Genomic DNA, 144,179 nt, shown 5'->3' with positions numbered 1-144,179 from the left:
GACAATTTGCAACTATTCATGGACTTTGTGTTGCTAAACAACGATGGAATTTTTATGGATGACAATGCGCCATGTCAACAGACAGAAATTGTTCACAATTGGTCTGAAGAACATTCTGGACAATTCGAATGAATTATTTGGCCACCCAGATCGCCCGACATGAATCCCAAGCAACATTTGCGACACACAATCGAGAAGTCAGTTCGTGCACAAAATCCTGCACAGGCTACACTTCGGCAATTATGGACGGCTATATTGGCAGCATGGCTCAGTATTTCTGCACGGGACTTCCAACGATTTGTTGAGTCCATTCCTCGTCGAGCTGCTGCACTACGCCGGATAAAACGAGGCCCGACGCGATGTCAGAAGAAGGTATCCCATTTCTTCTGTGACCTCGGTGTAGTAGCAGTGGTGACACGAAGCTAGAAAAGGAGTCTAATATGTTACAGGAGAGAGGAATACAGAAGCACTTGGCATCTATCAAAAGTCTACGGGAGAACTCTGTTTTCAAATTGATTGATGAAGGGGAGAACACGGTTTTATGAAAAGGCATAGCCGTCTGTTATTTCAGACACATATGACAAACACTCTTCTCAGCTTTGACGATCAAACTGTGAACAAGGATTTGTTCACCCGGTCATCTCACTAACTCAGCCAAAGATCCAATTTGAAAAAAACCAGAATCTTACACCGATGTGATAGCAATCTAGGATAAATACTGTATACAGCGCTACTATAAATGATTCAGTCGCTTTCCCCAAGAGTTACATGTAGAGACATGACTGATCATGAATAGAACGACAGGCTCATGAAGTTCGCAGTTTGCACTCTCAAAATGTTCTACGAGTGCCCCTCTTGTCGCACAACACATGTCCAAGCGAAAGTCAAGTTCGCTCCATGCCATTTGCAACAACATTCTGTCAATGGTCATCACAACACTATTGATGTCTTGTCTGAGCTTGTCCAGAGCTCTTGCACTCAGGTATGTAAACACGAAAGTTGCAGGGCATGAGATCAGGCGACCTGGGGGCCCAAGGCAACAAAGCCACATCATTTTCGGCACTATGCCCAATCCAGCAATGTGGAAGTTCATCGTTTAGGCGAAAACGAACGTAGAAGCTCCAGTGACGGTGTGCCTGGTCTTGTTGGGAGATGAAATTCTCTGAATGAGTACTCAGTTGCGGAACAAGCAGAACTTCAATATATGAAGAAAAGAGGTACATATCGGATCTTCTCATGAAAGTGTAACGGCCTATACTGCTTCCTCAGTGGCATTGCATAAGAAACATTAGGCTTCAGCGAATCTCGTTCGTCGCTACATATCAACTTGAGGAAGCGAAATGTTCATCCTCAAGTGCTACGTCTATTGTAATGCAGTATTAAAGGCGCCGGCCATTATCTTAAGATTTTAATTGTTGCACGAGGTGCAAACTGTACCGTCGTCGCAAAACCTTCCATACAGTTTGCTTCGATGTTCCTACACTGTGGCTTGCGCGAACCGTTGACTTTTTTGGTCAGCGTACGAAACTATTCCTCACTCTCTTCACGGTTGAATCTGGCACCATTGCTCGGCCGGAACTTTTCTGTTTACAGAGACAATTAGAGTCCCTAAATTCTCAATGGCAACGCACAATGCTCAAATTTACATGACGGTTCTTTTCTACAATTACATTTGATGGACGGTGCACTATTGTAACAGATAAACATGTCTCATATTCTAACACACAAAAACACTTTTCTTGTTTTGTCGTCATTTCGTTAAGGAACTACACTTGTCACGCCAACTGGTGGGAACAGTGCAAACTAGGTGAGTTTACAGTTGTATTCACGCAGCAATCACATTTATGTATGTAATACTTCGGAAATATGGAACTTCGAAAACGGATAGATCTTTTAAAATATCTTTATAAGGTCTTTTATAATATCTCAGTGCTGCGAGATGAAACATGTGCCTAGTTTGCACACTGACGGAAAAAAACGCGGCACCAAGGAGGAACAGAGAAACATAAACGAAATTTGAAAGTTGGTAGGCTTGTTTCTACATCTGAAAGACGATGCCAGTTCAGATTTCGCACCAGTCGCATAAGAGTAGTGCTACATGTTCCAGTACGAGGATCCAAACCAAATGGTTCAAATGGTTCTAAGCACTATGGGACATAACTTCTGAGGTCATCAGTCCCCTAGAACTTAGAACTACTTAAACCTAACTAACCTAAGGACATCACATACATCCATGCCCGAGGCAGGATTCGAACCTGCGACCGTTGCGGTCGCGCGGTTCCAGACTGTAGCGCCTAGAACCGCTCGGCCACTCCGGCCGGCAGGATGCAAACTAGGTTTGCTGTAAATACACACTGTAAAGGTCGTGACCGCTAATTACCTTTGAAATTGGAAGTGGTGAGTTGATGTTGGTCAAGAATGCCTTTAAGGTGACAAAGACACCATCATCAGCACCTCACTGAGTCTGAACGAAGTCGTGTAATAGGGCTACGAGAAGCTGGATGTTCTGTCTGTGATGTTGCAGAGAGACTTGGCAGGAATGTAGTCACTGTACATGACTGCTGGCAGCGGCGGTCACGAGAATGTACGGTCGCACGAAAACTGGGTTCTGACGGCCACGTGGCTCCACCGAGAGGGAAGACTATTGTGTTCGGCGTAAGGCTCTGGCTGGTCGTATTGCATCTGCAGTAGGAATTTGTGAAACAGTTGGCACCGCAGTGACGTAACAAACTGTTACAAATCTGTCACTTCAAGCACACCTCCGAACCAAATGTCCTATAGCGTGCATTCCACTAACCCCGGTGGTTTCAAGAGAGAGCTCGTTAGAGGGCAGGGTGGAAGTCTGCTGTGTTTTGTGATGAAAGCTGGTTCGGCCTCGGTGCCAGTGATGACCGTGTGTCGATTAGAAGGAGGCCAGTTAAGAGCCTGCAGCCATCGTGTCTGCGTACAATATATAATGGACCTACACCTGTGGTTATGGTATGGATGCGATTTCATACGACACGAGTAGCACTCTCGTGGTTATCCCAAGCACCCTGACAGATAATTTTTACGTTAATCTGGTGATTCGACATGCTAAGCTGCCATTCATGAACAGCATTGCATGGGATGTTTTCCAACAGGATAACGCAAGTCCACATACCGTTATTGTAACCCAACATGCTCTACAGAGTATCGACATGTTGCCTTGACCTACTCGACAACCAGATCTGTCTCCAGTCGAGCACATAAGGGACATCATCGGACGATAACTACAGTTTTTTCCACAACCAACATTATCTGTCCCTGTGTTGACCGACCGAGTGCAAAGACATGGAACTCCATACCACAAACTGACATCGGGCACCAATAGAAAAACACAAAGCAAGCACGTTTGCATGCTTCCAGTCAACATTCTGGCGGTTACAGCAGTTATTAATGTACGGCACCAGTATTTCACGTTTGGAGTGCTATATCTCGCGCTTCCATTAAGCCATGATCTTACAAGAACGCTAATCACTTAATTATGTTGCCAAGACAAATGTATTCCCGAAATTTAAATTCTCAACATTTATTACACAGGCCAACGATGGAAAAACTTTTTTTGCTGAAAATACCTTATTCTAATGTTTTTTAGGGTGGGAAACCCAAATGTGATACTTAAAAAACTGTATCACCCACCATATCTTCACATTTTACAGATAAATTTATTAAATTAAGCGATTTTTTAAAAAATTAAGTTTTTATATAGTTAAAATAATTAAAAAAGGAGGTGTAATGAATGTAAATAACGTTGGTAGTACTGCTGAAAAAAATTTGCTGCCAAAAGAAGGTCGATTCTGTTTTTGTGTTAGCAGATGGTGTTTTGTTTACTGTCAACCTAACCTCAATTTGCCGTTTCCTGTACATGTGCTCAGTACAATGTCTAACCGTAGTTGTAAAAACTCCGCTGACAGTTTTTGTTATATTTGTGATGAATTTGTGATTAAAAACACCAAAGAAAAAGGTTTATCTATCATACTTCGGATTTAAACTTGGTGATCAAGATAAATCTCGGGCGCTGCATAAGCTTTGTTACGTGTGTGTTGAAGATCTGAGAAAATGGTCCAAAAAGGAGAAAACAGCCTTTAGATTTGCTGCTCCTATGATATGGAGGGAGCAAAGAAATTATTCCGATGATTGCTACTTTTGCAGTGTTGATATTACTGGTCATAATTCGAAGAACAAGAAGGTAATAAGCTACCCTAAACTTCCGTCCGCCGTCCAACCAGTAGGGCATAGTATAGATTTGCCGGTTCCTGAACCACGAGATGATTTAAATTCTATTCCAACAGAAGTATTTTCTGATGTACAGTGTGATTTAGATGAACCAGATGATGATGAATTCCATTGTAATACAGAAAGTCAAGAGCCCAAATTGTTTACTCAGATCGAGCTTAACGATTTGGTTAGGGATCTGGGCTTAACGAAAGGAAACGCTGAATTGCTTGGTTCTAGATTAAAATAAAAGAACTTATTGGCAGTTGGAACCAGCATGTATATGTATAGAAAGAGAGAGCAGCAATTTTCTAAGTTTTTTCAACAAGAAGGTCATTTAGTGTACTGCTCAGACGCTCCTGGTCTGATGAATGAGGTTATTATTGAATGCAAAAAGGAAGACCGGAGGCTGTTTATTGATTCATCCAAACTAGTTTAAAGGCTGTTTTATTACATAATGGTAATATGTATGCATCTATACCTGTTGGACATTCTGTACATATGAAAGAAAGCTATGAAAACCTAGAAATAGTGCTAAATAAAATAGGCTATTCTGCTCATGGTTGGTTGATATCTGGTGATCTAAAAGTAACAAGCATGCTCCTTGGTCATCAAGGGGGCTTTACCAAATATCCGTGTTTCTTGTGTGAATGGGACAGTAGGGACAGGAATCAACGCTGGTGCAGAAAGAATTGGCCTGTGAGGGAGTCTTTAAAACCTGGTGAGAAGAACAGTCCTTGCAAAAAGCTTGTAAATCCAAAAAAACGTACTCCTACCACCTCTACAAATAAAGTTAGGCCTAATGAAACAGTTTGTAAAGGCTTTGCCTAAAGATGGACCATGTTTTAAGTATCTCTGTCAAAGGTTTCCACACCTTTCACAAGTTAAACTAAAAGAAGGCGTCTTTGTCGGACCTGACATTATAAAATTGATGTTTCATGTTAACTTTGAATCCACAATGACCTTAAATGAGAAAGAAGCATGGATATCATTAAAGCAAGTCGTTACAAAGTTCTTAGGACGTGAAAAAAACTCAGAATATGTTTCTGTTATAGCTACAGTGTTAAAGAAGTTTAAAACTTTAGGATGTTTAATGAGACTGAAAGTTCACTTTTTGAATAGTAACCTTTATTACTTTGCGGACAATATCGGAGATGTTTGTGAGGAGCATGGATAGCGTTTTCACCAGGACATTAAAATGATGGAGAAACGCTAGCAAGGCCGCTGGAACACCACCATGATGGGGAACTACTGTTGGTCACTTCACTGAGAAGTACAGCAAGCGACTCATCGTAGAAAAAGCTATACAAGAAGCTTCAAAGAAAAAAGAGAAATGAAATACAAACCAGTTCCAGCTGACAAGTGAAACCGCTATTAACACGTATCATTGTTTTAAGTAGCTTACTGTAAATACAAACCATGCTTACATTGTGACAAAGCGTTTCATTAATTTCCCCATTTACCGTATACCAAAGGATTTTTTATACTATATAGTAAGAAGCATACTGATCGAAAACTATGGGTGATCAAAAAACTAAGGCTAGATTTGGATTCAGTTCATAAAAATCTATAAAGATCAGCTATCAAAGTATTAAAAAAAGTTGTTTCAAAAATTTTTTCGTTAGCCTGTGTTATTTTTTGGAGCTGCGGTTTCTTTTCATCGGTGTATTAAAGAAGAATAATTAACATTTCATAGTTGCATCAGCCTCCCACCCCCCCCCCCATGAACTATGGACCTTGCCCTTGGTGGGGAGGCTTGTGTGCCTCAGCGATACAGCTGGCAGTACCGTAGGTGCAACCACAACGGAGGAGTGTCTGTTGAGAGGCCAGACAAGCGTGTGGTTCCCGAAGAGGGGCAGCAGGCTTTTCAGTAGTTGCAGGGGCAACAGTCTGGATGATTGCCTGATCTGGCCTTGTAACACTAACCAAAACGGCCTTGCTGTGCTGGTACTGCGAACGGCCGTAATTTTTCCCGAGAGCATCCAGCTTTACTGTATGGTTAAATGTTGATGGCGTCCTCTTGGGTAAAATATTCCGGAGGTAAAATAGTCCCCCAATCGGATCTCCGGGCGGGGACTACTCGAGAGGACGTCGTTATCAGGAGAAAGAAATCTGGCGTTCTACGGATCGGAGCGCGGAATGTCAGATCCCTTAATCGGGCAGGTAGGTTAGAACGTTTAAAAAGGGAAATGGATAGGTTAAAGTCAGATATAGTGGGAATTAGTGAAGTTCGGTGGCAGGAGGAACAAGACTTTTGGTCAGGTGAATACAGGGTTATAAATACAAAATCAAATAGGGGTAATGCAGGAGTAGGTTTAATAATGAATAAAAAAGTAGGAGTACGGGTGAGCTACTACAAACAGCATAGTGAACGCATTATTGTGGCCAAGATAGACACGAAGCCCATGCCTACTACAGTAGTACAAGTTTATGTGGTGTCACCGCCAGACACCACACTTGCTAGGTGGTAGCCTTTAAATCAGCCGCGGTCCGTTAGTATATGTCGGACCCGCGTGTCGTCACTATCAGTGATTGCAGATCGAGCACCGCCACACGGTAGGTCTAGAGAGACTTCCTAGCACTCGCCCCAGATGTACAACCGACTTTGCTAGCGATAGTTCACTGACAAAATACGCTCTCATTTGCCGAGACGATAGTTAGCATAGCCTTCAGCTACGTCAATTGCTACGACCTAGCAAGGCGCCATTACCAGTTGCTATTGATACTGAGTCATGTACAGTCAAGAGCGACGCTCATCATTAATGGATTAAAGTTAAGTATTCCACCAGCTACGTCCGTTTTTCTAAAGTCTAAATTCCTTGTCCTGTTCCAGACGTCACGCCAGCCTGCGCAAGCTAAAACGCGTGCCTTTCGGCTTCCTCTAGTACCCGGTGTTGGCTCTCCTGCCAACCCACAACAGTTTATATGCCAACTAGCTCTGCAGATAATGAAGAAATTGATGAAATGTATGATGAGATAAAATAAATTATTCAGGTCGTGAAGGGAGACGGAAATTTAATAGTTATGGGTAACTGGAAATCGAGAGTAGGAAAAGGGAGAGAAGGAAACATAGTGGGTGAATATGGATTGGTGGTGAGAAATGAAAGAGGAAGCCGTCTGGTAGAATTTTACACAGAGCATAACTTAATCATAGCTAACACTTGGTTCAAGAATCATAAAAGAAGGTTGTATATATGGAAGAAGCCTGAAGATACTGGAATTCAGATAGATTATATAATCGTAAGACAGAGATTCAGGAACCAGGTTTTAAAGACATTTCCAGGAGCAGGTGTAGACTCTGACCACAATCTATTGGTTATGAACTGTAGATTAAAACTGAAGAAACTGCAAAAAGGTGGTAATTTAAGGAGATGGGACCTGGATAAACTGAAAGAACCAGAGGTTGTACAGAGTTTCAGGGAGATCATAAGGGAACAATTGACACGAATGAGGGAAAGAAATACAGTAGAAGAAGACTGGGTAGCTCTGAGGGATGAAGTAGTGAAGGCACCAGAGGATGATATAGGTAAAAAGACGAGGGTTAGAAGAAATCCTTGGGTAACAGAAGAAATATTGAATTTAATTGATGAAAGGAGAAAATATAAAAATGCAGTAAATGAAGCAGGCAAAAAGGAGTACAAACGTCTCAAAAATGAGATCGACAGGAAGTGCAAAATGGCTAAGCAGAGATGGCTAGAGGATAAATGTAAGGATGTAGAGGATAATCTCACTAGGGGTAAGATAGATACTGCCTACAGGAAAACTAAAGACACCTTTGGAAAAAAGAGAACTACTTGTATGAATATCAAGAGCTCAGATGGAAACCCAGTTCTAACCAAAGAAGGGAAAGCAGAAAGGAGGAAGGAGTATATAGAGGGGCTATAAAAGGGCGATGTACTTGAGGACAATATTATGGAAATGGAAGTGGATGTAGATGAAGATGAAATGGGAGATACGATACTGCGTGAAGAGTTTGACAGAGCACTGAAAGACCTGAGTCGAAACAAGGCCCCGAGAGTAAACAACATTCCATTGGAACTACTGACGGCCTTGGGAGAGCCAGTCCTGACAAAACTCTACCATCTGGTGAGCAAGATGTATGAGACAGGTGAAATACCCTCAGACTTCAAGAACAATATAATAATTCCAATCCCAAAGAAAGCAGGTGTTGACAGATGTGAAAATTACCGAATTATCGGTTTAATAAGTCACAGCGGCAAAATACTAACGCTTATTCTTTACAGACGAATTGAAAAACTGGCAGAACCCGACCTAGGGGAAGATCAGTTTGGATTCCGTAGAAATGTTGGAACACGTGAGACAATACTGACCCTACGAATTATCTTAGAAAATAGATTAAGAAAAGGAAAACCTACGTTTTTAGCATTTTTAGGCTTAGAGAAAGTTTATGACAATGTTGACTGGAATACTCTCTTTCAAATTCTAAAGGTGGCAGGGGTAAAATACAGGAAGCGAATGGCTATTTACAATTTGTACAGAAACCAGATGTCAGTTATAAGAGTTGAGGGGCATAAAAGGGAAGCAGCGGTTGGGAAGGGAGTCAGACAGGGTTGTAGCCTGTCCCCGATGTTATTCAATCTGTATCTTGAGCAAGCAGTAAAGGAAACAAAAGAAAATTCGGAGCAGGTGTTAAAGTCCACGGATAAGAAATAAAGACGTTGAGGTTCGCCGATGACATTGTAATTCTGTCAGAGACAGCAAAGGACATGGAAGAGCTGTTGAACGGAATGTACAGTGTCTTGAAAGGAGGATATAAGATGAACATCAACAAAAGCAAAACGAGGATAATGGAATGTAGTCGAATTAAGTCGGGTGATGCTGAGGGAATTAGATTAGGAAATGAGACACTTAAAGTAGTAAAGGAGTTTTGCTATTCGGGGAGCAAAATAACTGATGATGGTCGAAGTAGAGAGGATATAAAATGTAGACTGGCAATGGCAAGAAAATCGTTTCTGAAGAAGAGAAATTTATTAACATCAAGTATAGATTTAAGTGTCAGGAAGTCATTTCTGAAAGTATTTGTATGGAGTGTAGCCATGTATGGAAGTGAAACATGGACGACAAATAGTTTGGACAAGAAGAGAATTGAAGCTTTCGAAATGTGGTGCTACAGAAGAATGCTGAAGATTAGATGGGTAGATCACATAACTAACGAGGAGGTATTGAATAGAATTGGGGAGAAGAAGAGTTTGTGGCACAACTTGACAAGAAGAAGGGACCGGTTGGTAGGACATGTTTTGAGGGATCAAGGGATCACCAATTTAGTATTGGGGGGAAGTGTGGAGGGTAACAATCATAGATGGAGACCAAGTGATGAATACACTAAGCAGATTCAGAAGGATGTAGGTTGTAGTAAGTACTGGGAGATGAAGAAGCTTGCACAGGATAGAGTAACATGGAGAGCTGCATGAAACCAGTCTCAGGACTGAAGACCACAACAACAGCTACATCAGATGCTAGTTAACATTTAACATCTACATCAGATGCTTCGTTATAAACAATATTCTAACTACACTCCTGGAAATGGAAAAAAGAACACATTGACACCGGTGTGTCAGACCCACCATACTTGCTCCGGACACTGCGAGAGGGCTGTACAAGCAATGATCACACGCACGGCACAGCGGACACACCAGGAACCGCGGTGTTGGCCGTCGAATGGCGCTAGCTGCGCAGCATTTGTGCACCGCCGCCGTCAGTGTCAGCCAGTTTGCCGGGGCATACGGGGCTCCATCGCAGTCTTTAACACTGGTAGCATGCCGCGACAGCGTGGACGTGAACCGTATGTGCAGTTGACGGACTTTGAGCGAGGGCGTATAGTGGGCATGCGGGAGGCCGGGTGGACGTACCGCCGAATTGCTCAACACGTGGGGCGTGAGGTCTCCACAGTATATCGATGTGGTCGCCAGTGGGCGGCGGAAGGTGCACGTGCCCGTCGACCTGGGACCGGACCGCAGCGACGCACGGATGCACGCCAAGACCGTAGGATCCTACGCAGTGCCGTAGGGGACCGCACCGCCACTTCCCAGCAAATTAGGGACACTGTTGCTCCTGGGGTATCGGCGAGGACCATTCGCAACCGTCTCCATGAAGCTGGGCTACGGTCCCGCACACCGTTAGGCCGTCTTCCGCTCACTCCCCAACATCGTGCAGCCCGCCTCCAGTGGTGTCGCGACAGGCGTGAATGGAGGGACGAATGGAGACGTGTCGTCTTCAGCGATGAGAGTCGCTTCTGCCTTGGTGCCAATGATGGTCGTATGCGTGTTTGGCGCCGTGCAGGTGAGCGCCACAATCAGGACCGCATACGACCGAGGCACACAAGGCCTACACCCGGCATCATGGTGTGGGGAGCGATCTCCTACACTGGCCGTACACCATTGGTGATCGTCGAGGGGACACTGAATAGTGCACGGTACATCCAAACCGTCATCGAACCCATCGTTCTACCATTCCTAGACCGGCAAGGGAACTTGCTGTTCCAACAGGACAATGCACGTCCGCATGTATCCCGTGCCACCCAACGTGCTCTAGAAGGTGTAAGTCAACTACCCTGGCCAGCAAGATCTCCGGATCTGTCCCCCATTGAGCATGTTTGGGACTGGATGAAGCGTCGTCTCACGCGGTCTGCACGCCCAGCACGAACGCTGGTCCAACTGAGGCGCCAGGTGGAAATGGCATGGCAAGCCGTTCCACAGGACTACATCCAGCATCTCTACGATCGTCTCCATGGGAGAATAGCAGCCTGCATTGCTGCGAAAGGTGGATATACACTGTACTAGTGCCGACATTGTGCATGCTCTGTTGCCTGTGTCTATGTGCCTGTGGTTCTGTCAGTGTGATCGTGTGATGTATCTGACCCCAGGAATGTGTCAATAAAGTTTCCCCTTCCTGGGACAATGAATTCACGGTGTTCTTATTTCAATTTCCAGGAGTGTAGAAAAAAGTAACGAAATTTACAAGTACCTACTAATCAATAAAAACTATAGGTTTACGCCATATTAAAGACTCACATCAAAACTTCATGTAGTTATGACCATTCACATGGGTTTTTTAGTATGAATGAGTTATTCATCTGTATTTATGTTATATCTGTACATAATACAGAAAATAAACTATGTATAATTGCATTTAAAACTGGCCATGAATTAATTCTATTAACTTAAAATGATTACATGAAGGTTACATTGGTAGACCGCGTAACAAATGAGCTTGTACTGAACAGAATGGGAGACAAAAAATTTGTCGTACAACTCGACTGAAAGAAGGGCTACGTCGATAAGACGTATTGCCAGTTTAATGTGGAGGGAAATACGGGGGTTAAAAATCGTAGAAGAAGACCAAGAGACGTATACAGTAAGCAGATTCAGTAGGTGAAGAGGCCTGCATAGGATAGAGTAACGTGGAGAGCTGCGTCAAACCAGTCTTCGGACTGAAGGCCACAACAACAACAACATGCATCATGTAAAATGTAGTCTGTCTGGGGACAGATATACGAAGACCTTTCGGTCATTGCTCTTTGGACTGATTTGGTGCTGCTTGCCATGATTTCTTCCACAGTGACAAACACTTCGTCGTACAATAGCACTACAATCTAATGTCCTTTGTTTTCTGTTGAGTATGTTACAATTCCTGTCTTTACCTACAGTTTTTGCCCTGCACAACTCCATCTAGTACCACGGAGGTTATTCACTGATGTCTTAAACCACGTTTTGTCATCTATGCCGATCCTCTAGTGTTTTCCACATCCTCTCCTCGTCGAATAAGCGGAGAAAATCATAATTTCTTATCTTTTCTGTCCACTTAGTTTTCAGCACCCTTCGTATCGTCAAACCTCAAACGCTTCGACTGCTTTCTTTTCCCGTTATCCCCAGTCCACCCAGTGCATGATTCATTTTCGTGCGATACTGTTCTCCATGGACTGGGAAATTAACTTCTCAATTCAAGTTACTGAACGAGGAGATGCAGTGGTAAATCTCTGAAATCGCACTCGGCAGATCGGCGATTCGAATCTCTGTCCGGTATCTACACTACATAGCACAACTAAATGCTCACGTTTTCGAAACACCAGAATTGTTTCCAATTGACGGCAGGCAAATCTTTCAGTTCACAATAGGTTCCGCATGCGCACAAGCAGGCATAGAGCAGCAACAGAGTGCCAGTAAGCTGAACCAGGTCTCTGTACAGGTATTTTTTAAAGTGCTCAACAATGCTGCGTGGGTGCACTTGGGCTCTTAGAGTCTTTGCTGTTTTAGCCGAGCATCGAACACGCGTTAATGTTCCAGTCCCTCCCCATCTCCTCCCCCCGCACCTGTGATCATACCACAGGAGGGCGGGAAACAGGAGGGCTGGAACAATAAAAACCCTTTGCTGCTTCGGATCACATTCAAATTTCTTCGAATAGTGTTGATGACACTCGCTAGTGCTTCCAACTGTATACCATAGCAAAAACGGTGGTAGCGCTACACTCCAAACAGGTCAGATCACGTTCAACGGGGTTCCAGTGCCACAATTTCCTTAGAGAAGGGCTGAATCGTGCGGGGGATATCACCAGTGTCGAACATTGTCAGGAACTTAGTCCTGTTACTCATCGCACTTCTGAACGTGCGGGAATCAGCGTTTCAGGGGAAGGCAGGGTTCATTGAGGCTCTTTGTGCCACCTCCTGAGGCCTCTTAGTGTCGATTATGAGCGACTGTGTGTCTGAAATGTTTCCCTCGCCAACCCAGAAGAGAACCGTGGGATTTCAACGTTGGAAGTCGAGGTTTTGAACTCCATCGCATAGGCTTCAAAAGAAGCGGTGAAATGTGGGTAGGTGGGGCTGTGACGACCTTCCAATGTGTGAGACGTTCACAGTTGCGTTGGGCAGAATTGTGGTGAAACTCGGTGCCAATGCGACATCTTTAGCACATCTTAAATCTCACATGAAATTCTGAGCTCAGGCCTTTCGCATGTGCCGACACTTTACATCTCTGATCCCGAGGGTGACGCGGCAGGGTGCCAAGGTTTTGCACCATTACAGAAGAAGATTGTAGGCGTTCTTGAGCCAAATTTAGAACTTCTCATTAGGAGATACTTGCGGGTTTCGAAAAAGTAGCCCTTTAACTATGTTGCTCAGTGCATATTTAGACTGTAATGCTTAACGTAAATGCCGGAAATGCTTCTCTGAAAAGGCTACGGGTTATTTCTTTCCCCAGCCTTCCTCAGTCTGAGCTTGCGCTTTATTTCTAATTAACTTATCGTCGATGGGACTCTAAACATCTAGTTCCTTTTTTTAATCAAATTAAAGGCTATGTTTGACACTGAAGATTTCTTTTGTCAAAGAATGCTCTTTTTTTTTATCTAGGCTTGACATCGTGCACTGTGTGGCCCACAAATTTTGATGTTATGTTGGCCGTTAACATTTCTTCTACTACTCAAAACTTTCGACTTTCTTTAATTTACTCTCCGTTGTTATTCTATGGAAGGATTCCTAAAGATAGCTAAATTTTATGGACATTTGTGGTTCAAGTTGGTTGGGTTGTTGAGATAGGTGTGATGTGGGAGGATAGTTGGTAGGAAAACTTGGGATTCGTTGTACGGATAGCTAGGAGGGGCTCAGGCCAAGTTTAAGGGGAAGAAAAAATGGGAGGTATAGGAAGGGAGGGGCACCAGAAATAGCTAAGGGAGAGCTAGAAGAGGGTTCAATATGATAGAAGGGATATATGTTATGGCGTCTTTTATTGTTAGAGAGTGGGAGTCTCTTAAAACTATGTTGAGAGGTGTTATGGAAAGGATGTCAGTGTAAAGTGGGTGTTGATATCGTTGCTGCAGTCATCAGGATTGGTAATTGGGATGGAAACAACGCGATTGTCGCAGTCGAGTTTACAGGGCGTACAGGATGTACGGTGGTATTCAATATAGGAATAAGGGAAGGGAAAAATTATGAACTGGTAAAGGCTCTGTCGTGGGATGGTAAGTGGTTTCGGAAAACATATGGAGGATGGAAGAAGAGTAGAGTGCACATGTTGATGCTGTCGGTAATTCACTGTGAGCTTCCTGTTGGTGGTTAGTAGCTGAGATTTCCTTTTAGTTTACGATCAAGGACTGAGATACTTTTGTACGTTCGTTAATTGGATAAGACGGGCATGAATGGGAAGGTACAAACTATGGAGGCGGAAACTGCAAGAGGTACGTTCTGTAATTATTGTTTGGGCCTTCACATGGACTTGAACTGGTTGAAAAGGTTATGGAGGGAGTGCTGAGATTTCTGGAGGTTAGGGTAGAGGGCTAGGAGGATGGCATCAGTGCCATGTTGAAGGAGATGGACGAGGGAGGAGGGTTTAGGAATTGCAGCAGCAGTGTAAAGGATATAAGGGAGTGGAGAGAGGATAGAGACTTAGATCACCCCTGCAACAGGATAGAAGGTATGGCAATTGGCGTTAAGAGTGCCCAAGGGTGGACGATTAGATAAAAACGATGCAATAAGGCAGGCATATTTGATTGTGAGTGGATAGATGTGGAGTTTGAAATACGTGGCTACGGACTGCGCATTTGTCAAAACTGACTGCTTACAGTGGCTTATTCTCACCTGGTAGCGGGAAGTGGTACTACTGTCTGTTCAGCACACGTCACAAGCACACCGATTAATGAACATACCCACGAAGTTTCAGCGTGCTGCGATGTGTGCAGCCCGCACTGCAGCGCTCGGAACAATGTCAATTCAATTATGATCATCCGGATATTTATACTCAAACCATAAGCAGCTTACAGCTATCACATTCTTGAGCCGCTAAGAATCTGTAACTTACTTCTCATGACTTTATGCGTTGGGAACAACCGAATCCTGATATCAACAGAGCAACGTTGAACACAACAAAAAACAAAACAAAAACAAAACAAAAATGGTTCAAATGGCTCTGAGCACTATGGGACTTAATTTCTGAGGTCATCAGTCCCCTAGAACTTAGAACTACTTAAATCTAACTAACCTAAGGACATCACACACATCCATGCCCGAAGTAGGATTGGAACCTGCGACCGTAGCGGTCACGCGGTCCCAGACTGAAGCGCCCAGAACCGTTCGGCCACATCGGCCGGCTATTCCTGAACGCAACGGGCGTGCTTCAGACTCACATAATGGACGTCGATGCCTTCACGTAATAATGGCAGAGCTGTCACGGAGGCCGTGAGAATTGTTATGAATAGAACTGAAAAGTGCATTAAGACATTGCTGATATGACCAAAACGTTCGGTAATTTTTATCTAACGCTCTTCTCTTCGTACGGACATGAGCACATTCCAAAATATTTTTGAGGACCCCGCTAAAATGTATTCACTAGTGTTTTCTCCTCGTACTGAGTTGCTATGAAAGTGGAGCAAATGCGTATTTGTAAATTAAACACTTTGCGTGAGCTTATACAGTTCGTTTTCCTTTATTGATTCCTAGGAAAAAAGACACGCTTTTGCGTGAGCGCAAAGAAAAATGGGAGCACTTCATCAGAACTGCCTTTGTTCGGAACATGAAAGCTTTACATATTTATTGCTATATAAATTGAATCAACATTTCCTTACATCAGCGTGATTAACTTCCGTACTCTTGGGTTGTGAATTCTCTCCCGTTCGTATTGCTCTGTGTCAATACGGGAGAAATCAACTGCACTAAATCCATATAGCATCATTTAGTTAACGAAGTAATTTACAGTGCCCTAATTTCTTTTTATGAGTTGGTGAAGGTCTCCACAGTACAAGGACATACTATAGATCATTTCTACGGATTTTATTTCATGGCCAATTACCACCCAGCTGTAGATCAGCAGTTCCCTCGCTATAGTCCATTGTGAAACCTTAAATATTCATTGTTAGTTCTGAAACTGCACACATAGAGTTCATATTGGAATGAAATCTTTTCCTCGCTGCAATGTGGGAACCTGTATCAGGTGTTGCAAGACAAATAATAGCAATACAGTGAAGGAGGAGAATGTACGTTACAGCATTTGTCAATTGGGTTGGAAATTCTCTCTGCAACGCTTCCTCAATGACTCGCAGTATGTGGAGGCGGCTTCATTGCAGCAGATGGCCCTCTGCACGTAGAGCCTGACGTCGACTGGCGCCAGCGCGCAGCACTTGGCGCCGAGAGGTTAGCGAGACACAGCACAGGCGACGTTTGCTGACGGCACAGGCAGCCGCAAACAGCCCGCAACACGCCAGCCGTCTGGCGCCACTGCTATTCAGCTCTCCGCAAGAGACGGCAAACCGGTACTGGCGACGGCAAACAGCGCCAACACTTCCTGGTGCGCATCCAATTTTACTAACTAGGCTTTCCTAAAATGGTGGCCATGCCCAAAAGCATCATCTGTTATTTCGTACTAACAGACTACTACCGTCATATTCCCGCAAATCGCTCTGAGGAATGCTGTCCACTTCCTCTGAGCAAACAGATCCAGACATTTGAAATGTCTATTTCTTTTTTTAAAAAGGTGTATTCTTTTAGTGAAAGATAACGAAATCTAAAAGGAAATTCGGTAGTAAAGGGATACACAACTTCCATATAGTTAAGTAGAATGGTTCACATTTGAATTTTCGAGCCATTAGCGTGATGTTCTACAAGTAGTTTCTTTTTTTATCTTTTGGTTGTGAAAATTCTAGGACCTGCTGCGCGAGTACTAAGTACAGTTTATTTTTGAGCGGTCTTGTACAGATATTAGACTGTCGCATCAGAAAAAGATTGGAAGTTTGTGATAAGTTCCTAGGGACCAAACTGGTGAGGTCATTGGTCCCTCGGCTACTTAATCTAACTTTAACTTACGCTAAGGACAACACACACACCCATGCCCGAGGGAAGATTCGAACCTCTGACGGGGCGAGCGGTGCAAACCATGGCAAGGCGCCCCAGACCACGCGGCTAAAGATGACTGTGACGTCTTCATGTGCTACAGTAAATGCTTCTGTTGCAAGTTCCACGCTCTGCAGCGGCCAGGGAAGCCCGCCATCGCGCCCATCCTGTCAGTCCAAAATGTTTTGAGACTGGACTAGCAAACCTTAGAGCAAAGTTAAGATGGCGTTTCTAACTTTCAGCTGTTCTACAATGTCTCCCCCCCCCCCCCCCCACTTGAGTACAGAGTTCAGAACGTTCTTACAACCATGTGAAACTGTCAGAAAAGTCATTCTTCGGAATGTCTTTCAACTCGTGTGTTTCGTTTCCTTGAATGACGTTTATGTCCTCGTAGCGTCATAGAATGTGAACTTCTGCACTTAGTCTGTTTGTAGTAGATTCGTATTGATAACACCGAGCCTCGCCATCAGTTCTTTTCCAGAAAAGAACTGTCCGCATTTTCTAATTCAATATAGTCGCGGCAGGTGTCCACACGTCGTTGTTTTTGTTCGGGAATCAACGTGTGCGAGAAAAACTTTAGACCCACTTTTCTCTTCTTCAAAATATTTTGGAGAATGTCTAGAAAACTTTATTTAGAGGTGTTACTCCACTACGATTTGTGACAACAATGCTGAGACGCTTTGGCCGCAAGTCCACTGCTTAACACTGCCTGCTCACAACTGACTGGTCGAATGCTCTTATGTGTTGTTTGCAGATGTTAGTCCGAGCTGCCACTGCATTATTGCGCTGATGTCGCTTACACGCCACCAGTAATAAATAATGTGGTAATGGTCCGTTAGGAGAAGGATACACTCTGACACCACACTTATGGTCAATATTAGTTTTGATTTAACTCAAAGAAATAAACTATTTGAAAGTGTGGTTCTGTAATTCTGACAATACATGATAATTAAATGTAATCTGAAGTAGTAGTTCAGTTAAAGTTATCAGAGCGTATACAGGCACGGTTCAATTATTTGCCAGCCTCGTAGTTAGTTTTATTGATTCTTTAATCTAAACAAATTGCCATATCTAAGCAGGTTACAGAAATTTGATAAATAATTAATTCTCAATACAAAGTTCTACGCAACTGTTCATGGTAACACACAATGAAGCACTCTTCAAGAATTGCAATTGGTTACGCAACTATCTGCCTACCACGCCATCATAAGAGGCTCCTGGGGTGCACGAGACCGTAACCCCTTCGACTGACAGCAATTACACTACGCGACCACTTTTGCAGTCACAACAGCTCATAAGTTCTATACCACTCTTCTAATTTTCTCCAATATTTAGATTACCCATACTTTCGTATTAAATGTACAAGAAACATTCAGACGGATCACATACGTTCTATTTATGAACGGACTGAATATACACGGTATTTTAAAATTTCCGTTACAAACTTGTTGGACCAGTAGAGCAGATTCACTAGATAATATTTTGAACTGCAATTTTTCCCTTGCTCCAGCCATTTGAGAACATGTTTGTAACGCGACCACTTTTACAAGTAATTGATTAGCCTTGAAGGAGTGCATCACTTGTTCTACAGTTCCACTCATCAATAGCCAAAGAAATTGTTCTTGTACTCGTTGACGGATTCTCTTGAACGTGGTGCAGTACGGCCTGTTCCAATTTGCTCTTCGGGGCACCACATTCACCCCTGCTGACGGCGAAGGTACCCTTCTCGAAGCCGTTGGGTAGTTGTAGCGAAAAGGGCAGGCGATGGTAGTCGGACGTTGTGGAGAATGATATTCATAAAGGCGACGAGCAGCTCTTCCATTACAGTGAGCTTCGCCGTTCAGGAGGATCATGTCGGTGTATTCTGCAAACTTTTACCCAACCGTGTTGCTCTGAAACTCACAGAGGCGTGAATGGGGCTCGAATTAGGTCGGAGAGGCAGGACAGATGTCAAATGACATCAGCCGATCCGACCTAACCACCCTCATCCCGGCCGGCCGCGGTGGTCTAGCGGTTCTAGGCGCTCGTCCGGATCCGCGCGACTGCTACGGTCGCAGGTTTGAATCCTGCCTCCGGCATGGATGTGTGTGATGTCCTTAGGTTAGTTACGTTTAAGTAGTTCTAAGTTCTAGGGGACTGATGACCACAGATGTTAAGTCCCATAGTGCTCAGAGCCATTTGAACCACCCTCATCCCACATAACTAGCCTGTTGCATACCTACGCAGCAAACATGTTTTCAAATGGCTGTAGCACGGAAATGGTACGTTTCCGGACATGGGTTCCTATTCAGAATATTATGTACTAACTCCCCTCCACAAATCCTAGAAGTTTTTAACCCAGCGATGTTAATGTAATCGATCATTGGTATTATAATATTATTAAACTTTGTATTACTGAACACAAAAATTAAAGCACACTAGTGTCAGTGATACATTTACAGAATAATCATTTAGTTTAACTGTGGAGAAGAGGCAGCAAAGAACCTGGAAGAGCAGTTGAAAGGAATGGACAGTGTCTTGAAAGGAGGACATAAGATGAACATCAACAAAAGCAAAACGACGATAATGGAATGTAGTCGAATTAAATCGGGTGATGCGTAGGGAATTAGATTAGCAAATGAGACACTTAAAGTAGTAAAGGAGTTTTGCTATTTGGGGAGCAAAATAACTGATCATGGTCGAAGTAGAGAGGATATAAAATGAAGACCGGCTATGGCAAGGAAAGCGTTTCTGAAGAAGAGAAATTTGTTAACATCGAGTACAGATTTAAATGTCAGGAAGTCGTTTGTGAAAGTATTTGTGTAGAGTGTAGCAATGTATGGAAGTGAAACATGGACGATAAATAGTTAGGCAAGAAGAGAATAGAAGCTTTCAAAATGTGGTGCTACAGAAGAACGCTGAAGATTAGATGGGTAGACCGTATAAATAATGAGGAGGTATTGAATAGAGAAGAGAAAATTGTGGCACAACTTGACTACAAGAAGGGATCGGTTGGTAGGAAATGTTCTGATGCATCAAGGAATCACCAATTTATTATTGGAGGGCAGCGTGGAGGGTAAAAATCGTAGAGAGAGACCAAGAGATGAATACACTAAGCAGATTCAGAAGGATGTAGGCTGCAGCAAGTACTGGGAGATGAAGAAGCTTGCACAGGATGGAGTAGCATGGAGAGCTGCATCAAACCAGTCTCTGGACTGAAGACCACAACAACAACAGTCACATAAGTCATAACTTCATTACATTGCTATTTTATTCTCGTTCAAATGTCGATCAGTTGTTTATGTATGTATGTGTAATCGTGAATATCTTTATCAAAACAAATTTAGTAACATGACTCATACGTGTACGACATGGGTGGCGGGGAGTGCATCAGAATTGTCTTTTTATTACTTGTTGAATGGCGTATTCAGTTTTTTGTAGTTGTTATTATCTGTAGAGTATTTCAAGTATGCATATGCAGGTACTGACAGCCTCTGACCATTCTGAGCTCCCTTGTGAGAAGAAACACGGACCAGACGCTAAGTTGATTAAAGAAAAGCAGGCAGGGAGCTCACTGCCCGCTGCTGCTAACCTTCACCCGCTAGCTACCGAGTCTTCCTTACCTACATCATCGCGATGCTACGTAGGATAGCAGCAGGATCTAAGTTCACATTCACTTTCAATATATTTTGAGGTGAAAGAAGTCATCTGACACCTCCTAATATCGTGTCGTACCTCCTTTTCCCGGCGTAGTGCAGCAACTCGACGTTGCATGGACTCAACAAGTCGTTGGAAGTCCCCTGCAGAAATTTTGAGCCATGCTGCCTCTACAGCATTCCATAATTACGCAGATGTCACCGGTGCAGGATTTTGTCACAAACTGATCTCTCGCCCTTAATTCCCACAAACGTTCGATGGGATTCACGTCGGGCGATCTGGGTGGCGAAATCATTTGCTCTAACTGTGCGCAATGTTCTTCAGGTCAAATGCAGACGATTGTGGCCTGGTGATATAGCACATTTTCTTCCATGAAAGTTCCATCGTTGTTCAGGAATATGCAGGTCATGAATGGCTCGCTGCACATGATCTCCTAGTATCCAAACATAACTATTTCCACTCGATAATCGGTTCATTTGAACCAGAGGACGCAGTCCATTCCATGGAAACACAGCACACACCACTATGGAAGCAGAATCAGTTTGCACAGTGTCTTGTTGAGAACCTTGGTGCATGGCTTCGTAGGATCTGCGCCACACTTGAACGCTACCATCAGCTCCTACGAACTGAAATCGGGACTCTTACAACCTCATATCTACGCTTATAAACTGTAACTACAATAATATACAGAAGGAAAAACAAAAATTGAAGGAATATTGCAAAATCTGTTTCGTTTAAGAGAAATTGAAGATCCAGAGGAAGGATAACCACGAATTTCAGAACACATGTGGCCATACCGGAACCTACTGACAATTTAAAATGGAACAAAGCGTTCCAAATCCTAGGACACACACTCTCTCTTCCCTGGCTTTTATACCGTCATACAGGGCCCGCTGTTTTCGTGGTTCACAGATTTATTTTTATTTTAATTTTGTGACTGGATGTCTTCCTGTCACGACAATCGTCAGTTAACTCCCTGGAAGGAACTCCGTTGTGCCGTTTGTTTGTCAATCGTGTAAACTTTGTTCTGTATGGCGTCGTATTTTAACTTTACATGTGTCATATTTTCTGAGTCAGACAGTCCATAATTTTCCTAAATAAACACAAAAAATTGACTAAACCAATATTGCGGCTGTGTGATCCGCTTCATGCTTATACGGGCACGTTGCATATTTCAACTTTTAGGATGAATAGGAAAACATTACAGACATGCAATGTGCATTAACTACAACCACCAACTGTGAGTAACAGTAGTGGAAGAAGGAGAAAGGAATGTTCATGTTTAGATGGGCTTAAGGTATAATTACAACCTTTCGCCGCAGATGTTTAACTTCTCTGTCGTGGAAGCAGACTTTAAATTTCAGTAGTCGAGAACAATGTGTGCGAAACAGGTGCCAATGGTAAATTCAAAGGCGAAATAACAATTATGAGCAGAAGAGGGCATGTAAGACCCGTTAGTTGGAATCGACAGAGTAGTTAGCATAGCCTATGTTTTAAAAATAAAGAAAGCAACAATGAAAGACATGAAGAGAGAGAAAGGAGATTAGGGAGGGACTTTCTTAGTAGTTTAGTAACTATATATATATATATATATATATATATATATATATATATATATATATATATATATATGGAGAAATTCGATCAGAACTCGCGCTCTGATGATTCCATACAAAGTTAATTATGTATATAGATAGTTCATCTAAAAATTTTGATGAGTTAGTCTGCAAGAATAAAAATATGTGACATAAATGTCCGTGTCTTTTTATTGCATTGATGCTTGATCTTTTACATCGCCAAGGGACAGTAACCCTTAATATTAGACATAATTTGAACCTGATACCCGTACCCTTACTGTGCAAGAGAGGTCTTAACATACGGACGGACAGATGGACAGCGAAGTGATTCTGTAAGGATTCCTTTTTTACCGGCTGAGATACTGAAACATGAAAACGGAAAAAAATTTCTACTTAAGACGTAAGCAAATACATTACAGTCGAAATATGACAAAAAAATCTAGATTCATAGGAGCGTGTCATACTTTCATCCGCTGGAATTAAGTACTGGCATCGAACTGAGAAAGAAATTCCTGGATGTGTGTATCTGGGGCAGAGCATTGTACGGAAGAACGTATTTACCTTGTACTAATAGATTCGTAGATGCAAAACTTCACTTGCCAAGTACAACTTGCTCCCAGTACCGACAATGTAACTACATTTACCTCAAGATCAGCGGTAAACTGTAATCATTCAGGTAGTAGTGCGAAGCAGAATGAAACTGAAATATCTCGAACAGTTCCCAAAGTTTCTGAAACAGAGTGAAGATAATGGCGTTCAATAACTAATGCAACACATTTCTCTTCTGAAACATGTTGATTTTGTTCAGGATTCCAGTACGCTTTAATATTCCCCACACCTTTGACTACAACAACCTATTTTTCAATATAATCTCCTTACGCCATCTTACTGGGAGCACCTGTATGCCCGCATGGTACAGCTCTACTGGTCAACAACGGAACCAATGTCTTGTTGCAAATAAATTACCTCCCCATCTTCCACGTATTGCTTCATTGTGCCAAACAGATGGGAGTCGGAAGGTGCGAGATTCGGGCTGTAGCGTGGATGGGGAACAACAGTAACACCTTTCAGGTGCGCTGATTTGCTCAAAAATGGCTCAAATGGCTCTGAGCACTATGGGACTTAACTTCAGAGGTCATCAATCCCCTAGAACTTAGAACTACTAAAACCTAACTAACCTAAGGACATCACACACATCCATGCCCGAGGCAGGATTCGAACCTGCGATCGTAGCGGTCGCGCGGTTCCAGACTGTAGCGCCTAGAATCGCTCGGCCACCTCGGCCGGCCGCTGATTTGCGAGAGGCCTTGCGTTGTTATGGAAAAGGAGAACTTAGTTTGCATTTTTGTGGTGACGAACACGCTGAAATAGTTTTCTCAGTTTCCTTAGGGTAGCATAATACACTTCAGAGTTGATGGTTGTACCAAGAGGGAGGACATGTAACAGAGTAACCTTTTCAATGTCCCAGAATATTATCGCCAAGATTTTTTTTTACCGGCTGGAGGAGCGGCTTTCAACTTTTTCTTCGAAGGGGAGGTGGTGTCACGCGATTCCGGTTCGAAGTGATGAATCTATTTTTCATCGCAATATTCTAAGATTGATCACACGGATGATTTGTAATCAGTCTCCTATACAGACAGACTGTATTTTCCTAGTACCAGTCAAGCGAAGTCTGCCACCTGCTTTAGCTACGACTGAGCCTATGAAATCGTTCCATTTCATATCCCTACAAATCCTTACGCACATATATTTTTATAAGTCTATTTTCTATTCTTTTTCCCCCTGAAGGCTTTACAGCCATTGCATGAATTGAACGACTCCGATTGTAATTCACTGGTGTTACAGTTTTTCGTTTTGTGTGCGCCAATTTTACACTTCTGAACACTTAAAGCAAGTTGTCAATTCGGAAAATACTTTGCATTCTTATCAAGATCCGAGTGAATATTCTTAGAACAATTTTCAGACAGTAATTCGTTATAGGTGCCTGTATCATCTGCAAAAAATTCTGAAGATACTATCGGCAGGCGACCCAACACACTTCCTTCGATCTCATCTGAAGTTATTTCCATATCCGTCGACGATTCCTTATCCAAAATAACATGCTGTGTCCTTCCTATCAAGAAATATTAAGTCCATTCAAAAAATTCGCGGACACCCCATACTATTGCATTTTTGATAATAAACGTAGGTGTAGTACTGAGTTAGATGGTTTACGGTATCCAGGAAATACTTCATCTGTCTGCCTTTATTAGTGGATTCCAGGATGCACGCAAAAAACTCTAGCTTGGTCTCACAAGATCGGTGTCTTCATAATGGAAGCTGGTTAGCATAAAGAAGATCATCCCCTTCGACATATCTCATTTCGTTTAAACTCAGAATATGTTCTAAGATTCTACAACAAATGCAAAACGTATCGGAGTGTCGTTATGCGGACCACGTCTGCTACCCTTCTTGTAAACGGCTGTGACCAGCGCTTTCTTCCAATTACTGGCAATACTTTCGACTTCGAGCCACTTTTAGAACTTTTCGTAACATAACCTTGTACAAATACGTACTGCTACATTTAATTCCCATTTACAGGGAATTTTATAAACTTCGCCCCCTAATTGTGATGGCAATAAAGTTTTTACGAGCAAAGTGCTATACGGATCACAGAATATAATGTATTTGCATACCCTTGTGACATGAAGTGTTCACTCACGTGAACTGAACGTGGACTAGACTAGACTGCTATTCTCGTGTACCTGTGTTGTAATCCTGAAAAACGGAAGTAGCGTAATTATGAAAACAATGTTTGGTAAAATGAGTCACCAGATCTGTCTGAAACTGTAAAACTATTTTTAATTAACTTTGCCAAAGTGATTACAGAACGCAACTGTATATAAAATAAGTTGCTCTTTGAAATTATATTGTGCAGTACAGTGAAATGCTACAGTGCGTGATGTCACTCGCAATTCCAACACACAAAATTAACAGAATGAAAGTGCTACATAAAATTTCTAGTTGAACTTTGAAAGAATGAATCACCAACATGTTTATGTGAAAGTGCCTTGTGAACGCTTGTACGCAATCTGGCCGACAAAATTCTAGATACTGAATAGTACACACGCGAATGTATCACTACACTGCGAGAATAAATCTGTCTGCATAAGAAATGTGAACTGAACTGAATCTTACCTAAATTCAGTCTGATAATGAGTTTTGAAAAGTAAATGATTTCACTTTGTTCTGAGTGTAATGTAAAACTGGCCTTAACGAATTTCTTTGAAAGCTTACCTGCGGCAGCGGACACTTGGTACTGCTCGAAGTGACGAACACAAATATGCAAAGCAGCAGCAAGTAAGCCAGATAAAAGAAAAACGTCGCCAAGTACAACGCGAGCACGCGAAACTATTCTAGAGAGATCATATCTCAGTTGTAGCAGTTGTGTTCCGCCGAGTGTAAAGCGGAGACACACAGTCAGAAAGTATAAAATTATTTCGTGAGGCGACGGTGGTGGAATTTGATCTTGCAAAATGATTGAAAGTAACTGACATTAAGAGAAACTGTATTGCAAAAACTGAAACTCATCGAGTGACTGTTACAATCTTTCACAACAGAAATTTTCACTAAAAATGGTAAAGGAGTGGTAAAATCTATAACATTTGAGTACAATACGTATGAGTAGAAAATTTTGCTTATTCCGATCTGAACGATGAAACGAGCTAACCCAAACCAAAAAAGAGAAATTCCACAGAAACTTTCAGCCTTTCAAACACATCACAATTACGCCCAACCAAGCAATGTAGCAACACTTTAACTAAAAAATCTTCACTTGTCCACTTAATGTTAACAAGACCATAGATCATAATTCATTCCTTATGTCCATACTCTGCAAGCGATTTGCATCCGCTCAGTAGCGTAGCTATCACATGACACACTCACTAGCTTCGCTTAGAACGCTTACCGCAACCACGATACTACTCACAATCAACGATCACAGTGTCTGTACTCAGAATCTCTGTGGCGTAATATATCTCCTATCGAATACTACTGTTTGAAAATTGTTTACTGTACAAATATGAAGTATGACACATCCATTATGTGTAAAGCTCACATAACTTTCTTTAAATCACAAAAATAAACTACAAACCATAAAAGTCAAGGAAAAGCAGAGTCAGACTCATCTGTCACAAAAGTGTGGTCCTCTAGTGTCCCTTTATGACACACAGTTATTACTTTGTTATAAATCTGTCCACGTTCATGACTTTTATTTTATCTATACACACGAAAATATTTGTCACAAAGTTTTCTAACTTGGTAAGTTTTAATTTTCTGTTTTTTCTTAATATCCGTATAATTATAGGCGTATTCTTATTGAAACAGAATAAGAATGGAAAAAACTAAACTAAATTAAGCAAGGTAATGTAACAAATCTTTTACACACTTATTTACGTATCCGTTCAGTGGAACCGTATGTGAATAAAACAGGTCGCAACACTTACATTTAACACAACAGAATGTTAGACACTAACTTAAAAGTTCAGTGGTATGAGAAAAAGCAGATTAATGACACATTTAATACAAAGCTATTATGTGAAGTAAAACAGTCTTTTTTACTGACCCTAACTTCAATTTAAATTCTGACACTTGTTTCAGCAGCTATGTGTGCTGTCACAAGAGCTTCTCCTATAATTTATGGAAATAACTTTTTACTTTGCATTGGTTGAAAAAAGTTTTTGTAAAATTTAACCCACATACAGATTAGTCTTCAGGCATAACTTATTTATATCAAGTTACCTTCACTTAGCCAGGTCTTCAAAGTTATTGTCAGTAGCAGAAAGTTTGAAAGATCTCTACGAACCCGTTTTTGCACCCTGCTAACAAAATGACTTTCCGACCAGATCAAGCCTAATGACTGTACTTGTAGTTTCCATCAGTAATGGCAGCACTCTGCTAGAACACACTGCAGCCGAGATATATGTTGGATGCTGATCTGATTTACGGTATTTAAGAATAAAAACTAGAGCTCAGCCACAAAGTTGTCCAACTTTACGGTAAGTTTAAAATGGTGGCTAACTCAGCCACAAATTTCGCCTGGTCCTGGAGTTTTGTTCAGTTACTGCAATTTCAGCTGTTTCTGAACGTCATTGACATTAATAACTATTTCACAGATCTTCCAAGTAACGCGAGAATTAAATTGTGGTAATACTCCCCGATTTTCCATTGTAAAGGAATATTTGTAAAAGCAGTTCACTATTTCTGATTTTTCTTTATTACTCTCAATATCAGTACCAGTCTCATCCACGAATGTCTAAACAATAACGATGGTGGCCCTAACACACTTTACGCATGACCAGAATTTCTTTGGATTCTGTGAGAGTTCTCTGGGTAATCCTGGAGTAGTCGTAGAAGGCTTCATGCATTACCCTCTCGGCAGCCAAACGCGTTGCATTCAGCACTTCCTCATCTACACCTATGCTTTGTATTATACCGATTATGCACCATGTCTACTTCCTTACAAGTTTCTTAATACTGATAGTTTCCCATGGATAGTCCCTCCCATTAAACTGTTCTACTAGGAACATATATGTACAGTGCATTGTTCTTTTAAATTTGAGTCTCAGTTCTTCTACACGTTCCTGACCAGAGCTAAACGTTTTTAGTTCTTCATTGAGGTACGACACTGCTCCCCTTAGTGTACTGAACATATAAATGTTGCTACCTATTTAAGTCGTCGTTTGTACTTTGGTATTTATTGTCGCTGCCATTGCCTCACGGTCACTGATACCAGTTACAGTATGGATATGCTCAGATAGTACAAGTTTGTTTGTTGCCGTTGGATCCGATATATTCTACGCTGAGTGGGCCTCCAAACTATTTCTTCTAGGTAGTTTTCAGACAAGGCATTTGCTGATGTATCACAAGATGCCTTGTCATGCCCGCCATCTGCGAAACTAATTCGTGTTAAAGAAACGAAAATGATGTTTGCACCGTGGGAACTCCTTAGAAGTAGTACAGTACAAAATTAAGTGGATAAGAAGACAGGAGGACTAAGGCTCATGTCGTCAACGGCGAACTGAAAAGAATAAGCGAAGAAAGGCTTAAACGAAATAGCCTTACATGAAGGACAGAATTGATGGACTTATGTTACTGCAACAAGGGGCTGGTAACTTCGTGTCGAAATCAGCACTTGAGGGGCAGTGGTATTGGGTAAAATAAACTGCAGTACGCAGAGCATGTTTTGGGTGATTCTCCATTACAGAAACGCGTTTGTACGTACACTTTCTTTTTACGAGCGCTATACTCTTCTTTGTGTGGAGCAAACATATAAGGCCGTAAACTCTAGTATAAGATACGAAGTCATAGAGAACAATATTTAACAAATCAAAAGACTGATGACTCTAAGAATAAATTCTGTTTTAGAGTCACAAGAATCTATTACAATAAAAGTGAATGTTTATTTTGTGGGAAGTGTACGAACATCCTCTCTTTACGATGCTTCGGTAATATAGCAAGTCCGTTAAAGTGTCTGTCTCTCGTATAGCATCATGTATTCACAGAAATGATGCTGAAAGTGCCACAGTAGTGACATTTGGATTTTTGTCGAGCAGGGACGTGTTTAATGCATTATCTGCATAGCATGGGAAACGGTAGTAGTTCCATCAATGAAGAGTATCAACGTTGGTAATCAACGGTGAGCAAACAATCAGATACGTAAGTCAGCTACTGTTGATTAGTGGAATTGACGTAATTCTCAACATATTTCCGTATGTTGAACAACGAAACTTGTGGTACCTGCTAGAGCTCGGTGCTGAGAGCCAAAATGGTTCATACGCCACATCACGTTCATCGGAAAGTTCTATGGGAATAGTTATATAGAGCACCGCATCAGTCTTATTAAATTCGTTTGGAATACAAAAAAATGTGTTAATTCATAACTTTGAGAGTTCTTTACGAACTGAAACAGTATTTGTACAACAAGAGTCGTTTAAGGAGACACTACACCAACATTAGTAAACAGAAAAGTAACAAACTGAAGATATTCTTCAGTGTAAAACAAATATTGCAGACTTTCAGTACGGGCAGACACCTATAATTCCAAATCTATTGGAAGCTTGGTTCATGTATATGTGAAATATTTGTTTTTTCGCAAATGTTCGGTTCAAACTCCGGAAACCAGCGATTAGTGACACAAAGTCAAATTAATGACTAGAATACATTTGTTTAACCCTAGATAACTGAACTCTCTTAAAATTTACGAGTGCGGTAGGGTACTTAACTTCGCATGGAGCATACCACTGGAGATCTAATAACTGTAATTTAAGTAATACAAAACCTATAAATTTTGACTTCCTTTGAACAAATGTCGAGTAGCAGAATTTACAATGGTTTAGTGTTAAATACGGTCACGTAGTCATCGCTAACAAAACACTCTGTTGTTCTTGGAGGAGAAAGATGACGTTGTTTTGTAAACATTCCCTGCTTTAATACTGACATATATCTTTCTGAAGGTAGCACTTCATAGTCACGAACCGTAACCAACAGTAGCAGGGAAAGTAACGCCAATGAAAAGTTGCAACCGAACCTCGAAGGCGAGTTGAAGTCGATCTCCCAGAGCTGAAAGTAGTGTCTGCTTCATAAGTATGAACACCACTTTGACGACTGCACACGAACATAACAAAGCTACATACACTACTATACGTATCGACTGTGTCATCAGGCTCATTCCTCACACACAATTATTTCACACTGTGACATTACAGCCTTTATCACTGCGATTTTTAACATGTAAAAGTTTTTTTTCTGTATTCGCGTCAGTATGTGCGAACTTTTAACATATACCAATGAATGTTGTAACCAGATATCTTTGCCGCGCTCCTGAAAAGCGCAGAATATCACGATAGCTATAAACTGGTACACGCTGCTATCGATCAGTAAAAAAAAACGATGCACCTATGTTTCAAAAAATAAGAATTGCCAATTTTTACTTCTGCAGGTAGCCGCGCCGCTCTCTAGCTGTTCTGTGAATGTGTTGCGAGTCGGACGCAAAAGTAGTGTGCTCCATACTGATATAATCATTTTATTGTAACTTTAAGAGTTTAAGTGATTAAAAAATATATGTAGCCACAAACAAGCGAGAATGTATATCATGAAAATTCGCTCCACCGCCACAATGGGTGGCCATGTTAATGTAAGTTTCCGTTTCATAGTATAATACTTGCAGCCTTGAAGTTTATTTAATTTCAAAGAAAATCTCTCAACCTTATTTTCATTAATTATACTTGTGATAATCTTTCCTGTTTAAAAGATTTATGCAGCTTATGATCCAGCGTGTGTTCTGTCGGAACAGGAGGCTGTCGTGACGACATCGTTATAGTATTTATTCCAAGTTCTTTCAGTTCCGTTTATATGTTCGTACAAATCCAATTAGTTGGTCTCTTAGGTTTCTTTCATGTAACTTCCGTCTGTTTTCTCCGCGCGATCTTCCTCCGAAAAAAAATTTCTGTTCACTTTTTTGTAGTAATTTTCGATATCGCGAAGGAGGAAAAGACAGCCACCTCCTGCTCCGAACGGAACACCACGACTTTTCTAACGTCGGAGAGTACCGCACGAATTTTCCGCTAAAAGGTAATAGAATTTCTTAAAGCTGGATCAATTACACATGTTGCTGCTGTTCTCCGACAAATCTAGTGTGATTAATAGTAATTTATTCTGTCACGACAAAAAGAACCAATTTTATTTTTACCAAAGCAACAAAACTTTCAATTAAGTTACTAGAAAAAAAAAATCATGCCAGATCACACACACACACACACACACACACACACACACATATATATTAGTCCACTAGCAAGAGAAGATTCCTGACAGCTGTTAAAAACTTCCAGTTCTCAATTTTTTCGTTCTTCTTGCTCTTTGGCATTACAGCCCTTGATGGGCCTTGGCTTCCTTGAAAATCTGTCTCTATACACTCTGTTCTTTGCTTTTTGCCCTATTATCTGTAAATGAAAATAAGAAAACATGTATGATGATGTCTAAGTCTGGAAGAACATTCATTTAACATGAAAGCCTCTGAACATTCTTTACAGGTTGCTTCAATCATCTAGTCTTCTATCAGTATTGGCTGAAAACCAGTCATCTAGAACTGTGATTACATCTAGCCATTACTATAGAAACATAACAAAAACGGTTTGTAACACTGGTTGCGGTAAACTTTGCCTTGGTGAAAATCGAAAAGTTTTTGAATGACCTGGGTGAAACAATTCTTCAGAAGAAGTTTATGTTTCTGAAGAAGGGAGAAAAACCATATTTAGTCAGCTCATAAAATTGATTTGGCAGTGGGAGAAGTGAAAGATTTTAAGCACAAGTATCTGACACATGGATGCCATTGGTGCCCTCTGATTTCAACTTAAGCCATTACCATACTCTTAGCATAATGCGAAAGGCAGTGGTAGTAGCGGCTAAATACCCAGGGATCTGCTCTCTTTCTGTCCTCAGAACTCGAGTAGAAACGTTCTTCTCTGCGACCAGAAGGCTCGCCGCGTCAGTCGCCCTTACTCTTCCGCTATCTAGCCGTCAGTCTTTAGTCCTCCGTGTCATAACTCTTCCGTTGCCTAGATTGAAATAATTACTCTCCAAAAGCCTAACAAGAACCCTATTCTTTCATCTCCTGCCGTGACGAATTCCCTTTCTGGACATTCTCTAACTTGGCTGCCCTTCACCAGAGCAGGAACTGACCAGCCAACAGTGGCAGACTTTACGGGTTCCATCCAGATAAACTCTTGCTGTTTTTGCTATTTCCAATCAAAAGTGCTCTGAGGGTGCGGAGGAAGCCATAAAAATCTGTTCCACTACACAGCACAATTTTGAAACAGACCTATAAGACTTTAGTTCAAAATGTTTCAAATGCCTCTAAAGCTATGGGACTTAACATCTGAGGTCATCAGTACCCTACACTTAGAATTACTTAAACCTAACTAACATATGAACATCGCACACATCCATGCCCCAGGCAGGATTCGAACCTGCGACCGCAGCAGCGGCGTGGTTCCGGACTGAAGCACCTAGAACCGCTCGGCCACAGCGGACGGCAAGACTTTAGTAGTACATATCTAAGAGATTCTAAGAAGATGATGTTTCGTTACTAGAATGAGGAAAATGTAATATAAATAAAGGAATCTGAGTTCCGCGAGGAGTGGAATAAAATCATTGAAAAACTTTTCTTACGTTATTGTAATTGTTCTTTGAGGATGAAGCCATCGTTATTAGAAAAATGCTTGAAAATCTCCAGCTCTTCGAGTACGTAGAGCCTATGACCTCTCTTTCCTCTATGAAAAATCGAATTTTTTTCAACGCTTTTCTGTTTGTGACCAGAAATTAACAGAAGGTCAGCAGAAGTGGAATGTACATAATTAAGATTCAGATATTTTTTGGGTTGCACAGCTGTTTGTATAAATTTTCTATATTATTCTGTCCCTTACGTAATAGTAATTTCTGTAATGCCTAATAGATGGCTCTTAGTTATGTTTCATCTTCTTGAGTACTGTGTATTTTCAAAACACATAAAGCTCTCTTCCTTTGTATTTTGTTTTTATAATTAACTGTTGTTTTTCATTATTCCTGTTGTAATGTTTCAAAAGGTCACATGTCACTGTCCGCGCCCGGTAGGCGACGCAACTTGTGTTGTTTTCGTGGCAGGAATGTAAGCCACTTCGCCCATCAGTTTGATGTTGTTCTTAGCTGGGCATACGTGCCAAAGGCTGGAACGTGTTTTATTTTTTGACTTGAGTATGTCTGCTCTTAACGGTGATCATTGCTTCTCGCAGTGTCATTTTACGTAATATAATTTTAATTAATATTGTGTTTATACTGGTTGCTGGTGAGGAGGGAAGTTAGTTATTAATATTTTATTAATGATCTCATTCATAAGCAGCCATATCACAGTCATCACAGTCGCTCAAGAAAGTTATAATTAAGCCTTACTTGTTTAATCAGAATCGGACGATGACTCACCTTGTCCGCAGTCTCGATGATTCGAGGCGATCTGCAATCCTGCGTAAATAAAATGTCTTGGTTTTCTTGCGTTCCGTAGTCAGTCGGGAAACCTCAGATCAAGTGGAAAGTTTCCATTGATAGAGTTTTTATTATCCCCGATGAAATAATGGAACTCTTGGATCTAATAATTTCAGGTTCGTTTCCAATTCATCGGAAGTTCCCTTCTGATTACCAACGAAACGACACCTCCGTGCAAATTTCCAATTAGAGAATACATATATAATGAAATTCCTTACACACCTTTGATGTAAATGCTCGGTATATATTTTCTTGAGTAGGATACAATATATTTTCAATCTCTTTCTTCCAGTAATCTCGATAGCAAAATTACAACTATTCAGTGCGGCTATTCGGCACGGAGAAGATCCTAGAAGTCCTCTCAACATACGAGAGAGAATATTACAAAGAGTAATTATGCGCTCATGGAATAGTAATAGTACTGTACAACTTTGCGCATCGATTCTGCGAGTGTATAGATGGTGAAGTAGGAAACGTAATTCACTTATAGAATTGTGCAGGGATAATTAGTAGAATAGAAAGAGATATTACAGTAAGTAACCTTATACGTCATGACAACTGTCATCTTGGTTAATGTGTTTTGTCATACTTAATTTTCTATGTATTATTTTATAGGATTTCTCAAAATTTAATTCTGTTTAAGACATCCTTAGACGTGTCGAAGCCTATGTCTGTGTACCATACAGTTATTTTTGCAACCAGTTGGCCGTGTGATTCCTATGTTGAAATTTCGTACTTCCGCTATGTGTGCAATATTAAACTGGCATATTAATTCGTGTGTTGAAAAAATTCTGACATAAATTACTTGATCGAAACTATGTTTTAGTCTTTTATTTTTGCCGTTTTAGATGTTCTGATTTTTAATTCATACCAATTTTTTGCAAGTTTTCCATTAAGAAACTGCACATTTCGCGATTCCAAGTGTGAATAGTAATATACATTCATTCTACAGCTTCAACAGTCAGTAGTGTTAGTGTGAGTCTACGGCGCAGTTGTACAGCAGTAACACGAGTCCTTGCTGTTAGTGCACACACGTCTATTGTCGGATTACAATAGTCGAGTGGAGCACAGACTTGTCAGTCGCCGGTCTCGCTAACAGAAGGAATAATGCGCCTCGTTTGTCACTGTTTAGGCTGGCCTGCTCCGGACCATTTGTTACGGCCGTACAGGGCCGTGCGTCCGCGCGCCGCAGGGACAAGCTGTGAACGACGCCGCGCCGCGCTCTGCTCTGCTCTGCTCTGCTCCGGCTCGTCTAATCCGACAGCGTGTCCCGCGCAGTACCTGCCCGCCTCGGCTCTGATAAACGAGGCGAGGCGCTCGCGCCGTGGGCGCCGTACCGGCGATGGGATCTGGCACATTGGCAGCAACCGATGACCTGCCGCACGGCTCCCAATGGCCGCCCTCACTCACCGCTTCGTGTCCGTAGCTACGGCTGTCCTGCAATTACCGCCGCACGCCCGCTGAGCGATGCGCCACTCCGCCTGCCGCTCTGGAGCCCGCGATACGCCAATAGAAGCCCCTCGCAGGCGACGCCAGCGCTTAACTGCCGCACTTTAACAGCCCATAAGAGCCATTAACTTCACGTTCAGATTGTGCACTGCACGACCGCTTAGGGGCTTCAATGCTGATCTGTCTCGCCGGCACGTTCCATTTCTACTGCACTAACCCAGCAGGACGTCTGATCGGCTGTCATATTTTCGGCATACGATAGGTTACAGACCACGCCTCTACCTCAACTGTATTCGTCATAGCACCCCAACACTTGATTATCGAAGTGTTTCGTTTGTGTATCAGTGCTGGAAAGAGGTAGGGTGGGTATTACTCACAAGACAGTGCGGAATCGAGAACATAGACACAAGCTGTATCTGCATTCACGTGTAGAGCCCATAGCACTGGAGAACTAGAATGAATTCGCGAAAACCATCAATTTCTCTCATGAAATCTTATTGGACCTGTGGTTCTGGAATGGGGTCAGCTGCAGGGCTCGCAAATTAGATCGAGAGGGGACAGATTCCAGAGATAAGGATTGTGTGAAAAGGGGGCGACATTGTCTATTTAAGCGACTGTGGAAACTGTCAATTGTGAGACTGCGATGGACGGGAACAAATTTCAGGCATAGCGTGAGCTTTCTCCGATGTTTCTTTCAGCAGCAGTTGTTAGTAAGATATACCAAAATTCAGGCGCAACTGGGTTCGAAAATTATTTCAACATCCACACAACACTCTTAAGAGTTCACCGGCTGGACTGAATTTTAAAGGGTTTCCCACATAGTCAATGGAGTAATGCTGATGTGCAAAACTTAAGGACGAAATAGGCTTTCACATGATGTGTCAGTCCCAAACAACCGTAGGAGGGTACGTAAAGCCTAGTTTACACGACGACACTAGGTTGCAGGCAACTGCGCTACCGGCCACTGTGCAAGAGCGCCGCGCGTTTGCGCAACTCGTCGGTGAAACTAATCTGTTTCGGAGCGCTCCAACTTTGGCGACACTGGTAGCATGAGTTTTGAGGTTATGTGTGTTCTTAGAGTGTAAACAAACTGAAACATGAAGTGCGGAACGGAGAATAATGTTCGCTTTTTGGATATCTATGCTTTGCATAGGTGTTTGTGGGATTTCAGTGATGCTGATTACAAAAATAAGCAGCATATTGCTGCTCGTGAGACCGTCATGTGCGGTCAGAACATAGATAGTTTGAAAATATCTGAGCTACAGGGCAAAATTTATTGAATTAGGAGCGCATCTACAACTGAATAAAGAAAAATACAAGCAAATGTAATTCTAGCTGTAGAAATGCTCTTGTCTACAAGACTAAAATCCCATCGTTCGAGTTCGCCCACTCTTTTTTTTTAAGGAATATTGTTGACAGGAGGGAAGGCTACGCAAATGAAGAAGCTACATTTTTTACTAAATATTCATCTATTTAAAACGTCGCAGATGTGCTCCCCGTTCACATATGTTTGAATTTTGAAATATTCCCACTGTACAGATCTGTCTTCAAGAGAGTAGTTAGCAAACCGTTCTCTTCTTAATGCGGCCTACTTCGAATAATTGCTGCTGTTAATGTTAATAATTATTACTCTTAATAATTATTGGTGTTAATGAAAAAGCGTCATCACCAACTAAAACCGCATCTTATAACATGCCGAGTCTTCTTGATTGTAATGCATGCAATGTGATATATAATTTCAGTTCTGGCGAGAGTGCTTCATGCATTACATTACTACATTACATTACATTTATCGTTATCCATGGATCCCTTGGAGAGGAGGCTCTGGGATGTGGAAAGAGTCGAAGGTTTTTTTTACAATGTCTTTATTCCTTATCGCATAATTAACTCTATTTAGAAAATGGTTCAAATGGCTCTGAGCACTATGGGACTTAACATATAAGGTCATCTGTCCCCTAGAACTTAGAACCACTTAAGCCTAACTAACCTAAGGACGTCACACACATCCGTGCCCGAGGCAGGATTCGAACCTGCGACCGTACCGGTCGCGCGGTTCCAGACTGTAGTGCCTAGAAGAAATGTAAACAGTTCTGGTGACATTCTAAGATAATTAAAAAAACTTCTTGGGTCTTCCATTACAAATTATTTCAGCAAGGATCCTGAGCAGCCCAGCTGACGTCTTTTCTTCATACAGTCACGAATCTAAACAGGTTTCTTATTTTTTCTTATGCAGCGATTCCATGCAACAAGCTTTAACTCCATCACAACTCGTGTGACGTGCAGCTGCCAAAACTTTCATTTCAGACACGACTCAGGAACTCACAAAAGACGAAACTGAAGTATATACTAGTTTCGCCGTGTCAACAGTCAAATATAAAACATTTGCGTGCAACACATTCCACGCAACGAGTGGCGCAACCCAATGTCGTCGTGTAAACTAGTCGTAATGCACCCAGGAATACTGTCCAACGTGATCGTTTTGATGGTTCAGGTGTTTTAGGGTGTTCGGAGGCATAATGCTGATGAAGACGGTACATTCAGTGCTCAGCGTGTTTGTGACTGTGTACTTCTTCTCCACGTGCGTCTTTTCAGGGGTGCATCCTGCCATGACTTGATTTTTGGGCACGACAATTTCTACCCGCATCGAACAGCGCAGGTGAAGAAGCTCTTAGAACGAAAGGATATTCGCCGATTGGCTTGGCCTGCCCGTTCCCCCAGCATGGGGATGGATCTGGGAGACGTGTTGCACCAATGAGCGTCCAGCAGCTGTCATCCGCTCTGGTGCGGAAATGCCCTACAACAAGAACTCCGTACCAACCTTCTGGCCAGCATGGGAACACGTTGCACAGCATGGATTCCCGCCCATAGTGATTACACATCCTATTAAGAACCCAGTCTGCCTTTCGTGATGTCTTTAATTACCTTCTTCACGATACTGTTGCAGTTCTTTCCTCGTATGGCCCAAGTTTCCTCGATCTATGTTACTCGACAGTGACACATGGTGCTTAAGTTACTTTCGTCCTTACGTTTTGCGCACCAGTGTTTTTTGCGAGTTATAGAGTGAAGAGAATAGTATCGTGAGGTCTTACCAAGAGACAGCTGCATACAAAAAATTCTACACTGAACCCTATGTAAGACAACAAGTGTCTGGCGCACTTATTAGATCGCTTACTACTGCTACAATGATAGGTTATCAAGATTTAAGTGAGTTCGAACGTGGTGTTATAGTCGGGGCACGAGCGATGGGACACAGGATCTCCGAGGTAGCGATGAAGCGATTATTTTCCCGTACGACTATTTCACGAGTATACCGTGAATATCGGGAATCCGCTAAAAAAATCAAATCTCCGACATCGCTGCGGCCGGAAAAACATCCTGCAAGAACTGAAGAGAATCGTTCAACGTGACATAAGTGCAGACCTTCCACAAATTGCTGCAGATTTCAATGCTGGGCCATCTACAAGTGTCACCGTGTGAACCATTCAACGAAACAACGCCGATATGGGCTTTCGGACCCGAAGGCTCCCTAGTGTATCCTTGATGACTGCACGACACAAAGTTTTACGCCTTACCTAAGCCTGTTAACACCTAAATTGGACTGTTGATGACTGGAAACATGTTGCTTGGTCGGACGAGTCCCATTACTACTTTTATCGAGCAGATGGACGTATACGGGTATGGAGACAACTTCTTGAATCCATGGACCCTGCATGTCAGCAGCGGACTGTTCAGGCTGGGGGAGGCTCCATAATGAAGTGAGGCGTGTGGAGTTGGACTGATCCAGACGTATCAGGGGTCCAGACCCTACACGATATTTAGGCAGGTGTACCAGTTTCTTTGGCTCTTCAGTGTATTCATGGAAGACTTGAGAGCACCGATTAGAATGCCCTTCACTATGGCAAGAGCCAGTCTATAACCACTGCACTAATGTTTTAAAAGAAAATGAATCTCACATTGCAGGCAAATAGCGAGCTGGCAAACATTTTGCTCTGCAGACTGCAAATGTGTACGGTCACAGTTTCTGTAGAAATTAAAACAGCTATTTCTATGTGATTGACACAAACGAATTTAACTGTAATCCAGATATTTCTCTTTTCATTGAGTGAGATGTCGCTTTGGTTAAGGCTCTGGATTGCGTTCTGGAGAAGCTGACTCATATCCCAGCCTTCCTTTCACCTCTAGCCTGAAAATGAGCGTCCCTGCAACAAACAAGCCTCCACAAGGACAGTGCGACCACGTCTGGTGCAGAATGGCCCGTCAGCACCACGACTCCCCACATCACATGCGGCAGCAAAGAGAGGCGCGCCGTTAGTGGTCCGCCCGACGACAACAGGAGTAGCACTTGTAACCTCCCCCTCACTTATCGACCTTAATGACAGTGAAAAATTAAACCGCGTGTACCTAATGGAAATTTGGGAAAAGCAATCGTCACCGAAGTTAATCTATCGGTAAAGAGGGAGGAAAGGGTTACATCTAAATGAAAGGAAAAATGCAAATGAAACTGGTGGAAATTAATTTTGAAAAGGGGTAAAGTTAATAAAGAAAGTAAATGTGCGGCCGTTACGTTAACAATTAACTAGCGGTAATTAGATATTTGAGATTTGGGGGAAATCACGGTCGCCAGTCCTAAGGACAATTACTATAGTAACTGAAAAAGAAAGGTTATTACACATATAATTAACACTAGAAGCGTGGCAACTGAAGGTTGACACGTGTAGTGTGAAAACTGAAAGTTTGTCAGAAGTAATAAATTTCGCTACACTCTGATTTAATTTAGCAAAATAATTAATAAAACCGGAAAATCGAAAGTTAATTTAGTGACTGAAGTTAATAGTGAGCTTTCTTTCTGAAGCACATCGAAATCCAGTAAAATACGGTTAGTCTTGGACTACCTCAACAATCATTTCAAAAGCAACTTGACTCTACGCAATTTAGAAACAAGAGATTTTACTTTGAACTTGAATTAAATGATTCTGAACTATTAACAATCGTAAAATTTAGTACGTACCAAGCTGAGCTGCAGTCACAGGTAAGCTAAAATATGCTAACAAAACTCGCACTCTAAATTTGTGCTCGTGTAACCTAAATATTGTAGCCAGCTAATGCTTGAATTGAACTTTGAAATTAAAGCAGTGAAATGGAATTATGCTGGCGTTTGAATTTCAACGACACTCGGGTTCATTTCGGAAAAGGAAGGGACCCTGCTTGGCAATGCAATTGGGACAATGAGCAACAAAGGTTCATGCTAAGTTGCTGTAATTTTGCGAGGCAAATGGAACAATTTGAAAAGCTGAGGTCTGCCATACAGTTCTGAAACTTTACGTGCTGTTAGTCCTCCTTGTTGGTTGATTGAATGTTTGAAGCCGTCGATCGAGGAGGTGGCGACAGTCACTCATTGTCGGCCGTCGCTGTTGCAGAAGCTGGATGTTGGCGCGCCTTCTTCTCGACACGGTCACCAGGCGAAACGGGCTCTTGATGTGCGCCAGCTAATGCTTCCCGTCCGCGACACCATGTCAGAAACTATCATCGCGAGTCGAGCGCAATTACATGCTGCCAAACCCCGAAAGCGCGGCAACTCGCGGGAGCGTCACACAACACCTGCTCCACTCGCTACTCCCGCCAGACCCTCACTGCTCTGCCCGCGCTCCACGCGGCAGGGTTAACACTACCAAAGATCCTACACACTTTGATTCTTCACACGACCCATCGATGTAATCGTTCGATAGCAGTTTTCCCTAGGCAAGACCCAGCGTAAAAATACAAATAATATTTACGAAACAAACCAATTATACATCGACATAAGTGCATAAATATATATATATATCCAAACAGTAAAGCAATTACAATATATAAAGAGACAGAAATGTCATATCTTGAGGTAACAAAACAAGGAAAAAAATAATAGTACGTTAGATGGAAATAGGAGGATATGCATTTCCGGCGTTACACACTACGCATTCTTTTCAAATGAATCCCTGTCTTGCGTACAAATTCGTGGAGGACTTATCTGTGTGTGAAGGATCCGAGTAGAATGAAAGTTGTCAGATTGTATTCATCATCGTTATACGCGCCCAGAATCTTGCGTCACGGTATGGAGTGCCATTGGGCATACAACACGATCACCTTCGGTTCACATAGCCGGTAGTTTGGACATCAGTCGTTACATTTGTGCTCTGTTAAGAATGATGACTCTCTCGTATCTTGGAGGTATGCGTGATCTTACGTTTCAACAAGATAGCGCAAAATGGCATTACCCGTGCGTCCTGTCCTATCTACACTACTGACCATCAAAATTGCTGCACCAAGAAGATGACGTGCTACAGACGCGAAATTTAACCGACAGGAAGAAGATGTTGTGATATGCAAATGATTAGCTTTTCAGAGCATTCACGCAAGGTTGGCGCCGGTGGCGACACCTACAACGTGCTGACGTGAGAAAAATTTCAAACCGATTTCTCATACACAAACAGCAGTTGGCCGGCATTGCCTGGTGAAATGTTGTTGTGATGCCTCGTGTAAGGAAGAGAAATGCCTACCATCACGTATCCTACTTTGATAAAGGTCCCATTGTAGCCTATCGCGATTGCGGTTTATCGTATTGCGACATTGCTGCTCGCGTTGGTCGATATCCAATGACTGTTAGCAGAATATGAAATCGGTGGGTTCAGGAGAGTAATACGGAACGCCGTGCTGGATCCCAATAGCCTCGTATCACTAGCAGTCTACATGACAGGCCTCTTATCCGCATGGCTGTAACGGATTGTGCAGCTACGTATCGATCCCTGACTCAACAGATGGGGACGTTTGCAAGACAACAACCATCTGCACGAACAGTTGGACGACGTTTACAGTAGCATTGACTATCAGCTCGGAGACCATGGCTGCGGTTACCCTTGACGCTGCATCACAGACAGGAGCGCTTGTGATGGTGTACTCAACGACGAACCTGGGTGCACGAATGGCAAAACCTCATTTTTTCGGATGGATCCAGGTTCTGTTTACAGCATCATGATGGTCGCATCCGTGTTTGGCGACATCGCAGTGAACACACATTGGAAGCGTGTATTCGTTATAGCCACACTGGCGTATCACCCGGCGTGATGATATGGGGTGCCATTGTTTACACGTCTCGGTCACCTCTTGTTCTTATTGACGGCACTTTGAACAGTGGACGTTACATTTCAGATGTGTTACGACCCGTGGCTCTACCCTTCATTCGATCCCTTCGAAACCCTACATTTCAGCAGGATAATGCACGACCGCATGTTGTAGGTCCTGTACGGGCCTTTCTGGATACAGAAAATGTTCGACTGCTGCTCTGGCCAGCACATTCTCCAGATCTCTCACCAATTGAAAACGTCTGGTCAATGGTGGCCGAGCAACTGGCTCGTCACAATACGCCAGTCACTACCCTTGATGAACTGTGGTATCGTGTTGAAGCTGCATGGGCAGCTGTACCTGTACACGCCATTCAAGCTCTGTTTGACTCAATGCCCAGGCGTATCAAGGCCGTTATTACGGCCAGAGGTGGTTGTTCTGGGTACTGATTTCTCAGGATCTATGCACCCAAATTGCGTGAAAATGTAATCACATGTCAGTTCTAGTATAATATATTTGTCCAATGAATATCCGTTTATCATCTGCATTTCTTCTTGGTGTAGCAATTTTAATAGCCAGTAGTGTAGATATAGAGGGTGTTCGACTGTTGGCCTAAACAGCACGTCCTCCACGTCTCTCATCCACTGGAAGCATCTAATCACTGCTTTCCGAGAGACTTGCATGTTACCACTCGCCACCCATGAGTAGTGAACCCTGTCATATAGCTGAAACAGTACTGCGTGATGCATCCGTACCAGTGATACGAGCTCAGGTTTCGAACTATACTAGGCTGGGTCAGAACTGTTTCTGACAGAGGTGGCTGACCTGTGTTCTAAATTTTGCCCTCAGCATACCTCCAACTCACCTATGAATTAAATAATGCGTTATTCTTAATATGGTGCATCCGTACAATGAGCAAACGTTCGCAATTTTCAATTTTTTCTTGCGTTAGAATTTTAATGTCCTGAAGAGTATAATGATCAAACTAACGACTTTTCCACCATTAACCCCCTTAGGGATCTCATAGTCATTGTGTTTCGTCTACCATTCCGTGGCTTGACTATGAGTGTCTAAGCTGTCGGTGATACGCTTAGAAGAGATTAATATGCTTTTTCTTTGTGGTATTATTCTTAAGTTCTGCGTATGTTCTTATTTTATGATAGCTATTCCATTCGGTCATCTGTTTCTTCCCAAACCATTTCAATCTCTTCGTCGCGGAATCATTTTACAAACAACTCAGTAATATATTCATACATATTATAAAAATGGATGCATCTATATGACTATGTGAGTATGTTCCCATCTTCTCCTAAACCACTGGACCAATTTCAACCAAACTTGGTACACCGTCAGGCAACAACCGTTGTTTGGTTAACAACCACTTACCTACCACGTTCAGAAGAAATGAATTCATAAACAGTGAGATGTGTGACAAACTGCGGCTTCTGTGCTACTAGTTCTCTTCGCAATAAATTACGCAGGCAGTATCCACGTACGCCGCTGAATGTACCTACCCAAATATATCATTTATCACACATAGTTCAAAGGATATGACATCATAAATACTGAGATGCATAAAAAATGCCGCATCTTGTAGTTTTTGTACATGTGTTCCTTAATACTAAGTCACTCCAACAGTCGTGTCAACTTACGTAAATCCCAGAGACCGGGCAGTGCTTTTGACAACTTTCAACTGCGAAGCACAAACGACTGTAGGCGAAAACAATAACCGTCTATAGACTTATAAAGAGTCGTTGCCACAGACACGTTTACAAAATAGCGTTATAGGCACGCCTCTAGGATACAGAACTGTCCGGCTACCGTGCTTACACATTTGCACATAATGCATATTTCTTTGTGTGACTGTTTCATAATGTAAAAGGTGTTCTTACGAGTACATGGAAATGAAACTTTTCGGGATTACACTGCAAACACAGATCAATTTTTATTTTTGTTTCTAATAAAAAATTGGCAAAATGAATAGCCGGGCAATGTCGGTTTTGAGAGCTAACGTTGCTGTATAACACAAGGGATGATAATAAAGTTTTTTCACCTGAAGGCCACACTAATCCATTTTCCACATGTCGGTGTTTATATACCCGCATCGGAGTCGTGCTTAGTTGTATATTTGCTGCAGCTACGCCCTCATACAGTAAGTTTTTGATCGCCCCTTATACAACGTTTATGCTCTCCTACAATTTCTATCCTCTGTCTGTAACTGTACCGCAAAACCGATTAGTTCACTGATGACTTAGTGGAGGACATATCAGTCCATTTCTTCATGTAATAAACATTTGCTACGTATTTACTTCCACAGATTTTTTTCTGTTTCTTCGTATATTCTCCTGTAGCACCTAAATTAAGTATTTTTAACTTCTTCAGTTCCTATTGCCACCCATAAGTAAATAGTTGCACAATGCTTCCTTAATTCTAAACCAATATCCGATAACAGATCATTTTCTTAATCGAAGGACCTATTCTTAATTTGCAACACTTTTTTTCCTTTCTGTAATCGTCCACCTAAGTACAACTTTGTTTTTGCTTTGTAGACAGCAGACTTTAGCAGTTTCCGAACTAGCTTCTTGTAAGTATACTTCATTTATGCTCAAGTTGACTACGGTATTTTGTACCTCCTCTTTAAATATAAAAAATACGAGTATCACTTACTTTTATTTCACGCAAGGCCTTCATTTTCATTTAATATGCAAAAAATGGCTCTGAGCACTATGGGACTTAACGTCTGAGGTCATCAGTCCCCTAGAACTTAGAACTACTTAAACCTAACTAACCTAAGGACATCACAAACATCCATACCCAAGGCAGGATTCGAACCTGCGACCGTAGCGGTCGCGCGGTTCCAGACTGTAGCGCCTAGAACCGCTCGGCCACTCCGTTCGGCCATTTAACATGCAAAAGAAACAACATTGTTATTGCATCACACGATTTTAACACGTTATTCTCTATACCTTCAAGTTCCATTATCAGTACTTTTGTTTTTGGTTGCGTTAATGGTTTTCTTAGGGTGGAGTGACAACTGAAATTAAAGATCAACCGCTGCGCTTCTTTACTGACAACATCTTACACTTTAGTGACTCATAATGGTCTCAGGAATACCTTATAACTATCATACAACTCCTCTTCTCAGCAGTAAAAAATCTGTTTCGGCCGTGCTTCTGATACAATCTGTAGCAAACAAAAAGTGCTTCGTTGTAGGAGGGGCATTAGCAGACAGCTGTGAATAAAATCGGAAGAGACGCCACCCAGCACATGAAGGAGGCTGCAGAAGCGCGCACAGCAAGAGACTTTTGTTCCAGGCGGGACAGCACAAAGACGTGAAGCTAATTTGTGTGCCACTGATGTGGACCATTACGAGGCTCCCTCATAATTACACTGAGCCGAGGGACGCACTGCTCTCACACGCCCACCATTTAGTTAATGAACTTATTCAAAGGACTCTTCCCAGTCCCGCGCGGTGGCCGTACAAATGACTGTGTACCTTAAAATGTGCAGAGAGCGAGAATACCAGTCAGTTACAAGTTACATCAATCATCTGTTCCAGCGTAATGATGTGGAAGGCGTCAGACAACAACGAAGTAACAATATTATATATTCAGTCTCTACACTGACACAATCATTAGTTTTTTCCTCCTGTAAATTTAGGATGCATAATAGAGAGACGAATTTTGCTATGAAAAATATTGTTAATAACCCTCCCATTGAAATACACCGCGTTGAAAGTAGCATCGTATTTTAGAAGCAAACTAGTAACACTCGTATTTGAGAGTTTACTTTATTCCGTGAATATATTTTCCTTTAGATATTTCTGAGAATAGAAGAGTAGCGCTTATTGTTACTGAAGCATTTCACTGTAAAATATTTTATTTTGATTTTCGGTTTATCTGTTATTCTTCCGGTTATGTTGTTGTTGTTGTTGTTGTGGTCTTCAGTCCTGAGACTGGTTTGATGCAGCTCTCCATGCTACTCTATCCTGTGCAAGCTTCTTCATCTCCCAGTACCTACTGCAACCTACATCCTTCTGAATCTGCTTAGTGTATTCATCTCTTGGTCTCCCCCTACGATTTTTACCCTCCACGCTGCCCTCCAATACTAAATTGGTGATCCCTTGATGCCTCAGAACATGTCCTACCAACTGATCCCTTCTTCTGGTCAAGTTGTGCCACAAACTTCTCTTCTCCCCAATCCTATTCAATACTTCCTCATTAGTTACGTGATCTACCCATCTAAGCCTCAGCATTCTTCTGTAGCACCACATTTCGAAAGCTTCTATTCTCTTCTCGTCCAAACTATTTACCGTCCATGTTTCACTTCCATACATGGCTACACTCCATACAAATACTTTCAGCAATGACTTCCTGACACTTAAATCTATACTCGATGTTAACAAATTTCTCTTCTTCAGAAACGCTTTCCTTGCCATTGCCAGTCTGCATTATATATCCTCTCTACTTCGACCATCATCAGTTATTTTGCTCCCCAAATAGCAAAACTCCTTTACTACTTTAAGTGTCTCATTTCCTAATCTAATTCCCTCAGCATCACCCGACTTAATTCGACTACATTCGATTATCCTCGTTTTGCTTTTGTTGATGTTCATCTTATATCCTCCCTTCAAGACACCGTCCATTCCGTTCAACTGCTCTTCCAAGTCCTTCTGGTTATATATATATTTAAATCTCATCTAAAAAGCTATAAAACATCGCTTACAGTGACTCCTCAGTAACTGTTAATTACATGCTGGTTTATACTCCCGTTTACTTTAGGAAAGTGAATGGAGAATGTCAATTTGTTGCAGGCTTCTCTTCTTTCATTTCTATAGCAGATTCGCTATAGCGATAATCTTCACTAGGAGTGCCATTCAACTGTCTCGATCAGTGAAAGTCGAACAGGTTCGGTCATTGTGGGGCAATACATCGGGCCACATATAGACCGATCGTATTGTTAATTGGTAACGTACGTAAATTAGTATGTTATGAACCCGAATAGACTAGCTATAGTAAGGACACGATAAGTTAATCGCTGGCCCCAGAACACAAGTTGTTAAAAATCGGTAACATTCGGAACACTTAGTGACGACTGTTCTCTGTTTGAGATTGCTGCCACTATCAGCGACCCAAAAGTTGGGACAATGTGTTGTGTTGCCCGTGCGATCTGATGATTAATTGATCAATAACAATAATTGTACTTATATTTAATTGCACTATTGAAGACGAGACACGATCATGAATGATAAATGATTTAAATGCCACATGCTACTGCATTACAATAGCTTCAATTAATTTTGGTTCCTAGCTATAAATAAACATCGCATTTGATGATGACCATGATTGAAAAGTGAATTCACGAATCCATGTTACTTCCTTTCGAAATTTATAACGTAGTAGGTGATCGATACCAGTCACGCTCCTCTGCGGGTTGTTATTACTGGAAGAGAAACAGTCAAATATTCTCGCTCTCGCATTTTCTCCCCTGAAGTGCTTGCGCTACTTGCACTTCTGTCCATGACGTGAGCGGCCAACTGTACTTAGCTCACGGCCGGACTCACCAATGCCAATTAAAAAAAATCACGTCTTAAAATATTAGTCTCCGTAAATATTGTTGTTTCTAACTGGGTAGAAAAACTACACTCCTAAAAAGTTCTTAACGTTAGCTGATGTTTTCAGATAGTTGCTGAATGCATATTATTATGAACGAGGGCCGCACATACTTGATCAGGCCGAATGCGGCCCGCGGGAAGCAGTTTGACAACTGTCACATAGTAGAACTTAAGTACGTAGTTAGGATGGAAGGTTAGGGCCTAATGACCCATAAACACGAAGTCATTAACGACTGAGCACGAGTTTGGATTTAGGAAGAATGTGGAAATACGTAAAACGGCCGTGCCCTTTGAAATGAACCATGTAGGCTTCACCTTATACGTGGTAGAGAAGTAATGGAAATCCTAAATATGGTCGGCCGGAATGGAACTGAACCACTTCCCTTCCAAATACGAGCCCTGTGTCTGAATAGCAGTGGCATCTCACGCCGTTACAACGTTGAGGCAATATCTAATGGGAATCGCTATTTGGCGCCTAGATAGGAGGCAACCGAGTGAGGCCAGCAGCACATGTTGTTGCCTTATATTCGACTTAATAGTGGAGCAGCACAGTGCAGTGTTGCAAGCAAGATTACTGAATGGTACCAAGAAAGATAACAACGTAATGCCAGACTACACCAGTTGTAGTGGCTGCCGAGTGGTGGCGTGCCACTGTCTCGGCTAGCCGTGATCAGGTGTTTCTAATCGATGAGGCACGTGGAGGACGTGCTGATCACAGCAGCAATCATGCACCCTCTGTATCCAGATAGTTGAGAACAGCAAGTGCAGTAAGCTGGTCTTGAATCACCCTACGTTCAACAGTTGTTGTTGTTGTTGTTGTTTGGGGAAGGAGACCAGGCAGCGAGGTCATCGGTCCCATCGGGTTAGGGAAGGAAGTCGGCCGTGCCCTTTCAGAGGAACCATCCCGGTATTTGCCTGGAGTGATTTAGGGAAATCACGGAAAACCTAAATCAGGATGGCCGGACGCGGGATTGAACCGTCGTCCTTCCGAATGCGAGTCCAGTGTCTAACCACTGCGCCACCTCGCTCGGTCAACAGTTGTTAATTCAAAGGTTCATTGTGAAAATGTTTAGTTAATGTGAAATATTAACTTCTGTAGCTTTAAAGAGATTGAAAATGTTGCTGTGCCATTGGATGCACTTCATTTTTATGAGATTCAAAATGTATTCAGGTTTGCTTTAATACTCGACAATAAATTATTATAGATTCTCAACCAGCTGTAAGAAGCCATCTTTCAGCCTGTCTGACACTTGCCCATTTTTGGTGCAACTTCTCCTAAAAGGCTATGCGAGAAGCAGCCGCCCAAATTCCCAGCATTTGCATTTACCCTTTTCTGTCGGTGCCGCTCATCTTTCTACGTGGACTCGCTCGTGCTGGTCGCCTAGTTGGACCCGCCGCGGCGCACCCTGGGCTCTGGCCCCGCTAGTGTTCAGCCGTACAACAAACTTACCTCCCCTCATACCACCCCCAGGCGGCCGAATCACTCGTTTACACGAACATAACGTTCATACCGCTCTATGTGTTAATGAAAGTCCCGTTTGTTAGTTCGTGTTACTCCGCAGCAATGTTGCACGTCGCTGGGTCAAGCGTTACCCTTGTAAGTCCTGGATGAGTGGTACTAAGAACACACTTAAATAACGTTTTATGTCTTCTCACAATTAAACGTTTTAAATCCAAACCTGAAAGTGTTTGTCTCGGCAGACCTCTTCTATTTCCTACAAAAATACGAACCAGCAGATTAATTTTGTTATTGTAAATTTTCTAAAATCAGAGGAATGAATCAAATATGGTTGTTTTAAATGTGGAAGCTAAAAGATACGAATCACTACAGGTTGGTCCATTGATCGTGACCGGGCCAAATATCTCACTAAATAAGCGTCAAACGAAAAAACTGCAAAGAACGAAACTTCTCTAGCTTGAAGGAGGAAAGCAGATGGCGCTATGGTTGGCCCACTAGATGGCGCTGCAATAGGTCAATCGCATATCAACTGTTTTTTTTAAAAATAGGAACCCCCATTTTTATTAGATATTCGTGTAGTACGTAAAGAAATATGAATGTTTTAGTTGGACCACTTTTTTCGCTTTGTGATAGAAGGCGCCGTAATAGTCACAAACATATTGCTCACAATTTTAGACCAACAGTTGGTAACAGGTAGGTTCTTTTAAACTAAAATACAGAACTTAGGTACGTTTGAACATTTTATTTTCATTGTTCCAATGTGATACATGTACCTTTGTGGACTTATCATTTCTGAGAACGCATGCTGTTACAGCACGATTACCTGTAAATACCACATTAATGCAATAAATGCTCAAAATGATGTCCGTCAACCTCAATGCATTTGGCAATACGTGTAACGACATTCCTCTCAACAGCGAGTAGTTCGCCTTCCGTAATGTCCGCACATGCATTGACAATGCGCTGACACATGTTCTCAGGCGTTGTCGGTGGATCACGACAGCAAATATCCTTCAACTTTCCCCTCAAAAAGAAATCCGGGGACGTCAGATCCGGTGAACGTGCGGGCCATGGTATGGTGCTTCGACGACCAATCCACCTGTCATGAAATATGCTATTCAGTACCGCTTCAACCGTACGCGAGCTGTGCGCCGGACGTTCATCATGTTGGAGGTACATCGCCATTCTGTCATGCAGTGAAACATCTTATAGTAACATCGGTAGAAAATTACGTAGGAAATCAGAATACATTGGGCCATTTAGATTGCCATCGATAAAATGGGGGCCAGTTATCCTTCCTCCCATAATGCCGCACCATTCATTAATCCGCCAAGGTCGCTGATGTTCCACTTGTCGCAGCCATCGTGGATTTTCGGTTGCCCAATAGTGTATATTATGACGGTTTACGTTACCGCTGTTGGTGAATGACGCTTCGTCGGTAAATAGAACGCGTGCAAAAAATCTGTCATCGTCCCGTAATTTCACTTGTGCCCTGTGTAAGAACTGTATACGACGTTCAGAGTCGTCTCCATGTAATTCCTCGTGCATAGAAATATGGTAAGTGTGCAATCGATATTGATGTAGCATTCTCAACACCGACGATTTTCATATTCCCGATTCTCACGCAGTTTGTCTGCTACTGACGTGCGGATTAGCCGTGACAGCAGCTAAAACACCTACTTGGGCATCATCATTTGTTGCAGGTCGTGGTTGACGCTTCACAGGCGCCTGAACACTACCTGTGGCTGAACACTTCGTGTTTCCTTAAATAACGTAAGTATCCGGCGAACGGCCCGGACGCTTGGATTATGTCGTCCAGGATACTGAGCAGCATACATAGCACACGCACGTTGGGCAGAATGGTTCAAATGGCTCTGAGCACTATGGGACTCAACTGCTGAGGTCATTAGTCCCCTAGAACTTAGAACTAGTTAAACCTAACTAACCTAAGGACATCACAAACATCCATGCCCGAGGCAGGATTCGAACCTGCGACCGTAGCGGACTTGCGGTTCCAGACTGCAGCGCCTTTAACCGCACGGCCACTTCGGCCGGCCACGTTGGGCATTTTGATCACAATGGCCATACATCAACACGATATCGACCTTTTCCGCAATTGGTAAACGGTCCATTTTAACACGGGTAACGTATCACGAAGCAAACACCGTCCGCACTGGCGGAATGTTACGTGACACCACGTACTTATATGTTTGTGGCTGTTACAGCACCATCTATCACAAAGCGAAAAAAGTGGTCCAACTAAAACATTCATATTTCTTTACGTACTACACGAATATGTAATAAAAACGGGGGTTCCTAGTTAAAAAAAATAACGCAGTTGATACCCGTTTGACCTGTCAGCGCCATCTAGCGGGCCAACCATAGCGCCATCTGGTTTCCCCCTTCAAGCTAGACGAGTTTCGTTCTTTGTAGTTTTTTCGTTTGATGCTTATTTCGTGAGATATTTGGCTCGGTCACTATCAATGGACAACCCTGTATATCAGTATACTGAAAAGGAGTTAACGAAGGCAGTATTTAATGCTGCTTCAATGACGGGGTCATTACAATCACAGAAAAACCTCGAATACGTAACGATGGGAAAGGAAATCACCTGTACATCTTTTTTTGCGGGGAACCTTTCCAGACTCATTTCAGTTTTAATTTTAGCTTAAATTTAAGAAGAACTTGGATGACCTAAAACTGGATACGAACTCCATGTGTGGCTTAACCACTTTGATACAGTTCCCAGTCTGAATGGATTGAATATGGTTTTGAAAAACAAAAGCTTACAAGAAATGTTTTTGTTGATGTGTTTCAATACGATATAGTCTGGAGCTGCGATGATTTTTGCGAATGATTTCGTAATCCCTTCAGCTGCTATTCTCTTTATTTCATGTGCGATTGTACAATTTCGGCCTCAGACCATTTCAAGTACCTAAAACGGAAGCGTTATACACTGGATACCTTAGTGACACTTATTATTTTGATATAGAAACGAGTCATATCTGTAGATAACTAGGCGCATTATAACTTACTTTATGTATGATTCTTTACTAGTATATTATGCCATGTACGTCTTTGCTCCTATGACTGCATGTAATGCTCATAAAACAAATTATACACGTTTATCGCTAAAACTTTCGAGCAGTTGTTGTATAGCCGATATGAGGTCCATGTTTTAACGTACTTAACATCGGGAGAATTACAATTATTGTACAGAGATTTCTTAATTGACCTACATATACTGTTGTCCTCAGTTATATTTAATTATTGTTCATCATTTAATTTCTTTAAAGTAACTTGTAATTATTTGTTCTCTTATTGTGGCAGCATGTCCTTTTTGAATAGTTGTTTCGAAGATCGGTCACAGTATTCTAATGAAACAATATTGAAAACTATGACAGCCGAGTAGAAGCTGCATTACGGTTGCATGATGTTTCGAATTAGTTATATTTATTAATGAGTATGGCGATAATTTTACGTCCTATAGTTCTGTAATGATTCGTCGTAGAACTGGTAAAATGTTGTTGAGGAATTTCCCATATCGCAGGTCTTCTTGCTCATTTTATATTGGACTTCTCTAATTTGTTTTATGAAAATTGCATGCAGTCATAGGAACAAGGACGTACCTGGCATAATATAATACTAAAGTATCATCCATAAAGTAAATAATAACGTGCCTAGTATATCTAAGGACACGACTTGCTTCCGTTTCAAAATCACAAGTGTCACTAATGTATCTAGTGTATAAGGTGGAGGTTAGTGTTTAACGTCCCGTCGACAACGAGGTCATTAGAGACGGGGCGCAAGCTCGGGTTAGGGAAGGATTGGGAAGGAAATCGGCCGTGCCTTTTCAAAGGAACCATCCCGGCATTTGCCTGAAACGATTTAGGGAAATCACGGAAAACCTAAATCAGGATGGCTGGAGACGGGATTTAACCGTCGTCCTCCCGAATGCGAGTCCAGTGTGCTAACCACTGCGCCACCTCGCTCGGTCTATCTAGTGTATAAAGCCACTTTTTTAGACAGTTGAAAATGGCCTAGAGAATGGCAGCTGAAGATATTTCGAAGTCATTCAATAAATTTTCATTGATAAATGCCATTTATTATAGAGTTAATCACCTTAACTTCACAACTACATATTATAAGGAGTTAAAAGTCTTTAAGCCAAGAGAAATAGTCAAGAACGTTCAGAAAAACCGAAAATTATTTAGTGATTTTCAAGGGCATCTTATCAGCAACCGAATACACAGGAACTTATTACATCGAATTAATAACCTGTGCCTGCTTCAAAGTGAATACCGTTCCGTTTACCAAATGGCATCAGAACACTCAAACTCTTATATCAAGACGCATGAAGAACTACCTTCATAATGAATAGTGAGTCGAAACAGTTACAATCATTGAATAATTTGCGTGGATTTTGACTGAAATAAACTGCATACGTTGCGTTATGGTCCGTATTGTCATTTTTTTCCTGATGTACGTGACACCTTTTGTGGCCATGTTCGCCGATGAACTGACCGTAAGTCTTACACTTACCAGTCGTTCATTAAATCCACAGTAGAAAAAATGTAGACTTATAATCGAATATTATTATTCTTAATGACCTGTAAACCGAATATAACAGAGATTAGTGTATGCCTTGGATGAGGACCAATATGTGAATGTATAAGGATCTGTGAAACGGAAACATGGTGAGAGAGATATTGTGGAACGTCTCTTTGAAGATACGTAGCTGGCATTTGGTCATAAGAACGAATATTATTAACACACAGCCACTCAATAGTATAGCCTGTCGCCGCTATGCACAAGTTGACACCTCAGTGGCTGAGGGCGTGTGACTGATAGTCAGCAGCCGTGAGTAAAATAGAGAACACTTTCCTGAATACGACGTGACAGGCCGTCCCTGAATAGTCGAGCTATCGCTATGAGAAACTCGCTTGTTCTGTGAAGATAATTTTTCATTTCGTCACACTGTGTGTGTATAAGCTGAGCTGCTACGTTGTGGATGCAAAGTGTTTACTGCCCTCCTGCAACGTGATTTTAATACGTCTGTTTAGTTTCAGGAACGTTATTCCAGCCTAAATATGAATCCCATGTAGCGACTGACAAATGTTTCAACGACTCCATATTCTCTTTAGGTGACAGTTGATAGGTTCGTACATGTTGACAAAAAATCAAGTAAGGGTAAGTTTCAAGGAATATCTGTGCCTGCACTTATAATTTACTGATTAAACGAAGGACAAGTTCGACAGAACACCACGATGTTAGAACGTTGCTGCTGGTATCAGAAAAATCCATTACTAAATGTTTTTCAAGGTGAAGGTATAAAAAATGATTCGGAGATTGTCAGCATTTTTATAACTGCACAGATATGAAACTTACAAATGACCCATTGAAATTACGTTGACAACCTACTGAACGCCTTTCGCAAGCGTATAATTAACTCCAAGATGTACTAATATTCATATTACTGAAGCTGACACCTTTGACTTGGAAGCTTCATTTATCATCTGACACCTCGTGATCCACCCAATAAAAATGCTGAATATTTCTTGTTGTACAGGTGGTACACTTCATTTACTGAAATATGATATGACCACAGAGGGGCTAGTGGAAAACAAAAGCTGTAAATATGTCGTCTTATCAATCAAGTGTTCGACAAAAGCTGCTTTGTGTTAGTATTTTATTTCACCGGACTAGTTTCAGGCGTTGCCCACCATCAGCGGTATCTTGTACGTAATGCTGTTTAGTGTACCCCAGTGACAATAGTTCATAATGCTCATGTAATAATACGATTACAGATTTGTAGATATATAAATGTAATCAGCACAAGGAACTTCTTGCAAAATATGGGCAGTTGCCATTGGTAATTGCTGTAGAAGTGCGTTAAAAGCAACGGGACGAGTTTTGTAGTGTGTCAAACTGCACTGTCTCTATGGTGTATCCGGTATGCGCCTCTTAGCACCAGTACTTTTAGTTGCGATTATTAGGGTAGAAATAGGTGGCGAGAGTTGAAGCCCAAATAAAACAGTACAGGGCGTGGGAAGGGGGGGGGGGGGGCAAGGGGAAGGGATAGGAATCTGCTGAAGAGTTACTTTCTGCCCGTTTTGCCTAAGTACAATAATCTGTTCGAATTTACCGTTATTTCAGGTTGAGCTTACTCTCTTTATCCCTGAAACATTTGAAATTTGTTCATTTTCTACAAGCTACCTATTCTCGCTATCTAGGATTTTGTCTCGCTATTTCCATATAGTGCAAGTGGACTCTCTGGACAATATTAGGTTTTTCTTAACGAAAGTCTGGAATCGCAGAAATCACTTCATAGCGGATGGGGGGAGAAAATTGGTGGAACGGTGGCCATCTTGAATTAGCACAACTCTACGGCATTTTCGACTGCACTCCTTCCACCATGCCTTATCATCGCCATTACAACGCACTGGATGGTACATACACCTCCTTCTTATGTAGCTCTGATTACTTTCCAGATTAAGTACATCGATCTGGAATCCATTTAATCTGAAATCACATTATCATGGAGTCCCGAAGAAACGCATTCATTTTCCTGAAACGGTCATCGACTTACTATTCGGGAGTGAGGAGATGGTGCGTTGTAAAAAGTGGGGCTCTGTGACGAACAAAAGTTGCATGTAACATAGTAGCAGCTCCCTCTGTCGTTCAACAAAGTGCTGATATGACATCTCATTTCACGCTACGTGCTGTGTCCCGCACAGCTCTCGCAAGGATGTAATGACCTGCTTGCGCTTTAACCGTACTTTCTGCTCACTTGCACTCTCCTTTCGGCAACTCATGCGACTCATAAGTGCAAGCAATACACAGGGTGTATCAAAAAGAATCATCAGATTTGAAAAAAAGGCATAACTAATACGTTATTTGAGATATGTGCGTGAACAACGTATTGTTGGAAATAGCAAATTTTCGAGTTTTACATTGTCCCTCCTAGGTAGCAGCAGTGTGCGGTCACTTCAGTTCTAGTAAAAATGGTGTCGGGACAACAGAAAGCGTTTTGTGTTCTACGTCTTTCGCAGTGTTGGTCAGTAATAGCTGTTCAGCGTGGCGTACGTACTAGGCATGATGTGTATCCCCCTACAGCACAGATCATTACCCGATGTCATGAACAATTCCGAGGAAGAGGTTGTTTGGTAAAGGCAAACCGCCGGGGCGTCCCCGAGAGTCTGATACAGACGTCGAACGCATCCACCATAGTTTCACAAAAAGTCCGCAGAAATCCGTTCGCCGTACAGCTGGGCAGCTCAACATGGCCCCGATGTCCGTCTGGAGTGTGTTGCGTCGACGTTTACACATAAAACCGTACAAAATTCACCTACTGCAAGCTCTTCATGAAAGTGACAAACAACAACACGTGAAGTTCTGTAATTTTGTTCTTGGCAGGATGGAGGATAACAGTTTTCTTCCACGCTTAGTGTTTAGTGACGAGGCAACATTCCATTTAAATGGAAAGACGAACGGTCATAATGCGAGAATATGGGGTGAAAGGGTACAGTACAGTATTTTTTGTAAAATAACTCAATTTCAATTAATACAGCGAAGCTGGATACCAGTGTGGAAAAGAATGACAATTTATTTATTTAATTGATCACATGTGCACTCCCACAAAGTAAATCCCTACATCCAGTTTGGTGAGATCTGTGAAATGAATGAATGTATGGTCGTCTGCTAACCACAGATGGTGAATGTGAATATATGATCATCTTTGAGACGATCCATTGGCCACCTTTGGTGGGACCAAAGAGATGAAATTTACCTGAGCTTTGAGCGCCTGAAATGTGGCTGACCAATACGGTAGCAAGGTGCTCCCCCACTTCGACAGAGGTGCGAGAGGACCTCAAGAACGGCCATGTTTCAGCACTCTGCCGCTGGATCTTGTGCTGTTAAGACCTGTTTTAGTTGTGCTCCGTAAAGACGAAAGAGTGGAGACATGGTATGCATGTGGAATATTTAAGAGTAGTTTGAAATAATAATTTCTCTATTTCAGGAACTTTTGTGGGGAGAATTAAATGTTAGGCAGGTAATATTAATGGGATCGTAGTAATCTTCGGAAGTGACCAACGGTCACAATGAAACCACGTGTAGCAATAAGTTGAAATACTTCCGTGTGCTTAAGTTAAGTTGAATTACTAGCGTGTGTACAATAAGTTGAAATATTTAAGAAATAGCGTGTGTACCATAAGTTGAAATATTTAAGAAATGCGTGTGCAGGATTTGAAATTAGAGACGAGTACTTCCACGTGGTGAGTACTGTGTGAGTCTCAAACTGTGTATGAGACAAAAGATAAAGAGAAGTACTCGTCCATGGTATCAGTTGAGGACTCGCGTGTGTGAAGAATACGTTCGTAATATTACTTTGCGTGATATGATTCCGTGTGACGCTAGATTCAAACTCTGAGAGAGAAGCAAGGTGAGTCGGCCGTCTATCCAGCAACGCCACTTGGCTTGCATTGCACAGGAAGACGTGCATATATCTCCAGAGTTCATAGTAGGAAAGTAGAATTACGGAGTGGGGCAGTGTTGTGTGAAACTGGGATGAATATTAATTGAAGTGGGAAAGCTGAAAGTGATAGTGTTGTGACTATTTAGTGTTTTGTATTTCATATTGTATTGTGATGTATGTCATGTAATTTGCGTATGTGTGGTTTGCATGGGAGAGTAGCAAGGTAGTTTCAATAGATTAGTGGGTTATGCACCTTCCTTCTGTACCACTCGATCTGGAGGAAAGTTTCGTGATGATGATTGTGAGAGTCGAAGTGTGAGATACACTCCTGGAAATTGAAATAAGAACACCGTGAATTCATTGTCCCAGGAAGGGGAAACTTTATTGACACATTCCTGGGCTCAGATACATCACATGATCACACTGACAGAACCACAGGCACATAGACACAGGCAACAGAGCATGCACAATGTCGGCACTAGTACAGTGTATATCCACCTTTCGCAGCAATGCAGGCTGCTATTCTCCCATGGAAACGATCGTAGAGATGCTGGATGTAGTCCTGTGGAACGGCTTGCCATGCCATTTCCACCTGGCGCCTCAGTTGGACCAGCGTTTGTGCTGGACGTGCAGACCGCGTGAGACGACGCTTCATCCAGTCCCAAACATGCTCAATGGGGGACAGGTCCGGAGATCTTGCTGGCCAGGGTAGTTGACTTACACCTTCTAGAGCACGTTGGGTGGTACCGGATACATGCGGACGTGCATTGTCCTGTTGGAACAGCAAGTTCCCTTGCCGGTCTAGGAATGGTAGAACGATGGGTTCGATGACGGTTTGGATGTACCGTGCACTATTCAGTGTCCCCTCGACGATCACCAGTGGTGTACGGCCAGTGTAGGAGATCGCTCCCCACACCATGATGCCGGGTGTTGGCCCTGTGTGCCTCGGTCGTATGCAGTCCTGATTGTGGCGCTCACCTGCACGGCGCCAAACACGCATACGACCATCATTGGCACCAAGGCAGAAGCGACTCTCATCGCTGAAGACGACACGTCTCCATTCGTCCCTCCATTCACGCCTGTCGCGGCACCACTGGAGGCGGGCTGCACGATGTTGGGGCGTGAGCGGAAGACGGCCTAACGGTGTGCGGGACCGTAGCCCAGCTTCATGGAGACGGTTGCGAATGGTCCTCGCCGATACCCCAGGAGCAACAGTGTCCCTAATTTGCTGGGAAGTGGCGGTGCGGTCCCCTACGGCACTGCGTAGGATCCTACGGTCTTGGCGTGCATCCGTGCGTCGCTGCGGTCCGGTCCCAGGTCGACGGGCACGTGCACCTTCCGCCGACCACTGGCGACAACATCGATGTACTGTGGAGACCTCACGCCCCACGTGTTGAGCAATTCGGCGGTACGTCCACCCGGCCTCCCGCATGCCCACTATACGCCCTCGCTCAAAGTCCGTCAACTGCACATACGGTTCACGTCCACGCTGTCGCGGCATGCTACCAGTGTTAAAGACTGCGATGGAGCTCCGTATGCCACGGCAAACTGGCTGACACTGACGGCGGCGGTGCACAAATGCTGCGCAGCTAGCGCCATTCGACGGCCAACACCGCGGTTCCTGGTGTGTCCGCTGTGCCGTGCGTGTGATCATTGCTTGTACAGCCCTCTCGCAGTGTCCGGAGCAAGTATGGTGGGTCTGACACACCGGTGTCAATGTGTTCTTTTTTCCATTTCCAGGAGTGTATAATAAAAGATCCACCATCCTATCCAGAAAGTGCACTGTAGCGTTAAATAATTACGAGACCATAATATAGAGATTCACCAATATAAAGCCATGCCCACTGGGCGGAATTTCTCATGTGTTATTGTTGTAGGTTATAGAATTTGTGTGTTTAGGTTAGAGAATTTATCTGAATAAATAAGATAGTGTAAAGAAAAAGATTGGTGGACTTTTCCTTCGAATTGTATGTTGTCATAATGTCCCGAATTTATAATGTGTGCGCCATTCATATTCAGTGCGGTGGCCACGTGTTGACAAAAGCCGTTAAATAAAAGACAACAACAAAAATGTGGTATTGCCAGTCCGTAGTGTACAGTCAGAGTTCTGTAAATTACTGATAGTCAGAATCGTGTTTCCGTTGCGTATTAATCATATAGGAGGATAACTTGTAACTTAAGTGTGAGTACTAGAGTTCATGTTACTCGATAAATAAGAATGAATCCACTCGCTTGGCAGACCACTCATCTTGCAGGCCTGACTGCTTGAGCAAGGCATGTGGGTGCCTCTCAGGGGTACGGAACAACCACATGAAGTTGTACAACATGAGAAGAACTCTCCAAAATTTTATGCGCTTTGTGCCTTTTTACGGAAAAAGGTGTATGGTCCACCTTTCTTTGCCGAGAACACTGTTACAGGAAGCACATATCTCGATATGATTGAGAACTTCCTTTTCCCACAGTTGGAGACCGATCCGAACGACTTCATTTAGCAACAGGTTGGGGCACCGCCACACTGGCGTCCGGAAGTGCAGGAATTTTTAAATCAAAGGATTACTGAACGATGGATAGGTCGCACTGGACCAAATGATTCTGCCTCACATCACTGGCCTCCAAGATCACCGGACCTGACCGTACGTGATAATTTCTTGTGGGGTTTATAAAAGACTCGGGTTCTGCGCCTCCGTTGTCAACAACAATGAATGCATAACAGGAGCTGTAGAAGCTGTAAGTGAAGACATGTTCGCTGCTGTGGGGGAACAATTTGAACACCGCACTGACATATGCCGTGCATCTCAAGAGGCGCATAATGAACACCTATGAAAAGGTATGAAAAAAAAAACCTTTTTGAGGTCTCCGTTCAATAAAAAACAAAATTAATTGTATATGTTTATTGGTTTCAGAAATATAGACATGCCAGCTCGGATGATTCTTTTTGATGCACCGTGTATTTCAGCGCTTAGAGAATCCAATGGCACCAACACATATCTTAGTACCCTACAACGCGTGGTCAGCAGAACCATGGCTTTTCTGCTTGATAATGAGAGAGGGATGATACAGATAGATGCTGATGGTCTGTCATTGTCTAACAATGAACAGGCGATCGGTCTGCTTGACTGCAAGGCGTATACGTACATGCTCATTTCAGGTTAGCTTCCCGTTATTTCTGGCGCTAAGAACAGCTGACCTGGCGATTTTTCCTGATTTCGTATACTGACGGCAGTCTCATGACTTAATATTTTGAGAATCTCAGGAACTGTGCAAATAGCAGAATGACCCAAGACCGTGATGCCGAGGACCTCCTTAGTATCAAACGCTGTGAGAACTCTATTCATATCATTTTTCTATTCGACTGTCACGTGTGAAGACAAATTTTTCGATTCCTCCACAAGACAGCGACTCGAGTACTTATCATCGGAGTTTAATTTCATAAGTACCATAAATCCGGTAGCATCATACTATTCAACTAAATTCTTGTCTTTTTAAAAAAAAATATTGGTCAAGTAATCGTACTTAATTGAAGTTACTCAACAGTAGCTGTAGATCAGTTATTTAGTCGGAGATTTAGAAACAAATAACCTAGATCACACAAAAATAAATGCATTGTGATTTCTGAAGTAATCAAAGTTGATTTCCATGTAATAGTCCCGATGCACACTTTAAAATGCTGTAAAAGAAACTGACACTTCTTGGCGAAGCGTAATTAAGCCACTCCCACGTTACCATCTAAGGGTCTTCTATTTATGCTTCCGTAAGTGAAATAACAATAAAGCATTAGAGCACAGTCCCAATAAAGGAAACTTTCTTCTCTAAAGGAGGCGTTTCTACAGTTGTCCAAGCATCGGAAGATTTAGTGTATTACGCCGTGCTATAACTCATAAGAATTTAATAACGTTGACTTCCAATGCGGTAAGCAACGCTCGTATATTACTTCCCAGATGACTGTCAAAACAGTTGACCAATATAGAAATACACACACACACACAGACACACACACACACACACAAACACACACACACACACACACACACACACAGACAGATAGAGAGAGAGCAGGGGGAGAAGGAAAGAAAACGAAAGGAGGAAAGATGGATGGTCAGAAAAGAGGTGGATAACTCCTCCTTGCTCCCGCCTGTACAAATTTGTATTGACTTTCGTATGCTAATCAGAATTTGCCTTTATTATTTGCAATGTTTTAACCTTCACGCTCCTGTTAAGGCATAGTCTATTCCTTCCATTTATCGGATGCGATTTCTTTCCCTGTGTTTCAGGAATGAATAAACATCTGTCACCAGCCGACACAATCGCTGCTGCATACATTGCTGACCATTAGATTGCAACACCAGGAAGGATATAAAATGAGAAACTTTAATACACTACTAAATTTGTAGTTTCTTTTGGGTTGTACAGGTTGCGAAATTTAGCCCGCAGAGACGCCACATCTCTCAGCAGCAACGGTGCTAACGCGGCTGGATACCAAGTCGGACTGAGCTTAAATGACAGCTAAGCCAGAGTTCATCATCAGTCGTAATGGATGGCGAGTGGTGGCGTACCCGTCTCTCGGGAACCCCTGACCCTATGTTTTACCTAGATGAGAAACCTGGACAGAGCCACAGCTGAACACTATGTATCGAGGAAGGTCACCACAGAGCAACATAGGGTCTTGCGTTATCTTTTTCAAAGATAATCTCACGGATACCGGGAAGACAGTGCCTAAAGGCCAGGTTCTCATTCAAATGAGAAAATAGGAGGAAAATCTTTGAATTTTTTTGAGACAGTGAAAATACATATAAAAGATCTGTTTGGGTATTGTGGCTGATCATACTTTGAACTTTACTTAAGAGTTTCAACACAAAGAAAGATAAAATGGTGCCCGTAATTATGGTTTGATCAAGGACCTGCGAGTCTGAAAATACACAGACTGCGTGCAGTGATGTCCTTCAGGAGTTATCATAAGTAAAAAATGGATTACATCAGTCGATACTACATAATATTTGTTGGAGCTTATACCTAACCACAATGAAATAACCTCAAATTTAACGATCTCGTACTAACTCGAACTTTGTGTTCGATATTTGGGAGTTTGTTTCACTCTTTACAGCTTTACAAAATTATAGTTAATGTCAACAAATTTCGTATATTTTGGATATAAGCTCCCAAGAAAAGGGTTTATTTTTCGTGGTCATAGGTAGAATAGGTTGAACCGTTTTTATTTTAGGCTGCACGCAGTTTCGAAAAATCGTTTCTTGTGTTTAAAGTTTACGGAAAACTTTTATACGTATTATTAATACAATTTGCATAAAAACTACATGTTATTGTATGTTTTTGATGTTGCTGAACACAGATCTAAAGTTAGACTTTGAAAATTCAAAATGGCTAATTAAATATGGCGGGGCAAAAATTGTGTTTTGACCAATTTTTACCAAAATTTGACAAAAAAGTGTTTTCGTTACTTCGTTTAGTGTGCAATTTCGGGACCGTATATCAGCCCTTACTCTAACTCGAATTGTTCGTGGAGAGCAGTTGCCTCATTCTTGAAGAGAAAAGCCGATCTGGCTGAGCTGCGTTCGGCAGCCTGCACCTGCGGTTCGTCAGCTTTTCCGGTGAGCGTGTTTGCATGTATACTGCAAATATAAATCATTTTGTCAAAGTGCGTCACGACAAGTCCTCTGCCTGAGCCGGGTGTTTCCGGCTGAGAACGCCGCTTCGAACAATAGGCTGTAGGAACTGTTGTGACGTACGGATTAAAAAATAGACACAAATACATTTTTAAAAAAATGCAGTCAGAAAGAAATAGCGTTTTCGACCATTTTGAAAGAGAACCTGGCGTTAAAACGTCATAAATGTGACAGCTCTCCAAATTACCGCCTATTCTACTGTTTCGTCTATTTACGCGAATCACTCTGAATGTTACCACAACCAAGCATCGGTGCTGATAACTATTGAACAGTATTTCCTGGTTGCTACTGCCGTTTTGCGTCCTCCCGTGGTCGAATAGTGAGTGACTTGATTCTGACTTTCGGTTAGTTCGCCGAACAGTAACATCTGTGTTGATCCAGATTGATATGATGACAAGTGAAAAGTGAGGCAATCCATTCTAATCTGAATGCTCAATTTTCTGGTTATTTATAGACGCAATCACATTCTTATGACACAGTCATAACCGGTTTCGGCCATACAATGACCATCTTCAGATTCCAAAACAATACAAAAGAATTTTTTTTAAAACTAAAAACAAGTGACATATTTAACCAGGGTTTTTAGTAATCTAACTGAATTTATGCGAAATACTTATAGTTCACACCTAAAGGCGGCATACACTGAACACAGGTTCATGCTTTGTCAAACTACACTCCTGGAAATGGAAAAAAGAACACATTGACACCGGCGTGTCAGACCCACCATACTTGCTCCTGACACTGCGAGAGGGCTGTACAAGCAATGATCACACGCACGGCACAGCGGACACACCAGGAACCGCGGTGTTGGCCGTCGAATGGCGCTAGCTGCGCAGCATTTGTGCACCGCCGCCGTCAGTGTCAGCCAGTTTGCCGTGGCATACGGAGCTCCATCGCAGTCTTCAACACTGGTAGCATGCCGCGACATCGTGGACGTGAACCGTATGTGCAGTTGACAGACTTTGAGCGAGGGCGTATAGTGGGCATGCGGGAGGCCGGGTGGACGTACCGCCGAATTGCTCAACACGTGGGGCGTGAGGTCTCCACAGTACATCGATGTTGTCGCCAGTGGTCGGCGGAAGGTGCACGTGCCCGTCGCACGGATGCACACCAAGACCGTAGGATCCTACGCAGTGCCGTAGGGGACCGCACCGCCACTTCCCAGCAAATTAGGGACACTGTTGCTCCTGGGGTATCGGCGAGGACCATTCGCAACCGTCTCCATGAAGCTGGGCTACGGTCCCGCACACCGTTAGGCCGTCTTCCGCTCACGCCCCAACATCGTGCAGCCCGCCTCCAGTGGTGCCGCGACAGGCGTGAATGGAGGGACGAATGGAGACGTGTCGTCTTCAGCGATGAGAGTCGCTTCTGCCTTGGTGCCAATGATGGTCGTATGCGTGTTTGGCGCCGTGCAGGTGAGCGCCACAATCAGGACTGCGTACGACCGAGGCACACAGGGCCAACACCCGGCATCATGGTGTGGGGAGCGATCTCCTACACTAGCCGTACACCACTGGTGATCGTCGAGGGGACACTGAATAGTGCACGGTACATCCAAACCGTCATCGAACCCATCGTTCTACCATTCCTAGACCGGTAAGGGAACTTGCTGTTCCAACAGGACAATGCACGTCCGCATGTATCCCGTGCCACCCAACGTGCTCTAGAAGGTGTAAGTCAACTACCCTGGCCAGCAAGATCTCCGGATCTGTCCCCCATTGAGCATGTTTGGGACTGGATGAAGCGTCGTCTCACGCGGTCTGCACGTCCAGCACGAACGCTGGTCCAACTGAGGCGCCAGGTGGAAATGGCATGGCAAGCCGTTCCACAGGACTACATCTCTACGATCGTCTCCATGGGAGAATAGCAGCCTGCATTGCTGCGAAAGGTGGGTATACACTGTACTAGTGCCGACATTGTGCATGCTCTGTTGCCTGTGTCTATGTGCCTGTGGTTCTGTCAGTGTGATCATGTGATGTATCTGACCCCAGGAATGTGTCAATAAAGTTTCCCCTTCCTGGGACAATGAATTCACGGTGTTCTTATTTCAATTTCCAGGAGTGTAGCTATAAAACATGAAACACCGGTCTTATACAGATATAAAAATTTTGTTAGATTTTGTTCACCCTCTTTGCGCTAGATGCGGGCGCCCTCTATAAGATAGCCTTTATTTTTCAAAAGCCTAAAATGTGACAAATTTACTATTAATATTTAACGATCTGTTCTGTAATTTTAAATTTTATATACATTGGATCTAAATATTAATAGTAAATTTGTACTGTACTTGTATTATGGGAATATCGAAAAACCAATCTTTTTGACCATACCTACAGAATGTAGACAGTCCTAAGTATGTGTAAAATGGGAATGTAAATGATATGCCACTGTAGATGACTTATGGGTATCAACAAGTGCGACATGAAATAATAAGATGTCAACTAATGGGAAACATTATGTCCGCTTTCGCGTAAATACGGTGGCAGCTAATGTGAATCAAGACGTCCGTTTTGTAATCAATTCGATGTTAGCCTTCTTAGTATCGCTTGAGAATAGTCAGCACAAATGATCTTATCTTTGTTTTCTTGAAGAATCGCCGTGCAGCTTACGTACAACGACCTTTGTGTCAAACATTCTTCAAGAAAATACATAAATCAGTGAAGATACACTAATTTGTCTTACCTTTTCTGTGGATCAATAGTGTGACCGAGATTGGAGTGCTGTCGGCAGTCTATGAAGATGTAACGTTAACTGTTTAGTCTATATCAGAGATTTGGCACAATATCGAGGTGAAAAGAGCGAACTGTTTATTACAGGCGCGGGAGTTTAAAGAGTAAGAAATCATTTTTGAAGAGGAACTTTGCATTTTCAGGAAATATAATGCTAAATCTGGAATTGATATATGTTACAGAGACTGGTATATGAATTTCCTAATCCTCTAGTAAAGGATGATCAATACGTTTTTCTAGACATGCGCAACTGTTCGCTTCACGAGATACTCATGAATATGTAAAAAAAAAATAAATAAATAAAAAAATGAAAAAAGTATTTCCTATGCATATTCGGAATGAAATAAAATAGCGGTTCCACTAGATCCACAGTATTTTGCATGGTAATGTATTCATATCTAGGATTGTCCAACAGCGTTAATGAATTGCAGTCTTCCTACGAGGCTGTTCTATTAAAAGCAGAGTGGAAATTCTCGGTATTTCTTTTGTTGTCAGTTGTTTCAGTACCAAACTGGATTGTGTCGAAATGAGGAGCACCATTATCTCAAAGAAAGCGTTTATAGGAAACCAACGCTAAGTGATGTTTTATCGGGACCTATGTAAAGAAGTGACCTCTTTAGAAATGTATAGGAATTGCTATGAACTTTATTTTTTCACCTCCGTACAATCCGTTTCAAACAGAGAAGAAGAAAACTACCAATAAGGTATATATAATACAACGAGCGTAAACCTCAATGGCACCATCTTCATAGACCTGGTCAGTGACAACTGCACGTGGAGAAGTATGGTGATCTGCGCACCTACCTAAATACATACCGACCCACCAGTAGACGCTACCTCGTCGAAGGAAAAAAAGAACGATATCGTGTTCCACCACCAAGCCACCAAAGCACGCATTTTGTCACTTTCCAGTCCAAACCGCGAACAGATAGGCGCCCCATTAATCTGCTTTTAGGGCGAACAGGTCCGATTTGACATTGACATTGCCGATATCATTCTTTCAGTGGCTGCAGAAATGGCGAAAAAGTACTCGGGATAGATTCTTATTGGTAACGGTAGATACCGGTTACAGGTGTACCTCAAAACCTCTTGGCCTTCTGTACTTGAGAACTGCAGATGAAAACTGTCGATTGGAAATTTTTGCCAAAGTCTGCGTCGAAAAACAACTAGATTTAATCAGCTGACATCGTCTGTGTTTGACTTGAATCCATTTTGTCACTATCTTTGCTTCGCAATAAGTTAGCAATCTATGCTCTTAGTTAACGTTGGCTACCTTAGTTGACGTTTTCTTCTTTCACACTATTAACAGCTGTCTCACGCTTACATGTTCGTCTCAGTTGCTGAGTGGTCGGCTCTTACTGACCCCCCTGCCGGGTATCTGGTTCGAATCCCGGTATTGTCAGGGATGTTTCGTTGGTGGGAGGGCTGGAACGAGGTGCACTCAGCTTCATGATGCCAATTAAGCAGGAGCTACCTAACCGAGTGGTAGCAGCACCAGTTCCGCTAAGCCGACAACGACCGGGAGTGTGGAGTGCTGAGTCCCATACATCCTTACTGCACCCAAATCTCACCATTGGCAGAGGATGAGATGGTGTTCGGTCGGTCGCGACTGGGCAAGAGGTGGCCATAACAATGATGTTTGTTTGCTTATTTACACCAACATATAGCTTCTCTTTGTGCTGCACACTATCTGATGGACAGCATGGGACACCTCAATGTGATGTGGAAGTAACTACTACGAGATGTCACGAGAGATAGTCCCGCCAGAATAAAAGGAGGCGGGGAGTATTGCGTTGTAAGTAGAGAAGCGGTGGCAGTACAAACAATGGCTTAGCAGAGCTCAGTGACTTCGTACGAAGATTTGTCATTGGAATAACAAATCCTTCCAGAGCTCCTGACGTTAGATGTTTGTGACGTGATAATGGAGTGGAAATGCGAAGGAACAACCACAGTTAATCCAAGCCCAGTAAACCTCACACACTAACGAAAGAACCGTCGAGCATTGCAGAGAGGGACTGGATAAATCGCATGAAATGAGCAGAAGGGCTCTCTCGAGGATTCCATAGTGCTACCAGTAGTGCAACTAACACAGTGACTGTGCATAGGGAGTTAAAAAGACTGCGGTACAATAGCCGAGCAACTCCTCATAAGCGACATGTTTCTGTTGTCGGTGCTACATGATAGTTGAGGTGATCTAAAGAGCTACGCCATTGGACAGTGGTTGACTAGAAACGAGTTTGGTGTCACGAATCGCCTGTGACAATCCTATGGAAGGATTTGGTTTTGACGAACGCCTGGTGAACGCTACCTGCCATAATGTGTAGCGCCAAGAGTGAAGTATGGAGTAGGTGATGTTACGGTATAGGGTTGTTTTTCATGGTTAGACGCTTAAGAAAATGCTAACAGCTGTATAATGTGGATGAATTTTGTATAATGGTATATTGCATACAGTAGGGGAACAGTTCAGAGACGATTGTTTCAGCAGGACAATGCATCCTGTCCTAAATATGCATCGTGATGCAGTGGCTGGTGGACAAACTGGCCGCCCCGAATCTCGACCTGACTGCAACTGAACGCTTTTCGGATGATGTGAAACGTCGACTTCACTCCAGACCCTAGCGTCCAGCATCACTGCCTTCTCCGGTTTCAGTAGAAAGGACTACCAATCCTTTACAGACATTCGGACATATTATTGGAAGTCTCAAGCCGCTGTAAAGGTGGATGGTGGACACACTCCATATTAATATCCACCATTTATGTCCGCATACTTTTAATCAGATAGTGTATATAGATGACTCAGTTGGACTTTTTTGTACAGCTTAACGAGCAGTGCGCTAACTTGCGAGACTTTGACTTGGACCAGACCAATGTCGAACCAGCGCGATGGATTTACGAATGTTGGGCTGGTACACTGGGCAGCCTGAATGTGGTGTTAGGTGGTTTTCCACGATCATTCAGTCAAATGCTGGGCTGATCCCCACTGTGCGTCTGAGAAAATTTGATAAACAAACAGTTAAAATACAATAACATTTACATCTAAATCTACATACATACTTCGCAAGCCACCGTATGGTGCGTGGCGGAGGGTACCCCATACCACTACTAGTCATTTCCTTTCCTGTTCCACTCGCAAATAGATCGATGGAGGCATGAATGTCTATATGCCACTGTACGAGACCTAACCTTTCTAATCTTTATAGTCCTTACGCCCAAATTACGGTGGCCGCAGTAGAATCATTCTGGAGTCAGTCTAAATTGTTGGTTCTCTAAATATGCTCAACGGTACTAATTGGAAAGAAAGTCGCCTTCCTTCCAGGGATTCTAATTTGAAATATCCAGAAATCGCCGTAATACTTGCATGTTTTTCGAACCTACCAGTAACAAATATAGCAGCCCACCTCTGAATTGCTTCGATACCTTCCTTAGTCCGACTTGGTGCGGATCCCAAACACTCGGACAATACTGAACCATGGGTCACACAAGTGTCCTATATTCGGTGTCCTGTACAGATGAACTCCTGTTTCTTAAAGTTCCCGCAGTAAACCGAAGTTGACCATTCGCCTTTCCTACCACAATTCTCAGATGTTCGTTCCATTTCAAACCGCTTTTCAACGTCACTGCTAGATATTTAAACGACGAGACTGTGTCAAGCAGCATACTACTACTAATGCTGCTCTCTGACATTATGGGTTTCTTTTCCCTCTTCATCTGCGTTAACTTACATTTTTCTATATTTAGAGCTAGCTGTCATTCATGACACAATTAGAAATTTTGTCTAAGTCTTCTTGTATCCTCCTACACTGAACGAATACACCTTCCTATACACCACAGTGTCATCAGCAAACAGCCGCAGACAGCTGCTTACCCTGTCCGCCAGATCACATACGTGTGTAGAGAATGTGATCCTGCCACACTTCCCTGGGTTACTCCAGACCACATCATCGTTTCTGATTAACTCTCGCCATCGAGGATAACGCATTAGGTTCTGTTACTTAAGGAGCCTTCGAGCCACTCACATACCACGGAACCTATCCATACGTTTGTACCTTCGTTAACAGTAGGCATTGTGGCATCGTGTCAAATGCGTTACGGAAATCCAACACGCAGAATAATGTTCACGGCCCGATTCAGTGGCAGGGGATAAAAACGCCGAGAGAGAGAGAGAGAGAGAGAGAGAGAGAGAGAGAGAGAGAATTGCAATGCTTCATAATATTAGTGCATGTCAGAGTACGGTGCAGCGAGTAAGTGTGGTTGTTTCGTGGAGGTCATCTCTACGTACAAGGTGCCGCTTTTTTACGTCCTTTACTTCAGGTTTATCTATTCTTCTTTGCTCCTACGTGAAGGCGACCATTGCACACAATAACACAACGTACATAGTGATTGCCAGTTGATTAGGCTTAGTGGTGGCTTCGCTGGCATGTGCTGCACAGTGGAGGGGAGAGCGGCCAGTAAATTACAAGCAAAGCGGCTGCATTAGGCGGCGCGCCCTCTGAAGGACGGCCGGCGCCCCTGGGCCCGCGCCGGTGCCGGTGCCAGTGTGGGTCCCCCGTAATAAATACACATCAGGAGGGCAGGGCAGGGCAGGGCGCGGCTTAGCGCCGGTATGTGGGGGCCCGCCCTGGCCTGGCCACAGCCGCTGCTCTCACGGGCAGCCGCAGCGGCCACTGGCCCACACTGCCCTGCCACACTGCCCGCCGGTCTCTGCCTAGTCACTCCAGCCCACGGCCTTCCGGTTGGCCACTGTCTTGCTGCTGCTGCTGCTACCGTTCCCTGAAGCCCGATCCTGCACAACAGCTAAATTTTTTTGAAAGTCAGATATCTATTCTACATCTACATCTACATGGATACTCTGCAAATCACATTTAAGTGCCTGGCAGAGGGTTCATCGAACCAATTTCACAATTCTCTATTATTCCAATCTCGTATAGCGTGCGGAAAGAACGAACAGTTACATCTTTCCGTACGAGCTCTGATTTCCCTTATTTTATCTTGGTTATCGTTCCTCCCTACCTAAGTCGGTGTCAACAAAATATTTTCGCATTTGAAGTAGAAAGTTGGTGATTGGAACTTCGTGAAAAGATTCCGTCTCAACGAAAAACGCCTTTCTTTTAATGATGTCCATCCCAAATCCTGTGTCATTTCTGTGACACTCTCTCCCATATTTCGCTATAATACAAAACGTGCTGCCTTTCTTTGAACTTTTTCGATGTACTCCGTCAGTCCTATCTAGTAAGGATTTCACACCGCGCAGCAGTATTCTAAAAGAGGACGGACAAGCGTAGTGTAGGCAGTCTCCTTAGTAGGTCTGTTACATTTTCTAAGTGTCCTGCCAATAAAACGCAGTGTTTGGTTAGCCTTCCCCACAACATTTTCTATGTGTTCCTTCCAATTTAAGTTGTTCGTAATTATAATACCTAGGTATTTAGTTGAATTTACGGCTTTTAGATTAGACTGACTTATCCTGTAACCGAAGTTTAACGAGTTCCTTTTAGCACTCATTTGGATCAGCTTACACTTTTCGTTATTTAAGGTCAACTGCCACTTTTCGCACCATTCCGATATTTCTTCTAAATCGTTTTGCAGTTTGTTTTGATCTTCTGATGACTTTATTTGTAATTATAGACGACAGCGTCATTTGCAAACTGATGACCACAAATGTTAAGTCCCATAGTGCTCAGAGCCATTTTTGTTTTGTTTTACTCGATGACTTTCTTTCAATTACTACGAACTGTGACCTCTCTGACAGGAAATCACAGATCCAGTCACATAACTGAGGCGATACTCCATAAGCACGCAATTTCACTACAAGCCGCTTGTGTGGGACACTGTCAAAAGCCTTCCGAAAACCAGAAATACGGAATCGACATGAAATCCTTTGTCAATAGCACTCAGCACTTCTTGTGTTTCACAAGAACGATGTTTTCTAAACCCATGTTGACTATGTGTCAATAGACCGTTTTCTTCCAGGTAATTCATTATGTTCGAACACAATATATGTTCTAAAATCCTGCTGCATATCGACGTTAACAATATGGGCCTGTAATTTAGTGGATTACTCCTACTACCCTTCTTGAATATTGGTGTGATCTATGCAATTTTCCAGTCTTTTTGTACGAATCTTTCGTCGAGTGAACGGTTGTATGTAATTGCGAAAATCCAGAACTGCACTGTTCAAAAGAATTTGAGGAACACGTGTATCAGCGTCCGGTATGTTAAATCTATCTATCCGCTAGGAAGATAGGGAAAGGATGTTGCTACGTTGGCCAGAACTCTCTGTCTATAACACAAATGCGCACGTAGATAAATACGCTTCTTAATTTACGTGAACATTAACTTAACTGGAATAGAGTCCTTGTCTTGTGCTACAAGTGTTGTGGATTGGGAAGACAGCCAACCCACTAGAAGGGAGCCGAAAGGCACGCGTTTAAACTCACGCAGGCTGGCGTGAGGTCTGGAACAGGACAAGGAATTTATAGTAGCAAAGAACGTACGTATCTTCTGGAATACTTAACTTTAATCCATAATTGGTGAACATCGCTCTTGACGGTACAGGTTTTACAGCATCAATAGTGACTGGTAATGGCGCCTTGCTAGGTCGTAGCAAATGACGTAGCTGAAGGCTATGCTAACTATCGTCTCGGGAAATGAGAGCGTAATTTGTCAGTGAACCATCGCTAGCAAAGTCGGCTGTACAACTGGGGCGAGTGCTAGGAAGTGTCTCTAGACCTGCCGTGTGGCGGCGCTCGGTCTGCAATCACTGATAGTGGCGACACGCGAGTCCGACGTATACTAACGGACCGCGGCCGATTTAAAGGCTACCACCTAGCAAGTGTGGTATCTGGCGGTGACACCACAACAATCTCACCAGTAATAGTCCTATTGCAGATAATATCTCTAATCTTGCTATTATAAACTTTAGTCTCGCTATAGTCACTAATCTGTACTGTCGTAGCCTGCGACTTGAACAGAGCCCGTTCTGCGAAAGAACAGTCAGACGTCAAACTCGATGAGTGGGGTCAGTGAGGCCCTCCGGTCAGTGGCGGTGGCCTAAATAGAAGCTGTCGAGAGGGCGTTGTCGGCGTATTGCTTGTCGGTGTATCTTTGGCCTCTCTCATGATCCAGCACCTACTAATTGATCATCATTACATCATTGCTGATTGGTGTACTGGCGACAGCTTACGCCAGTACAAAATCTATTTTGATACGGACTGTACTTGTGGTCTTATTGATAGCTTGAGATCTTTGCTTTCAATCTGGGAAACAATTAAACCCACCTGTTGGCTGTGTTATGAATTATAGTGTCAGGTGACCCCTCAGAAGGAAGTGAGTGCCGGTGTCCCAGTGTTATTCAGTCAGATACACTGGTGACAGTTGGCAATTGTGGACATTGTATTCAACCAAGCACACGGAACACGACATCTTAATGCAGTCCAAGTTGCAGGGGTGGTCTGTTTGATCAAAAAAGGATAGACTTTCAGTCGTGTTGATGCATACGCCAGTGCCTCCTCACGTGTCAACCATAGCTTGTAGAAACCCTACGGGAAGACAGGTCAGTACACAAAGCGAGTTGAACGAGGTCGTCGACGCGTTACGACCCAACATGAAGACCGATATCTTACCATCTCTGCACTCCTGCGTTATACGGCTACCGCTAGAGCACTGAAAGACGGTATCAATATTACTACTGGAGCTGCTGTGTGCCGTCAGACTGTAATGAACAGGTTACGAAACTGGCAGCTTCGTCACTGGTGAAATATGCTATTTACAGACGAATCCAGATGTCCTCTGATGCAAGGTTTTTACATGTTTTGTGTGGCATCAAGGATACATTACTTAGATTGAACAGCTATGGTGTTAATGGTAATACAATATACAGAAAGTAGAGATAAAATAAATTATAGTCGTTCCTGGTTAGGAAAGTCTAAGATGTAGAATACATTTAAAAAACACTTCGATGAATTATACATGAAAGAAAAAGAGGCGATTTTTGTAAAAGAACTAGATACTCTTAGTTTAAGGTTGTAATAGACAGAAAAGTTCTTTAAATATTTGCATCTGTTGATTATAGGCGGGTTCATTTCCAGGAGACTGCATCCTCAGAGACCTCATATATGCTGGACAGAGCTCCAGCACATTTCCGTACAGGACATTCTGTGACAATGTGGTGTCCGCATCACACTCGGCACTTTCAAAGATTCTCCACCGTATTCAGTGCTTGGTGTGTATGCGATTGAGGATGGTCCACAACTTCCTATGTAGGTGGAATAGAGGAGACCTTCAGAGTCAGGATTGGCTGCGAACCACCCATCCCGCCATGCTCTTTCTGACTGGAGTACTTCAGAAATGAGCCTTTTGCCAAGTCTCCAGGAGGGTTTCCTAGACTTAAGTCGGTGCTTTTGAGTGGCACCACAGTCCTGGTGTAGCGGCAGCTCGGTATTTCTGACACATTTCTCCCATTCCCTTTTCAACGCAGCTTGACATCGTATCTTCGGTGATTCGATATTTGACAGAACAGGTAGCCATTCTTGGGGTTGGATTCTATTGTGACAGATATACATCCCATGACCATATTCGGCTGTGTATCTACCACGTCTGTATCAACAATGTTCAACCATGCTGGGCATCAATATTCGTCATCAGAATACAAAAGCGGGAGGGCAGTTTTTTTCGGAACAGACGCCTTAGCTCCTCAACTTGTTCCAGAGAATTTGTGTAATATGTTGTTTCTGATTCTCATCTTTAAAAACGTTATTTCAGTTAGGTGTTTCCCATATGTTAGGGAACGATCTAGGGCTATCCCAAGATATTTTGGGAGTGGGTTATATGACAAGAACTGATTCTGAATGCAATTTGCGATTTGTAGCCAGCATGCCCGTTGCTCAGATGCAGGGTGGAAGATTTAGTTTTATTTTAATTTACTTTGAGTCACCGCACATTGAAAACCTCATACAGAGTTTGCAAATTCTGAATGATACAAGGCGATGGCCGTGTTCGTGTACGGAGACGTATGATGAGCGGTACCTCCAAAATGATGGCCAGGGAATCGACAGACGTCCAAGGTTCTATCATGTTTCGGGGAGGCTTCATTGTTGATAGCCATACGAATCTTATTGTTGTCCACAGTCTTCGTAACGCCAGGCAGTACATTGAATAGATCACCATGTGGTGACTGCTGCATACGGTCGTGATCTCGAATTCCTTCTAATGTCATGGCACATGTGATCGGCGTGAGCAGGGACATCTTGCGAAGCATGGACTGTGAAGTAATGGAATGGCCAGTGCGTAGTGCCGACCTAAAACCCATGATGCGTATGTGGGACGTGCTTGACAGACCTATTTGTGGTCATCCTGTTCCACCACAAACTCTCCAAGAACTTTCATTGGCTCTCATTGAAGAATGGGAACAGATATCACAGGGTGATATCGCCAAAAGTTATGTTCCCTAATTCTTGTACGCAGTATTTTAGACACTGAGTTGAAACATAGGTATGTCCAATTTATTCCTTCATTCAGGATCTCAAACTACGTATCTGTTTTTCAATTATGAGTTGTTAAACGTAAACGTAGCCATCCACAAACTCTTTCGAAAAGCTTTGGTCGGTTCGAGGTATCACTTGTTTTATTAGAACATTAGATTCGCCAGCAGCAAGCCGTCCGTAACTTGTTCTAGCGAACGACGTTTTGTCCCGTTTGGTCCTCATGCAGTTGTGGGAGGAACACACAGTGTTTAAGCGTAAACAGCAGTCTCGTATTACATAATCAACTGTGTTACAGAGACGTTTCCCAATATTCTTTACGCCCATTTCAGCTTGAGACATGTGCTCTACTTGTCTATCTAGTTTATTCCAAATGACTTTCAGCAGCGTGCTATAAATGCGGTGAAACATATAAACTAAGAAATTTACCTTCTACATCTTCTTCGATTTCCTAATTCCACAGGTTAATGACAATGTATTAATTACCAATGTATTCCAAGTACTAAAATAGGCGACCAATTTTTCAGCCTAAGATACGCTCAAAATTAGTAAAGCATATACGAAACCTGTAAGGTTGTTAAACAGAAGCCCATTTTCTTTCAGGAATATAATTTATGACTTAAATATTTGACAGGTATTGTGCCCTGCTCTTTCACGGTTGTGAATTCAGTTTCATTTCTTTTGTATGAGAGTATGCTATTTCGTATGAAGTAATAATCAGAATACAAAACTTCCTCAATCTTTTCAAATTATTTCTTAAGATCTTTTCGATTACATCACTTTGTCGTGATAAGTTTTGTTGCTTTCGGACTCCTAAAAAGAGTGCTGCGTTTCGTTTCAGAAACACATAAAATCATCCCTTTCGTGCCAAGTGTTCTTTAAGAGAAAACTTTTGAGGAATCTTACTTATTCCTGTGCTCAAAGTCCACAGAATTCATCACCTAATAACTTTATGCTCTTACTTGAGTTGAGACCTCCTCGTCCTACAAGTGAAAGTTGTCTTTCGACCTAAATGGGATTTTGCGTTTTTGTTCAGTATTATCTGATCTTGAAGCGTACAGAATGGTCTTTTGAACATGCTGCTAGCATCACATAGTGAATTCACTGGTGACAGCTGCCAGTTGTGGACATTGTATTCAACCTAGCATATGGAACGCGGCTTCTTAATGCAGTCCAAGTTGCAAGGGCGGTCTGTTTCATCAAAAAATGATAGACTTTTGGTCGTGTAGCTGCAGATGCCAGTGCCTCCTCATGTGTCATCCATAGTTTGTAGACACCCTACGGGGAGACAGGTCAGTACACAAGGCGAGTTGAACAATGTCGCCGACGCATTACGACCCCAAGTGAAGACCGATATCTTACCATCCTTGCACTGCTGCGTTATACGGCTACCGCTAGAGCACTGCAAGACGGTCTCAAAATTGCCACTGGAGCTGCTGTTTTCTTCATAAGATATTTTCATAAGATTTTTTACATTGATGGAGCGTTCGACAACGTGTAATGGTAAAAGATATGTTTATATACGTTACTTTGATAAAAGTCCTTTCGACAATTGCCCAAACGTTGGTCAAGAGAACAACACGAGGATGTAGTCAACTACCTGGAAGCGGTTCATAGATGTTTGGAATCATCAACAGACAGGAGTATGACATAGGGAAAGATTGCTAATATACAATGAAAGACTAAGAAAAATGTGCTCCTCTATTGTTCAACACGTATATCGGTGTAGCAATGACGTGAGATTAAAATTCAATGATAGGAGTCGCTGACGAAATTTCTATGCTCTGTGTAAATAACGAAGAGCTGCAGGATCTGAATGGAATGAACAGTTAACTGAGCACAAGATATGGATTGAGGGAGACCAAAGCAATGACGAAAGTACGAGGGTATTCCCAAAAGTAAGGCTTCAAGCTGTAAACTGATGTAAACCATTGTAGAAATAAACAGGTCAATATACTTTTTAAAAAAATAGGAGAACTTACTTTTGAAATCACCCTCGTATTGAGGAACAGCTGAAATGAGATCAGTGACAAACATATTCGGCATAGGCGACCACATGGAAGATGAAGTGCAGGAATTCTACTGCCTTGGAAGCAAAACTGCACGTGACGGATGAGGCGGAGAGAACAAATTGTAATTTCCTGTGGAAATTGTGTTTTCTTGATTTATTTATGATGTGGTATGTTTTGCACTCTTTGGCAATGAAAACACATTCCTTACTGTTCACTGAATTATGTTTCGTTTTCGCAGTTTTTCATGATTTGTGGAAATCAGTGAGCCTTTAAGGTCGAGCATTTCCTCGGTGTTACACCTTCGTCAGATGCCATAGAACTTAAAAATAATAACAGAAAACGGCTGAGGCTGCAGCTGTGGTTTTATAAGTTTTATTGCGTGATCGATTTCGAGACTTCACGTCTCACCTGGAAGTATACCTTAGTACACATCCAATCTATGTTTACGTATCAGGTTTCGGACGGCTCGCGATTATAGGAGTGCAGCATCTCGATGGACGTGAAAGCTCCAGAGGGAAGAAACATTGGCAGATTGCTTTCTTTATTGTCGTTTGAACACAGCACCTGGTTTGACGGTATGGATTGTCACTGCTTACACAAGACGTCCGCGTCTGTTTCACGTGGCCTTGGTCAGCACGTCCTTCAGATTTCTCACCCACTCAGACTATCTGGTCATGAGTTGTTGAGTGACTAGTGTGCCACCACTCACCAGCAACTACGAGTGATGAACACAATACTTATGTAAAATGTCGTTTTTTACTATCCTTCGAAGTAGAAACTGCAAGTCACAAACAGTTTTCAGTACGCGACTAGAAGTCGGGAAATGATTCCACCCATTGAGGTTGACTGAGAGCATTGATCACAGGTTCTCATCACAGCCCATGGCGGTATTTTTGTGAAGTGTAGATAGTATCAGCATCAGCCGTAAATATTATACACTGACTTCTGAAATATATTTCAAATAATTGGTACCTTCTTCTGACATCCACAATTTCGTTCCTTTTGTAGTCGTCTTTCCGCATGTTTAGGTATTCTTTCAATTTTTACCTGTTTGAAAACAATGATGCCTGTTGCCCTAAGGATAACGCACTCGTATCAGTTTTATATTTTGTCAAAGCTATGTCAAAATTCATTACTTTGACTACAAACTGACTTATAATGGCTATGTGGTGCTCATATTAATGAATATAGATGAATTTTTAGTATATTGTTTTGTTATTTGTGGCAGTTGGAGGTCGCGCAATGGTATCACACAAACTGAGCAAATGAATTTCGCATATGCGAATTCAAGGCATGTCCATAAATGAGATCCATATCTAGGGGATTAATTATCATATCTGTGTGGACCACGTGCTATTTTGCAGAGGGGCGTATGGGTTACAGTTCACTGCGAGCTTTATGTTTCTACTTCAGGAGGTCAAATTTCACAAAGTTTTGAAAATGTCCAGATTTTGTTAAAATGTTGCGAAATGTGTCGCCAGAGTGCAACCAGGATTACAAAAAGCAGGCATAAAATCATATAATTAAAAAGAGAGTGACACAAGAAGTCCAGGCTGAGGCTCAAAGCCAATGCACGACATTAGTACGAAACTAGGAAAGACAAACACGCTCGAACAATTCTGCTGACATCTCAGTGACACTATACAATTTTCATTTCGGTCTGGGACAGGATGTGATAGGTAATTATATTCGAAATTACATGTTATTTGCCTTATTATTTGAAGTACCTAGAAGCGTTCACGCATTCATAATACGAAAACGAGAGGCTTTGTTCTTGCTGGAAGTGAAAAGCGGTAAGCAGTGCGTAAATTGATCTTAGTTGAAAAAACTGGTACTGATATTTGCCTGGACTTATCAGTATGCGCCGCTGCTCGTGGAAAGAAGAAGCAAAATCGTCGTACTTGCCAATCACAGGGAAGTGTGGTCGGGAAAAAAAATTTACGTTATCGATCTCACAGACACGTGTAATTAGTGAACGAACACTTATATCAGTCTATAAAAAATTCCTTTTAATAAGCACCATTACTTAAATAATTACAGGAGAATGAACAGTAAATAACGCAGGTAGCACATCTAGCGAATCTAACTGCTAGTCACAGCTGAAACACGTATATACACGCAACCATTCTATGGAGACGTACAAAGAATACATTACTGGGCAATAGAAGCAAAGGGATTCCGCTGGACAACGACCTGACACGGGTCAACACCCCAGCTTCGGGTTGGCGCCCTCTGATTTTGCTGCAACGTTCATTTCACGATTTGTGTGTGTGTGTGTGTGTGTGTGAGTGTGTGTAATGAACAGCAAATCTTTCCTTAATGATGAACGCCTTCACTGCACCGTTTCCCAACGGAGTTGGATTAACATCTCTGTGGCATTTTCGCGGTAACAAAATCAACAACTAATCGAACTACCTGCTCTTTTTTGGGCCTTCACAGTATCGTCTAATAATCTAGCTTAGATTGACGACCTGTATTCAAGTACAGATCGAACAAAAAAGTTTTACAAGCTACATTTCTCGCGGGTGAATCAATTTCTTAGGATTTTTTCTGCGCGTCTGAGAATGGGATCTGCCGATCTGGCAGGAAAATTTCTGTCCTTTTAAATCGATCTAGACAAATATTTGTAAGTTTTTGACGGTTACGAGTGTTTCCAGTAGCTACCTACCACTTTAGAAACAAAAATTAGTGTCTCCTCCCAGCTATTCCTTCGCAACAATTTGATTTTGTTTATGCTGAGGGTGAACTGCCAATCTCTGCGCTAAGGGTCGATTTCTACATTCTTCATGCATTTCGCAACCACTTTCAGTGGTTACGACTTGTCGATATTTAGGATGTAGAAAAGATGTACAGCACAAACTGCGGGACACATTCCTCACAGGCAGGCAGGCAGGCAGGCGGGCAGGCCTCACAGGCAGGCCATTGGTCTGGAAACGCTCTGTTTCCATGTTACAACTCATTTTTCCACCTCATTAATCATGGGAAACACACATGAACGGTACCCAACAGCAAACCACATACAACTCTTTTTTACAAGGGACGTTCAATATCCCCCCCCCCTAGGCACTGACACATGCACAAACCCATCGTCGTAAAGAAGAATCTCGGATGCTCTGATGTATCCCTGGAGAATTGCGTGTGGTTTCGCAGCCTTCCATAATATGGTCATGGAGACTCCAAACATCTTGTACTGGAGTTCCATACACAAGAGCTTAAAAATGCCTCTACAAATAAAAGTCCAGTGGTTTTAGGTCCAGAGAACGTGGAGGGCAGGCAACTGGTCCATCTCTACCTAGCCATCTGTCACCGAATCTGTTATTTAGATGCCGACAGGCATTGACACTGAAACGAGGGATGGTCCGTCGTGTTTTGTCGCATAGCTAAAGACAGATTTGCAAACGGATCAAGTACAACGTTCTCTACGAAATTATGATGACTTTGTCCGTCGAGCATACGTGGAAGAAAGTGAGGCCCTACCAAACAGTCACCAGCAATGCCGGCCTAAACATTGCAGGGACCTGTAAAACAAAACACTGGCGGTGCATAACGTAACCATACACTGCCAAGGGTGCAAACTCCTCATGATTATAACTTTCTGTTCTTAAACAAAGCGTTTACAGACCTGTGTTCATATAACACAATGTCTCCGTCTACGTATGAGGAATGTGTCCAGCAATTTGTGTTGTACATTTGTGTTACACCTTGTATAGAATGCGAGCAAAACTTGTTGACTTGAATGGGACGGAGAGGTTTTATTCGAAGAGGTAGATCGGAATTTTGCCTATTATTTGCCTAAATATCTACAATGCAGTGGCTGAAAGAGCAATGTGTGTTTGTCAAAGAGGCATGTTTTTCTAACAGTCTGTCGATTGCCGCCGTGCGTCGCACATTTCGCGCACACCATAATATTACCTCTAATTCTGTTTCTGGCCGGCAGCCAGTTGTTTCGTGGGTGTACACTTTCAGGGTAACTGGAAATGCGCCAGAGGTAAGCTGATAGTACCACAAGACAAGGAGTAAGGCCTTCATTTTTGTGATCTCCTCTGCGCCCGCTACGCAAGCATGCAGCTGCCCTCCAATTTTATGATCCTTCCGTGAGACTAATTGTTCTTTGAGATGCCTATTCCCGCAAGAACTCAATGAACGTGCTTTTGTTGATCGGATAAACACAGCTTAAAAGTTGATTGGAAAGTTAGCTCTCTTGCAGTAGGAGCGAACTCAGCACGTTTCAAAACTTTTTTCTACTCACGTCTGAAAGAAATGATTCTGGGGAAGCTGGTTTTGTGAGATGTGGCTGTAGCACACACAGTGTTAACTGCAGTGCGTGTTTTGAAGAAAAAAAATTCCGCATGCGCCTGCCTTCCTTAAGGAGCAATCTTCCGCGGACGGCGCGCTTGCCCGATTTAACCCTTTGCAATTTTTTAAGGGGATGTCTAAAATCTAATGTTTACATCGATTGTCCAAGAACCGTTGCATACCTGAAGGAGAACATTCGCCAAGAAAGAGCCCGCATACACATCGCTGGGCTCGAAAGACTCGACAGGAACCTTAGAATTCGGGTAGATCAGTGTGGAACATCACTTTGAGGATGTGGTTTTTAAAAACGTGTAATTTTATTTTACAGCTGTGTAGAAACATAAAATACGACACTGTATTGTGCATTTTCTAAGACGGTAGGACTCTGATCTTTCATATCAGCAAGTTTCATCGCCATACCACGTATCCTGCACTCTCATGGATCTTCCAGCGTTACCCGCCACGTCAGCGTTTACGTTAATAATGCGAACAGTTATGGACCTGTAACACTGCTCTGGGGTCGCCATAACCTGCTTTCACGTCGGACGATATCTGCCCTTTAAGGAAGAAAGATTAGGGTTTAACATCCTGTCGAAGGAGAGGTCTGCTACGGCACAGAATAGTAAGGAATAGAAATGAGAATAAATTTATTAAAACTCACTCTCGTCGCCACAGACGAGTTCAAATCTTGCCAGAGAAGAGGCGGAAGCAGGAAGCGGGCCAGTATGTCGCTAGTGGGTCAGGTTGGCAACATTGTCTGACAGTATGGAGACTCATTCAGCACAAAGTAGAGTGTGACAGAAAACCATAAGAAGCGAGACGACCATATTCATTAGATCGTGAGACTTGTTGCAAGAGACTCAATCTCTTTCATAAGAACGCATAGCGAGGGACCGACGCAGCACTGTTTAGTCAATATAACAGAATAAGGAGGAGACATTCAGTCATTACGAACAATGCGTTGCATCGTAGCCTCATGCTAGCTCCATTTAAATATTTCAGCTCTCCAGCTCTCGTCATAAGTTGATAATGGGAATCGATAGCATTCATAGTAATAGCACTCGATTCCATGATTACGATACTGTAGTGAATCTTTGTCCTAGATGCTCGAGCACGATCTGTGAACTAGCAGAAGAGTACTCGAGTTGATGACTTCAACTGATGAACTTCGTGCTGCACGCCACCTACCATATTCTGATGGAGAAACTGACGGTATTCCGACAGGGTGCTGCCAATACCGGACTTCACGCGGAAGCCATCAACAGGGCCTCTTGGATTTACATTCCTGTTCAACACTCAGGCATCTTCCGGTGCTGACACATACTAAGGATGAGATCAACTGACCACACGACTATCGACGGCAGGTACGCCGCGGATGGGTCATCAAGGCTCATCACAGAATTCACAATGGGAACGAGGACACTCCAGCAGCCAGCCCAAAACGGCCGCGCCTGCTCGCCGGCAGTCCGCCTCAGCACCAGGATCGCTGACATCTTTGCTTGGGCACGTAACCCCTGAGTTGACTGTACGGACGTCAGCAGGAATCCACCACGCAGCTGAGTGAGCACCCGCCGAGGTGGAGACTGACGAGTTGTGAACATTGTGAATAAATAACTGAACTCTTTCATTTGAATCGAAGACGCTTCATAGGTTCCCAACAACTATCCTGACTTCACGCAGAGGCTTCTGCGCTTGGCCTTCTAAGGGTTTTCGGGGAAGGAGTATCGGCTCAGAATTGAGAAGTATTTTAAGGACATCAGTCGATTCATGTTCAAAGGAGCCATCCGGCATTTGCCTTAAACGATTCGTATAAAGAACGAAAACTTTCAGTCTGGATGGCTGTGTCGGGATGTAAGTCCGTTCCTCCCGAATGAGAATCCAGCACCTTGACCCCCACTGCAGCACCTCTACCGGTTCCCTGTTTAGAACCACGCACTGAAATCTACGGAGTGGCGAGTCTCGTTTCCCGTCACAAAAATGGTCCCCTATTCTATCAACCCGAATTCGCCCAGTATCTGATACCGCGGATCTGTATCATAAGCCTTTCAGAAGTCAACGAACACATCAAACTGAGCGCCCGCTATTTTCTGGATCTCGTAGAAGAACAGAGAGACATTTTCGATCTCCTAAATGATAGAGAAAAGCCGTCATATTGTTCTAGAAAACTTTAATGCTTTCAGTTTGACCTTCAAGAGTGACCCGTTCACCAAGTCTATAGTGCAGTTCACTAATTATTCTGAAATTAATTTTGATCACAATGCATGTTCTAATACATTATTCGTAGAAGGAGCACAAAACATCGACACAGGGTTGCTATAGATCTGGCATGAAAAGTCTCATCTGCCTTACAAGACAGCGATATTACCACGGAGATCGAGAAGCTTTCAAGTCAGGTAGAACGAAAAACTTTTAATACAGACATACAGAAAGTTATGGACTCGGCGTCCAAGAGACTGTAACAAGAATTCTGTGTGTTTCGGAAGCTAAGACAGAGCTACCGGAGGGGGCGGGGAGGGGGGAGGGGGGAGCAGGCTTCAGATACTTAAGAGGTGGGAACAAATAAGAAACATAAGATTGAATGACTCAGAGAAAATCAAGAACATGTGCTCCATGACCAACAGTGAACAACATGTGAAAGCCTCTCATATTTGTGGGAAGTCTTAAGAGCCAGAGAACTGCCGGTGCACAAGACACAGTCAGTCATAATGACATGTAAAAATAAATCGGAATATGTGCGAGTATGACCCGCGTACCGAGAGTTTCGTAAAAACTTAACTGCATATACACGTTGTTCATCCATCCTAGGAATTGAGAATCTCGAAGGTTTTTGCCTGTCTTAGATATCGATACTAGTAAGATATTGGCCCAGGGAAGTCCAAGACCTTCAAGAATGTTTTAATTTTAAATTTTACGGGTGTATTTTGTGAAATTTGGCATTTGCGACTGTGATTTTTCATTTATTTTATTAGTTTTGGTGATATTAACATTCTATGCTCACTGGAAATTGCATTTATATCACATATTTTGATACTCGCAATCTAACTCATCAAAACTGTTGGCCCAAATTAATGAAATTTGATAAGAAGCAGGGTTTCACAGTATAAGTAAAGGAAAAACTCCGAAAATTGTTAATTACACCGCCAAGGGACGGCAGTCTTAGTATGTGTCATAAATTTGAACTTGATATGTTATCTGTTACTGAGAAAAAGGAGTCTTACCAGAGCGACGATCGGATAAAGGAACAAGACAAGAAACTGATATGTGTTAAATACAAATTAACGGTATTCGGATCTTTTTCCTTCACTTGTAGTGGAAACCTTGCTTCTTCCAGAATTTCAGAATTTTTCGTCAACGGGAAGTACATTTACATTTACATCTACATGTATACTGTGCAAATCACATTTAAGTGCCTGCCAGAGGGTTCATGGAACCACCTTCACAAATCTCTATTGCTCCAATCGCGGAAAGAATGGACACCTACATTTTTCCGTATGAGCTCTGATTTCCCTTCGTGGTGATCGTTCCGCCCTATGTAGGTCGGTGTCAAAAAAATATTTTCGCATTCGGAGGGTAAAGTTGGTGATTGGAATTTCGTGAGAAGATTCCGTCGCAACGAAAAACGCATTTCTTTTAATGATTTCCAGCCCAAATCCTGTGTCATTTCTGTGACACTCTTTCCTATGTTTCGCGATAATACAAAACGTACTGCCTTTCTTGAACTTTTTCGATGTACTCCGTCAGTCCTATATAGTAAGGACCCCACACTGCGCAGCAGTATTCTAAAAGAGGACGGACAAGCTTAGTGTAGGCAGTCTCCTTAGTAGGTCTGTTACATTTTCTAAGTGTCCTGCCAATAAAACGCATCCTTTGGTAAGCCTTCTCCACAACATTTTCTATATGTTCTTTCCAGTTTAAGTTGTTCGTAATTGTAATACCTAGTTATTTAGTTGAATTTACGGCTTTTTGATTAGACTTATTTAAACCAAGGTTTAACGAATTCATTTTAGCACTCATGTGGATGACCACACACTTTTCGTTATTTAGGGTCAACTGCCACTTTTAGCACCATTCAGATATCTTTTCTAAATCGTTTTGTTTTGGTCTTGTGATGATTTTATAAGTCGATAAACGACAGCTTCATCTGCAAACAACCTAAGACGGCTGCTCAGATTGTCTCCCAAATCGTTTATATAGATAAGGAACAGCAAACGGCCTATAACACTACCTTGGAGAAAGCCTGAAATCACTTCTGTTTTACTTGATGACTTTCCGTCAATTGCTACGAACTGTGACCTCTCTGACAAGAAATCGTAAATCCTGTCACATAACTGAGGGGATATTCCAAAAGCACGCAATTTCACTACGAGCCGCTTGTGTGGTACAGTGTCAAAAGCCTTCCGGAAATCCTGGAATACGGAATCGATCTGAAATTCCTTGTCAATAACACTCAGCACTTCACATGAATAAAGAGCTAATTGTGTTTCACAGGAACGATGTTTTTTAAACCAATGTTGACTGTGTGTCAATAGACCGTTTCCATCGAGATAATTCATAACGTTCGAACACAATATATGTTCTAAAATCCTGCTGCTTATCGACGTTAACGATATGGGCCTGTAATTTAGTGGATTATACCCTCTACCTTTCTTGAATTTTGGTGTGACCTGTGCAACTTTCCAGTCTTTGGGTACGGATCTTTCGTCCAGCGAACAGTTGTATATGATTGTTAAGTATGGAGCTAATGCATCAGCATACTCCGAAAGAAACCTAATTGGTATACTATGTGGACCAGAAGACTTGCTTTTATTAAGTGATTTGAGTTGCTTCACTACTCCGAGGATATTTACTTCTACGTTACTCATGTTGGCAGCTGTTCTCCATTTGAATTCTGGACTATTTACTTCGTCTTCTTTTGTGAAGGAATTTCGGAAGCCTGTATTTAGTAAATCTGCTTTGGCAGCACTGTGTACGATAGTATCTACATTGTTATCGCGCAGAGAAGGAATTGATTGTTTCTTGCCGCTAACATACTTCACATACGACCAGAATCTCTTTGGATTTTCTGCCAGGTTTCGAGACAAAGTTTCGTTGTGGAAACTGTTATAGGCGTCTCGCATTGAACTCCGCGCTAAATTTCGAGCTTCTGTAAAGAATCGCCAATCTTGGGGATTTTGCGTCTGTTTAAATTTGACATGTTTGTTTCGTTGTTTCTGCAACAGTCTTCGAACCCGTTTTGTGTACCAAGGAGGATCAGCTCCGTCGTTTGTTAGTTTATTTGGTATAAATCTCCCATTTGCTGCCGATACTATTTCTCTGAATTTAAGCCACATGTGGTCTACACTCATATTATTAATTTGGAATGAGAGGAGATTGTCTCTCAGGAAGGCGTCAAGTGAATTTTTATCAGTCCTACAGGTTTTGATGATTAAGCTGTTTAGTATCAAAAAAGTGACATAACTGGCCTTATCTTCTGATTGCATTGACTTGCAAGTTTCATTTTTTAAATATTTAACAAGGTGGCTTTCTACGTTCTTCAGATACTTAAAGAACTGCATTTTAACCATCAGCTGTACAAATGAACCTTTGTTCTCTACCGATTTCAGCCTCTCATACCATGATCAAAGAAAGACGAAAAAGTCAAGTGTAAAAGCTATTCACCTTTCGCTTACATGTTTCGATAGACCTCAACGTATGCGTGTACCTATCGTAATGTTGAGGACTTTCGAAACATTTAAGTGAAAGACGAATTGCTTTTCCATCCTATGTTTTTGCCTTTTCTTCCTGTAATGATAGTGTGAGAGATCGAAACCGGTAGAGGATAGAGGTTCATTTGTACAGCTGAGATATAAATGCAGTTCTTTAAATTTTTTAACACCGCCAAGGGACGGTAATCCTTAGTATGTGACGTAAGTTTCAGCTTGATACGTCTACCAGTTCCTGAGAAAAAGTATTCTTAACAATCGGACAGACAGACAGACAAACAGACGGACAATACAGTGCCCCTATAAGGGTTCCGTTTCTATTGACTGAGATGCGGAACCTCAAAAACTGCTACATGTTAGAGTAAGGTATGTACAAAGTGTCCAAATGGATAACTAAAATGATTGGGATTATTGGTGGTGTCAAAAACCAGATGTCTCATTTTTCAAAAAACCTTTTTTCCTATGGAGATCTTAGAAAGATTCTTCAATCTTGCACTCAACTTGTACTTCACCATCTACGACTACTTGAAGTGTTATAATAAGCATTAAGGACTAACTGTCTCACTTCTAGTGTCAAAACAATTATGGTCCGTTTCTCACTTTGAAGTTCATTAGAAGGAGTGTCTAAGCGATTTTTTTTTTCACTCAGATTGGACTAGAGAATGCTGGCCAGATTTTTGGCCAACACGATGTCTCCACGCTACAGTCTTCCTTATTATGTGGTGATGTTCTGCGACTAGTGATCAGTATCCCGATATATCTATATATATAAAACAAAGTCGGGTTTGTTACAACACTTATAACTCGAGATCTGCTGGACCAATTCTCATGGTTTTTGATTTGTTGGATTTGTCTCCGCCCAGAATAGCAGAATACATCTTAAAAATAATGAAAAATTGACGAATACTTGAAAAATGCGTTATTTTCCATAAAAGTTCTTTAGTTTCGGAGCTGTCAAATTTTTTTGTCAAAATCTGTAAGTAATGATTGACATTTATGCATGCGTTCATAAACTATTTAAAATGGATGAATAAACTATTATGTGTATTTTTTTTAAAAAAAAAAGATTGAAAAATATTACGCGTGCGTTCAGAAATGTGTAATGAATACTTAATCATTTCAATAAATGCTCATTTGTTTATTACATGTCAAACATTTGTTGTCCAATCCTGTCAAATACTGTAACAACTATTTATGTGTGCGTTCAGAAATTTATTTTGTGTAAAATGTCTCGAAAGTTCAGGTAGGTACTGTTATATTTGTTTGTTTTAGACATTAATTTGTGTAAATTATTTATTAAATTAATTAAAGATTTATTCTACAGGTTAACAAAAGTGTAAATGTCTTTTCATAGGTTGTCTATGATTTTTCTTGATAAGCTATTGTCTATTTCTCGATTGTTTTATGTGGTTTTGTGCGAGTGCCTATTCAGTATTACTATTAATAAAAATGCCGCGTCCTAGAAGATCTAATCTTTCCCAGCGGAGCCGTAATGCAATTAGGCAACGGAATATCGCGAGTCAATTATCCGACGAAGAACGAGAAAGGAATTGCCCGAGAAGAGCGCCGCGTTAGGATGGAGCAAAGAAGGGCCTTAATTCGTGCTTCTCAAACACAAGAGCAAAGAATGGCAGCCCGTGAAACGGCTAGATTAGAAACGAGAAATCGTCGAGCTTATCGTACAGATGAACAAAGGAATAATCTTCGAAGTGCAAGAAGAAATGGTTCAAGTATTGATTTGAATCGAGCAGCGTTTCGATATGATTGCACCATCGACTACAGCTTGCATCGTTTAGTTTGCATTGGTCCAATGGACGTTGTTTGCCAGCATTGTGGCGCATTGAAGTTTGCTGGTGAAACGCCTGGTTTGTGCTGCCTTAGTGGTAAAGTGACATTGCCATTAGTGGTCCCGCCACCAGAGCCATTGCGTTCCCTGCTTTATGGCGAAACACTAGAATCACGACATTTTCTAGCGAACACTCAAAAATACAATGTCTGTTTCCAAATGACTTCATTTGGGGCGGAAATTATCGAAGAACACGGATATAATCCGACATTTAAGGTAATTTACGTTAAAATCTTTATTTTCTATGATTGTAAAAAAATTTGGAATGTAGTTTGTTAGATTTCTGTATTTGTCTCTAAAATAAAAATGGTATGTTATTATTTGGAAAAAAAAGTGTTTGTAAATCTAACTATAACTATGGCTTTGAATTTACAGATTCAAGGCCACATCTGCCATCGCATTGGATCATTGCAACCTATTGAAGGTGCACAGCACAAATTCTTGCAAATATACTTCATGGGCAATATGGAAGAACAACTTGACCGGCGTCAAGGGATCAACACAGCTACGAAAAGAGCAATTCTCCAAGATTTGCAGCAAATGCTTCATGAACATCATGCATTGGTCAGCCTGTTCAAGACTGCTTTAGAGCGCATGCCAAGTGATGACTATAAAGTTGTAATCAGAGCACATAAAAGACCATCTGGAACACATGAAAGCACATTTAATGCTCCAACAATCGATGAAGTGGCAATCCTGATTCTTGGTGAATACTTGGAAACACGTGATATTGTGCTTACACGACGCAATACTGGGCAACTACAAAGAATATATGAAACACACCGTTCATATGACGCGTTACAATACCCACTGATGTTTTGGCAAGGAGACGATAGATATCACTTTAATATCAAAATGATTAATCCATTGAATGGTAAGATCAATATCCGCATTATTTGTTCTTGCGCCTGACCAAAAAACAAAGAATGTCGTTTACCACAAGGTGCTTGAATGAGAATCCGATTAATGAATTAATCAGAGTGTATCCCAACCTGCACAACATAGTTTTCAATGATTTTTTTCTGACATGTGTTTGAAATACTTAATTATTATTATTTTTTTAATTTTTATTCTCATCCTGTATGTATTCATCATCATTCATCAAAATAAAATACTTTTATATTTCTATCTATATTAATATTATTTTGTATCATTGTATTACGTTCATCAAAGCCTAAATTAGTTCAGCTAAAAGGTAACACGACATTCATTGACTGTTATGTGGTACGAAGTTCGCCGGGTCAGCTAGTACCTCATAAGACTCAGTTGTCTGCGTTATTCAAGTTGCAGTAGCTACTCGAGAAACAGTTGCTCATTTTGGTCATAACACACACTCGCTAATACGCAGATACCTTCTGTGTACACCGAGCAATATCCAACAAACCTAAAACAAGAAGCAGTACAAGGTAATTTGGACACAATTTCAGAACATTATTCTTAATTCCGAAAGTAAATGTCTGCGAGTATTTATATCTTTCTCTATTAATCCAGAAAAACTGTAGATGATATTTGTTTATCACCTGTATTTTTAGAAATAGATGAAGGTCATATGGCCCATGAGTTGAGAAGAAATAAAATAGTAACTTAACATCTCTGTCGGAAGTTTACACGAATTTGGAGAGAGAATTATACTGACTGCGAGAAATAAAATTATTTCATACGTGGAAATCAACATGCTTTTTAGAAGAAAACCTAGATAGCTCTTTTAGTTTCGCAAAAAATGCAGAAACATCAATTATTTCTTGACAAGAGAATGCAAGGACCAACAAGTAGACCCTAATAGAGAGAAATGTGATGTTGTGAATTCCGAAATCGAAAATAAACGTAACACAGTGATGACGACACTATTCTTGTATTTGTGTGTTCAGACGACAGCAAAGACCTTAGCTCCTTATTAAATCGGTATGAGATGATTGTAGTTAAATAGAGAAAACGTTACAAATTTCCACTAGAATGTTTCCCTAAGAACAAAGCAACTACAGACACACACACACACACACACACACACACACACACACACACACACACACAGTGTATTTTGTGAAGTTAGTACGTGTTCTATGGTATCAGTTCTTTACAGGCACTTGAAGAAATTTTAAAAATTACCAGTTTCATGCGTTGAAAAAAATTGTGCTTCCGTAACACGTAGTCGTGTATTTGTGAGTATTCAATCACTGATCACATATGGTAAGATTGTTGACATAATTTGGACTCTCATTGTGGTTACTAATCTGTAGTTCAGCTCATTAATTTAGCTGAGATTGTTGGCGACCAATTTGTACAACCCCAGTACAATTTTCTGCACTTATGCTCTTCCACTCCTAAGGTGCAATCATATGTCCATGCAACAAATTACGCTGTGTATAGTTTAAACAGAAACATAAATGACTTAACTTTCAGCTTATAGGGTAAGTAAGCATTTTAATGCAGTTCAGAACTTTTATAAGTTCGTAGATCAATCATCTTATTTCAGTTCAGGTTTTTCAGACAGTGAATCAATAAAACATTTTCAACATAACTGATGAAATTCTTAACTTTAAGCCTTTCAAAGAAAGACTCTGTATATCTCAAAAAATGTGCTTACATGTTCCCAAGAACAAAGCTTTCATGGCGCATAGTACAAACAGTCTTTAGTCCTCTACATATCGATGCCATTGAATAATGCACAGCAGTGGTTAAGACAATGGAGTCTAATTTTGGACTACGGGCTTTAAATCACCGTCTGGTCGTCCAGATGGAGCTTTTGAGGGGTTTCTGTAAATCTGTTGAAGGAAATGTCGGGATCGTTCCTTTGGAATCCATGCGACTGATTTCCTTCTTCAACCTTGTCCTATTGGAGCTTTTTTTCAGATGCTCATGATTCGTCATTGACTAGATATTAAACTTAATCATCTTACCTTCTTCTTCACTATAGGTGTCGTTGAGATCGTAAAAGAAAAAAATCTGAATAAAACTCTGTTCCTCTATCGGGCGCGTCCCCGGGTGGCGGATAGGGGAAGACTGCAAATATGCAGGGTAGGTGAGAAATAAAATACCACACACTCATCAACACAGAAATGAAAGGCGGCTGTCCCCAGACTGGGAGGTCTTTGGTCAGCGTCTATTCCCCAGGTTAGGAGCGGCAGAGAAATAGCTCGAGGGCCAACAACCGTGGTTGTAAGCCAGTAGCTCTAACGATAAGAACTTCCCAAACATAATGTTATGAATCATGGAAGAGTGTGACGTGAAACAAATTATGTTAGGTGGACAACCCACAGTTTCAAAATGCGCAATCAGACAGTCGGATTCTGGGAAGTCTGCAACATTACACAGAGATGAGTAGGAGCGTCCTGGAACCTCCATAATAAAGGGTCCAAAACTGACCTCAATAACGTAGAAGACATTCTCCAAAGTTGTACTAAACGGGGCAGAACCCCAATTAGACTACCAACTTGGAGAATACAAAGTGGGTTTCAGGAAAGGGAGATCCCGCCCAGAACAAATTCTAAACCTCAAAAACATCATGGCCTATCAAAAATCAAGACCAAACTCACATTTTATTACATTATTGACTTTCAGAAAGCTTACGACTCAAAATAAAAAAATACCGGGAATCCCTCATCTCTATACTAAAAGAATTAAATATAGGCAACAAAACCACAAACCTAATCAGAGAAACTCTTTCGAACACATACTACTGCCAAATTCACGGGAAAACTCACCGCTCCTTTTGTCACAAAAACTGTATACAGAAAGGAGATGGTCTCTCTCAATTGCCATTTAACTGAGATCTAGAAGAACAAGTCAGAGAGTGGAACGCGATGATCCATAGTGGAAACCGACTGGGAGCATCGAAATTAATTGTCTATACTTTGCAGATGATATAACCTTACTAGCCGAGATCTGGGGCGAAGCCAAAGAACAGACCCTCCAACTACAAAAACAAGCTGAAAAAATATGTCTCAAAATCACGGTTGAGAAGACAAGATAATGAGAAACATTCAAAAAACCACCAAACATACTGAAGTGCGAAGGGAAAAAGAGATATCGTCAAAGAATTCAAATATCTGGGTGAATGGATCATCTGGAACGAAATATAGAACAAGCAAAGTTTAACTGACCTTCTAACCCACCAGAAACACATATAACAAAATATCCCTCTGGTTTCAGAATGCAAAAATTAGACAGTACAATACAGTCATCAAACTGAAACGTTGTCCTTCACCAACCGTGGCCCAGGAGAAATGTTGGAGATCAAAGAAAGGAAGATATGAAGAAAAATGCTTGGTCCCATATTCCACAACAAAAAACTAATTCACATCATAAATGAAACCCTTTACAAACTACCGAACTACTCTCAGACACAATGAGGAAAAGAAAAGTTGATTTTACTGACACGGCCTCAAAATGAGCCCAAATAGACTGAAAAAAATTTTTTACTGCTTCCGCAACAGGAAAACAACCAAAGTGTTTTAAGGAAACGGAAAAAGACTTAAAAGACTTTAGAGAACTCCAAATCACAGAAAATAATCTCACAGATAAAACCGTAAAGAGACAGAGAGAGGTTCCAAATCAAAATGAACAGAAAGGCACAGAACATTAAAAATTTACTGATTTAATGTACCCCAAAGTAGGATGAAACGAACGAAGAAGTAGAAGCGGAAGAAGGAGAAGAGATTTCAGTCCTCAGTTAATAGAAATTTTTATTTCGCTTTACCGGTTTCAACAAATGAATTTGTCATCTTCAGAAGCCTACAAAGTTGGGGACATAGTAAATCATTAAACCTTGGCTATAAATTCATGTGAGGATAAATAAAAATATCTTATCAACCGATGACTGAATTTTATTCTGAAAAATTACAGCTGTGAATAAAATAAAAAATATATGTATATTACACGGGCCAGCCACATTTAATGTGGTCATGGCCTTCATTCGATGACAATATGCAATAACCCCTCACAGAAGGCAGGGGGCAACATTAGCAGAGGAGGGTATGTAAAGTTTTGGGGGGGGGGGGGGGGGAGGGATGTGGCAAACAGTGCTGTTGCTGACGTATTGAGGAACTGGAGTAATTTAAGTGACACGTCCGAAAGGACATGATCATTGTCTTTGAGGTGACGGGCGAAAGTATTTCAGAAATGGTTAAGTCTGTAAACTTTTCGCATGCCGCCGGCCACTGTGACCGAGCGGTTTTAGGCGAACCAGCCGGGAACCGCGCTGCTGCTACGGTCGCAGGTTCGAATCCTGCCTCGGGCATGGATGTGTGTGATGTCCTTAGGTCAGTTACGTGTAAATAGTTCTAAGTCTAGGGGACTGATGGCCTCAGATGTTAACTCTCATAGTGCTTAGAGCCATTTGAACCAATTTTTTCCATGCCGTCGTGCATGGTAAAATGGCGCTATCCAAAACTGGAGTCGAGGCAACTGTGGTGCACCGTGGACCATAGATGACAGGGGTGAACGACGGCTGCAGAGATGTGTACGGGTGACTAGATGTGCAGCTGTTGAGAAACTGAAATCCCAGATGAACCAATTGACTACCAACCCCGTTTCTTCAACTACCGTTCAGTGAAAGTTGCTGCTCGTGGGCCTCCGCAGCAGAGGCTTGGTTCACGCCCCATGCTAACTGCTCTTCATCGGCGACGAAGGATAGCATTTGCACCCATAAATACCACAACGGGGCATTCGCCGAGTGGTGACGGGTGCCTTTTCAGTTGAGAGATGGCCTTGGCGTGTACCGCGCGAAACGTCTGAAAGCAAACATCCTGCAACAATCGTGGAAAGGTTTAAGGCCGGAGGAGGGAGCATTATGGTGTGGGGGACGCTTTCGTGGCGTTCCTTGAGTGATGTCATGTGGAAGCACAATACATCAAAACACGTATGTATCTATATTGATTCTTGGGGACCATCTCCAGCCCTACATCCAGTGTGCTTTTCCTTGGAATGATAACATCTACCAAACTCTACGGATTTAAGCCGAATAGACAATCTGTGGGGCCTCCTTGATCGGATTGTCGCGCCATGGATTCTCAACAGAGAAATGTAGCGCAGCTGGCCACAGCACTGTAGTCAGTACCTTCCTGAACCTCACCGATTCTTTTCCTGCACCTCTCGCTGCTGTCCCCGTTGCAAAAGGTAATTATTCAGGCTTTTGGCAGGTGGTCACATTAAAGTGATTGGACATTGTACAACAGCTCACGCACAGGCCTAGAAATAATCGTTCTTCCTACATTCCCCTGTGGCTGTAACGGGCAGAAACTATAGTGCAAAAAACTCACCCTCAGTCACACACACAGTAGTGATACTCAAAGAGATGGAGGTGAAACTGTAAATGTGAAGGTAGGCATATACCAGTCACTACTACTAAATGCTCGTAATTAGGCTTGCATTTAAAGTTTTTTTTTTTTTTTTAGCTGCAACGTATTTTAGTGCAAGTAACCGAGTGCCCGTGGCGGGGTGCCGGCTTTAAGACAGAGCAGCGGAGGCGCCGTACAGATAGCATCGCCATCGCGTCGCACCGCCAGCTGCGGACCAGGCGGCCTGTGAAGCCTTCCAGACAGTGCCTGTCCGTGAGAACTACGCCTGTCTCCCAACAGCCGGGCCACGGCGTTCCTGCAGCTGCGAACCAGCCTCAGCTGCCTGCTCCTGTTGTCCTCACCAGCATTTTTAAGCGTTGCACTTTTTCAGGTTGACAATGTGCGCTCCACACACACACAAAACACACACACACATCTTTGTATTTATGAAGCATTAAAATCTCGTATCATTAGAGACTCATACCATCCGTGGTACAAGACAAATACTTCGGCAGTGTAAAGCGGAACAAGTTGTGCGCCAGAATGAAATTTTTTTCACTCTGCAGCGGAGTGCGCGTTGATTTGGCAAAGGTAACGAGTTCAGTTCTCGGTCTGTCACACAGTTTAATCTGCCAGGAAGTTTCAAGTTGTTGTTGTTGTTGTCGTCTTCAGTCCTGAGACTGGTTTGATGCGGCTCTCCATGCTACTCTATCCTGTGCAAGCTTTTTCATCTCCCAGTACTTATTGCAGCCTACATACTTCTGAATCTGCTTAGTGTATTCATCTCTTGGTCTCCCTCTACGATTTTTACCCTCCACACTGCCCTCCAATACAAAATTGGTGATCCCTTGATGCCTCAGAACATGTCCTACCAACCGATCCCTTCTTCTAGTCAAGTTGTGCCACAAACTCCTCTTCTCCCCAATCCTATTCAATACATCCTCATTAGTTATGTGATCTACCCATCTAATCTTCAGCATTCTTCTGTAGCACCACATTTCGGAAGCTTCTATTCTCTTCTTGTCCAAACTATTTATTGTCCATGTTTCACTTCCATACATGGCTACACTCCATACAAATACTTTCAGAAACGACTTCCTGACACTTATATCTATACTCGATGTTAACAAATTCCACTTCTTCAGAAACGCTTTCCTTGCCATTGCCAGTCTACATTTTATATCCTCTCTACTTCGACCATCATTAGTTATTTTGCTCCCCAAATAGCAAAACTCCTTTACTACTTTAAGTGTAACTCTAACTCCATCAGCATCACCCGACTTAATTCGACTACATTCGATTATCCTCGTATTGCTTTTGTTGATGTTCATCTTATATCCTCCTTTCAGGACACTGTCCATTCCGTTCAACTGCTCTTCCAAGTCCTTTCCTGTCTCTGACAGAAATACAATGTCATTGGCGAACCTCAAAGTTTTTATTTCTTCTCCGTGGATTTTAACACCTACTCCGAATTTTTCTTTTGTTTCCTTTACTGCTTGCTCAATATACAGATTGAATAACATCGGGGATAGGCTACAACCCTGTCTCACTCCCTTCCCAACCACTGCTTCCTTTTCATGTCCCTCGACTCTTATAACTGCCATCTGGTTTCTGTACAAATTGTAAATAGCCTTTCGCTCCCTGTATTTTACCCCTGCCACCTGTAGAATTTGAAAGAGAGTATTCCAGTCAACAAGTTTCAAGTTGTGCGCTATTTATAAAAGAAAACACTAACTGCTCTGTTCTGCAGCTGACCGTTACTCTGGACGAGAATGAATATCACGCAGAGCGGCTAAGAAGTATTATCAACTAACGAAAATGAAGTGGGAGAACAAAAGGTATAAAATGAAGAAAGATAAGTTACCGGTAAGAGACGCCAGTGCTAGTTAGGTGTCAAAAAGTAATGAAAGAAAGAAGATAATTTTAGAAAGATAATAACAGTACCCTGAGTAACAGATATTCTAGATAAAAGTAACAAAGACTTGAAGGATATATTGGAAGAAATTGATAGCTTAAGAAGGTCAGGCAATCGCTTGAGTTTAAACAAAGATCGATGAAAATGCTGAATAATCGTAGAAACGAGAAAAGCGACATAGAGTTAGAAACGTTAGAATTCCGAAGGGCAACGTCGTGTCAGAATGATATTTTTTACGTAGGAAGCAATGTCACACAACATAATTAAACGAAGGTACAGACTGAAACTATGTGGTGAAGGGGAAGCACGAATTTCTCAACAACAGTTGAGTTTTTAGTACTGATGTGGAAATGCAGATAGTTTTGAAATTGTATTTCTGAGACACACCATTGTAAGAGAACTATGGGCTGTGTATACGCCGAAGACGATGGATAAAGACGCATTTCAGAAATGCTACAACATAATATATGTAAATAAGTTATACACAACTGCAACCAGTCACTTTTTTTCAATAATAATGCTTCATTACATGAACCGTTTTTCGAACCCTTTCAGGTTCATCTTCAGATGATTTTGGGAGGATCCGGAAAGTTACATCATTACTGGTAGAGGAGGAAAACTCGAATCATCACATATCCAGCTTTGAAATCAGCTACATGAGCACTATCACATGGAGAAGTCCTGCCTGTTCCTGTCCCTCCGACACGTTATGCGCTAGAGTCTGATGATGATGATCATGATGATGTCGGTTTGTGGGGCGCTCAATATCGTGGTCATGAGCGTCCGTACAAGTTCCAAATCTTTCCATTCCCAGTCTCGGCACTTCCGAATGATGATGAGATGATGACGACTGCACAAACACTCAGTCCCCGGGCGGAGGAAATCCCCGACCTGGCCGGGAATCGATACCGGGGCCCCATGATTCACAGGCAGCAACGCTAGCCACTAGACCACGAGCTGAGGACGTGCTAGAATTTGATGAAATCATCGAGGAACGAAAGTAAACAGAGACCTGAGTTTTTACAGCAAGATCCCAACTATACAGCAGTATCGATCTCGTCCTGTAGGGTAGATAAAATTACTCAAGAAGAAATTTATTTAATTTGTGACGTGGAGTCACCAAAAATCAAGGCCGAACTTCTTCCCTCCCGGCCTTAGCAGTTGAATCTCATGGAGTAAAAAATGTGAAAATGTTTGTCTGTAGATATCAAGAAAGAGAATTAACACTGTTCTTTGAAATGGAAAACAGCTTGTTGCATGCAATGATGGATACAGTCCGATGGCATCTTTGAGAATACAGGAAAGCAGGTTTGCTTCGCACCAGAAACACCCGGCCGCCTGTTCCTATACACGGAAGTGAAAAAAGATATGGACTACCTCCTCTCGATTATGTCCCATAAATCTTCGATGGGATTAATGTCGGCCGGTCTGGTTGACCGAATCATTCCCTCGAATTGTACAGAATGATCTTAAATCCAATCTAAAACAATTGTTCTGGAATTTGAAGTCGATGAATGGCTAAAAATGATCTCCAAGTACCGAACATAATAATTTCCAGTCTATGATCAGTTCAGTTAGAGCAGAGGATCTAGTCAACTCCATGCAAACAAAATCCACACCATTATGGAGCCACCACCAGCTTGCACATTGTCTTGGTGACAGCTTGGGTCCAGGCATTGTGGCTGTCTGTGCCACACTCGAACACTACCTGCAGCTTTTACCAACTGAAATCTGGACTGATCCAAACAGGCCACAATTTTCCAGGCGTGTAGGACCAAACCCATCTGAACTTGAGCCCAGGAGAGGCGGTGCAAGCAATGAGGTGCTGTTAGGAAAGGCACTCGTGTCGGTCGCCTGCTGCCATACCCCACTAACATCAAATTTCGCCGCGCTGCCCTAAGGAATACGTACATCGCACGTCTGATATTGATTTCTGCGATTATTTCACTTAGTATCGTTTGTCTGTTAGCACTGACAATTCAGCGCAAACGCCGGGGCTCTCGATCGTTAAGTGAAGGCTGTGGCCACTGCGTTATCCGTGGTGAGAAGCAATGCCTGAAATTTGGTACTCTCAGCTCACACTTTACTCTGTGGATCTCGAAATAATCAATTTCCTAACGATTTTCGAAACGGAATATCCCATGCGTCTAGTTCCAGTTACTATACAATGTTCAATGTCAGCTAATTACCGTCGTGTGGCTGTAATCACGTCAGAAACGTTGTAAGATGAATCACCTGAGTACAGGTGACTGCTCCACCATTGCGCTGCCCTTTATACCTTGTGTACGTGACGCTACCGCCATCTGTATATGTCACGTTGTTCATGTGAAGGGGAGCTTTAAAATTAACGGCGTAAAAGAATTTTACTTTGAAAAGGTCCTTGTGTATCTTTCCAAATATTTACCACCTCTGTGTCGCCACAGATCACGTGTTCCCATCTGTACTGAGAATACACTACACGCGAAATGTCTGCTTCCCTCCACTGCTCAGAGTAGAATGCATGAGGTTCAAGCTGCAGAATTCTACCAATGTCCCCTAAACAGAAAACAGCACGTGGGTCGTAGATCAGTTGTTTTGAGGCTGTAATGAACTGTCAGTGAGTAAGTGATACTATTTTAATGTATAAATCTTCCACTTTTTTTGGAATGCCACTCGTATTTATTGATTACTTCCAACAGATATCTCCACTTTTCCGCTTACAATAATTTTTAAATTTACAGAAGAATCTATCTTGTAACCTGAACAGTTAACCCTATTAGATGGTACGTTGGATCGGCAACCGTTAAGGTTACAAGATAGACTCTTCTGTAAGTTTCAAGTTACTTGTATGCAGTAAAAGGGGAGATATCTGTTGGAAGTTATCATCACAGTATATGTTATATCTCATAGAAAATGTTGTGCCGTTATCATACGGCTCTACAAGGTTCGAGTAATTTGCACTGAATATGGGTCACACAGTGACCGAAATCGACCTGTCAAATAAAAGACATTATTATTTATGACCGATCTTTATAGCACTGAAATAGAACCGATCACATCACACAACGCGTCTGTGCATCATGACTGCTCGTTCTGGAATGAATAAGCAGCGGCAAAATACACTGAAGTGCCAAAGAAACTGGTATAGGCATGCGTATTCAAATGCAGAGATATATAAACGGGCAGAATACGGCGCTGCGGTGGGAAAAACCTATATAAGACAACAAGTGTCTGGCGCAGTTGTTAGATCGGATACTGCTGCTACAATGGCACGTTATAATAATTTAAATGAGTTTGAACATGATGTTATAGTCGGTGTACGAGCGATGGGATACAGCATCTCTGAGGTAGCGATTAAATGGGGATATCCCCGTACGACCATTCCACGAGCGTACTGTGAATATAAGGAATCCGGTAAAAACATTATATCTCCGACATCTCTGCGACCAGAAAAAGATCCTGCAAGAACGGGACCAACGACAACTGAAGAGAATCGTTCAACGTGACAGAACTGCAACCCTTCCGCAATTTTCTGCAGCTTTCAATGTTGGTCCACCGACAAGTGTCAGCGTGCGAAACATTCAACGCGACACCATCGATATTGGCTTTCGGAGCTGGAGGCCCATTCGTATACCCTTGATGACAGCACGACACGAAGCTTCACGTCTCAGAAAAATGTTCATATGTGTGTGAAGTCATAAGGGACCAAACTGCTGAGGTCATCAGTCGCTAGACTTACACACTTCTTAAACTAACTCACGCTAAGGACAACACACACACACACCCATGCCCGAAGGAGGACTCGAACTTCCGGCGGGCTTTAGGTCTCGCATGGGCTCGTCAACACCGGTATTGGATTGCTGATGACTGGAAACCTGTTGCCTGATCGGCCGAGTCTCGTTTCAGATTGTATCGAGCGGATGGACGTGTACGGGTGTGGAGACAACCTCATGAATTCATGGACCTTGCATGTCAGTAGGGGACTGTTCAAGCTGTTAGAGGCTCTGTAATGGAGTGGGGTGTGTGCAGCTGGAGTGATACGGAATCACTGATACGTCTAGATACGACTCTGGCGGCTGACACGTACGTAAGCATCCTGTCTGATCACCTGCATTCATTCATGTCCAGTGTGCATTGTGACGGACTTGGACAATACCAGGTGCGACACCCCACACGTTGCTACAGAGTTGCTCCAGGCACACTCTTCTGAGTTCAAACGCTTCCGCTGGCCACCAAACGCCCCAGATATGAACATTATTGAGCATATCTGGGATGCCTTGGAACGCGCTATGCAGAAGAAATCTCAACCGCTCTTACGGATTTATGGACAGCCGTGCAGGATTCGTGGTGACAGTTCCCTCCAGCACTAATTCAGGCATTAGTCGAGTCCATACAATGTCGTATTGCGGCACTTCTTCGTGATTTCGGGTGCCCTACACGATATTAGGCTGGTGTACCAGATTCTTTGGCTCTTCAGTGCACTCCCTTTTGGATCAATGTTTAGGTGGGTCCCGAAGGGCTTCGCCTTTTTTTTGTTCTTAGTTTTGCTTATTATTATAACTTTTGAAATACTTGGGCGATAGCGTGCTATTTGGAGATGTCAACATTTGAATGTCGAGGAAATTTAATGCACAGTTTTTATAAAGTTAAAGATAGAAATTTGGCGTCTCGACGGCCTGCCTCTGAACACAGCAGCCAATCACATTGGTGGGCTACAATTCGGTCGGTCTTTCCCACGAAAGAGCTGCTACGGGTACCTCACACTACTTATTATGTCATATGTTTAGTGCTGCTATCTCAACTGCTCAGAGGAGAGATTCTTGGAGCTAGATATGTTGACTACTTAAGCCAGAAATATTACAAAACGTAAAATTGCTCCTTGAGACACTAAATTATAAAGTCCATAAATGGCAGGTATGTGGCAACCTGAAGGATATTGCTGTGACTGTAGAAACAGAGTTAGAATATACCAAGTATGTTGTTTCCTTTGTACGTGGGACAGGAAATCACACTACACGTGAAAAATATGGCCTGAAAGGAAAATGATGGAGCCTGAGGGAAAGAATGTAAGTATATTCCCTTAGTTTCTCGTGATAAAATCGTATTTTCACCTTTACAAATAAAAATAGGACTCATGTGTAGTATCGTGACGGGGATGAATCGAGAGGAAGAAGCTTTAAAATATTTAAAGCCATGATTCCCACATCTCAGTGATGCTGAGATCGAAGTGGGAATCTTCATTGGACCGAAAATTCGAGAACTAAGGATGGAACATCCATTAGGGTCATTGAAGGGAAAGAGAAAGCAGCTTGAGAAGCCTTCAAAAATGATGTTCACGGTTTCTTGGGAAATACAAGAGGTGAAAATTACAATCTGCACGCTAATAAACGTCTGAGCACATACCAAGAGCTACGTTGTAATATTCCTCTCAAGATCTACTTTTTGCGCGCACAAGTCGACTTCTTTCAAAGCAGTTGTGGTCTTGTGAGTGACGAGTATGGAGAACGCGTCCGTCAAGCCATTTCAGCAGTGGAGAGAAGGTAACAGCACACGTGGAACTCATCTATGCTTACAGGCAACTGTTGGAATATCATGAGACATGCCTCAGAAGCAGATTACAAATGAAAACGAAAACGACATAAACGCTCAAATGAGTAATTAGATAGGTAAGCGGCCAAAGCGGGAACAGAATCGCTTCGTAATGGAATGGCCTCAGTACCAGATGAGACACTTAAACATTCTATAAAAATTGTGCGAAAGAACTTGCTTCCTTTCTAGACGCAGTTTATCGTAAATCGCTGGAGCAACGAAAGTTACGCAGCGACTGGAGAAAAGAGCAGGTTATTCCCGTTCTCAACCCCTCAAGGATCGTAGGATAGTTGCACGTAATTACAGACGTATGTCGGTGACGTCAATCTGTTATACATTTATGGAACATATTTTATGTACAAGAATTACGACGTTTATGGAGAATGTAAATCTCCTCTATAAAAATCAACATGGATTCTGCAAACAGAGATCTTGAGAAACTCAGCTCGCTCTGTTCCTCCATGAGATTCATAGCGGTGTAGACACCGACACTGAGCTTGATACCGCGTTCCTTGACTTCAGGAAGTCAATTGACACCGTCCCACATTGTCGTTTAGTGAAAAAAAATACGAGCTTATCAGTATCGGATCATATTTGCGACTGGATTCATGACTTCGTTGCAGATAGAACTCAACATATCGCGTTTAACGGAACAAAATCGACAGATGTAAATGTAATATGTCTTATACGCTTCTGAATGCCTAGTAATTAACAAAAAAGGCCAAAACAAAAAACTATCGGCCAAGGAAAGGAAGATTTTGAGAAAGATCTTAGGTCCCATCAAAGAGAATGGGGAATATAGAAGACGTCATAATCATGAACTGTATTCTCACATAGAGAAGATAATCGATACCATCCGAAAAAGATGGATTATGTTTTATGGACATATGACCTGAATGAGCCATGGAAGACTCACCAATCGTATGACCACCTACTATCAGGAGAAGAAAACAAAAAGGGCCTGGTTCACAGAGGTGGAGAAAGATCTTAAAGAAGTGGGGATCATCCATGATGACATCTTGGAGCGTGTCCCACTCAAGGAGAAACTTACGGCATGGCAGGGTTTCCAAGAAAAGCCAAAACTAAAATTTGGAAAGCCTTGGATCCAGGAGAGGAAGGAGCAACGCCGAGAACGAATGCGGGAGCACTGGGCAAACATTAGAACACGTTAAGCAAGACAGTTGAAATAACGTGGTCCAAAGGTGGTCTATACGCAATGAATGAATGAAAGAATGAACCGAAAGGAAGAGTGATCGGACCGTTACTGTTTATAATGTACATAAATGATGTAGTAGAAATCGTCGGAAGCTCGCCGACGATCTGCAAGATTACATGAAGAGGACAGATGAATGGCGCAGGCTCCGGCATTCGACACTGAAGGTAAATAAATGTAACATTCGCGCATACATAGGAAAATAAAGCTACTACTGCACAACTACACTATTGATAACAAATTGCTGGAAACAGGATACGCGATAAAATACCTAGGACTAACCATCCAGAGCGACCGTAAGTGGGACGACTACGTGAAGCAGATAGTAGGAAGCAAATGCCAGACTGAGACTGATAGGAATATTCTCAAGGAAATGTAACTCATCAACGAAGGTAGTTGTTTACAGGGCGCTTGTTCGACCATTTCTACAGTATTGGTCATCTTCTGTGATCCTTACCGGGTAAGACTTACAGTAGAGAAGATCCAATGAAGAGCGGTGCGTCCGTCACGTGGTCGTTTAGTCGCTGCGAGAGTGTTACATAGATGTTCAACAACTTCTGCTAGCAGACATTACAAGAGAGGCGTTGTGCATCACGGAGAGGTTTATTGAAATTTCGAGACAGTACTTTCCAAGAAGACATATTACATTCTCATACACACTTTTCGCGAAATAACCACGACGAGAAAATTTGAGAAATTAGTGCTGATACAGAGGCTTGCCGACAATTGTTCTTCCTACGCGCCTCTCGAAACTGGGGCAGGGTCCCGTCTTTATTATCAGTTAGTGGTACCAGAGGTACCCTCCGTCACACATTGGACTGTTGATGACTGGAAACATGTTGCCTGATCGGATGAGTCTCGTTTCAAATTGTATCGAGCGGGTGGATGTGTGTGGGTATGGAGACAACCTCATGAATCCGTGGACCCTGCATGTCAGCAGTGCACTGTTCAAGTTGGTGGAGGCTCTGTAATGGTGCGGGGCGTGTGCAGCTGGTGTGATACGGGACCACTGATACTTCTAGATACGACTCTGACAGAAGACACGTACGTAAACATCCTATCTGATCACCTGCATTCATTCATGTCCATTGTACATTCTGACGGACTTGGGAAATACCAGCTGGACAATGCGACACCCCACACGTCCAGGATTGCTACAGAGTGGCTCCAGGCACACTTTTCTGAGTTCAAACGCTTCCGATGGCCACTAAACGCCCCAGACATGAACATTATCGAGCACATCTGGGATGCTTTGCAACGCGCTGTTGAGAAGAGATTCCCACCCCCTGTGTGTGTGTGTATGCACGTGCAATGTGTACAATTAATGACATGTGGGCATCGAGAAGAGAGGAGTTTAATATCTGTATTACATATAAACAAACAGCCGAGGACTGTGACCATAGCTTCCGACTTGATGGTTGCAAAGATGAGATAATTGAGGAATTGAAAGATTAAAAGGAATCCTTCCCGTTAAGTAACTGCGATATAGTGGGAATCGATGAAGATTCAGTTTGCAACTCATACTGACAGTTGCTGGTGCTCAAACTGTCGACCTCCTTCTTTGAAATGGCTAGTCAACCTGCCTCTTCCATTATGCAAGAAGTGGTTCAAATGTTCCAATGTGTGTGAATTCCTAAGGAACCAAACTGCTTAGGTCGCCGGTCCCTAGACTTACACACTACTTAAATTAACTTAAACTAACTTACGCTAGGAACAACACACACACACAGACGCCCGAGGGAGGACTCGAACCTCCGGCGGGAGGGGCCGCGCAGTCCGCGACATGAAGCCCTAAACCGCGCGGCCACTCTACGTGGCAAAAAGTGGTTACCATCAGTTCAGCAAGCATGTAATATTATACCTATGTGCTATATTTTTTGTGGTGGGCAGGGCACCAACAGTAGTAGTATGCTGAACTAGTAATGATTCTCCTTGCAACCAAACAGATGTGTCTCTAACAGTCTGTCCTCTTGAATGGCCCCAGACCAACTGGCCTAGTTATAAATTCCGCCACCAGTGGGTGCTTGAATTTGTAACATCATGGGTGAAAAATTTATGGGAACTAATGGCAATGCTGCACACAGTTACATGATCATGCCGCTGGTGGTATAAGGCGAGTGTGACATCTCGATGGATTCAGTCAGTCAGTGGGAAGACTATGATGCATCAACAGTAGCAGTAGCAGCAGCAGCGGCAGTTGAGATCGTCCAGCATCTCCCAGCAGAATAGGATTAAGCAGAAGAATAAATAGTCATTACATGTCTTCATTTATTGTGCTATTGCTACCATGTATAGTGGTTCTGCTTCTTTGTAGCTGCAAGTATTATTATTAATGCACATAACAGTTATTCTTCTTCTTCTTTGTTCAACAGGTGAAGCGACCTCCAGCATGTCTGGGCCAGCAGCAGTCACCGCCAACTTGTCAGGACCTCAGCGATCTCCAGCATGTTGGAACCATCAGTGACAGCAAAACTCCACTGTTACAAACCTGTTCGGCCTACAGATGGTGCTATGCCTTCTGTTGGAAAGACTGAACAGATGACTGTCTAGTGTACAAACTGTACAAAATGTGTACAAAGACATTGTGAATTATCTCTGTATGTGTAATGTGCATGCAGACGATTAAGAACACTGCAAAAATAAGATGTCAAAAGAAGAAGTTGAGGGAACAGTTTGTGAGCAATACACACCGAATTCTGTGCAAACAAGAAAGCTTTATTTGTTAAATTCTGTACATATGTGAAGATAAAGAGAGAATCAGTTGATTTTTTTATGTAGTGAACCCACTGTATGGCTGTTGAATAAAAATGTGTATATTACTGCAATCTTGTATTATTTTGTTCGTATCTCTCATAATAATGTTATTGCTACCAGTATTTTCACTGCAATGTCCATAACGCTGCAGCAGGACCAAGCTTTCTGAATCACCTCATCACCACAGTCAGCGTCTCCAGTCATTGTTAAAGTGAATAACAGACCAACTTTCGTGTGTACATATACCCTTTGTGGCGACATATTTTCTATAAAAGTCCATTGGACACCGAAGCCTGGTGTAGCTGGTATCAAAGAAATGTGGGTGAAGCATTCTCATTACAAAAACTTTTTTGCAAGCTACTGATGATGGTGCAGAAGAAGACAAAAAGAAGAAGAAGAAGAAGAAGAGGAGCAAGAAGAATGGGATACTCCTACCCATAAATATATGTCAATAATTGTAGGTGCATCCAGCTGTAGCAAGGCAAATGTTCTCAAGCCACTGCTAACACACCCAGATGGAGTCCACTTTGAGCATGCATGTAAATTTTCAAAACCGCTGTTTCAGCCCAAGTACCAGCTGCTGTAAAGGATATTGAAAGGTGTCAATGATGTAGCATACACGACATTCACACAAAGCAATGAAATCCCCCCGCTAGGAAAGGTAACGCCAAACACCATGTTCATATTTGATGATGTTGCAGTGGAAAACCAGGATAAAATTGTAAGACATTTCTGTTTTGGTCGTCATATAGGTGCTGACTTTTTTTTTAGTCAAACATATTCCAGAATCCCAAAACAATCGGTGAGGTATAATGCAAACTTCATTATAGCCTTCAAACAGGACAAGTTGTATTTAAAGCACATTTATCAAGCTCATATAGGAACTGACTTGTCATTCACTAAATTTGTAAAGATTTGAAGAGCCTGCTAGAACCGCAGACAGTGCGGATTTCTTATTATTCATAGAGCGAGTAAACTGATTGGTTCAAATGGCTCTGAGCACTATGGGACTCAACTGCTGAGGTCATTAGTCCCCTAGAACTTAGAACTAGTTAAACCTACCTAACCTAAGGACATCACAAACATCCATGCTCGAGGCAGGATTCGAACCTGCGACCGTAGCGGTCTTGCGGTTCCAGACTGCAGCGCCTTTAACCGCACGGCCACTTCGGCCGGCAAACTGAATGATGGTAGGTACAGACTTAACTTACAGTAGTTTCTGTATATTTATAGCTACGAAAGAGGTAGGTATGTTGGAATACATCATGCCATGTACAAGTTCACATGCGTTCTGGGCACTCCACCGTAGAGGATGGGTACACATAGATGGAAAATTTCAGTCTCTCAAACGTGAAGTTAAAGATCCAGAAATGTATTTTCAGACCTTCCTGAGACTGATCAACAAATTAGAATCTACGGTTAGTCCACTGGAAAAGAACATGAACGACTTAACTGCAAAGACTGATAGAACTGGACGGAAAGTATATAAAGTGCAACCTGTGGAAGAGCATACATTGTATACAACAGGATGTCGACGAAACATAAGATGATTGTTCCACAGAATGCTGTTTGAGAGAAGTTATGGCTGCTACGGTTAGGACATCTGGATCGAGAGCAGAGACTCAGAGCAACCTTTAATGCCGTTACTGAATCTCTCGATGAACTCTCAGTGAAATTATGTAATGATGATGGCTTTGCTTATTTCATTAACCATCAGAGTGATGCTAGGACAGACGAAATATTTGGTGTCAGTGGTGAAAAACCATACATGTCGAGCATGCAGCCTATAAGTTTAAAAGAAAAAACAAAAGGGGTAGCTGACAGGGAATTTCAAAGAACAACTGGTCTTATGAACCTCACTTTCCTAAATTCTATAAAACTGTGAATTATTCACCCAATGATCTTGAGATGTCTGGCGAAATACTAAATTTCACCAATGTAGATATGAAAGCAGGAAACCAATGCAGTTCAAAATACAGAACCGTTATAAAACCTATATTAGATGCTCAATGAAGCATTGGTGATGTTATTGAAATCAAGCATAAAAGAGTCAGCAATAGACTCCCACTATGTATATATGTATTACAGCGATTCAAACGAGTTAATAGAACCATTACGATTGCTCATGGCATCAGCTGCTACTGGTAATACTGCTAATTCGAATGAGATTGTTTCATTAAACTCTGAGCATAGAGAGAGAGAAATAATTGGATAAATATGGAGATAGTATTTCGAGAACTGCACAAACCAGCATGCAAAACATACTTGTATAGGCATGACCTAATTTCCCAGTACTTTGTCAGTGATGTGGTCGAGCTATTTAGGCACACTCTTACGTCCTCCTATTTCGTGTACAACGGCCAGTATTACGATCAGACAGAAGGCGTAGCAATGGGTAGCCCGTTGGCTCCAGCTGTTTCAAATCTCTTCATGGAGAATTCTGAGGATTTTGCCATTGATACTGCGCCATTGAAGCCGAAGTGTTTCTTTCGATACGTTGACGACACGTTCGTCATTTGGCCACACGGACGCGAGAAACTAGACGAGTTTTTGGAACACCTCAATGGCATCAACAGTAATATCCAGTTCACCATGGAGGTGGAAAAAGATGATACATTGCACTTCCTCGACCTCCTTGTCCACCGTAAACGAAATGGGTGTCTTGGCCACAGCGTCTACAGAAAACTCACCCACACAGACCTGTACCTGCACACCACCAGCCATCATCATCCATCCAGCACAGAAGCGCACAGTATTACAAATGTTGGTGCATCGTGCAAGAGTAATATCAGACGACGATAACCTGCCCCATGAACTGAGCCACCTACGCAAGGTTTTCAGGAATAACGGCTACAGCGCCCATCAAGTGAAAGAAGTGATTTCTGGGAAATATCAGAATAAGACCACCGACGAAGAGCAAGAAAAGAAACTTGCTTTGCTACCATTCTGCGGCTCTGTGTCGGGAAAGATAAGCCGCTTCTTGAAAAGACAAGAACAAATCAATCTTCAGGCCTCCAACGAAAATCCGTCAATTACTGAGACAAGTTAAAGACGCAGTAGGTCTCAGAACACCTGGAGTCTACGAAATACCTTGTGAGTGTGGCCAGAAGTACATCGGACAAACAGAGCGTACTGTGGAACAACGAAAGAAAGAACATGAGAGGTATTATCACCTACGCTATCCAGAGAAATCTGCATTAGCTGAGCATGCGTTAGAAAACGGTCACCACTTAAAATTTGACGTTACCTCTGTCGTGACTCGCACTAACGGCTTCTGGGACAGTTTAATAAAGGAAGCTATAGAAATAAAAATTACCGCAAACACCCTGAATAGAGACGGTGGCTTGCAGCTCAGTGCTGCGTGGGATCCAGCGATCGCGCGGTTGAAGAGGGCACATCGAACGCCGACTCAAAACATGCCCATATATGGCAGTCACGGGCACCAGTGACGTCACAGGCGGCAGCTAGCGTATAAAATAGCGCACCAACAGCCCACTGGCAGTCATAACACTTGACAATGGCCAAGAAATGCTTGGCCGAAAGCTCATGTAGTTTTAAGCAATTGACGCGGTTGGAAACCCGAGAACATTTTACTCGAGTCAAGGATGTTTAAAAAACTGTATGCTGACAGCAATGTATGCTGCTAAAAGCGCACCGAAACTTAAAGGACTGGTTAAATCACTCCGGGTTCTGCCGACATCCAAGATGTCAGGCGTAATTATCCGCTTCCTCGATGCTGCCCTCTCAGGTCTGTCAGCAGTGGGTTCACTGGCTGCTGGTGCTGCAGCTATAGCCAGAAGAGTCGAGAACACACAGAGCTCCCAGGAAGAGCAGCTAGAGGAAGCAAGAAGACATAGCCGCATGGTGGAGGCAGCGGTCATAGGAAGAAGATTATACGTAAAACCATACAAGAACTAGGTCTCTTCATAAATAAAAAGAAAAGCCCGTTAGCTTTCCTACTGAATAGGTAGCTTACAAATGCATATCTGCTCAAGATTTTCCGGAAAAAATTCAGCATTCCAAGGTTCTGCACTGTGTTTATGCGGGATACAGTACCGAAGACTATGTGTAAATCCAGAAAATGTAGAACGGCAAATTTTGATGTCCCGGGGGGGGGGGGGGGGGGGGCAGGAACGCACTGAGTGGCAAATGTTAAGAAAAATACAAATAGCGTCTACTATTTCGACTCATTTGGAGATCTGCAGCCACTAGAAGAGTTACAACGATACTTCACAGACAGAAGACGAATGTCCTACGATTCTCATCGCTACCAAGACTTTAATACTCACCTGTGTGGGCATGAGTGCATCATGTTCCTCCTAAAGTTAACGACGGAGCGTATATAAGGAGGTGCATTAAGCACCCACTCGTCAGTTAAGGTTCAGAGGTAATGTCGTATACTCTGACATAAAAAGAACGATCGTCGGTGTTACGCATGAATTACTTCCCACCGACTGATTTAAGCAATGGAGAGTGGAGTATTGCGCTGATTGGGCTGGAGACATCCACCAGTATATCAGACATTACAGAGGCTAACAATAAGCTTCATCCGGAAATCAATGGTAGAAAAGACGTTGTGGCAAAAAAGATTCTGGTCCATAAGATACTGATGGTTTAAGCGACGTTCTAAAACGGTCTGGGAGAGGAATTGTGCTACATGTAAATCTAAAACAAGGACACCGATGGAAGCACTGACTTCAAACAAAAATGTTCAACAAGACAAATACTGGCTTCCACAATAGGACAGGTTCTCAAGAAGGACCCTAATAATTTTTACAGATCACACCAGTCGGTGGATATATTTTCTGTCAGTATAATATGTGTTAAGTATAATATTGCAACAACTCCCATTTCAACGACAGATTGATTCATACCATATATGGATTATTACCATCAGTTGGAGTGGTTATAAGTTCGATGAGAGCCCTACCAACACTATAGACCTCCCAGAAACAGTTCGGACTTGAACTATTTGGAGCTGCATATTGTGGACCACGATAATCAGATTGCTGACTTCCAAGGTGACGAAATCATTGTATGACTACATCTAAAGAGGAACCAGCAGTGACATAAAATGTGCAGAGACCTTCAACCAGTCAGGGCCGGCAGCTGCAGTGACCTTCAACCAGCTGGGACTTGTCGAAGGCAGAAGAGACGACGATGACCTTCAACTTGCTGGACCAGAAACGACAGTGACCTTCAACCAGTCACGACACGCAACAGCCTCCAGCTTCTCAGCGTCTGCATATTGTCAAAGAAGACAGGAAAGGGCGGGGGGTAAAGTATAAAACCACCACACACAATTCACAGTGCAGCACTTCACAGCACAGTAGCAACGTGATAAGATGTGCGAACTACAGGTTTCTTAAATCATTAAATCTGGAACCTTGCAATGATGTCGTCTGATATAACTAGACCGGTAGAATATCATGAGTGTATTATATGTCAGGAATACTTCTTGCATAAATTTTGTACTTCAACCACATTTAACAAGAATGACGAAATTAGGATTGTAATCCAACACCAAGACGCTTTAATCCTGCGATGCAAGAGTTTCATATAGCTTGATGGACCATTTATGAGAAGGGATGGTACTGGTACAGTGTCCTCTAACTTTACATGTAATACTTCAGAGTTCTTCTTTTATAAATTATGATGTGAACGTAACAGAATCAAGATCGACTATACGCACAATGTAGGCACAGCATCAGTTCTGAAGACATATGTGTCTACTTCACTCTCAGATCTGAATGAATTAGAAAATGCCCGATGGTTGATAGACAAGCCAGTGGGTACAGCAGTGGAGGCGCACAGGAGATTTATTGCGTGTATTTCTGCGCTTCTTATTATGAGAAGGGAGGAGCATCTCTACAAATTCCACGGATCTTGAACTTGGTCAGGTGATTGGGTGTCACTGGTGTCATACGTCTGTACACGAGATTTCCACACTCCTAAACATGTGATAGTCAAGTGGAAAAATGAAAAGGACACGTACAACACAAAAGCGTCCAGGCCGATCTCGTCTGTTGACTGACAGAGACGCCGACAGATGGAAATGTGTGGTAAGGACAATGGGACCAAACTGCTGAGGTCATCGGTCCCTAGGCTTACACACTACTTAATCTAACTTAAACTAACTTACCCTAAGGAAAACACACACACCCATGCCAGAGGGAGGTCTCGAACCTCCAATTGTGGGGCCGCGCGAACCGTGACAAGACGCCCTTGACCACAGGGCTACCCCACGCGGCGCCGGACAATTGATGAGACGGTCGTAATGTGTAATAGGCAGACATCTATCCAAACCATCACACAGGAACTCCAAACGGTATCAGGATCCACTGCAAGTACTATGACAGTTAGGCGGGAGGTGAGAAAACTTCGATTTCATGGTCGAGCAGCTGCTCATGAGCCACACATCACGCCGGTAAATGCCAAACGACACTTCACTTGGCGTAAGGAGCGTAAACATTGGACGACTGAACAGTGGAAAAACGTTGTGTTGAGTGAAGAATCACGGTACACATTGTGGCGATCCAATGACAGGGTGTGGGTATGGCGAATGCCCGGTGAACGTCATCTGCCAGCAATTGTAGTGCCAACTGTAAAATTCAAAGGCGGTGGTGTTATGGTGTGGTCGTGTTTTTCATGGATGGGGCTTGCACCCCTTGTTGTTTTGCGTGGCACTGTCACACCACAGAACTACACTGATATTTTAAGCACCTTCTTGCTTCCCACTGTTGAAGAGCAATTCTGGGATGACGACTGCATTTTTTAACACTAACGAGCACCTGTTCATAATGCATGGTTATATGATAATAACATCACTGTAATGGACTGGCCTGCACAGAGTCCTTACTTGAATCCTATAGAATACCTTTGAGATGTTTTGGAACGCCGACTTCTTGCCAGCCCTCCCAGACCGATATCGATACCTCTCCTCAGTGCAGCACTCCGTGAAGAACGGGCTGCCATCCCCCAAGAAACCTTCCAGCACCTGATTGAACGCTTGCCTGCAAGAGTGGAAGCTGTCATCAACACTAAGGGTGGGCCAACACCATACTGAATTCCAGCATTTCCGATGGAGGGCGCTACGAACTTGTAAGTCATTTTCAGCCAGGTGACTGGATACTGGTGATGACATAGCGTATATGCACACTTTGGCAAAGTCCCCACGGACCTCTCGCTCGGTGAAATGAAGCATGCCAGCATTTGTCAAAAGCTCGAAGTTGACTTTCGTTTTCTTGAACATGACGTCCCAAGACAACCCTGTTGCTGTGGAATAGAAGACAGCGTAGAGAGTATGTGGTCATCCATACACTCCAGAATTTCTCGAAAACGTCCACTAGCAAACGTACGCCAATGACAGTGACTGCGTGTGAGATCGCTCTCTAAGTTTTTATATATTTTTAGGTTTCAGATACATATTTTAACGGTTTTTGTGCAGGAATTTTCCCATGAGTGATACCGCAAACCCCACCTATGCTGTCACCTAGAAGCTTTGCCAACCTTCCCTTCCCATACCAGTTGAGGTGCAGGCCATGTCTAGTGAAACCCGTCCTGCTGATAGACTCCACCGACACCACTGAAATGTGACCCATGCTTTCTGTTATCAGCGCACCCCCAAGTCTCATGATATTACGCCTGACGGCTGTATTAAGATGAGGCCGATCGTGACGCTGCAACAGTTCCACGAAATGCACATTCGTGTTGCCAGTCTGAGTGGCTATCTTTTCCAGGTCAGCATCTACGTCATACTCCCCATCCCTATCAATACTATTACCAGCCCCACCCACAATCACTACCTGATCCTCTTTAGTAAAACGCCTACATAACCCCCCTATGTTAACAGTCACCTGAGCCAACCCTGCATTAGGCTTCACGATGCTGGTGACCTGGTACTCACTCCCCAGCACTTCCTGCAACTGCTGGCCTACACCTCTGCCATGAGAACTACCTAACAGCAGAACCTTCTTCTTCCTCTTCGACTTTGTGACTGTTCTAGGCACAGTAACTACTGAGGTCTGCTGCATACTTCCTATATCTACAGCTACTAGAGGTTCCTCTCCACTAGACTCTGACAGTTGGTCATACCTATTGTAAACACCCATAGTAAAACTATCTGAAAATCTTCTTCTCCTAGCAGATCTCTTGCCAACAGCCAGTTCCCATTCCCCAACCTCCTTCTCCCTCCTCATCCTATCTAGCTCCTCCTGTGCGTTTTTCAACTGCACCTGAAGGGCACAGATCTTACGCTCCTGCTCCTCTATCAACTTACTCTTGCTACATAACCTGCAGTTCCAGGAGAGGATCTCACCAGAATGCCCACTGGCTTCCCCACTGCATTCCCCCCAGTGAAAATACTTCGAACAAGTCTCACACCGCAATCCACTACTCAGGGACCTACGGCAAAGCCCACACTTCTCACTCATGGTAAAATTTTACTTTTCCTAAGTTCCACAACTACAATAAGAAGATGTTAAAAACCTGACTACAATAATCGGAAACTTACTCTACAAGGGAAGTAACTACTATTATTAACAGTATTAATAAAGAACAAATGTGAATATAGCAAAAGACTAATACAGAAAGAGAATCAAACGCCTAATGACACAAAAACGAAGCTGAAAACAGTTCCCAAAAGGTTATTCTGAAATTATTTCACCAGGAAATACAAAAAAACACCGGTTGAAGACTACTAAGGTTCCTAAATAAACCACTATACACAAACAATTAATTATTACTTAGCTTTCGCTGCAACTGGTCAGCGCGGAATGTAAACACAGGTAAGAGGTTACGTTGCTCGATACGAAACAGTCACAAATATCAGGTCACAACACAAGAAAGGCAGAGATGAATGAAGAAACCACTAATAAGTCACTTGTATAGTAAATATTATCACAAAAACCGTTAAAATGTGTATCTGAAACCTAAAAATATATAAACACTTAGAGAGCGATCTCACACGCAGTCACTGTCATTGGCGTACGTTTGCTAGTGGACGTTTTCGAGAAATTCTGGAGTGTATGGATGACCACATACTCTCTACCCTGTCTTCTATTCCACAGCAACAGGGTTGTCTTGGGACGCCACGTTCAAGAAAACGAAAGTCAACATCGAGCTTTTGACAAATGCTGGCATGCTTCATTTCACCGAGCGAGAGGTCCGTGGGGACTTTGCCAAAGTGTGCATATACACTATGTGATCAACAGTATCCAGACACCTGGCTGAAAATGACTTACAAGTTCGTAGCGTCCTCCCTCTATTGGCTGGGTCATAGACATACATATGAACGTCGACGTGCATCACTTGGCTGAGTGCGTTATCTGAGCCTTTAAGTTTCATCTCAGAAAATTTGTCTCGTAAACTGATAAAGGCGAAATCTTCAAACCACGTAGCAATTGAGGTGGTCTGCGATACCACTCCATTTCTCCATCAACTGCAGATGATGCTGATCTCCTGTGCAGTACCGCCTTGTTTGGCTGGATACATTACCTCGCAGCACAGTACCACACTGCAGGTAATTGAGAGATACCGTGGATAATTGATAAGATGAGTGAGCTATTTGAGGGGAAGACATGCTTTCATAAATGCTACTGGGTCTTTGTATCCCCTGTTGGGTTTTCAGTTCGCAAGAACGAGTTTCGCTCATCAAAAGCGTCCTCAATCACCACAGCTGCGGCATAACATTACTAACCTGGCGCTGATCATTGTTAGGATTGGAGAGGGAGCTGCCAACCATAGAAACATATATACATATAAATAATCTATTTGTTGAAACTTCCTGGCAGATTAAAACTGTGTGCCGGACCGAGACTCGAACTCGGGACCTTTGCCTTTCGGAGGCAACTGCTCTACCAACTGAGCTACCCACGCACGACCTACGCCCCGTCCTCACAGCTTTACTTCAGCCAGTACCTCGACTGCTAACTTCCAAACTTTACAGAAGCTCTCCTGCGAACCTTGCAGAACTAGCACTCCTGAAAGAAAGGATATTGCGGAGACGTGGCTTAGCCAGAGCCTGGGGGATGTTTCCAGAATGAGTTTTTCACTCTGCAGCGGTTTGTGCGCTGGTATGATACTTCCTGGCAGATTAAAACTGTGTGCTGGACAGAGACTCGAACTCGGGACCTAATTCACTATGCATTACGTTTCGCTTTTCGTAGTTCAACTGTTGTTATTTCTGAACAGTGTTGTGAGATGTGAGACGGCATCAGATATCGAGTTGGAACGAAGTGAAAATACCAAGAATCTTTTATTTCCGCAAGTGTCTGTTGTTTTTAATTTTGAGAAGGTTTTCAAAGGACCATTAATGGGAACAAAACGCGAGGCATACATCGTTTACTTGATTATTTCTGCATGGATGTAAGTATTTCTATGGTGGTTTGATGAAATGGCCTGTGCGTAACAGTGCTGTTGATGATAATGATATTGAAACCATTTTGTATTTCCTTTGATTAGAGTTACAATACTATGAAAACGTATAAGCAAAAAAATGGTACAACTTAATACACAACTAAATATGTAACTTTACCACACAACTGACTTACTTGCTTAAGAAAAGGACCTTATTCTACGAATCGCTGGCCATGTGCAGCCATGCACTTGTTTGGGTAGCAGTCGTAGGAGCCTGCCACAGGAGGTATGCCAGTCGGCATTGCGCCATCAGTTGAACTAACATGCAGTGGCGGCAGGAACGTTGGGACACTAGCAGTGGTGGCGTGCGATTTATTTAGATTGAAGGGCGGCAACTGTTTCGTGCAATGCGTTAGAGGGATATTACCAACTTTATTTAGCTGTTGTTTTTCACGACAGGGCAATTTACAAGTGGCGAGCATTTTTACTTTCACAACATGCTATTTTGTATGTGTAGAGCAGTTTATGGTTTTGTTTGACTATTGTTTTTTAGCGCTGTGTAGTTAGGACAATGTTCATGATGTTTTTCTCGTGATATATGGTTTTATACTGTGACCATTTCGTCGATGTTTTTCGATGTGTGCGTGTTTTCACACCTGTACAGATGAAGTTTTTATATCTGTAACAAACAGTGAGTTATTGGAACAGGTGTTTTCTTCGTTGAAGTTTTTTGGATTTTTTCTATGTGTAGTTCGAAGTTTTTCGATACGTAGGCGAGATTATGTTCTTTCTAAGTTGCCGATTTTTGGGCATTTTTCTATGAGTGGACAATCGTTTTTTCACAAGAGAGTTTTTTTATTGTACTGATAATTTTAAGCAGTTGTGTTTATTTGAATTTCAAGCAGCAATGCTGTAGGGTAACTGTCAGTTCGACTTTCCGACCAAAATTAAGAAAATTCTTCCAGTGGGATAATATACCCATAAATAAATGAATAAATAGAGTATCTTACGTTTTTCCTATCCAGCATCTCAGCACAGACTGAGTCTTTTTACAGCCAATTCACAACTGAGGGAAAGATGATGAGGTGGGGAAGGAGAGGGGGGATGAGAGAGGGAAGGAGAAATGGGGGAGGGGGAGGAGTCTGGGTGATGACATTATTATTGCGACATTGCTGCCTCTAACCCCCATGGAAGAGAGGTGGGAGGACCACCCAAGGAAAGGTGACATCTTGAATAAATTTTGTCAACAAAGTAGACTCTGCTGCAACGAACATTATTCCATTATTACTGTATGTTCTGACCTTTTATATGTCATTGTAAGTACATTTATGTAAATGATGAAATTACAATGCAAGAATTTCTATAGTAAGATCACTTTTATGTCTGATGTTATGTCGTTAAATTATGTAATCTGCTAGGTATTGTAGCCAATAGACTTCACGGTAATCTTGTTGCTGATACATGCGATAAAATGTTCTGAAACTTGTTAACTAAACAAGATGAGCATTGAGAGATAAATAATCTCTGTGGATATGTCATGAACTATTTATTAAGACTGGGCTTTGAGGTTATCTCCTCCAACAAAGTCGTTACTCGGATGCTTCCATTGCTCCAGTTCCTAATCAGTATGAATGGTGTTCATCAAAAACCATGGTTAGTATTTGATTTTCAGGGCGTCGCAGGAGAAATGGTCAATATTCAGGGATATGACAGGAACAATCATTTGAAGCAAAAAACTTGATGTGGACATATGCCCTATTTCGAATGTTTCCGTGGTCGAATACATTTAAAATACATTGTTATTTATTTTCTGTGTTATTCCTTACATTGTTAGGTTTATACACGAACTCATATAGACCGTCACTAAACATTACGACTTGCTTTTTACAAAGTATCAATTACAAAACATTCATTTTTAACACATTCACCGCCTAGCGTTATCATACACATCACATTACAGCTGTTTTACAGTTTACAATGAATGTTCGAACATCCCACCGTCAACTTCAATGCACTTATGCACTCTTGGGAGAACATTTTGTGTGGCTTGTCTAAATGCCACCGCACGTTCGCTAATGAGGGCAGCAGCGTCCGTGATAGGACCAAGCAACTCATCTCGCATATTCACCTTTCGTTTGTGCACTTCAATCTTAATCCAACTCCATAAACGAAAGTCTTATGGTGGAATGTGTAGAGAGCTTGGTGGCCACTTAACTGTACTACCATGACCAATCCAGTGATTAGGATAATTACAGTTGAAGTGTTCCCTCACACGTCTAGTACAATGTGGAGGGGCTCCGTCATGCTGGAAGAACGTCCTGAAGCTGCTAAACAACGGCTTTTCCAGAAAACGCAAGTAATTCGGTCCCATAAGCAATTCTAGAACAAAAACCCAAAGAAGTTGTGTGGGTAATGCACATGCGTGCACGGAACTAGCCCCGAAACAAATGTTCATTAACAATGTTCCCTCTTGGAAACCACTCAGAATAGGGAATATGTCCATACGAAGTTTTTGCTTCAAATGAGCGTTCCTGTCACATGGCTGAATACTGGTCATTCCTCCTGGGAATCCCCGTACGTTAGTCATAATTTAGTTGCCTTCTTTAGAACGAGAAAGCAAGAAGTCGTCTGATAGCAAAGAGCAACGTTTATTGGGCGTGTTCCTCAGGGGTGTGACCATTGTGTAAGAATGAAGAAATAAAATGTTACCTCCATTAAGGACAATTCAGAAATTTCCGATGCCAGTATTGGCGTTCGGAACAGAAATATCTGTTAACTGTAACGGTAACATTCACAGATACTAACAAATTAATATCGCCGCTTGCAGATCTGGGATTTCTTATGTTGTTAGTTTTTACAGGCGACTTCGAGGTCAAGCTGTTGACAAATTGACGGAAGCCCGATCCAGTTACCTTATACAAACAGAACACGTATTTTGTCTTGTACTATCCAGCTATGTAGAAACTGAGAAATAGAAAGTGCATGATTTATTGTTTTGTCTGCCTAGGATTCATGATTACGATACGGAAACCCTCATTATGGTAAGGAGTTTCACTTTGTGATTGTATTGAAAAGCTGGAAGTCACAACTCAACTGACAAATACTTGTCCATTTACTCCTGAATTTCTCTACGATAAGTATTCAGCTGTTTCATTCGTAAAAATCTGACAGAGTCCTCCGCTAATTCAAGAAGACGTGTATCATAATATTAACTAAATTTTCACGCAGTTCAGTGGGCTTCTTTAAAAAGAGGTGGGTCAAGAAGTGGTCTGATGGCAAATAGTGTAACGTTTATTGGACTTTTTACGTGAGTCGGGCCATTTTGTAAAAATGAAGAAAAATGTTACACCTGGTACGAAAGGCTGATAAATTTTAAATGTCTTTAGTCAGCACAGAGGCTTAGGGAATGCTCATAACGCTGTAAGTATAGTAAAGGTAATACAAGACCACAATGACAGATTAATTAGAGTGTGGGACATTAAGTGGGACCCAACTTGGCACACTGGACTCGCATTCGGGAGGACGACGGTTCAATCCCGCGTCCGGCCATCCTGATTTAGGTTTTCCGTGATTTCCCTAAATCACTCCAGGCAAATGCCGGGATGGTTCCTCTGAAAGGGCACGGCCGACTTCCTTCCCAATCCTTCCCTAGTCCGATGAGACCGATGACCACGCTGTCTGGTCTCCTTCCCCAAACCAACCCACCAACCCAACTTGGCAGACAGACCAGAATTAGAAGATCGTTGTGTGTAATGATCTGACATCAAGCAGTGCGACAAATTACGTTTTGAAATTTCCTAATGAAACACACGTTAATGGAACCTGCGCAGCGTTAACTGCATATTAGTAATTACAGAATCATTGTAAGAGAGTTGAGCTCTTTAGATCAAGCGATGGAGAGACAAAGAGAGTGTGAGTTTAAGACAAAGAAGGGATAGAGAGGGACGGGGAGAGAGAGAGGGGAGGAGGAGGAGAAATTAGGGGGGGGGGGGGGTAGAGGGGAAGAGAGAAAGAGGGGGGCAAGAGGGAATTTCCTTCTCACCGTTGACGATAAAGGTGCGCTTGTCGCGTTTCTCTGTCGTGTGTTTGAGTGACGCATAGGATTTATAAATGAGTTAGTCCTCAGAAGAATTTCTATAACGTTTATGTCACTCTTTCAAAGATAGCTTACATTATATTTATTTATATTTTGGTATAATAAATATTCCAGTCTTACGTCTAGAACAGAATCAGAGAATTCACTGAAAAATGTACATCAGGGAAAGTTCATTTATATAGTTATAAGAGACAATAATTCTCGTAAATTGATTCATTACCAATACATGATCAGGACTATTAAACCGAGGAGGAAAATATGTTGCTCAGAGATGGTGTGTAGCGTAAAAGAAAAGGTTTCGACATAATCGATGTGCTTCTCTCCGCAACGAGGCAGTGAAATGAGATCGGGAACAGGAGCGTATAATGCTAAACGAATCCGACATTTAAAACGAAATTAATAATTTAATTACTATATTCCTTATGTCTTATTCAATGAAGTCAAAGGCATCGAGCATAAAGCACACCGTAGAACCTGTGATATGTAAACACATCATAAACTTTTTACAACTGATACAGCGTTATTATTTTTATATATGTATTCTGCTTTGTATTATATTGAGCTCTATCTGCATCTTCCATTATTTTACTCGGTGTTCATAGTTTATTTCCTAAAGAACGCTAACTCTGCGAGGCGGCTTCGTAATGTAATTGACTACAGAGTTGAAAATACCTTTCTTTACATTTAGATATAGACTGCTGTGCTATACAGAGCAAGGAGTTTCTGATTAGACAATTATCGTGATAACTTACTGAAATATCTGACAGCAAATTTCGTATTTTTTCGCATTTCTTCTGACAGTGTCCATTACGCACAACGTCAGATGCCTGTCTTGACATACCGTGTTTTACAAAATATTTGATAAAGTCAACATACGCAACTGAGTAACAAATTTATAGAATAAAAATACGCTTCAGTTGACAGCAATTTCTTAATTTATTGCACCACCGGCTTCGAAGCATGAAGTTTCAGCTTCAGGTCGGGTCAGACAGTCGGAGGAGGGGTGGGGGGAGGGGGAAGGGGGTTAACACCCACATAAAAAAAAGGCTTGGGAGTGTAGGACCAGCAGCAGCAGCGCCCACCTGGACAGCACGACACGGGAGTGTCGTGGGAACGTTGTCCAGGCGGGCGCTGCGGTTGCCGGTTCTACACTCTCACAAGTGGACAACTCAGTCTGCGGTTATCGATCCATAGGAAGTATATGATGTTAAAGCATTTACTAATCCATCCAAAGGCACTTGAAATACATGTCAGTAGCCGAAAAATATTGAAAATAGTGTTAATTTCAAGGTATGTCATCGAAATGCTAAGGCGCCACAAGGATAGAGCATTTATATTCCGAACGTATTTCTTGTCGGATCATTCTCTCTCACGCTCTCTCTCTTCTACCTTAATCGGTATTGCTAGAAGACTTAAGACGGTAAAATGTTTTTCCTAGACAAATCGTGTTTCAGCTGAGAGGACGAGAAGAAGAAAAAATACAACCAGAAAAAAAAAAAACAGCAGCGTATTGCGTAAGTTGCGCATTTGATGATTAAAACACACACATATAACTTTCTCAAGAGTGGTACCTTTTCTTTCTTTTTTGTTCTGTCTGGTTTGATGAGGTCCGCCACTAATTCCTCTTCCGCGCCGGCCGGCTTCTTCATCACACAATAGCACTTCCACCCTATGTCCTCAATTAGTTGTTGGAAGTATTCCAATCTCTATCTCTCCCTGCAATTCTTATCCTCTACAGCTCTTTGATATCTTATCAGATCTCTTGTCATAGCATTCCTTCTTCTCGTATGATGCTGTGCTCCAAACGTATATTCTCAGAAATGTCTTCCTCAAATTAAGGCCTAACTTGCTCACCAATATACTTCTACTGGCCGGGAACGTCCTCTTAGCCTGTGCTGTTCTGCTCGTTATCTTCGTGTTTTTCCTGTTTATTCTCAGTGCATATTTTGTACTCATTAGGCTACTCATTCAATTCAACACATTCCGTAATTTTTCTTCACTTTCACTGAGGATAACGATGCCATCATGGAATCTGATCATTGATATCTTTTTACTCTGAATTCTAATCGCATAACCGAGCGAGGTGGCGCAGTGGTTAGCACACTGGACTCGCATTCGGGAGGACGACGGTTCAATCCCGCGTCCGGCCATCCTGATTCAGGTTTTCCGTGATTTCTCCAAATCGCTCCAGGCAAATGCAGGGATGGTTCCTCCCCTGTCCTTCCCTAATCCGATGAGACCGATGACCTCGCCGTCTGATCTCCTCCCCCATACAACCCAACCCCAACCAAATCGCATAGTTGAACTTTTTTAAATTTTCGTCATTGCTTCTTCGATGTGTAAATTGAACTGCAGTGGCGAAACACTGGTTCATGGCGTTCCAGCCCTATTGCTCCTTCTTGATTCTTGCTTATATTGTATACACCATTACCCGTCTTTCCCCATAGCTTACACCTGTCACTTTTTTCTTCAGAATTTCGAACGTTTTGCACCATTTTCCATTGTTGCATGTTTTTGCTATGTCGACATATCCTATGAAGGTATCTTGATCACTCTTGCTTCTGACTATAGTGTCCAACGGGCACAATATTTCGGCGATCATACATGTCGCCATCATCAGGTGAACTGACGGACTGAGCTCCTGTGAACGTGCCGGCACGGAGATCCGTACGCTATGGCTGCTCAGAGGGAACTGGGTTCGGTCGCGGCGGCGGCCGATTTAAATACCCTCCGCCCGCGGCGCGCTCCCTCCGCCGTCCGCGCCCCGCGCCACGGTCGCGCGGTGGAACAGATTGCGACGGCGTCTGAGATGACGTCGGAGGGATGGCTCTGTCCGCCGTGGTCGTCACAACTATACGTTTGCTCGATTTACTCTTTATTAACCCGATCGCTGGTTCCCAAGCCTTGCTAAGAATATAGCCACAGTCACGGTTTATGAGGTCGTCATTGGTGCGAATTTCGATGGCCTCTCTAACAACCCTGTCCCAGTATCTCGACGTCTGTACCAGAATCCTCGTGCGGTCATATTCCATGGCGTGATTTTCCGACAAACAATGTTCAGCGACCGCCGACTTGCTCGGATACATCAGGCGAGTGTGCCTCTGGTGTTCACGGCATCGATCCTCGACGGTACGCATCGTCTGACCAATATACGACTTGCCACATTGACACGGAATCTGGTACACGCCGGCCTTCCTCAAACCGAGGTCATCTTTGGCGCTCCCCACCAGTGCACGAGTTTTATTTGGAGGACAAAACACAGCTCCGACCCGGTGTTTCTTCAGAATGCGAGCGATTTTCCCCGAGAGTGCGCCTGTGTATGGAATAAATGCAGTGCCTACCTCCTCCCTCGTGACTTCATCCATCTCAAGAGGTTGTGCTGCAGTGGTTGGGCGGAGAGCACGTTGAATCTGCCACTCTGAGTACCCATTTTTTCGAAATACAGTTCTCAGATGTTCCAATTCCTGGGGTAGACTCTCTGCGTCAGAGATAGTGCGCGCCCTATGTACTAGAGTTTTAAGTACCCCATTCCTCTGTGAAGGGTGGTGGCAGCTGTCTGCGTGCAAATACAGATCAGTGTGCGTAGTCTTCCGATACACCCCATGACCTAGGGTGCCGTCAGCCCTTCTCTTGACCAAGACGTCAAGGAAAGGTAATTTACCCTCCGTTTCAGTCTCCATAGTGAATTTGATGTTGGGGTGTATGGAGTTTAGATGTGTAAGGAAGTCAAGGAGTTTATCCATACCATGTGGCCAGATGACGAACGTGTCGTCCACGTAACGGAGGGTATTTAAATCGGCCGCCGCCGCGACCGAACCCAGTTCCCTCTGAGCAGCCATAGCGTACGGATCTCCGTGCCGGCACGTTCACAGGAGCTCAGTCCGTCAGTTCACCTGATGATGGCGACATGTATGATCGCCGAAATATTGTGCCCGTTGGACACTATAGACCGGCAGCACACCCGTGGATATTTTGACTATCAAATACGCCGGGAGAAACTCAAGAATCACACTCTTGCTTCTGTTATCAAGAGAAACATCAGAACTGTTTCTCTTTCGCCCGTGTTTTCTTAAAGCCAAGCTGATAGTCACCTAGCAGAGACTCACTTTTCTTTTACATTCTTGGCAGCAGCTTGGAAGTATGGACTGTTAAAGTGATTGTGCAATAGTTTTCGCGCTTATCTCGCCTCACTATCTTCAGGGTTGTGAGGTACATAATAGCACCAAAAATCATGTGGAACACTACCACTGGTTTCCAAGCCAAAAGGGTGCTGGGAAATTATTTGCTTTGTTACTTACGACCGCCATGTTTAATGCGGTCGCCTATAATTTTAAGCGTGTGCATGTGCTTTGTCTGGACCTACGCTATAAGAATATAAATTTCTGTTCCGCGCAGGTTGGTTGGTTGGTTTGGGGAAGGAGACCAGACAGCGTGGTCATCGGTCTCATCGGATTAGGGAAGGATTGGGAAGGAAGTCGGCCGTGCCCTTTCAGAGGAACCATCCCGGCATTTGCCTGGAGTGATTTAGGGAAATCACGGAAAACCTAAATCAGGATGGCCGGACGCGGGATTGAACCGTCGTCCTCCCGAATGCGAGTCCAGTGTCTAACCACTGCGCCACCCCGCTCGGTCCGCGCAGGTACATAAACTTGTATCAAGAGACTCAACAAACGATTCCGACCCATCTGTGGGAGTTTTTTTAGTAAAATTCTGGCTCAACGTGTATAGCCTCAGTTGTTTGTGCTACAGATGTCTCAGAAAACTGTTTCTGTTTCTTCATCTGTTTCATGGGTTTGTGTTTTGTAAGAACGGCTCCTAACGGATTACAGCCCTCCAGAACTATACAGCGTGGTCCATTGATAGTGACCGGGCTAAATATCTCACGAAATAAGCATCAAACGAAAAACCTACGAAGAAAGAAACTCGTCTAGCTTGAAGGGGGAAACCAGATGGCCCTATGGTTGGCCCGCTAGATGGCGCTGCCATATGTCAAACGGATATCAACTGCGTTTTTTAAAATAGGAATCCCCATTTTTATTACATATTCGTGTAGTACGTAGAGAAATATGAATGTTTTAGTTGGACCACTTTTTCCGCTTTGTGACAGATGGCGCTCTAATAGTCACAAACGTGTAAGTACGTGGTATCACGTAACATCCCGCGAGTGCGGACGGTATTTGCTCCGTGATACATTACCCGTGTTAAAATGGACCGTTTACCAATTGCGGAAAAGGTCGATATCGTGTTGATGTAGGGCTACTGTGATCAAAATGCCCAACGGGCGTGTGCTATGTATGCTGCTCGGTATCCTGGCAGACATCATCCAAATGCCCGGACCGTTCGCCGGATAGTTACGTTATTTAAAGAAACAGGAAGTGTTCAGCCACATGTGAAACGTCAACCACGACCTGCAACAAATGATGATGCCCAAGTAGATGTTTTAGCTGCTGTCACGGCTAATCCGCACATCAGTAGCAGACAAATTGCGCGAGAATCGGGAGTCTCAGAAACGTTGGTGTTGAGAATGCTACATCAACATCGATTGCAACCATACCATATTTCTATGCGCCAGCAATTGCATGGCGACAATTTTGAACGTCGTGTACAGTGCTGCCACTGGGCACAAGAGAAATTACGGGATGATGGCAGATATTTTGCACGCGTTCTATTTAGCGACGAAGCGTCATTCACCAACAACGGTAACGTAAACCGGCATAATATCCACTATTGGCCAACGGAAAATCCACGATGGCTGCGACAAATGGAACATCAGCGACCTTGGCGTGTTAATGTATGGTGTGGCATTATGGGAGGAGGGATAATTGGCCCCCATTTTATCGATGGCAATCTAAATGGTGCAATGTGTGCTCATTTCCTACGTAATGTTCTACCGATGTTACTACAAGATGTTTCACTGCATGACAGAACTGCGATGTACTTCCAACATGATGGATGTCCGGCACATAGCTCGGTGCGGTTGAAGCGGTATTGAATAGCGTATTTCATGACAGGTGGATTGGTCGTCGAAGCACCATACCGTGGCCCGCACGTTCACCGGATCTGACGTCCCCGGATTTCTTACTGTGAGGAAAGTTGAAGGATATTTGCTATCGTGATCCACCGACAACGCCTGACAACATGCGTCAGCATATTGGCAATGCATGTGCGAACATTACGAAAGGCGAACTACTCGCTGTTGAGAGGAATGTCGTTATACGTATTTCCAAATACATTGAGGTTGACGGACATAATTTTGAGCATTTATTGCATTAATGTGGTATTTAAAGGTAATCACGCTGTAACAGCATGCGTTCTCAGAACTGATAAGTTCACAAAGGTACATGTATCACATTGGAACAACCGAAATAAAATGTTCAAACGTACCTACGTTCAGTATTTTAATTTAAAAAACCTACCTGTTACCAACTGTTCGTCTAAAATTGTGAACCACATGTTTGTGACTATTACAGCGCCATCTGTCACATAGCGAAAAAAGTGGTCCAACTAAAACATTCATATTTCTTTACGTACTAGTCCTTTACGTACTAGTTCCTATTTAACAAAACGCAGTTGTTGGCCCAGGAGGCGCACTCCGCCTTGCCGCCGCTCGCCCCGCATACAAACGCCACTGGCTGCCGTTCCCGCATCTGCTCTACTGCCCGTCACCTCATGCTGTCAAAACACTCACAGGGCGGCTTTTGTACAGAACTACCTTATTTCCGATCGCAGGGTAAACTGAATACGTGTCGGGAGATGTTTCTCTCCGTGTGAGCCGGAAACTATCTCTGTTTCTGGTTACTTTTGTCGGAAAAAATAATTGGCGAGAGTTTTTTTGAGAACATTGTTTAGCAGATAATATATCACCTATACTTTTAGGATGGAAGCAAACTATCGCGAGAAAGGAAAGGAAGCTTGGGAAGTAATACTATCTGTTCCACAATTTTATTCACGTTTTTTGATGTTTTGATACAGAGAGATACGTCGACCAGTGCCGGTTAGTGCCGAATACAACAAGTTCAAGAAAATTTGTGTTTTATAGTTAGTATAATGCAGTGAGCGTGAAGACTAAATCCGTATCTACGTCGCCATTTCCAGTTAATAAGCCATCGTACGATGTGTGGTAAAGCGTGAGTTATACATGTGATACATATTACCCCTTCCCTATTCTATATGTGGATGGTTCGTGGGAAGGTAGATTGACGGGAACCCCCTTTATGACTTTCACTAATTTTGCAGATCTGGATGTTACGCGCTTTCGAAGAGGTAACCTATATCTTGACTACTTTTGGAACGTGTAATGGCTCTGAGCACTACGCGACTTAACTTCTGAGGTCATCAGTCGCCTAGAACTTAGAACTAATTAAACCTAACTTACGTAAGAACATCACACACATCCATGCCCGAGGCAGGATTCGAACCTACGACCGTAGCGGTCACCCGGTTCCAGACTGAAGCGCCTAGAACCGCACGGCCACACCGGCCGGCCTTGGAACGTGTACTCTCGAAAGGTCGTGAATAGGGGTTTCCGCGGCCCAAAGATCTACATCTACATACATACTCCGCAAGCCAGCGTGCGGTTCATGGAGGAAGGTACCCTTTACCACAACTAGTCGTTTACTTTCCTGTTCTACTCGTAGACAGTGCGAGGAGAAAACGACTGCTTATATGCTTCAGTGTGAGCCCTAGTTTCCCTTAACATCGTGATACCTGCATCAAATGTGTATTGGCTGCAGTAGGATCGTTCGGCAGTCAGCTTCAAATGGCGGTTGTTTAAATTTTCATGACAGTGTTACTCGAAAAGAAGGACGCCTTCCCTCCAGGGATTCCGATTTGAGTTCCGGTAAGATCTTTGTAATACTTGCGTGTTATTCAGATCTACTGGTAACAAATCTAGCAGCTCGCCCCTGAATTGCTTCGATATCTTCTTTCAGTCCGACCTGGTGCGGATCCCAAACACTCGAGCAGTACTCAAGGTCGCACGAGCGTCCTATATGCGGTCTTCTTTACAGGTGAACCACTCTTTCCTAAAATTCTCCCAATAAATCGCAGTCGACAATTCGCCTTCCTTAACACAGTTCTAACATGCTCGTTGCATTCCTGATTTAGTCCAGTGCATCACATGAAAGTCCAAGTTTTCTAAGAACTTGCAAAACCTGTGCAACTTTATAAAAGAGGATGCAAGTAAAAAATTTTTTCGAGTGGCGCAGTTGCTTTTCTAGGAGGAAGGGAACTGTTCATGAAGTGACACTTGACGGTCGATCATCAATTGGCATAAAGGCGGATAACATCGAGCAGGTGCGACTGACACTGGCAAAATCAACGACTATCTGAGAAATACGTGTACGAGAGACAGCTAATAGATGTGCGAGGAACAGGGAGGAATAGGCTGGTATTAATGCCATAATTCACGAAAATTAGTTAATGGAAGTAAGAATATGGTTAAACGTTCCATTGAGTACCAGGTAATTACAAGAAGAACTCAACGTCGGAATGTAGATTGATAAGGCAGGAAATTTCCTGAAAGAACAAGAGGTGGTTGATTGTTTCAAGGTAAGTAATAATCAACGATTGACTAAATCAGGGTAAGGAACTCAATGGAACATGAAAGGATAGGCATGAGAAATGAAATAGGGGACAGCAGAGGAAAAAAGGCAATGATCAGTAGAACTCCCTGTGGAATGGACGAAGCATTTAATCTAAATGACAAAAGGAGGAAATATAAGAGTCCAGCAAATGAATGAGGGAAAATGGAACACGCACATTTAAAAAATGAGATTGATGGGAGTTGTGAGCTAGCAAAGCGCGAATGACTAGTCGAGGAATCCAATGTTGTACAAGCATCAATCACCATAGAAAATACACAGTAGTTGGAAAAAATACGGAAACACTGCGAGAAATGCGCTCTTGAATGTAAATGCTGATGCTGGCCAAGCTTGCAAGTTGTGCTGTTGTGCTTGACCACGAAAGGCACCTGTGTAGTGTCCTCAATACGTTACGAGTGTCAATCACGGTCAGAACAGTGTTCTGTGTAGTTTTGAGCGCATTATGTCCGAGCTAAGTGAAGCAGAACGTGGGTGAACTGCTGTTGCTCGTTTGGCTGCTGCTTCTGAACCATGGTAACCGAAGCGTTTCAGGAGTCAGCGTCACAGATTTGTACAGCACACAGGGAAAGCGAAAAAGATCGTCTGCTATGTCGTAAAATGAACGTGAGTACATGCTGAGTGATCGTGACAGGCGGTCACTAAAAAATATGACGAGAGCTGAACTGAATGTCGCACTGAACTGAATGTCGCACTCGCGAACCCTGTCAGCTCCAAAACAACAAGATAGGCGCTCCATAAGCAGGGAATTGCACGCCTAGCTGGGATTTCAAAGCCACCCGTCAGTGACACAAATGCCCGTGACAAGAGAACGTTTTGCCGAAGCCTCAAAATCTGGACTATGGAGCAATGGATGAAAATCATTTGGTCGGAATTGTCTTGTTTCACACTGTTTCGTTACTTCCAGCCAGGAGCATGGCGGGGTTCCATGGTTATTCTCCAAGATCGCATTACTGCCAAGAATTAAGTCATCATTTTGGCTGATCATGTCCAACACCTGGTACAAAGTTTGTTCTTCATCAGTGGTGCCGTTAAAAGCTGTGGCTCGTTGTTTTCAGATTACTATTCCTTGCTGGAGGGGCTGTGGCTAAACCAGCAAGGTAAAACAGAGGCCACTACTTTCACCACATCGAGTGGATTTAGTGCTCACGTACTTACACTGAGCCGTGAACACTTACCAGTTTATCAATGGGGAATAATTGAACATGGTTACTACTGTTATCGGTGCCATGCGTGCAATGGTCGTGCCAGGCGCGCATTATTGAATCTTTATACTATCGTTAATGGCGCGAGACCTGCACGACCTTATAGCAACCGTTATGGTTCTGCATTATTCTGTTACACTAGGGGTGATTTCACGTAATGAAAGAGAGTGAATGTAAGATTAATGGACTCATTTATTAAACAGTTGAAAATTAAACAATAATACAACAAAATGGGGGTGGGAGAAGAAAGATTCGAGCTCACCAGCCTGCCCCAACGTAGGTTCATAACAAGCTACGATAGCAGGAGAAAAGGAATTTTAGTAACGATCGCCGAATTATCAAATAGAATCCCATTTAGTAAAGGAAGGGGTTGCAGGCGTGCAACGACCACCACGATGAATCAGCCAAAGACCAAGAAAGATGCTACTGTGCGTGAATCTCTAGGTGGCCTCCCGTACTAAAGGCATAAAACCCGAAACACGCGAAACTATTCACAGTGACCTATAAGGTTCCCGGTTCCCTCTGGGCCGCAGGGCGCGAATCTACAGTGCACGTCGGCGCTCATGCTTACCGAACTTCATCTCCTGGAAGCACCACTTCCGGTCTCCGGCACGGTCACACTAGAACTGAACTACTGTCCCCTGGTCCAGTAGCCACCCGCGGAAGGCGGTTGGCGCCTCCCGGCGAAAAACGGGCGCGCATCTGAACTGGCCAATCAGAGGGCCGGAATCTCACAGGGAGGTGACCTCGCGACGTTAAAATCGAGCAGAAATAGCGGTTACAAGGTTGGGGAACTGAAAACAGGAGTAACTTTGGTCACTGCTGAATGTTCAAACGATAACACGTGCTACCCTGACGATCGGAAAAGGGATGGGAAACGGGAAGCCATCATGGCTGCTAGGAAGACTGCTGCCCTCGCCCATAAATAAAGAAAATTTCTAGCGCCAAGCTCCTCTCACAGATCAGTGTGAGCCAAGCTGTAAAAATCGTCAAATAAATCAGGCAACCCATAGAAATTATTAATATTGCCTGAATTATTATTTTACCGAATACCAGAATGCTGGGATTAGAAATATGAAAACGAGTACTGAATGGTGAATGAAGTGCATGTCTTTCACCGTGTTCTAAGACGACAAGGCACTTGTTCACACAGCTAGTATCATCCAAGACTGATTTTGTGAGCACGAAGAGGAATTATCGCATCTCAATTGTCCACCACCGTCAACAGATCTCAACATTATTGATCTTTTGCGGTCAATTTTGGAGAAAAGGGTGCGTGATTGCTGTCCACCACCATCATCGTTACCTGAACTTTCTACTATTCTACGGGAGAAATGAGATGAGATTTCGTTTTAAACCACGCAGGACCTGCACTTATCCACGTCAAGAGGACTGGACGCTGTTTTGTATGCCAGCAGTTTACCTACAGCGTATCAGATATAGTAATGTGATTTAGCCTCTCGGTTATTTATTGCAGACTTGTGGATACAGTGTACAGTAGGACTAAAGAGAATACCACCAGCTCAGATGGAAAGCCAGTAATAATCAAAGAAGGGATGGCTGAAACGTGGGGGTATACACAGAGGACATATATAAGAGAAACAAACTTGGAGACGATATTATATAAATAGAATAAGTAAATGAATATAAGACAGGAGATATGATAATGCAAGAAGAATTTGAAAGGGTTCAGCAAAAAGTAATTCTCTGGGGTAGATGACATTCCCTCAGAACTATTGATATCCTTGGGAGAGCAAGCTACGACAAAACTATTCTCCTGGTGTACGAGATGTAGAAGATGGCTAGATACCCACAGACTTAAAAAGAACATAATAATTACAATTATGCCCGCATCTCGTGGTCGTGCGGTAGCGTTCTCGCTTCCCACGCCCGGGTTCCCGGGTTCGATTCCCGGCGGGGTCAGGGATTTTCTCTACCTCGTGATGGCTGGGTGTTGTGTGCTGTCCTTAGGTTAGTTAGGTTTAAGTAGTTCTAAGTTCTAGGGGACTTATGACCACAGCAGTTGAGTCCCATAGTGCTCAGAGCCATTTGAACCAATTACAATTACAATGAAGTCAAATGCTGGCTGGTGTGAATACCACCGAACTATCAGTTTAATAAGTCATGTTTGCAACGTTTTCGACGTGACGTTAAACACTAACCTCCTCCTCCTCTCCGAGATTTTGCACACTTCCTCTTCACCTGCCTCGCCGGCACAAAATAAAGTTCAAAAAATGTTAAAATGTGTGTGAAATCCTCAGGGACTAAACTGCTTAGGTCATCGGTTCCTAGACTTACACACTACTTAAACTAACTTATGCTAAGAACACCACATACACCCATGCCCGAGGGAGGACTCGAACCTCCGGCGGCAGTGGCCGCGCAGTTCGTGAAATGACGCCTCAAACTGCGCGCAGCGAAAATCAATTATGCTAGTAAAGTGTCGGGGTAAACACGTGAAGAAGAAAATCGTTTCTGTTTGGTGTGTGGCAAGACGAGTAGACATCAAAGAACTTTATGCTAGGAAGCACCATGGAGTGAGCACCCATCAATAGACCAAAATTGACAATACCTTAAGTTACGTCATTCCTGCAGAACCAAGGTACCCTTGTTTATTGGGTCGCAAAGATACACTCATTATACAGTCCAGTCAGTTTAACGTGATCACCTGTCAAACGCCTCAATAACCACCTTTTGCAGCTTGAACTGCTCCGAGACAGACTGTAAGAGGGTAAATGAATTTCCCGAAGGCACCGACGTTGATGTGAACACACGCCGACTGCAATGTCGTGGCCAACTGCGCAACATTTCTACACTACTGGCCATTACAATTGCTACACCTCGAAGATGACGTGCTACAGACGCGAAATTTAACCGACAGGAAGAAGATGCTGGGATATGCAAATGATTAGCTTTTCAGAGCATTCACACAAGGTTGGCGCCGGTGGCGACACCTACAACGTGCTCAGATGAGGAAAGTTTCCAACCGATATCTCATACACAAACAGCAGTTGACCGGCGTTGCCTGGTGAAACGTTGTTCTGATGCCTCGTGTAAGGTGGAGAAATGCGTACCATCACGTTTCCGACTTTGATAAAAGTCGGATTATAGCGTATCACGATTGCGGTTTATCGTATCGCGACATTGCTGCTCGCGTTGGTCGAGATCCAGTGACTGTTAGCAGAATATGGAATTGGTGGGTTCAGGAGGGTAATACGGAACGCCGTGCTGGATCCCAACGGCCTTGTGTCACTAGCTGTCGAGATTACAGGCATCTTATCCGCATGGCTGTAACGAATCGTGCAACGACGTCTCGATCCCTGAATCAACAGATGGTGACGTTTGCAAGACAACAACCATCTGCACGAACAGTTCGACGACGTTTGCAGCAGCATGGACTATCAGCTCGGACACCGTGGCTGCGGTTACCCTTGACGCTGCATCACAGACAGGAGCGCCTGCGATGGTGTACTCAACGACGAACCTGGGTGCACGAATGGCAAAACGTCATTTTTTCGGATGAATTCAGGTTCTGTTTACAGCATCATGACGGTCGAATCCGCGTTTGGCGACATCGCGGCGAACGCACATTGGAAGCGTGTATTCGTCATCTCCATACTGGCGTATCACCCGGCGTGATGGTATGGGGTGCCACTGGTTACACGTCTCCGTCACCTCTTGTTCGCATTGACGGCACTTTGAAGAGTGGACGTTACATTTCAGATGTGTTACGACCCGTGGCTCTACCCTTCATTCGATCCCTGCGAAACCCTACAATTCAGCAGGATAATGCACGATCGCATGTTTCAGGTCCAGTACGGGACTTTCTGGATACAGAAAATGTTCGACTGCTGCCCTGGCCAGCACATTCTCCATATCTCTCACCGATTGAAAGCATCTGGTCAATGGTGGTCGAGCAACTGGCTCGTCACAATACGTCAGTCACTACTCTTGATGAACTGTGGTATCGTGTTGAAGCTGCATGGGCAGCTGTACCTATTCACGCCATCCGAGCTCTGTTTGACTCAATGCCCAGGCGTATAAAGGCTGTTATTACGGCGAGAGGATGTTGTTCTAGGTACTGATTTCTCAGGATCTATGCACCCAAACTGCGTGAAAATGTAATCACTCGTCAGTTCTATTATAATATATTTGTCCAATAAATACCCGTTTATCATCTGCATTTCTTCTTGGTGTAGCAATTTTAATGGCCAGTAGTGTAGCTATGTTATGGATTCATGGCGCGAACACCCCGATTGAAGTGGTCCCACGGACTCTCCATTGGGTTTTAATCCATGAAGTTTGATGGCCAGAAGAATACGGTTAACTCAATCTGGAGCTCTTCGCACAACGCGCGTGCACTGCGAGCTGTGTGACACGTTGCACTGTGCTGCTGGTAGATGCCAACGTACCGAGAAAAAACAGACTGCATGTAGGGGTGTAAATGGTCTCGAAGGATAGATGCATACATGTGTTGATCCATTATACCTTCCAGAATGCTGGAATCGCTCAAGCAATGCCACAAAAACATTCCCCAGGCCATAACACTCCGACGATTATTTCAGGGTGTTTGCTTTTCGATGTTTCACGTCATACTCACGAACGACCATCTGTCCGATGAACTATAAAACGTGACTCATCCGAAACGGCCATCTGTCGTCAGTCAATAGACGTCCAGTTGTGGTACTGGCCTGCAAATTTCAGCCTCTGTCGTCGATGAACGGCAGTCAGTATGAGTGAATGAACAGGCGCCTGCTGCGGAGGCACATACATAAGAACCTTCGCTGAATTGTCGCTCAGGAGACACTGTTGGTAGCCTCTTCGCTTACTGCGTGGTCAGTTGCTCAACAGATACACGTATATTCGCTCGTACACATAGCAACCGTCCTTTATCCCTGTCCTCTATGGCCCGTGGTGCTCCACAGTTGGATAGCATCGTTTTGCCATACATGGTGTAGTTTAATCACGGTGGCACTCAAACAGTTTACAAACCAGGCCGTTTCGGAAATGATTCCACCCTTGCCCCGGAAGACAACGGTAGTGTCTTTTCCGATAAATCACTCCCCTTCCGCATCACGACAACGATGTCCACGTCCCGCCGACACGTTTTATACACCCTACGCTGCTGGTGCTATCATCTGTCGTCTGTGGGTGGTTACTGCACTTTGACGTCGGACGTAGGCGGTGGTCAACAAAGAATTTCAACAGGTCACCGTCCGCCCCCGGTAGCTGAGTGGTCAGCGCGACAGAATGTCAATCCTAAGGGCCCGATTTCGATTCCCGGCTGAGTCGGAGATTTTCTCCGCTCAGGTACTGGGTGTTGTGTTCTCCTACTCATCGTCATTTCACCCTCATCGACGCGCAAGTCACCAAAGTGGCGTCAAATCGAAAGACTTGCACCCGGCGAACGGTCTACCCGACGGGAGGCCCTAGTCACACGACATTTACATTTAACAGGTCACCGATCCGTCTCTATTTATGTTTCCACGAGTTAAACGTATCGCTCACCTGTATGTACCACAACGTAGGCTTGTAGGGTTCCGACTCCAGAGCCTGCTTTCCGAACTCATCTATACGATAATGGCAACCACTGAACAAACGTGTGAATAGCCGCGGAAGTGTTTCTTATGTTTACCGTTCGTAGTGACAGTACTCTGCCCGATACCGGACCTGTGCCATGCAGACGAGTTAGGGCCGGCAGGCAGGCGCTTCCGTGTGTTTAGGCGGTGTCCGGCGGCGCGCCATCGTTAGGCCGCGGACGACGGCCATAACTTGGTGAGCAGCGGACGCGACGCCCGCCCGGCGCCACTGGGACAGTAACGGCCCGTGATGATGGCCGTGGCGCCTCGTATAAAGCACTCACCTCTACTCATCCCAGCTCCCACTCTATCAGCTCTTTTCTGTCTTCCTTCAAACGGATACAAATGTCCGCCTAAATGGTTTTCTAAGAGCAGAAGCCAACTACCGGCTTAAATTGATACCAAGGATAACGATTTCATCTGAGCAAGATATGTATTACGAGACTCGGTACGATGGCAGCAACTTTGCGTGATTTTATTCCTGTGTGTACTACTGCCCAAAATATAAAAGTTACCATGGTCACGAGCATGACTGCAAAGCAAGGTAAATTTCGGCAAATATACACTCTAACACAAAAGGGAAAAAAAGACCAATCACGAAGGAATTATCCGATTGGGACTCAAATCGTTAGATGTGATGGATATGTACGGACAAACAAATGATTACAACGTCAGAAAAATCGGGGGATTTTTCATGAGAAAGAGTATCACAAACTGAACAAATCAATAGCGCGTTGGTCCTCCTCTGGCGACTATGCAAGCAGTTATTTGACTTGGAATTTGATTGGCAGAGTTGCTGGATGTCCTTCTGGACCATATAGTGTCAAATTCTGTCCAATTGGCACGTTAGATCGTCAAAATCCCGACCTGGTCGGAGGACCCTGGCAATAACGCTCCAAACGTTCTCATTTGGTGAGAGATCCAGCGACCTTGCTGGCTAAGATACCGTTTAGCAAGTGCGAAGGCAAGCAGTAGAAGCTCTCGTCGTGTGCGGGCGGGCATTATCTTGCTGAAATGTAAGCCTAGGATGGATTGGCATGAAGGGCAACAAAACTGACGTAGAAAATCGTTGACGTACCGCTGTTCTGTAAGGAAGCCGCTGATGACGACCAAATGGGTTTTGAAATGAAATGAAATTGCACCCCAGACCGCCACTCATGGTTGCCGGGCCCTATGACGAGCCCTATGATAACCTACCACTGTCTGGGACAACTCCAGACATGTCTTCGCTGGGCATCGGGGCTCACTGACTCATCACTGAAGACGATTCTACTCCAGTCAATGAGATTCCATGCCTAATGTGTACAGAGGTTAATGATAGTCGTCGCATGGGCCACCGTGAGCTCGGCTCCCTTTCTGTGAGCTATCTATTAATAGTCTTTGTAGTCATTGAAGTACCAGTTGCACGTCGGATCTATGACAATGATGAAGCTCTGAGTGCCTCTGCAACGATTATTTGTCCTCACGTTCTGTCGTCTCTCTAGGTCGACTACTTTCTTCGCTACGCTTTGTTTGTCCGTGGCTCACCCTCTCCTACCAACATCGTCGAGTAGTGGCATGGCTCCTATTCAAATCTGGAGCGATTCATCGATTACTCCAACTGGCTTGTTTGGCCCAACTACATGCACTTTCTCAAATGCTGACATCTGTTTATACTGTTTACGCATCTTTCTGGGAGGTATAGTTACTGTCCAACTGAGGACACGGACTGAAATTCCCCAGGGCTTTATACCCTGGTATTGACATCTCCCCTGTTTCCCAGTTTATTATCCTTCCCAGCTGAGGGGTGAAACTGCACTGTAGCGTCACACATTCATCCATCGACCGCTAAAGGTTACAGTTCAATTTTCCATTTTCCGCCGACAGCTGTGTGAATATCAATTTGTGACCCATTACATAAGTTAAAGGAATAGAGAGAGATATACATAACAACAGCAAATAAACAGACTCCAGGACACAATGCCTTCGATACTTTAGTACCACTTTACAAAAAATTGCTACTGAAGTTAGACCATACAGTGTAAGATTTGCTTTCTCCACCGACAATAAATTAGTTAATACAATACCACACAACACAAAAATCAGCAAAGATAAATTCTCCAACTCCGGTGTATACAACATGAAATGCAATCAACACCCCATACAGGAAGTCGACCAGACCGGACAAATCTTTTAAACTAGATTCAAAGAACACGTTAATGCATTTATATACAACACTCACAGTAAATATGCTGTATCTACACACATTCAGGACACAGGACATTCCTTTGATAAACAGAGGACACTAACAATACCTCACAAAATAAACAAAGGCCACAAACTCAATCTTCATGAATAAGTGGAAATTTTCACTCACAATAGAAAATACGGACCGAACACACTAAGTGAAAAAGCTGAGACAGTGGCAATGAGTTTCTTTAACAGCTTCGCAGATATAGTAGGTGATACACTGTATCTCTTTCCACAATCTACTTCCTGAGTGACTTTACTAAAAGATTAGCACAGTAAAGAAACAGTAAAAATTAGATTATGTTGATACTAAGTCTGAAATTGTTATATTTTTCGTTTTACAGTTAATTTTATTTGTGTCTTTACTGTCGTGTATTTGCAATAGCTATACTTTTAACAAGTCGTTGTAAATAATGAAACAATTTTGTAATTGTTATATGTGTCTATGGTCCACAGTGTAAGTTAGTAACGATTTCTAAGATGGTGGTCAAGTGCGCCAGTAAGCATTGCACCTGACAACTCGCCAAGACGTCGAGGGTCAAGTGAATGGAATAAGGAGAAACGTTCCGACGCGCGTGATGTAGTAATCCCCAATGGGATTTACAACGATGATGAAACATTAAGGTGATCACATGTCGAGGAAACGTTTTAAGGGAATGTTCCAGACAGATACTGAGTAGTGTCGTGCGGACGCAGAATCAGTTAAGAAGTACATAAAAAGTCTGCAGCAGTAGATTAGTAGTCAGCAATGAATATTCAATTTCAGTACCGAACACCCGGCGGGTGACGATGCTCCGCAGCAGCGCCAGATATAGCAATAGACACTTCAACTATGAAAAGATAGACTCTCGTGGACACCCAGCAACTGCAGGCTATGTAGCGTTTCAGTGTATTCATTGGAATAGTGCTGAACAACTATAAACTCTCGCTGTCTCGCAGAGATAGAATAGCGGAATTTCATTGAATAGCAGGAACAACTTACTGCTTGCTACTTATCTCTTGTACGGTAGGCAAAGTGGACTTTCAATACTGCCCGGTAATTAGCAGACCGAGTGACAGTTAAGAGCTCGTCTCTGATACAAATTCTTTCTAGTAATTGTTGAAAGCATCTGACATTCGGATAGAGGGTTTTGGTCCGACGCCTCACTAAACAACTGCGTTCGCTAGAACGATAAATTGGCTGGATTAGATTACAGAAAGTTTATAACTCTCGTGGAATTGGCAGAAACGGTTTGCTGAAGCAGTAAGTTATTAGCCAACTTGCTACTTCAGCTAACCATTCCTGCCATTCCACGAGAGTTACCAACTTTCTGTAACCTAATACCCTCCAACCAAGGAGATTTACTCCGTCTCATCATTGGTCACAAAAGAAAAAAAATCAAACTAAACATACATTGTTGTTAACGTCCTGATTGCACCACGCTGGTCACACCAAGTTTGGTGTAGTAAACATAGGCCAGGACGCGACGCATCGTCAACAAGTCTTCCTGTTTCACAACTGATAAACATGGCTGGTCTTTCATATGAAGGACATCGCGCCATACATCTGCCCCCATCTTCGATATTTTTACATTCTTCTGATTCAGACTAAGAATTTTTAATGGAATTTGACATGGATGAGTATAAGACACATTGATCATACTGCATCTTATACGCCTGCATTGACAACAATGTTACAGCAGGGTTTATAAATCGAAAAAGTTGGTTGTGTGCACTGTAATGGCACTTGGAAATCTTGAGGGAAGCACTGCTCGATACAATGACCATGTAGCATCTAGTGATGAATGTTTGTAATATTTCCTCCGTGATCTGACAATTCGAAGCAGTATAGGGACATGCAAATAAGTACCGAGAACATAATAGCACTGGAAACGTATTTTTGGAAAAAATGGGACTTAAAACGTTTTCTGTTCCCACTCTCCAAGTATCGAATGTGACGAAACTTGCAGACCGCGCAAGTTTAAATGAAAGCGAAAATACAATTTTGTACTAAGATTTAATGTTTGCACTAACAACATATCTTATCATTAATGTCAAAACCAAGTGTAGGTGAACGAAGCAGAAGTAAAGCACAGACAGTGCTGCGTGATGTTGTTAATCATGGTATGTATGAAATACATAGAAAGAGAAATCCAATCTCCTTCGTAAGCTGCTCTCCGCAGGATAAGATCCTAGGGAGGAGAAATGCCACCATAAACACTTCCATCCAGAACATTCCAGACTAAGAGCATAGGTTTCAGACTGTAAAAAGGAGCTAGGTTCTAAGTGCATTGATTTGTCTGCTGTTATTATTCCATGAGACGATCTCCGTGAGGTCAAGTGCTCTATGATGAAATCACCCTGTCCTCCGGCGGCATGCATTTCCTACCGTGGCCGTAGGAGTCATCGTCTAAAACGTTATCATGCAACATGGGAGATCTGAAGGTGCTTGTTATCGATTGTTGGTCTTGCAAATTCATCCAGCTGAAACTGTTTGAGTGGGTTATATATTTCGAATGGTTACCGTCTCGGAGTTGTAAGTGCTCGTGTTTTACGTATTTGTGTGTGTGTGTGTGTGTGTGTGTGTGTGTGTGTGTGTGTGTGTGTGTGTGTTTGTGTGTGTGTCAACGTACATATCTGTAAGCGATCAGAATCGCAGATTCTAAAGAGACAGTGTCAATAATAATACTAATAATAATGATAATAATACACGTCAATTAGCAACATATTTTACCATATTTTGTAAATTGCTGTGATGTATTTATCAGGCATCCAGATGCAATTATTTTCAGTTGTCTTTTCCTGCTTGAAGAAGACTGTTTGCAGATATTTTATTGGTCAACGAAGATACTGCTTGCGAAGTGCGAGTCTGTTTCAGAATGCCTGCGGTGAGACGTTCAAATGTTCAAATGTGTGTGACTTCCTAAAGGACCAAACTGCTTAGGTCATCAGTCCATAGACTTACTACTTAAACTAACTTATGGTAAGGACAACACACACATCAATGCCCGAGGGAGGTTCAAAATGGCTCTGAGCACTATGGGACTCAATTTCTGAGGTCATCAGTCCCCTAGAACTTAGAACTACTTAAACCTAACTATCCTAAGGACATCACACTCATCCATGCCCGAGGCAGGATTCGAACCTGCGCCCGCCGAGGAAGGACTCGAAGCTCCGGCGGGAGGGGTCTCTGCAGTGAGAGAATCAAAATATTCCACCAGAAGTTCTGACTACAATAGCTCTCGAAATCAAATTTCATCAAAGGTAAAAAATAACGGAAGAGGCACAAGATTAGCTGGTGAAATGAATTGGTCACGACCTCTGGAGAAACGCATTGTAATGTTAGTCTGGAACTGGAGAAGTGAAACTCGCATGTTCTCTAATTGGCGGGACCAATGGAGTAAAGGTCTCGGAAGAAATCGACACAGGATAGGATTATGAGGAAGAGAGGCGTGTGTAGCGGCGTGCGCTGACGAGCTCTCAGGATGCAGGCAATTAGTTATGGACAGCAGAGGAATATTTATACAGGCATGAGGCGCGCGGGGAGTGCTTTACGCGGCTCGCGGCACCTTCATTACGAGTCGTTACGACCTGTCTACCGCTGTCATTGCACGCCCTGTACCACACAGCCGCGTGTAATGACGGGTGTTTGCGGCTGGGGCACATGCCGGAGCTCAGTGCTAGCGGGCGCCTCTGCCGGCGCCGCTGGGAAGTTGAGCCGCCGCCTAGCAGAAACGAGTAGCAGCACCTGCTATTCAAAAAATGATTCAAATGGCTCTGAGCACTATGGGACTTAACTTCTGAGGTCATCAGTCCCCTAGAACTTAGAACTACTTAAACCTAACCAACCTAATGACATGACACACATCCATGCCCGAGGCAGGATTCGAACCTGCGACCGTAGCGGTCGCGCGGTTCCAGGCTGTAGCGCCTAGAACGCTCGGCCACTCCGGCCGGTCTTGCTATTCGGTTACATGCTGAAAGTGTTCTGCTCAGGATGTAGGTCCTCCTCGACATAGAAACCAGCAAAGGAAACACATAAAAAAGGTCTATCCACCTCATTTGAATACTCAAGCAATTTACCCCCACAATAGATAACCTATTAACAGAAGGAGCCCTAATCTTCGTCTGTCGATAGAAAATAGGAACGTCAACATCACAATCAAGTCTTTGCCCTTGCCAAAACTCACTTATGTTCAATGACCACGTGACCCCTCGTCCTCTATACCTTACCCCTCCACAAAGGTCCTCATTTACCAAAACGGAGTCACAGTCCTTTCATCCATATATATTTGCAAAGTCCTCCCACGAAACCTGAACGGACCTTTCCAGTCCAGCCTAGTAACTTATTTTATTCATATCCAATATCGTAGATGTATAATCACCATTCTACAAAATAGCTATCACTTTAAGAAACCACACATCCTCTTTAATGTGACCCTTACTACTTTTCCACACTTCATCTACGTTCAGGACATACCATACAACCACTTGCCGTCCTTTCCTTTTTCTTTTTTTAGAATTTCGTATCTCAAGCGGTAAAAGCGCAACGAAATTTATGTCACGTACTAAGGTTTATGATTTGTTGGCGATATATATATATATATATATATATATATATATATATATATATATAAGCCTGTACTTCAAGGCAATCACAAGATACGACCATTTATGTCACATGTTTTGATACTCGCAAACTCTCTCATAAAAACCTGTGGGATACGTCACGTTGACCTACAATCATAAAATTTGGCAGGGAGTAAGATTTAACGCTACAGGTAAAGTGAAAAACCCGAAAATTGTTGCTCTGTAATTACATCACAACAAAAATATATTACTTTGTCTTTTACTATTCGAATGTCTGTCCATCTATCAAGGCACCTTTTTCTCAGCAACAGGTCGACGTATCAAGCTGAAATTTATTTTACGTACTTAAGTCTACGCTCCTTTGGGGGTATAAAACATTTAAGCTTCTACGCCAGTGCTGTCATAAACTACAGCAATTTATGTCACGTATTTTGATATCTTGCGGCTTGTAATTACTCTTTCTCATTTGATTACAATAAATATAATAATTCAAACAATTGATATTGTGGATCCGATACAATCAATGTGGATAACAGACAAAAATCATAGAAATTCTCGCTTCCCGGTATGGATTAACTATCTGTATACATAATTAAATTTGTACTCAACCCTTAGTGCTGGAGTCCAAGCGATCTTATCTGGATTTTTTAATTT

General features: G+C 42.8%; 1 non-coding gene across 1 annotated transcript; it reads right to left on the bottom strand.

The window, feature by feature from the left end:
• Positions 1 to 116,693: 116,693 nt before the first annotated feature.
• On the bottom strand, positions 116,694 to 116,768 carry Trnas-cga. The gene has a single exon. It is a non-coding gene; the product is annotated as a tRNA-Ser (tRNA).
• Between the last annotated feature and the right edge of the window lie 27,411 nt (positions 116,769 to 144,179).

The sequence above is a fragment of the Schistocerca americana genome, chromosome 2 (assembly GCF_021461395.2).
Source record: "Schistocerca americana isolate TAMUIC-IGC-003095 chromosome 2, iqSchAmer2.1, whole genome shotgun sequence".
Classification (NCBI taxonomy): domain Eukaryota; kingdom Metazoa; phylum Arthropoda; class Insecta; order Orthoptera; family Acrididae; genus Schistocerca; species Schistocerca americana.
The sequence above is the reverse complement of the archived record's forward strand: the minus strand, read 5'-3'. Positions and strand labels throughout refer to the sequence as shown.